Source organism: Solanum lycopersicum, chromosome 12, assembly GCF_036512215.1.
Source record: "Solanum lycopersicum chromosome 12, SLM_r2.1".
NCBI classification, from domain to species: domain Eukaryota; kingdom Viridiplantae; phylum Streptophyta; class Magnoliopsida; order Solanales; family Solanaceae; genus Solanum; species Solanum lycopersicum.
The window spans coordinates 15602775-15746953 of record NC_090811.1 but is presented as its reverse complement, the minus strand read 5'-3'; the positions used below and the strand labels follow the sequence as shown (position 1 = coordinate 15746953).

Genomic DNA, 144179 nt, shown 5'->3' with positions numbered 1-144179 from the left:
TTTATTTTAAAAAGGAAGATATATATTGTGGCACTATTAATATTGTTATAATATATTAATTATTTTAAATAATTTAAATTTTTTTTTGAGCGAATACAAAATTTTTTAGATTTTTTAAAAAAAGAATTGGAGAGTTGAAGAGGTATATTTTTTTTGATTTCAATGGATTATGGGAAAAACATTAATAGAGATGAAGTTTTTATTATCTAATAAGAAAATTAAGAATTATATTTTTTTAAGTAAAACAAAATAAACTTCGGTTGTTAGTCATAAAGGTATAAGCTAATCAAAAAGGTGAATGAAAGGGTATAAGTGAGCCAAAAATATGAGTGGAGGGGTATAAGTGAAAAATTTTATGGTGGGAAAAGTCCACGTATGACTGAGATTAGGCAACTATTTTTGAGTATATATAAATAACTTATGGATTTCATGTTGAAGTCCAATCTTGAACTGAGATCAGGTCATTATTACATAAAAGTACACACACAAAATGTAGCCATGTAACAAATATGTATCCCCCATCATTTCAAACATGCATTGCAAATCATGAATAATATTGGATTTGATGAATTTCAATTTAAAAATAATATTACTAAGAACCACATATACAGTTGAATAGTCTCACAAAGTGTGGTCCGAAGAGAGTTCAATATACAATGACCTTATCCTTCCTCAGAGACGATGAGGTTGTTTTCCATAGACCTCGACTGGTCAAAAATATCTTGAAAGCTCTAACTAAGTAGTATCACTCAACTTGCAAGTGAAGGAACTACATATAGTTGATAACACTTCTCTTTCACGCGTACTTCCTGCAAAGTTTATAAAGTAAATCATTTGAATGTTACAATTGCTAGTAGATTTATCTATAAATGATCATTTTTATCAAAGATGAGTTCCAAACAGAACTAAAAAACATAAATCAAAATTGAGTTACAATTAGAGCATGTTTAAAAAATGAGATTGAAATATAAAACAATGAAAAAATAAATCAAAATTTTGTTCCAATAAGACGTTATGTGGCAAGGACTTAGTCTTCTATTCCTATATTCACCTCTGTATATGGTGGTGTACTTGGAACATCAATATTGTAATCTAAATCTATAGAATGTGAGATATTTGGAGAGGGATTCTCCTATCAACTGTATGGTTCAAGGGCTGTGAAATTTGTCTGGAATTCTAAAAAAGAAGAAAACTTGTTTGGTCGGTGATGAAAAATGAAGCAAGGGAAACACAAACAAGATGTTCAAAATCGAAGCAACATTTCGAAATCCAAAATTTAACAAAATATATTTTTTCATTCTTGTAAAAGTAAAAGGCTAAAAATTGTAGAAAAGCGATAACTGGAATTTCTTAGTTGTGATGCGGCCACATAGGTGAGTCTAGGATCCTCTTTTGTAATTATCTAATTTGTTGGCACATATATGTGATACATTTATTCTAATACAAAACTACAAATTGACAAAACCAAAAAGCAAGAGAATATATACCTCAAACATAAATAAATCAATGGATTTTCAAGAGTGACTGTTGTAGGGGCTTTTTCTACACTACATCCATCTAAGCCCTTTCAAATAAAACTTTATGAAGTCACAACAAGTTCTTGAAACATGCTACTAATACATCTATTTTAAAATACAAAATTTCAATTTGTCACTTATTACCGGAAAATCATAAATGCACGATAACTATAAAGAAAGTATAAGAATATAGCACCTTAAGCTTGGAAGTTTTAAGAGTGACATCTGTAGCCTTCTTTGATTTGCATTCTCTATATCTTTGACACAATGAAATAATCAGTACACAAGAGCAAGTAGCAAAAAATTTAACCTTATAGCTGTTAATATGTCATGTGCCATCAAAATATCTAAACTAAAGAAATTAAAAGAATAGTAAAACTCAAAAAACAAAAATTGGTGAGATTAGATTTGATAATAATTGTTGAAACCGAGAAAACTTGATCATACAACTAAACCTGGAAAGAGGAACTCAACATGAAAAATGATTTGATTTAACAAATTATTTGACAACAAAGTTGTAAGCTCAAAGAAGAAATATTAACAAAACAGTTCCAACAAAACTTACCAACGGGAAAACAACAGATTGTGAAACAAAGATAACCCCCAAAGCAAAGATTTTTGCACGACGTTGAACAATGTTTTGAAGTAACCCATGGAGAACGGTAAAATTTTTGTTGAAGAGTGTTTTCTATGTAGGTAAAAGGGTATGGAAGGTGGTGGGCAGGAACACGGAGTTGAAGAAATTGAAGGATTTGGTTCGAAAAGATGAATATGTAGTAGTTTATTTAAGGTAGCTCTGTTTGGAATAGACACGCCGTAATGGAAGAGTTGCGTAGGTGTTGAAGGATCACATGGAAGTGACATGTGAGTATGGGGTAGTTGGGAAGGGTATTTTTGTCAATATTTACATAAAAATGAATTCCTTGCTTGTGAATGTGCCACATCAACGGGCTAAAGATTCTCTTATATATATATATATATATATATATATATATATATATATATATATAATGAGTTCAGTTAAGTATTCATGAGTTGAGAAGAGCTAAGGTAAGTGTTCCCTTCAAAATCTCTTTCAAGCCTATGTGTTTTAGCATTCCAACTCGTATACTCGTACATTCAATGTAATTATGTCAATTGACCTGCATCGTCTTATTATGAAGACACATGTAACAAGGATCAACATTCGAGAACACCGGTGATCTAGTGAGCAGTTCAAAGTTAGTCAGTGAGCCTCCTTGCATTTCAGAAGATCTATTTTCATTATTTTCTAGTTAGTTCATTAGGATGTTGTGGGATTTATCCCAACATCCATCTCATTTGTTTTAGAAGTTTCATAGATAGTCAGTTAGTTAGTTATAAGTGTTTCAACATTGTATTTCAGATGTTTTGGAGTGAGACTTGAGTAGTCATTTTTGGCTAAGATATTAGTTCTTTAAGTTATTACATGAAATTATTTTTTTGTTGAGTTTAGGTCTTCCGCTGAGTAAGTAAGCCAGGGAAAGGGCTCTCTTGGGGAAAGCAATGGACTTTGATAGTTCAAATTACACTTTTGAAAAGAAGTATAAGCGGTCGTAATCAAGTAGAGAACTGAACTAGTAGGTTGGGGTCGATCCCACAGGGAAAATGGTTTAGACTTAAATTCAATGTACAATTATGTCTATTTAGCCAAGGATTTTTCTAAAACAAGTAATTAAATGAGGGGTTTTGTGAAACAAGTTTCTTTAACACTTTTAAGTAACACGTAAGCAAAAGTAAAAATTTAGTTTTATCAAGTTGTGAGACTGGCTAGGTTATATGTTTTACATAGAGGTTCATAAGGTCGTATTCCTAGCAATATCAATTCTTACCTACTGTTTTGCATGTAAGGTGGTAAGTTATGTATCTCTAAATTCTTGGTCCATCATCTAGGGAATTTCCCCCCCTTGGTCCGACTACGTGTGTATAATTCGATAACCCTTACCATTACCTCATATTAGACATCATAATAGATTTATGACTTAGTTATTACTTTGAACCAGTCAATACTAGCCTATTAGAAGTATTCCACTAAATCTATGTTGAGAATTCTTTTCCTACTACTACCTCCTTGGTCCGACAAGTTGCTACAAGGCTAGTTCTAACGCGTGTACTTGTTAAGAAGACTTTTAAACGAAAGAATTATAATTACATACAAGAACCTATTTGAGAATTTCTTATTTGCTAGGTCTACTTTGTTAATTACCCATGCTTTCCACAACCCTAGTTGCAAATTTAGTTACCCATGACAGTCTCCCACCTATAGTCGAATTCTGGAGTGATGGGAGCCCATTGTGTCTAAGTTGTGGGGTCACATACAAACCGTCGGAGGGTGGCTTCCGTGATGTCAATCTAAAGCCCCGGACTAGTACAGAGGTGAGTGGGTCCTGTTTGGCAGGTATCGCCCGCCTAGCGATAGAGTCTCTGAGAGAAATCACATAAGAAGCGTTGAAGTCCCTGAATATCTCCTCGCTGTTGGTAACAAACTCCGCGCCATCCAATCTAAATAGTGCCAGTTAAATAATATGTGCACCTCGGGGATCGTGGGCAAACTCCCCATAAGAACTCGACGCTCTACTGTTACCAAGCGGATCATCACCCCCTTCTCATTCAACATTTTAGCATCTGTCACGACCCAAAACCGGGCCGCGACTGGCACCCACACTTACCCTCCTATGTGAGCGAACCAAACAATCTAAACCTTAACATTTCAATGTAATATCGACATAAAGTAATGCGGAAGACTTAAACTTATTAATCAAAACCAATTCAATAACTATTATTTCCCAAAATCTGGAAGTCATCACCACAAGAACATCTATGATCAAATTACTAAACTAAGAGTATTCTAAGAAGCTAAAACAAATAAAAGTTAGTCCATGCCGGAACTTCAAGGCATCAAGACATGAGGAAGAAGATCCAGTCCAAGCTAGAAGCATTAGCTCACCCTGAAGATCCGGTGTGACGAAGACTGGCTAGAATTACCGTTGAGTTGAAGACGACGACACGTTTGCTGCACTCCACAAATAACAAAGAAGAAAACATAAAAGTAGGGGTCAGTACAAAACACGGGTACTGAGTAGATATCATCGGCCCACTCAAAATAGAAATCAATATATACCAAGTAATATCATAAAATCAACTACGGTACTCAACATGTAGCAACAGCAAGTACTATATCATTAACAATTACCGTCAAGTTCACAAATGAGGACTCAAGCCTCAATACCATACTCATTTGGGAATTATGTTCATTAGATTGAGTATATTAACATATTTCAAGATTCATTATCTTTATTTCTCTTGTGTCTGTACGTGACACTCCGCTCCCTCATATTCATTAATCCTCTTGTGTCGGTACGTGACACTCCGATCCCCTACTACTATGTGTCGGAACGTGACACTCCGATCTCCTAAATCTACGTGTCGATTCGTGAAACCCGATCCCCTAAATCTACGTGTCAGTTTGTGACACACGATTCCCTAATTCTACGTGCCGGTTCGTGACACCCGATCCCCTAAATCTATGTATCGGTTCGTGACACCCGATCCCCTAATCTCATTCTATCAACTCATCAAGCCTTCTCTCATACCAAGGCATCATCAATCTCATTACTTTAGTTCATCAAGCCTTCTTTTATACCAAGGCATCATCAATATCATTACTTTAGTTCATCAAGCCTTCTTTTATACCAAGGCATCATCATTAACAAGAGAGATTAGGGTTTTGCAAGATTTGGGATTCAATAACTTCATCATGCTTATATAATCACAATTATATAATTACATTCATGTAAGCATACAATTAAGCACACAGCAGGGTTTACAATATTATCAATACATATCATTCCCTATTAAGAGTTTACTACGAATATCGTAAGAGAAACCATAACCTACCTCCACCAAAGATTAGAAATCAAGCAAGTAAATTCCCAAAGCTTTGTTCTTCTTCTCTCCCTGTTCGTTCGTTTTCTCCCTCTCTTGTGCTTTCAAATTTTCTTATTCAAACCCTCCTTCTTTTACCCTAATTAGTATATAATTAAGAATAAAATATGGCAATAATAACCCACTAATTAACTTAAGGTTACCTCTTTTAACCCCCAAGTAATTAGACTTATTAACATTAACCCACTAACTTTATAATTAAGGCACGAATAGTCAAAAACGTCCCTTAAAATGTATAAAGAAATCCGACCCAAACTGGGATTACGCAGCCTGTGACGGCCCGTCGTGCCTGCGACGGTCCGTCCTGCTACCCCTCACAGAGTTCAGAGACTCAATTTCTCTGAAGAGTCTGTGACGGTCCGTCACACCTGTGACGGTCCGTCCTGCCATTTCGTTACGAAGTTCAGAGAGTCGATTTCAGTACCCAATTTTCAGATTTTCTAAGTGTTTTGAAATGAGACCCTGCGACGGTCTGTCGTGCCCATGACGGTCCGTCGTGGGGTCCATCGCTTCAGCCTATTATTCAAGAAATAAAATCTACTGCTTCAAAACGACTAAACAGGTCGTTACAATAGATACCAATTTACCCATCGTTCGTCCCCGAACGATCACAAGAAGGAAAACAAGGGCGAATAGGAGTACCTGAATCTGTAAACAGATGTGGGTATCTTTCTCGCATATCTGCCTCCTTCTCCCAAGTGGCTTCTTCAACGGGTCGATTCTTCCATTGAACTTTGATGGATTTAATATCCCTTGATCTCAACTTGCGAATTTCTATATCTAGAATAGCAACAGGTTCCTCCTCATACGACAAATTCTCATCAAGCAAAACTGAATCCCAACGGATAATGTAGTTTCCATCCACATGGTATCTTTTCAACATCGACACATGGAATATCGGATGCACTCCGGACAGCCCTGGAGGCAAGGCTAACTCATAAGCCACCTCCCCTATGCACTTCAGAACCTCGAAGGGACCAATATACCTTGGGCTTAGTTTACCCCTGTTTCCAAACCGCATCACCTCTTTCATGGGCGAGACTTTCAGTAAGACTTGTTCACCCTCCATAAACTCCAAGTCTCTAACCTTCCGATCTGCATACTCTTTCTGTCTACTTTGCTCCGCTAGAAGCTTTTCTTGAATCGATTTCACTTTATCTAACGATTCCCTCAGAAGATCAGTACCCCAAGGTCTAACTTCAAATGCATCAAACCACCCAATGGGAGACCTACATCTTCTCCCATATAGTGCCTCAAATGGGGCCATATCAATGCTTGAGTGATAGCTATTGTTGTAGGAGAACTCTTCTAAGGGTAAGAAGCTATCCCACTGACCACCAAGTTCTATCACACATGCACGAAGCATATCCTCCAACACTTGAATCGTTCGCTCAGACTGACCATCGGTCTGAGGATGGAACGCAGTACTAAGGTCCAACCTAGTACCCAATTCCGCATGCAGTGTTTTTCAAAAACTTAGAAGTAAACTGCATACCTCTATCTGATATAATGGAGAGTGGAACCCCATGCAATCGCACCACTTCCGAGATGTAAAGTTTGGCTAACTTCTCTGCATTGTAAGTCACCTTGACCGGAATGAAGTGAGCAGACTTAGTTAACCTATCAACAATCACCCAGATAGAATCAAACTTTCCCAATGTCTTTGGAAGACCAACCACGAAATCTATTGCAATCCTTTCCCACTTCCATTCAGGAATGGGCATTCTCTGAAGTGGTCCTCTAGGCCTTTGGTGTTCATACTTTACCTATTGACAGTTTGGACATTTGGCAATAAAATCCACAATATCACGCTTCATTCTACTCCACCAAAAGTGTTGCTTTAGGTCACGGTACATCTTGGTTGCACCCGGATGTATCGAGTACCTTGAACTATGAGCCTCTATCAGAATAGTGTTGATTAAATCATCAACGCGGGGTACACATACCCTTCTATTAATCCTCAAAACACCTTTCTCATCGATTATTGCTTCTTTAGCCTCTCCTTGCAACACTTTATCTCTGATCCGGATCAATTTCTCATCATTAAAGTGCTTTCCCTTAATCTTGTCAAGGAAGGAAGATCTTGCCTCCACCAACAAGATAAAAATCCTCCCTTCTCATTTACTTCTAATCTCATAAGGTCGTTAGCCAGAATCTGAACTTCTCTAGCCAATGGGCGTCTAGAAGCTTGCAAGTGAGCTAGACTTCCCATGCTTCCCGCCTTTCTACTTAAAGCATCCGCTACAACATTCGCCTTCCCCGGATGATACAAAATAGTGATGTCGTAGTCCTTCAGTAGTTCCATCCATCTCCTCTGTCTCAAGTTCAAATCTTTCTGAGTAAAGACATACTGAAGGCTACGATGATCCGTATAGACCTCACACTTAACCCCATATAAATAGTGTCTCCATTGCTTTAATGCAAACACTACCGCGGCCAATTCCAAATCATGAGTTGGATAGTTACGTTCATGCACTTTTAATTGTCTTGAAGCATAAGCAATCACATTCTTCTCTTGCATTAGCACTGCACCCAAACCCGAATAGGATGCATCACAATAGACAATGAAATTCTTACCTTCCACTGGCAAGGTGAGAATTGGTGCAGTGGTCAATAGAGTCTTGAGCTTCTGAAAGCTTTCCTCACACTCATCCGACCATACAAATGGAACATTTTGCTTAGTCAAGTTCGTCAATTGGGAAGCAATAGAAGAGAATCCCTTGACAAATCGGCGGTAGTAGCTAGCTAACCCAACAAAGCTCCTTATTTATGACACATTAGTAGGTCTTACCCAATTCTTCACTGTCTCAATCTTAGAAGGATCCACCATCACTCCATCCTTAGAAACCACGTGCCCCAAGAAGGACACTGCATCTAGCCAAAACTCACACTTAGAGAACTTGGCATAAAGCTTTTTATCCCTCAACATTTCCAATACCATTCTCAAATGCTCCTCATGTTCCTCCTTACTTTTAGAGTATATCAGTATATCGTCAATAAATACAATCACAAAGAGATCCAAATATGGCTTAAAAATCCCATTCATCAAACTCATGAACGCAGCAGGGGCATTCGTAAGACCAAAAGACATCACTACAAATTCGTAATGCCCATACCTGGTTCTAAAAGCAGTCTTTGGCACATCCGTTGCCCATATTTTCAATTGATGATAACTGGATCTCAAGTCAATCTTAGAGAAGACACAAGCACCTTGTAACTGATCGAACAAGTCATCAATGCGAGGAAGAAGATACTTGTTCTTTATGGTTACCTTGTTCAACTGCCGGTAGTCTATGCACATCCGAAAACTCCCATCCTTCTTCTTTACAAACAAAACCGGAGCACCCCAAGGAGATGCACTTGGTCTAATGAAGCCTTTGCTCAACAACTCTTGAAGTTGGATTTTTAACTCTCTTAACTCCACGGGAGCCATTCTATAAGGGGGTATAGAAATGGGGAGAGTACCCGGTTCAAGATCAATACGGAAGTCAATATCCCTATCTGGTGGCATAATAGGGAGATCTGCAGGGAACACATCTAGAAACTCACGGACCACCGAAATCGACCCAATCGAAGGTACTTGGGTAGTGTCATCCTTGAGATGTGCCAAGAAAGCTAAAAACCCTTTACTAACCATTTTCTTAGCACGAAGAAAGGAGATGATACGCACCGGATTGGAAGTGTAGTCACCCTCCCACACTAACGGATCTGTCCCAGGCTTGGCTAACGTCACCGTTTTAGCATTACAATCCAAGATCGCAAATTGCAGAGAAAGCCAAGTCATACCCAGAATTACATCAAAATCATCCATTTGTAAGATAACCAAATCTACATAAGTGTTGGTCCCAACAAAGTTCACCAAACAAGACCTATATACCTTTTCAACTACCACAGATTCACCCACCGGGGTAGAAACACGAATAGGCATATCAAGTAATTCACAATGTAAATTTAGACCATTAGCAAATGAGGAAGATACATAAGAAAATGTGGATCCAGGATCAAACAATACAGAAGCCATGCAATCACAAACCAGAAGATTACCTGTGATGACAGCATCAGATGCCTCCGCTTTAGACCGCCCAGGGAAAGCGTAACAATGGGCCCTATCGTTTGTCTGTCCATTGCCCCTACCATGTTGTGATGTAGTGGCTCCAGTTTGCCCATCACCTTGGCCATTTTGGTGACCACCATTACCTCGACCACCACGTCCTCCAGAATAACGGCCTCTACCATGACCACCTCTACCTCTAGCTATTGGGGGTCTATAACTCTGTTTGGGACAATTCCTCCTAATATGTCTAGTCTCCCCATATCCATAACACTCTCTAGAGTCAAGCATAGGTCTCTCAGAGAAGTGTTGACCGGTCTGAGGTGGACCCCCAACTACAGTCTGTAGTGAAGACTGAATGGGTCAAACTAAGTAACCTCCGAAACCCTGTCCTCTAGAATAAGAACCATTAAACTCACCTCCCTTTCGAAACCTCTTTGATGTCGATGCCATGGTGAATTCATCTGGCTTCAATCCTTCCACCTATACCACGAAATCTACCACTTCTTGGAAGGATTTTGCCGTAGCCGCTACCTGTAAGGCTGAAATCCGCAACTCTGACCTCAACCCCTTCACAAAACGACGAATCCGCTCTTGTGGACTGAAACAAAGTTGAGTGGCATATCTGGATAATGCATTAAACTTAGCCTCATATGCATTGACCGACATCCTACCTTGCTCTAGGCTCAAGAACTCATCCCTTTTCCTATCCCTCAAAGTCCTGGGGATATACTTCTCCATAAACAAGCTAGAGAATGAGGCCCAAGTCATAGGTGGTGCCTCTGTTGGTTGACACTCAACATGTGACCTCCACCACATTTTGGCGTTCCCTTGAAACTGATAACTCACGAACTCAACACCAAACTATTCTACTATACCCATCTTGTGTAGTAGCTCATGACAGTCAACCAGAAAATCGTAAGCATCCTCAGATTCAGCACCCTTGAAGAGAGGAGGTTTCAATTTCAAGAACTTACTAAAAAGTTCATGCTGATCATTTGTCATTATAGGCCCAGTAGTCAGACGTGGAAACGTGCCTATGTCCAATGAGGCATCCATACGAGGAGTCATAGTGGCTGCATGTTGTACCTCTGAAACCGGAGGTGTTGGTGCAGAAAACACTGGAGGTGCCTGACCCTGATCAAACAACCTACTAAGATAAGCGAGAACCTGATTGATCATCTCTGGGGTAGGTTGGGGTGGCAATTCCTCATTTTGCACTTGTTCATTCTCCCCTTCCTCACCCTCTCTTACCACTTCCTCAGTCAGTGGAGGAGTCACCGCCCTAGTATCAGACGGGCTAGGTGCTCGTCCTCTTCCTCTAGAAGACGTCCTCCCACGACCTCTACCACGACCTCTTGCCGCTACTCTTCCTCGAGCTACAGCCCCAGTGGCTGGCTCAGACGCTTCTTGTCTTGCCGATGTTGATGTTGGCGCGGTTGTTGCTCTAGTTCTAACCATCTGCGAAATAGAGTGAAGATGGTCAGATACCAATTTGTATCACCTAGATACCAATTGGACCCAAGTAATAGCACGAAAGAAGGAAAGAAAGAATGCAATTTTCCTAAAGTCTTATAGCCTCTCAAAGAAAAGTAAAGGCGTCCCCCTACCGTTCCTTAAGACTCTACTAGACTCGTTCTTGTGTGATGAGACCAACGAACCTAATGCTCTGATACCAAGTTTGTCACGACCCAAAACCGGGCCGCGACTGGCAGCCACGCTTACCCTCCTATGTGAGTGAACCAACCAATCTAAACCTTAACGTTTCAATGTAATATCGACATAAAGTAATGCGGAAGACTTAAACTTATTAATAAAAACCAATTCAATAACTATTATTTACCAAAATCTGGAAGTCATCACCACAAGAACATCTATGATAAAATTACTAAACTAAGAGTATTATAAGAAGCTAAAACAAATAAAAGCTAGTCCATGCCGGAACTTTAAGGCATCAAGACATGAGGAAGAAGATCCAGTCCAAGCTAGAAGCATTAGCTCACCCTGAAGATCCGGTGTGACGAAGACTGGCTAGAATTACTGTTAAGTTGAAGACGACGGCACGTTTGCTTCACTCCACAAATAACAAAGAAGAAAACATAAAAGTAGGGGTCAGTACAAAACACGGGTACTGAGTAGATATCATCGTCCAACTCAAAATAGACTATCCAGATATGCCACTCAACTTTGTTTCAGTCCACAAGAGCGGATTCGTCGTTTTGTGAAGGGGTTGAGGTCAGAGTTGCGGATTTCAACCTTACAGGTAGCGTCTACGGCAAAATCCTTCCAAGAAGTGGTAGATTTCGTGGTAGAGGTGGAACGAGTGAAGCCAGATGAATTCACCATGGAATCGATATGAAAGAGGTTTCGAAAGGGAGGTGAGTTTAATGGTTCTTACTCTAGAGGACAGGGTTCCGGAGGTTACTCAGTCTGACCCAAACTGGGATTACGCAGCCTGTGACGGCCCATCGTGCCTGCGACGGTCCGTCCTGCTGCCCGTCACAGAGTTCAGAGACTCAATTTCTCTGAAGAGTCTGTGACGGTCCGTCACACCTGTGATGGTCCGTCCTGCCATTCCGTTACGAAGTTCAGGACCCCCTTCTCATTCAACATTTTAGCATCCCTGTATACCTGGTGCTTCCTATCGACGTACCACCGGTTGGATTCCTCAACAATGGGTGCAGGCTCATCTACTCGGGGTGCGTGTGCAGACTCTGAGCTATTACACTCATCAGACGAGTGTTGGTGGTCGTGGACCTCTGACCTTATGGCTTCTTGAGAGGCGGAACTAGAGACAGTAGGTGCATTTGACCTAAAAGATTGGGTCGATCCTGAGGCAAATGCAGATCCGAAGCCTGAAGCGGAGATCCCTTCACAACCAGAGGCATCCCTAGACGCTGAGCTAGTCAGTGTGCGCTCTTCATCAGACTGGGAGGCAGCGACTTTGCCTGGAACCACCTTACGGGGGGTAACCCTAGTGACTCGTGCAGCTGGTGTTGGGGTAGTGGTACCGTGAGGAACATATGAAGGATCTTGTTCATTTTCGGACTCTACAATAATCTGACGTGATGGGGCAACAGACATGGATTTGCCTCATTTTTGGCATATCCGACATCCTTCTTGGGAGCTATTTGTACCTGTAAGGCAATTGTTAGTCTCAACTCATCCATACGACACACTCAAAAGAAAAATCACTAAGGATGGATAAGAAATAACAATACAGTTCAGTTCTGCAGAGTCAGGTTGACGGGCACTATCAACGGTCCGTCGATAGGGTACCTCATCTGACACTCAGAATTATGTGTCTTAGAAATAAAATCAGACTTGTCAGATCAAAACAACGTACGTGTAGACCGTCCCATTGATTAATCGATGGATCGTAGTCTACTTCCATCATCTAACAATTATAATTTTTTTAGAAGTCGAGGAAAACAGGTTCTCTAAAGGAAATTACGGAAGTGCAGAATGGACCGTAATCCACTTTCGGTATTTAAGACTTAGACAATTATAGGTTGGTCCAATATACACACCCAATCGATGGCTTGTTGATCAATCGATGGTATATCGACGGGGTATCGTACTGTTGGTCTGAGAAAGATTTCAGGCCGTTTATTCAATGTCCAATTTTTTTGGACACTCTTGACATACTCAAGTTTAGACAAGCAACTATAACACCCAAAAAACGAATTCGTCATTCCTAGAGTTTCATTTTCACATAATTTGTGTTTGAATTCCTCCACAATATGAAACCCTAAGTCAAAGTAAATTTCCAAAACTACAAAGAAAATCACATTTTAAGCAGATAACAGGGTGACATAAACAGAATCTATCATTCTGAGGGACATACTACATAAGTTTTAGCATGCGATTTCAATTAATTTAGTTTCATAGTCAAGACCCACTTCAGGATTTTTGGAAACAACTATGAACGAGATTTCAAAGTTAAAGGAAATCAAAATACCTTTAGTTCGGAGTGGTGTGGTTGTAAGGGGAATTTTCAAGCAGTAGCCTATGCGCCCGTACTTGATCACCGGCCGAAGAACAACAAAGAGAAAAGAGAAATTGGAAAGAGAGAGTTTGGGGAATTTGAGGGATTCTAATTTGGGAGTGAAATGGAATATGCGAGTATGATGGTTTGTGATAAAGGAAAGAAATAAAGGAAGAAAAATTGTTTTGGAAGGGAATTTTTAAAAGAATTGGAAGGTGGGAATGAATATGAACTGTTATATCCTTTAATATTACCAACCGAGCTGGGTCGGGTCACTGCAGGTTGGACCTATGAAAACCCTTGATGGTTCATCGACTAGGATCGTCGATTGCATGTAGACTTAGAAAATTTAAGAGACATACATGGGATCTAAAGATATCATCGAAGTATCATCGATGGGGTCCGTAGACCTATGCACAAGACAATTTTCGTGCATATTTTTGTTATGGACACTTTTGAGTCACTCACCCAAACTAATCTCTAGCCAATACTAGCAGACAAGCATGAATGAAATAAGATTTAAAACAAAACAAGAAAATACAACTACTCATACAAAGAAAATAAAATCTATTGTTGGCTAGAGGATACACCTTGGGTTGCCTCCCAAGAAGCACTTGATTTAACACCACTACATGACGCATTCTCCTTGATTATGCATACTTCGTCAAGGTGATAGGTCTCAACCAATTCATGGACACTCTCTGCAGCCTCAGGTAGATTTTAATCCTTTGCCCGTTGACTATGAACTTTGCGCCCTCCTTATTCTCCAACTCAACTTCTCCTTGTGAGAACACTTTATTGATGAGGAATGTACCTGTCCACTTGGACTTGAGTTGAATAGAAGCACCAAATCACCAGCAACAAATTCTCGCTTTTCAATCTTTTAGTTGTGATACTTCTTTATCTTCTCTTTGTAGATGGCTGAACTTTCATAAGATTTAAGGCGAAACTTATCAAGCTCATTCAATCCATTTAGTCTTTGTTCTGCTTCTTCATTCCAATCCATCTTCAGTTTCTTCATTGCCCACATGGATTTTTGCTCTAATTCGTCCGGCAAGTGACAAGCCTTCCCATATACTAGTTGGTATGGCGACATACTTATGAGAGTATTGTATGCAGTGTGGTAGGCCCAAAGTGCATCATCAAGCCTCTTTGACCAATCCATTCTATTAGCATTCTCCGTTTTCTCTAGAATTTGCTTGATCTCTCGATTGGACACCTCAACTTACCTGCGAGTCTGTGGATGATAAGGAGTAGCCACATGATGGCGAACCCCAAATTTCTCCAATAGCCCTTTGAAAAACTTGTTACAAAATTGAGAGCCACCATCACTAATAGTGGCCCTAGGTGCGCAACATCTGGAAAAGATATTTTTTTAGAACGCAGTGACACTCTTTCCTTCATTGTTAGGAAGTGTTATTGCTTCCACCCATTTTTACACATAGTCGACCGCCACAAGTATATATTTCATCCTATGAGAACTCACAACTGTCCCATAAAATCAATGCCCGAAACATAAAAAAACTCCATCGTCATAATAGAATTTTAGGGGAGTTCATGTCTCCTTGAAGTTCCTCCATCTCGTTGGCAGTGATCACATGACTTGGCAAAATTGTGAGCATCTTGGTGAATGGTTGACCAATAGTACCCAAACTGCAAGATCTTATGTGCAGTACGAATACTACTATGGTGCCCAACTACAAGGGAGGACTGACATGCCTCCAAAACTCTCAACATCTCAACCTCAGGTACATAACAAAGAATAATCCCATCGGCACAACTCTGGTATAAGTAAGACTCATCTCAAAAGAATTTTTTCACAACATTGCATGAACTTTTTCCTCTGGTGGAAGGACAAATTCGATAAGACTACATCACTTTCCAAATAGTTCGCAAAGTCTGTTAACCATGGGATCAAATCCTAAGACGCGACCAATGCATATTCATCTTGGAATGCATCATCAATTTCAGCATTTTTTCATTCAATTCACGCGTAGCTTCATCCTCCAATCTAGACAAATGGTCGGCCACTTGATTTTCAGTCGCCTTTCTATCTTTCACCGCGAAATTGAACTCTTGCAGAAATATACCCATCTAATCAACCTTGTCTTCACATCCTTATTTTCCATCAAGTACCTCAAAGCGGAGTGGTCTGTGTGCACTATAAACTTGTACCAAGCAAATAGGAGCAAAAATTTTCGAATGCAAATACCACCGCAAGAAACTCTTGTTCAATTACCGTGTAGTTCTTCTAAGCTTCATTTAGGGCCTTACTGTCATAGTAAATGGGCTGAAGGATTTTACCCCTTCTCTGACCCAATACCACACCAAGTGTAACCCCACTAGGATCACACATCACCTCAATTGACTCACTCCAATTTGGTGAAATAATAATAGGCGCGGACACCAATTTCTCCCTCAAACTCCAAATGCTTTCAGAGAGGATTCATCGAAATAGAACTTACATTCCTTCTGAGTAGTTTGCACAAAGGATGTGCAATTTTTGAAAAATCCTTAATAAACCTCTTGTAAAAACCACCATGTTCAAGAAAAATTTGCACACCTTTTAAAGATATGGGTGGAGGAAGCTTCTCTATCACATCCACTTTAGCTCGATCAACCTCTATCAGCTTCTCTGAGATGCGATGATCCAACACTATACCTTATTTCACCATAAAGGCAAATTTTCCCAATTAAGCACTAGATTACAATCTCACACCTTTTGAGTACCTCAACCCAATTGCTCAAACGCTAATCAAAGAAGTCCCCAACCACAGAGAAGTCATCTATGAACACCTTAATAGGGTCCTTCACCATATCCGAGGATATTAACATATATATCGGTGGAAAGTGACTGGTGCATTACATAACCAAAACGACATCTTTTTAAATGCAAATGTCCCATAAGGGCAACTGAAAATGTTCTTTTCTTGATCCTCAGGGGCGATAAAGATTTGTTTGTAACCCAAATAGCGATCAAGAAAGAAATACCATCTTTTGCTTGCGAGTCTGTCTAACATATGATCCATGAAGGGCATGGGGAAATGGGGGATTTCAGTTCAAGCATTCAACTTCTGGTAGTACATACAAGCTCTCTATCCTGTCAGTGGACGCATTGGAACAAACTCGTTCCTCTCATTAGGCACCACTGTCATCCCACCCTTTATAGGCACGCGTTTAACAGAGCATATCCATCTAATATCTGTCATAGGATAAATGAATTCGACATACAATCACATAATGATCTCTTTTTTCACTACCTCTTGAATAGGTGGATTCAACCTTCTTTGGTGCAAAATACTTGGTTTGTGATAATCCATGCGTTGGAACTTGTGTGAACAAATACTGGGAGATATTCCAATAATGTCAGCAATAGTCCAACCACTAGCTCGTTTGAACCTCTTTAAAACCTCCACTAAACACTCTACTTGTTACCCATTCAAATCCGCTGCAATTATCACTAACAAGGTGTCATCTCTACCCAAGAACACATACCTCAGATGAGGTGGTAAGAACTTAAGCTCTAATTTTGGATCCTCCTCAATAGATGGTTTTGCGTGTGGAGACTCGCGATGCATCATATCTATAATTATTTTGGTTTTGACCGATATTCATTTCTTTCAAGTGCAACAACTAAACACCCATAATCTTCTATACCATCAGTCTCAAAATTCATGATCACTACTTCTAGTGCTCTGACGCCTAGTCGCTCTTTAATTTGTACCTCAGATATGCTCTCAACCCTGTAGAATATAACACATACCGTTTGTATCTCACCACTCTGCTTCATGGGCCTACATATGTTGAAAGTTGCTTCTTTAGTGTTCAACCTAAACTTCATCTTCCCCTTTTCCATATCAACCAATGTACTCCCGGTGGTACGGAATGACCTCCCTTGAATAATGTGAACCTCAAAATTAGTCTCACAGTCAAGAATCACAAAATCAGGTGAAAATATAATGACTCCAGTTTCACAAGAACATCATAGAGTATAACAATGGGCCTCTTCACTGTTCGATCGACCATCAGTAACCGCATTGTAGTAGGCTTTGGGTCATCCAAGCCTAACTTCTTATAAATGGAAAGATGAATGAGGTTTATGCTTTCACCAAGATCAAATACTGCTTTAGTAAAGTCTAGCAATCCGATTGTACATGGAATGGTGAAAGCGCTAGGGTCTTCTTTTTTCTACAAAAGAGACCTTGTAGCAATAGCATTACAATGCTGCATTATGTGATCATACTCAAAACTCACCGATCTCTTCTTTTTCACCATATCCTTCATAAACATAGCATAATCGGGCTTTAGTTCATAATCTTCTATCAAAGGGACATTGATGGAAAGCTATTTCAACATAGTGATAAATCGCCTCTATTTACCATCCTCACTCTTCTTAACTTAATCTCTGATGGTGGTAGAGGTCTAGGAATGGGGAACACTTTCTAAGACACCTTTGCTTCTTTCACCGTGTCATCCGTCAATTCTCCACTAGTTTCTACAACCCCTTTGTCTTTTCTCATGTCTAATACCACAGACGGCATAGGTGGATCAATGGTTTGATTATCCTTTCGAGTGGTGACTGCCAAGCAATGCCCATCTTAGGATTATTGATGGTTCTTTTTAGGAAGAGTGCCAAGTTTGCATGCATTCTCAGTAATAGAGAATTGAGCCACCTATAACTCAAGATGCTTAATCGAAAACACATGTGCATCCACCTTTTGCTAAATATTAGCTAAATCACCTCTCATCTCCTTGGAATAATCATTAGTAGTATCAAATATCATTATCATCTTTTGTAGCATATCCTCAACTCGAACCATACTACCTCCCCCGTTCCTAGGAAAAACTTCCCAATTTCGTGGGGGAATAAGGCCCACTCCGATCATTCCTATTACCATTATTACCCCGGTTGAAGTTGTTGTAACAGTTATGGTTTCCATCTCGAACATATATACCCTCTCAATTATAGTTACCATAGTTCCGACCTTGATATCATTGACTTTGGCGCCAATTCTCCTTATTGAAGCGTTGCTCGTTTGGTCTAAAATCCACTTTCTAATCGTTCACTGCATAAGAATCCTTTTCATAATAATACTCATATTTTGGCGTTGGTGGTTTAGTGAAGTAGCTCATCGCATTTACTTTCTTTGTATCTCCAGTGACATGTTTCAAGACCAACCCTAACTCAGTTCTTATTTGCGCCATCTCCTCACGAATCTCATCGACCGCTGAGTTGTTTGTAGCTTACACTGTAAAGCTATTTCTCCCAATGTCAGACTTTCTAGTGTTCGAAGCCTTGTTGTTGGGTGATATCTTCTCCAACTTTCTTGTAATCTCTACATATGTGTACTCTCCATATGACCCCCACAATAGTATCTAGCAGTGCTTTATTGTTATCATCTTGACCTTGATAGAATTACTCTTTCAGTGACTCATAATCAATGCGGTTGTTTGGGATACCTCTCACAAACGCAGTAAATTTGTCCTAAGAGATACTCACTGTCTCCCCAAGTAGTGCCACAAATTTTTTCACATTATCGTTGTGGTTGAGCTTCTTGGACACTGGATAATACCTTGCTAAGAAAACATCTCTCAATTGATCCCAAGTATAAATGGAGTTTTAGGTAGCTCAGTAAACTATATCGCGACATCTCATGTTAGTGATAAAGGTAAAACTCACAGACCGATGATATTCATGTTAAAGTTTGGCCTACCCACACAACTCTAGCACACAAACGTCAGTTTGGTTGTGTGATTATGTGGAATATCTGAGAGCAGTCCTGAAAACAAGCCCCTCGCGGTGAGAATCTGCATCAAGCTACTTGTCACCACGAATGTGTGCCCATGGGGTAGAGGAGGTAAAACAAGAGACCCATCAGAATTTTTGATGTTCACATTGCCCCTATAGAAATCTTGATATTGTAGTGCTGGAGGTTTAAACCTTAAAGCATTATCCAATTGATTTTTATCACGAGCTTGGTTGTGTGCCTTAACCGGTAATGGAGGCTAACGAATTTCCCCATCACCTAGATTGACTAGGATTTGTTGTTTTTCCATCCTCCTCAACGTGCGTTTAAGTTCGGGATCAAATGGAGTTAGTGGTTCTCCTAGGCTCCGTGTACTTGGCATATACTAAAGCTAGACCTGAAAGAAAAAAAAACAGAAAAGAAAAAGTAAAATCAGGAAATTGTTTACTAAATTTCAATAATGTAATTAAAGTTAATCTAAAAGCAAGATTATGTGGCAGCGGCGTCAAATTTGATACGCAGAAATCACACTTCTAAGTTAACAAGTAAGCAAAGTAAAAATTTAGTTTTAATCAAGTTGTGAGACTACCTAGGGTATATGTGTTCCCCATAGGTTCATAACGCCGTATTCCTAGAAATAGTAACTCTTCCCTAGTGTTTTGCATGTAAAGTGGTAAGTTATGTATCTCTAAACCTTGGTCCGACATCTAGAGAACTTTACCCCGTACCTTGGTCTGGCTATGTGTGTATAATTTACTAACCCTTATCGTTACCTCATATTAGGCATCATAATCGATTTATTGCATAGTTATTACGTCGCACCAATTGACACTAGCTTATTATATAGTATTCCACTAAATCTATGTTGATAATTGTTTTCCTATTACTACCTCCTTGGTCAAGCAAGTAGCATCAAGTCTAGTTCTAACGTGTGGAATCGTTAAAAATACTTTTAGAGGAAAGAATAATCAATACATGCAAGAACCTATTTAAGAATTACTTATTTTTCTAGGTCTACTTTGTTAATTACCCATGGTTCCCACAACCCTAGTTGTGGATTTAGTTACCCATGCAAGAAATATCACAATTCATAGTTTCTGAATAAGAAATCATGAACTTACTTCAACAATATGAAAAACTCAGAAAATTAACTTGGAATTGCAAGATAAAACTTCAAACCAAATCCGGAAATTACTAGATTGCTAAAGTTTGCAAAAACCAATGTCCAAGCAAAATTAAAACAATACTAATAATGTATAACCCTAAAAATGAGGTTTTAATCCCCTATTCATAAAAAAAACATTGTCCTAAACTAAGAGGAATTGAAATAAGAAAAGTTTGACAAAAAATGCGGCATTAATCAACGACCCCTATTGATGGACAATTGATGGAACAACGGTCCATCGGCTGCCTCTGTTAGTCTAGACTTAGAATTACCTTTCTTCATCAGCTCAACATTTATTCTGAATCAAACGATGGACCTGCAGTATGTTCTATCGACTCATCTATGGTCCGTCAATTCTCCCCCATCGTTTCATACTTAGAAACTTAAGAAAGCAAGTACATGATCTTTTTTTGAATCGATCAACGGTTCAACAATATGGTACGATGATTTTGAGTTCATGGTTCCACACTGAGTCACATTTCCATGATCTTCTCCCTTAGCCTAAACTGAACATCGAGATCACCACCTACGGACCGTTGATGAATCACGGGCCGTCGATGGCCTTCGTAAGTCATCTTTCTGCACTCTTTTCCATTTGCACACAGAACTCTTAAGAAAAATGCATTGAAAGCACTCTGAAACCACGATACATAAGTCTTCAGTGTCAGTATTGCACAAGGGTATGCTCGGGGCCTGAAAAAGTTGGTATCAAAGCCAGAGTTCAAGAGTCCTAGAAATTCTATGAAGTTATCTTTGTAAAGTTGTAGTTATTGGTCAAAAGAGCTCCACATCCATAATTAGGAGGCTTTAACATTTATGAATTCCTTCACTTATTTCATACTCTTTTCGTGCTTTAGAGTATGATCTATAAAAGGTTTCTCTCAAATTTGTGCTTGCGCATGTGAATTTAATGGTCGTCCAGCTAGGAGGAGTGTTGAAACTCAAGAGCGAGAATTATCGAATGCACTTGAAGTGCAAACGTAAGAAGAAGTTACTAATGATGAGTTCAGTGAGAGAATTAGGATGTTGAGTCAAGCTTTGACTAACCAGCTTGGTCAATAAAGATGAGCTCAACAAGAAAGAGATGACACTTTGAGGATTTCAGTGAGTTTTTAAGGATGAATCCCCCAAAGTTTCAGTGGTTTGAGCACTACCGAGGATCCACAAAAATTCACTGAGGAACTAAAACAGGTATTCGAGGTGATGCATATTGCTGAGACTAAAAGAGTTGATCTAGCTGCATATAAATTGAATAATGTTGCTAGGACTTGATTTGACCAATGTAAGAAGGGTAGAGTTATGAATGCACCACCTGCGAGTTAGGAATATTTTGAAGAGGATTTGTTCGGGTGTTTCTTTCCTCATGAACTAGAAGATACCAAAGTACGTTATTTCCATACACTTAAGCAGGATTCTCTAAGTGTTCATGAATATGGGTTGAAGTTCACCCAACTATCCCGTTATTCTCTAGAGATGGTTAAGGATATGAATAGTATAGAATGAGCTTGTTTGTTATTGGGTTGGGCCATTTATCAAGCAAAGAGTGTCGGATATCAATTCTTAATTGGACATGGATATTTCAAGGTTGATGTTCTATGTGCAGCAGGTAGAGGAAGAGAAGTTGAGAGATAAAAAGAAGTTCAAGAACAAGAAGGGTAAGACAGGGAATGAGTTCGAGAAGCAGAAGAGTAATACCAATCGGTCATCGTTCCTACTGATATACAAGGGACCTACTCCATCATCTGCTAGTGCACCAACACCTAAGAACAAGGGTGAGTCATATGGTTAGAATTTAATAGCTAAACCTGCCTATTCTTAGGGTAGTGTAGTGCAAGGGGGTACCGAGCGTCCTGCCTATGCCAAGTGTGGTATTAACAACGCAACTATTTGTGTGAAGGCTCCACTGGTAGTTTCAAGTGTGGTCACATTGGGCATTTCATGCGAGATTGCCAAAGAACAAGAAAGAATATGGTAGTAGGGGCAGTAGATCCCATTCTTCATCAGTTGCTCCACCATATAGGGATGCACCTAGAGGTCTAATTGCACATCTGGTGGAGGAATAAACCACTTGTATTCCATCAACACTTGCCAAGAGCAAAAAGATTCTCAAGATGTTGTCATTGGTATGATTCGAGTCCTTAACTTTATTATTTATGTATGGTTAGATCTGGGAGCGAATTTATCATTTGTAACTCCATATGTTGCAATAAACTTTCATATTATACTTAAGAAACTTAGTGAACCATTCAATATTTCTACACCTGTTGATGAGTCCATCTAGCAGAGAGAGTCTATTGTGATTTTCCAATTTACGTCAATCACAATAGTATTATCGCTAATTTAGTTGAGTTAGACATGGTAGATTGTGATGCCATTATTGGTATGAACTTTTTTCATGCATGTTATGCCTTAGTTAATTGTAGAACTCGAGTAGTAAAGTTTGAGTTTCCAAATAAGTCAGGCTTGGAGAGGAAAAACAATTCATCAGTGCCTAAGGGTGTTTCATTTCGTACCTTAAGGCAATGAAGTTGGTTTTTCAGGGGTGTGTCTATCACTTGGTCCAAGTTAATGACTCAAGTGTTGAGTACCTCTTGTTCAGTCAGTCGCAGTAGTAAATGAGTTTCCAGAAGTCTTTGCAGATGACCTTCGCAAAGTCCCTCCTGAGAGAGAGAGAGAGAGAGAGAGAGAGAGTTCAGTATATATCTTCTTGCAGATACTCGTCCTATATCTGTAAATCCATAAACAAGTTTCCAGAAGTCTTTCTAGATGACCTTCCCAGAGTCCCTCCTGAGAGAGAGAGTTCGGTATAGATTTTCTTGCAGATACTCGTCCTATATCTATTCTTCCATGTAGAATGGCACTAGAAAAATTGAAAGATTTAAAAGAGAAGTTTAAGTATTTAATAGATAAAGGCTTAATTCGACCAAGTGTCTCACCTTGGAGCACTCCGGTCTTATTTATGAGGAAGAAGGATGGTTCCCTTAGGATATGTATATATTACCGTCAGTTAAACAAGGTTACCATAAGGAACAACTATTCTCTTCCAAGGATTGATGATTTCTTCAATCAACATCAGGGTGCCACCTATTTTTCTAAGATATATCTCAGATCTAGCTACCATCAATTAAGAGTGAGGGAATGTGATGTTGCAAAGACAACTTTCAAAACTCGATATAGTTATTATGAGTTTTTTGTCATGTCCTTTGGTTTGACAAATGCACCAACAACATTCATGTACCTTATGAATAGAGTCTTCAAACCTTATTTAGATATGTTTATCATCATTTTCATTGATGACATACAACTCTATTCAAGGAATGAAGAAGATCATGCTAGTCATCTCATAATAGTTCTCCACACTTTGTAAGATAGAGAGTTGTATGCCAAGTTCTCTAAGTGTGAGTTTTGGCTTGAGTCTATGACATTCTTAGTCCTTATTGTGTCTAGAGAGGGAACTAAAGTTGATACTAAGAAAATCAAAGCAATGCAAAATTGGCCTAGACCCACCTCTTCAATTGATATTAGGTTTTTCTTGGGTTTGAATGGTTATTGTAGATGGTTTGTAAAGGTTCTTTTTTTACTATTTCGTCTCCTTTGATGAAGTTGACTAAGAAAATAGTGAAGTTTCAATAGTTCGAAGCCTGGGAGAAAAGATTTCAGGAATTGAATGAGAGATTGACTTCTTCCCCAATTTTGACTTTACCGAAAGGTACTCTAGGTTTTGTGGTGTATTGTGATGAATATAAAGTTAGTTTGGGTTGTGTGTTAATGCACAATTTTAAAGTTATAGCTTATGCCTCCAGAAATTTGGAAGTTTATCATAAGAATTATCCAACTCATGACTTAAAATTTGTTGCGGTAGTATTCGCTTTTTGGATATGTCATTACTATTTGTATGGTGTTCATATTAAATGTATTCACTAACGACAAGAGCCTACTATATGTATTCACTCAGAGGGATCTTAATCTCATATGAAGTAGGTGGTGAAAATTGCTCAAGGATTATGACATGAGTATTCATTACCACCCAGGTAAGACTAATGTTGTTTCTGATGCCTTATGTAGGTTGTCGATGGATTTATTGTGCATATTGAAAAGAGAAGAAACAATTAGCCAAAGATGTGCATAGACTAACACGATTACAGGTCTAACTAATGGTGTCACGCCCCGGGCTAGCCCCGAGACGCGAACATGGAACCTAGGACCACAAGTGATCCCAAACTAACCCTGCAGGCATGATCATGAGCATACTAAAGAATAATAAAATTATGTGGAAGCTAAATCATAATTAAATTTGAAAATATGGGGAATACCTATATTCTATAACTGAGATATTTGAAAACAATGAGTTTAATACAAAGGAAATATTATCTGAATACTAAGTTGAATCTAACTATGTCTCAAATAAGCCTCTAAACTGGACTAGAAATACTGGGACAAGCCCCAACTAAATCTAGCAAAAATTGAAACTAAATGACTAAAGACTAAAATGACACTCATGACTGTTGTCCTCGAAGAATGAGGACTCACCACTGAATCTGCTGAACTGGAAATCAGAAATAGATCTATTCGTGATTTGGATGTTGAGAACCTGAACCTACATCACGAGAAGATGTAGCGCACGTATGCGGCAGTACTTGAATGGTACTGAGCATGTAAGATAGAGTAAAGATGAAATATAACATAACTGAACAAGCATAAAACAAGTATAATAATCTGACATGATCAACTGAATTCTAAGCTAACTGAATGCAATGACCAATTTATGACATGCTGAAATTGAATACTGAATGTACTGGTAAATGGTTAATGCAGAGAGCCTGATTGAACTGTGGGAGCTACTAATTATCAATAATAAAACCACATTATCTAAATGTGGAGTCCGATGTATACGCCCCATCGAGAGGACCCAATATATCCTGCTTGGCTAGTAGTTCTGGGACTATTTGGGTAAGCTGAACCCTAGATCCAACTCAGTATTATGCTACTCCCATGAATTCTGTAAATTTACTAAATATGTTTGCGTCTTGATAAATACTGGATAGCTCGAAACTAAATATGCAAATTGAGAATGCAACAATTAATCTGGTAATTATACATTTATAACTGAGTCATGTATATCTGAAGTAACTGAAATATCTGACCTAGCATGTGTAATTCAAGAACTAAAGAAATACAAAGCTAGCGTTCTGAAATTCATGCGATAATCTGAATAATAACATGATAATCTGATTTGGAACATACATTTAATAAATTCATGAAGTTCTATCAAATTTCTAGAAACCCTAGGTTTAATCATGATAAGATCCACAGAAAAATACTTATGTTTCGGGGCTGGAAGTGCAGGAGCTTGTGGCGTTCTTGAACTAGGGTTCTTGAGCTTTTTTTTCTCTCTTGCTTCTAATTTTCTATGTTTTGATTTAATGATTTGACTTCGATATGTTTTAATTATGTTTCTAGGCTTAAACTGACTAAAATCTGATGATTTAGTGTCAAAATGACGTAACTTAGGGTTTAAACGGAGTGGGAAAGGTCAAAAAGATTCCTGGGAAGGTTCTGTCGGACCAAACAACGTCCAGGACTTATGGCCCGTCGTCTGCCCGATGCCCCGTCGTTGGGTCCGTCTTAGGGCCTATTCGACAAGCCTTTACTTAAATGGGCATAATGTTTTATTCAGAAATCTGATTTTAGCAATGTCGGTGTCTACGGAAAAATAATTCAATTATCTATATGTGGGTAGGTAATGGGACACCTAATTCATTTTGTGCTAAGATTTATGACCATTTCAATTTGACCCAACTAAATTTTACCTTAAGTGTCTGCAAATTTTCCACCTACGGACCATGCTAGTCATCCGTAGCTCTTGTAAGAGAGTGGGTGAATAGGGGTCTTGGTTGATGGTCACGGACTACGGACTGTCGTGTAACCTACGGACCGTAAGTCCATCCGTTGTTCAAGACTTAATCAATTTTTCTGGGCTGAAATTTTTGGGAGTTTCTTATCCCATCAACGGTTGTGCAGGACAAACCATGGTTCAAGCTATGGTTTCTCGATGCCACCGTTATTTGCACCTGTAGATTTTTCTGTAAAGTTGGTTTTGCTTTGTTTTGGATACAGTGTGTTACAAATGAATTCCATAGAAGGTGGGGTAACGATGATGAACGGTGTTGAGTTTTCATAAGTGTTAGAAATAAAAGGCAAGAAAGACCAAGATCACATTTTGCTCGAATTGAAGACAAATGTTCATAAGAAAAAAGTAATATCCTTTGAACAAGGGGGAGATGGTGTATTGAGATATAAATGTAGATATTGTATACCAATGGTAAATGGATTCCAAGAGAGAATCATGGAGATCATAGATCCAGATACTCCATTCATCTAGGTTCGACAAAAAAGTGTTGTGATTTGAGTGAAGTCTATTGGTGGAATGGTATGAACAAGGACATTGCTGAATTTGTTGCAAAGTGCCCAAATTGGCAACAAGTTAAAGTGGAGATCCAAAGTCCCGGTGGTTTGGATCAGAATATAGACTTTCCAGAGTGGAAGTTGGAGGTCATTAATGTTGATTTTTCACAGGTTTACTAAGGTATTGTAGATAGCATGATTCCATTTAGGTGATTGTCGATATAATGACAAAATCAAACCATTTTCTGCCGGTAAAAACTACCCATTCAATAGAAGATTATGTCAGGTTATTTATTCAGGAGGTGGTAAGACTTATGTAGTGTCAGTCTCTATTATTTCAGACAGAGGTGCAAATTTATGGCACAATTCTAGAAATCTTTTCAAAAAGGCTTGGGTTCAAAGGTGAACTTATGCACTTCCTTTAATCCTCAGACTGATGGGAAAGCAGAACCCACTATTCACACATTAGAAGATATGTTGAGGACTTGTGTGATTGATTTCCAAAGAAATTGGGATGATCACCTACCTCTCGTTGAGTTTTCTTACAACAACAATTATCTCTCCAGCATCCAAATGGATCCTTATGAAGATCTTTATGGGAGAAGATGTAGATCACCTATTGGATGGTTTGAAGGTTGTGAAGCAGGGTTGATAGGACCATATTTAGTTCACCAAGATATGGAGAAGGTGAAAGTGATTACAAAAAGGTTAAAACAACACTAAGTCATCTAAAATTCTACACTAAAGTTAGGATAAGGGCGTTAGAGTGCCAAGTAGATGATTGGGTATACTTTAAAGTTTCACCCATGAAGGGTATTATGAGGTTTGGTAAGAAGGGGAAGCTTACTCCCTAGTTTATTATACCCTATTTAATATCCAAGAGGATTGACAATGTAGCTTATAGTTGGAGCTACCATATGAATTAGCAGCGATTCATTCGGTGTTTCACATCTCCATGTTAAATAAGTGCATGGACGATCCGTCTTGATTATACCAAGTGAAAATATTGGGATCAAAGATAGCTTATTATATGAGGAGGTTCCTGTTCAGATTCTAGATAGCCAAGTTCGCAAGTTGAGAACAAAAGAAGTAGCATCAGTCAAGATCCTTTGGAGGAACCAATTTGTTGAAGAATCTACTTGGGAAGTTGAAGAGGACATAAAGAAGACAAATCCACATCTCTTTGAATTCGGAGAAAATGTAGACCAAGGTACTAATTTTCTTCTCAATACTATCTAAATTATGAGTAAGAATGTTGTTTGTTTGAGTTTGCTTGTTGGGTATCTGAAATTGAAGTTGTTACCCTAAGCCTAGAAAGAGTAATTTCATTCGAGGATGAATGTTCCCAAGGGGGAGATATTATAACATATCACAAGTAGAAGAAACTATAAGGAAGTTTTAAATATGGAAATAGTTACTTTTGGAAAGTATAAGGAAACCTGGAAATTTTTAAGCTAAAGTGAGTGTTTGGTCAACTTCACATAATCATAGCTCCTAGATCAAGATGAGTTAGGTGTGGTTCCATATATGGTTGTAAATATTTTCGGACAATCATTCCAACGCCGTCAAGTTTCCACGATTCCGAGTTCATATGAGTAAGTCATGCCCTTTTAAAGTTGGGTTGTAGGATTAAGGAATTGTCCAATTCGGATTTTTAAGATATATATTAATCTTTTCATTGACCTATTATTTTAATTCAATTTTTTATTTTAAAATGGGTCAAATAATATTTTAGTCAACTTTGAAATTTGGGATTTCACGCTAGAGCTAAGGAGAAAGGGAAGAAAAATAAAAATAGAGAAAAGGGAAAATTCATCATGATCAATCAAAAAATTAGTGTTTTCGCCAATGTTTTACTTCTACCAGGTATGTGAGGCTCTCATAACATTGGGATCATTCTTCCACGTGCAAGCATATTAATTTCAATTTCGATTCTTCCTAAAAGAGTTGAAATATTGATGATGTTGATATCTATTCTTGAATCCATATATTGTTCTTGAATTTTCCTAGGTTGGGAAGTTTTTGAGTTAGTGACGTCACATTATAGGTCGCTTTGATTTAAGTTCTTATGTACATTTGTTTGGGTGAATTGGGGAAGAAAAACAAAGAAAAAAATCTATAGGCAAAATATGAGGGTGGTTGTGCCTCATGAACGTAGTGCCTAGTTTTGAAAATGGTGCTCTGCATTACGAAGTCGACACGAGGTTTCTGCCTCAAAAATACGTTTTCAAAACCAAAATGTAATTATGCCTCCACTTTGCAGACCCACCTTCAAATACTGATCTTTGGTCTTTCTCATATTTAGCTATCTAGAATCATTATTAAACATCATTACATTCTTCCACTCACAAATCAAAATCCTTAAATCCATAATTCAATTCAAAGATTAATTAAGAGTGAAATTGAGAGCAGTTTAGAATCAAAGTAAAGAGAAGTAAAGAATCAAGTTAAGATAAGTTCTTAAAGTTATCAAAAGTCTTTCACAAACGTTTTAACTTTTTTTTAAGACTTATGTTCTTAGTTCAATAAAAAGTAAATTTTGAACTTATTTTTTCAAAGAAGTATATGGGGACAATGTATTCGCAAATAAATGTAAACTGTTCACATTTAAATAAGACAGAATTGAGTTTTCCGAGGAGCCTTCGGGTTAGTTTTTTCAGAATAGAGTAATAGCTTTCCAAATGAAGCAGGAAGGGAAATTGAGATTTCCCAAATAGCCTTTGAGATAAGTTTTTGAGCACTAATCTTAAATAATAGATGAAATATGTTTTTAAAACATAAGAGCTAGTATATTTTAGGATTAGTATTGAGCACTGAATTGGGGATATACATGAGTTCAGATAACTCATGCCTTCATAAAAATCATGTAGCCACCATGGGTAGAAAATGATCATACTTTTTAGATAAATCTTTTTTACAATAGACTTGTGGATCCACTTAGTGGTTTGGGTCCTATAGCTTTGTCCGGCTATAGGATGTGTTGGTAGTCTGAGATAGATCGATGTATCATCACTATAGCTCTTACGTGATGGTTGTCGGTTACAGAAACTCCCAAAAAAGTTATTAAATTTTATATACATCAGTTTATTGTATTTTCACATACATTTTAGAGTTAAGTAGTACCCTTGTTATATACACAGAGTTGATATCATATTTTTAAACAACTTTTCTTTATATTGCACTTGTTTTAAACTAATTTATATTGAAATGTGGTTAATTAAGTATTCATGAGTTGAGAAGAGTTAAGGTAAGTGTTTCTTTCAGAATCTCTTCTAGCATTCAAACTCGCATACTCGTACATTCAATGTATTGATGCTAGTTGGCTTGCATCATCTTATGATGTAGACAAATGTAACTAGGATTGGCGTTCCAGCCCACCATTGATCCAGTAAGCAGTTTATGGTTAGTCGGAGAGCCTCCTTGCATTCTAGAGTATCTATTTGAACTGATTTCTAGTTAGTTCATTCGGCTGTTGTGGGGTTTGTCCCAACATCCATCTCCGTTGTTTTAGAAGCTTCATAGATAGTCAGTCACTTACTTCTGAGTCTTTTAGCTTTGTATTTCTGATTTTTATTATGAGACTTGAGTAGCCATTTTTTGATAAGGTATTAATTATTTAAGTTATTACATGAACTTATTGTTGAGTTTAAGTCTTCCGTTGAGTAAGTAAGTTAGGCCAAGGGTTTCCTTGGGGAAGCAATGTTCTTCGGGTGTCAATTTTTCCGAGGGTGTATGCTTGGGCCGTGACAAGAATATTGTGGTTTCTTTCTTGATTGTCCACTTCTGATGACGATATCATATTACTTGAATGTTGCAAGAGGCGTTGCCTTTTTTATTCAACTTTTTTAGCTTGTTGTAGTGAAAGAAATAACTGTTTTCTTCTGGTGACATTTGATCTAGTACGGCATAACAAATTTATGTGGATAAATTGTTGTTCTACAATATTTTGAGGCTTGTGGAGCAAATCATTATTACTTGTTGACATTCTTCTTGCAATGAATTTTCAATTTCGTTAAAAACCACGTAGTTAATTCTTTGACACAATCTAAAGTTTCATAAGAATATAAATCAAAACATCAGTGAACCCTCATAGATATTAGGTGCAAAGATATATGGAGTCCAAAGGATTTGGGGTTTTCTTCAAGGTTCAAGAGATGGAATCGATAGGGCCCTACAAATTTCCAGAAGAATATATTCCATGTAAATTTTTCTTGTTTTTGCATATTGTCCAGCACCTTCAAGTCATTAATGTTTCAATCTAACCTTAAAGCTATAAAATAGGAAGAAGATCCGACATCTCTAGAAGAAACAATGAAAATTTATTTGGGAATAATTTTAGAACAATTTGTGGTCTGCACAAAAAAAATGTGTAGTCCTATTTAATAACAATTAGAAACTCTTGTATTAAGCCTGGGTGAAAGCTACAAAATTAAACCACACTTAAAACATTGAATAGATGATTGAATAAAGCATCAAGTAGATTAGTACTTAATTGAAAGTTCCCAAAGATCTAAGCATATGCTAGAAGATTGTGAATATGGACAAACATCAATTAGCTAATCTAAGAATACACACCAAGCAAATAAAATATAGCAGTAACAAAGGGGAGAAGCTTTTATCATAGGCATATGATGATAATAACATATGTATTTAAAAATGGCATAATTTTAAAAAAAGTTCTACAACATAGTCACATAAATTTGTAACACAAAAAAATTCAAATTCTTAGGATGAACAGAAAACAAACACACTGATTCATATCGCGTTATCAGAATCTTGTAAGCTTAGGAACAACTTCAAGAATGACCCTAAAGATATCTCATAAGAAGCATAGGAGTACCAAGTACAAGAAGTGGAACTTAAATTAATAAAATTTTGGGGATATTATCCACACCATTTCTCATATATGAAATTTAGAACTAAAAGAGGAACGAAAAGCAGAAGATGAAAGAAACAAGCACAGATACTTACTGTTTGCCATGGTCGTTGGTACCGGAACTGAAGTAAATATGGAGAAGAGCAAGGGTTTCCTAATTTAGTAGCTTTTGGACTAATTCATCTCCTGATTTCTTTTTCCTTTATTTGTTGTTTTTTGTTAATTTGGACAGCAAATATAGGCTAGTCTTTTTTTTTTTGTATATTAAATAAAATGGCCAATGTGGTCAAGTCAATATTATACATTTGAATTGAATTTTATTGCATCTATTTTTGTAGAATTTGTAATTCACGCTTCATGTTCTCTAGTATCAAACATGTTTTTCTTGGATCGATGTGTTTCTTATTTTGATGTTTTTTCCAGATCAATCGAACAAAGGAAGAAGAAGGTGCACAGAACGAAGACAATAAATTGATCTGCAAATGGGATTTCTTTATGGGAAAAACGTAGTAGTAGTGCCTACATATTAGATATATATTTGCCACAACAATTTAAAAGAAAATTAGAATTTTAGTATCACTTACTAAGTTAATGATGAACAACAGAAGTCTCAATGATACAAGTCATGTAGATATATACTATTTTAGTAATACTTACTAAGCCAGTTACCAAAAAAAGACCCTCAATGATACCAATCTTGTCAATGTATATACCATTTTATTTTCACTTACTAAGTAAGTTATTAACAAGAAACCTCAATGATCCCAATCCCGTAGATACATACCTTTTTAGTATCACTAACTAAGTTAGCGAAGAAAAGGAAACTTCAATGATACTGTAACACATCGAAAGTCCATGACTTAGTCTAGAGTTTCACTAGATGAACTAAGCCTTAAACAATGTTACTAAGCCTAAAGTAATTTAATGAAACTAATTAGGAAGTTTTAATTTCAAAACTTTAAAAAACCACCATGACATTCATAAGTTTGTAAAAGATTAGCTAGTTTGCCTTAGTGTATTTCAATGGATTTAAAGAGTCAGATTGAAGTCAAATTTGGTGAAAAGATTGGGAACACATATTAGAGTGTGTCTAGGGTCGTAAAGTCTGGGTACTCCCGAAGGACCACCCTAAGGTTCCTTAAGGAGGACCCTACATTTTCACCTCAAAATGTCTTTTGGACAGTAAGTAACCACGAGATCAAACGACGAGTCGTCGTTTGAACGATGCTCCGTCAATAGTGCTTGTTGGTTTAAACAAAGTGAAATTACCAAGAGCAACCAAAAATGAATCTCTGATCCAACCATGAATTATCAGAAGGGTTCGTGGTTGGATTAGTGCACCGTGACGGGGTTTCATCGTTTGGAACCCTACTTCACTGTCCTATATTGGTTGACTTAAGTATAATTTGTTAATTAATTAATTGGGGATTAATGGGTGGTTAATTAAGTTATTTGCGGACTATAAAAGATTTAAACGTCATTAAACTAACTCATAAATTCATAATTTTCCCAAACCCAAATCTCTCCAACTTCTCTCTACTTTCTCTCACTACCCAAAGACCACCACTGAAAACCAAGGTTCAAGTTTGATTAGGTATCCAAGACTCACGTTTTTCTCTATCATTATTCATGTAATCTTAATCTATGGAAGCCATTCACTCTTGGGATCTCTTTCCCCAAGAGACTCTTCAAAATTGAGTTCCAAAGATGTCTAAAATTTGGGTTTCCATCCAATTTTTTGGGTTCCTTATCAAATTGATTTAATGTTGTATTGTATTGATTACTTTTGATAAATTATTATTGTTTATTGGTTAATTCTTTTAGTTCTTAGTCTTTGACATAGTTCCGTGAAACAATCCATGAATGAACCCTTTTCTTTAACCCTAAGTTATGAATTGAGTTGATTAGTGATTAAGGATGATGAAATTGATTTAATTTTTGTACAATTTTCTCTTATGTGATGATGTTTAGTGTATTTATTGATAAATATTGTGAGATTGATGATGAATTCTTGAAAGAGGTTTTGGAAGCTACTGGTAAGACTTTTATGATTATGAGTTTCTACTTCAACAATGATAGTTACTTCTTGATGATGATATTTAATTGAAGTATGAATATGTGAATAGAATAGGAAGATGATGATATGATGAATGTGATGGCATGTTATACATATGTTGAATTGTGAGGTCATGGTAAGGGGTTGATGATGCAAGGTTGAAGGTGATTTTCTTGTGTGCCTATTATTATGACTATGATGTGTTGATCTTACTAATGATTGTTTGTGATAAGATACAGTTCTCATTCTAAACCAAAAGAGATAATTACTTTATTATTCAAGAAGTTAGTCTCCTATGACCTATATTAAGATTTGATGATTAATAAAAGCTTGAAGACATTTTAAAAAGAGACTTTACCTTAGCACCGAGTGAACTAGATATGAGAGGTGTCCCTTCCCAACATGGGAAGGTAGGTTCACAATGATTCTCATGAGATGGAGAGTAACATGAAATGTGCAAACATGAGTTTTCAGTATATGTCATAGTTCCTTAACTATGTTTCCACCATAGGAAAAATAGCTAGTGGATCCACCTAGAATGCTACGTTCATGTTTGGTTATACCTTGGCAAGTAGAGCACCTTCTTTCGGTATTGGGTTTCAAGATACCGGATTCCATGTTTAGGTCACATGGTGTAATTTCGATTAAGGCGATTGTTCCCAAAAATAAAATGAATGAATGAAGTAATAACGATGAACTCTAACTAGTGTGACTTAAGGGGTTCTACTTAGTGTACGTAAGGGTATAAGACTTTACCTATGCATTGCACAAGTTGAACTTGAGGGGAGTCCTAGGAGGATGTTCTAATACACTTGTGTTATGCATGAAATTCTAAATGTTGACTTAAATTGATGTTGATCTTATATGATGTTAACTTTATTCATGAACATGATATTGGTATAAATTGCTATGTGTCATGATGGATACATATAATATGATGTTATATGAATTATAGACATTGCTTGTGGTCTCTTTTCTAGTTTACTTGATTATGTGGGGTTATGGGGCTTCACATGAGCATTTAACTTGTAGGCTTGGTATGGGATTGTTGGTAAGGATCTTGTATGATTTGATGATATGAACTCTTGAACATGAAGTGTTTATATAATTTTATGATGATGTTATTCATGCTGATGTGACTTTATTATAGTGTTGTCTCGTATATGGATATGAACTTATCTTAAGTAATGTTATGATCATTGGCTTATATATGCGCTTATGTGTGCATAAATGGCTTTCAAAGTGACTTAGCATGGTTTTGAAGAAAATATCCCTTTTTGCATGATTTCAAAGGTTTTACTTGCATATTTTTACATGTGGTTTGTACTAACCCATATCCTTTATACTTCTACAAATATGTCGGTTCGGGACATTAAGGAGTATAAGGCTATTTGCAAGGATGACTTGGACCCTTTTCCAAGTTATTTTTGAGTCCTCAAAGTTCGAGGATGATGCCACTTTTCTAGCCTAATAGTATTGCTTATATCTAAATACATTTGTTCTTTCATTATCTTTGAGACTAATATTGTTAGCCTATATGTGGAATATTTTCCTTGTGTAAGGGTTATGTCAAAACTTTGTAATTCTCTATTAGATGGTTTGTATGTGATACTATTATTAGACTATCTTAGCAATAGACTATATTGTATAAATGAGAAGTCTATATACACTTCATAAGTAAGGAGACTATGTAAGCTCCATATATGATAAATGAAAAGTACAAGTATACTTCATTATGTAAAAATTTTAAATTTTCTGCATTTTCTATACCTATTGTTTGCAACAAATTATGCTAATGGTTAGTCTAATGCATCTTTGAAGAACAAGACTCCATTTACGTCTAGGGGGTCATCCCTGGCCGTGACAAACTTGGTATCAGAGCATCAAGTTGAGTAATCTTAAGATTGATGTCTCACTAAACCACATATACATAGAGTATTACTCATAATTGTGAAGCATGCAACACTTATGAATATGAGGCTATGTGATGCTTAGGAAATTCTCACCTCTTTGGTAATCTTGAAGTCGTTCCTCGAGAGTCTTGACTCTATGTGTCCTTTTTCTTCTAAATCTTTTATAGTGGTTATATGCTATGACTACTAGAAGGGCAGCCGCAAGAAGAGTTGAAGAAGAGATTGTTAATGCCGGAGTTCCTCCCCAAGGCAACCAAGATCCTCCTTAAGAGCAAGCTCCTCAGGATGACCAAGCTTCGGTCAATCTTTCGGCTATGAAGGATTGAGAGATAAGGTCGAATTTCATCAACTTGGCTCAATCCATGACTACTCAATCTCAAGCTATGGTAGCTCAAGCAAACAGGGAAATTGGACCCCGTGTGAACAAAAATGCTATTATCATGGCTTCTCGCTTGAGGGATTTCATAAGGATGTACACTCTAATGTTCTTTGGGTATAAGCTGAATAAAGACCCCCAATACTTTCTTGATGAGGTCTACAATATCTTGTATGCTATGGGAGTGATTTTGAATGAGAAAGTCGAGCTAGCCGCATATCAGCTCAAAGATGTGGCTCAAACTTGGTATACTCAACGGAGGGACAATAGAGCATTGGGAGCGGGTCGCGTAAGTTGGAAAGTCTTTAGGAGGGAATTTCTTGCTAGGTTATTTCCAAGGGAGAAAACATAGGCAAAAATGGAAGAGTTCATAAACCTTCATCAGGGAGGTAGCAGTGTTCTAGAGTACTCTTTTAAGTTCACTAATTTGTCTAAGTATGCCTCTTCTTTGGTGTCCAATCCTAGAGATGAAATGAATAATTTTGTGATGGATTTGTCTGATGATCTTGTTGAACAGTGTAGTTCGGTGATGCTTCATGACAATATAGACATTTATTGCATACTCAACAAGTTGAGACGAGTAGGATTAAGAGTAAGAATAGGGAGTTCAAGAGGGCAAGGCCCGCTATGAAGGAGGTACTTCTAAGGTTATGTTGGAAATTAAAGACAAGTCTAGGTTCAAGAAGAGGGTCTCCAACCAAGTTCCTTCCAATTTCCCAAAGACTAGTAAGGATTGGGTGTCTAACCCTAGGTCCTAAAGGGGAAGAAGTGGAAATTTACATAGTTAGAAAGCTACTTATACCTAGTACCGTAAGAAGCATATGGGTGAATATCTTGTTGGGAAAGACAATTGCTTTGGGTGTGGAAAGAGTTGACATAAAGTGATGGATTGTCCTATGGTAAGGGATCAAGTGAAGGGAAATAGCCAAGCACAAGCAAACAGTCCTAGTTCCAATGCTCCTAAGAAGAACCGCTTCTATCCTCTCCGTTCTAGGGGTGATGAAGAGGATTCTCCTTATGTTGTCACCGGTATGTTACAAGTCTTTTCCATTAATGTCTATAATGTACTAGAAATCAGTGTCACTTTATCTTTTATAACTCCCTTAGTGGACATGAAGTTTAATATGTTACTCGATGTGTTGAGAGAACCCTTTTTGGTTACCACCCCGGTGGTGACTATGTTGTGACTAGAAGAGTCTTTAGGAGTTTTCCTATATCGTTGCCCAATAGAGTTACATCGGTTGATTTAATAGAACTCGATATGTTGGTTCTTGATATCATTTTCAGAATGGATTGGTTGCTTGCTTTTTTTTCTTCTATTTATTGTAGATTAAAGGTAGTTAAATTCCAATTTCCAAATGAACTCCTCTTAGATTGGAAGAGGGGAACTCTATCCCTAGAGGATAAATCATTACTTTTCTAAAGGGTTGTAAGATAATATCTAAGGGGTGCGTCTACCATATTGTGAGGGTCAAGGACCTAGAATCTGAAGCTCCTCCTTTAGAGTCGGTCCCTATAGTGAAGGATTTTCAAGAAGTCTTTCCCGATAATTTACTCAAATTCCCTCCCGAACGCAAAATAGTGACTTATTGCCGGATATGAACCCCATTTTGATTTCTCCTCATCAGATGGCTCCAGCCAAATTAATACAGTTGAAGGGTCAACTCAAAGGGTTACTAGACAAGGTTTCATACAACCTAGTATTTCTCCATGGTTCGCTCTGGTGTTGTTTGTGAAAAATAAGTATGGGTCCCTTAGGATGTGTATTGATTACAGACAACGAAAGAAGGTCACCATAAAGAATAGATATTCTCTCCCTAGGATTGACGACTTGTTTGATCAACTCCAAAGGACAAGCTACTTTTGGAAATTAATTTAAGGTTGGAATATCAACAACTTAGGGCAATAGGTCACGATATACCTAAAAAGATTTCCAAAGTAGGTTTGGTAATAATGAGTTTCTAGTTATGTCTTTTGCTCTAACTAATGCCCGACTACTTTTAGGGACCTTATAGATAAGTTTTTTCAGAATTAACCTTGACTCATTTGTAGTTGTTTTCATTGATGATATCTTGCTATATTCTAAGAAGAGTGATGAGCATATGTATACTTTAAGGGTTGTACTTCAAGTCCTCAAGGAACATCAACTCTTTGCTAAGTATAGTAAGCGTGAATTTTTGTTGAGATCTGTTGCGTTTCTTGGTCACATTATCTCAAGTGAGGGTATAGAGGTCAATCCGAAGAAAATGAAAGTTGTTAAGAATTGACCTTGACGTTTGACTCCAATCGATATTCGAAGTTTCTTGGGTTTAGCTGGGTATTATAGGAGATTTTTTGATGGGTTTGCATCTATTGCTCACTTTAGCAACCTTAACCCAAAAGAAAGTGAAGTTGGAGAGGTTGAAAGCTTGTGAAAGAAGTTTCCAAGAGTTGAAAGATAAGTTTATCTCCACTCTAGTGTTGACCTTATCGGAGGGTACCAAGGGTTTTGTGGTGTATTTTTAAACTTCTCGAATAGTTTTGGGTTGTGTCCTCATGTTACATGGTAAGGTGATATCTTATGCCTCTAGACAACTCAAGGTGCATGAGAAGAATTACTCAATTAAAGACCTTGAATTAGCGGTCGTAGTGTTTGCTTCGAAAACATGGAGGCATTACCTATATGGTGTCCATGCAGATGTATTTACCAAGCACAAGAGTATTCAATATGTATTCACTCAAAAGGAGTTGAATCTCCGACAAAGAAGATGATTGGAACTTTTAAAGGATTATGAGATAAGTGTTTCTACCACCCATTCAAAAATAATATGGTTGCGGACGCTCTAAGACAAATGACCATGGTTCATGTAGCCCATGTTCCTGGTGATAATAAAGATAAAGTGAAATAGGTACATAGATTGGCTCAATTAAGTGTTCGGTTGAAAGATTCTACAAATAGTTGTTTTATGGTTCATTATAATTTTGAATCGTCTTTAGTGGTGGAGTTGATGTTGATGGCCTAAGGGTGAGAAATTTTAGAAGAAGCTCATGGGTCCCGATATTCCATTCATCCGAGTGCCACCAAAATGTATCATGACCTTCGAGGGGTCTATTGCTAGGATGGTTTGAAAAGGCATATAGTGCAGTTTGTGGCTAAATGTCCAAATCATCAACAAGTTAAGGACGAACATCAAAGACCGGGAGGTCTAACTCAAGTGATGGATGTTCCTACTTGGAAGTGGGAATATACCAATATGGATTTTGTAGTGGGTTTGCCCCAAGCTCGTAGGCAAAATGATTCTATATAGGGGATTGTTGATAGATTAATGAAATCTGCCCACCTTATCCCTGTCAAATCTATTTATTCGGTGGAGGAATATGTAAGGTTGTACTTTAATGATATTGTGAGTTTGCATGGAATCCCTTTGTCCATCATCTCAGACACAGGTACTCAATTCACTTCTCATTTTTGGAGGTCTTTTCAAAAGGGTTTAGGTACTCAAGTGAAACCTAGTACCGCTTTTCATCCACAAACGGATAGTCAAATGGAGCGGTACCATCCAAATTCTAGAATATATGTTAAGAGCTTCTGTTATTGACTTCAAGGGTAATTGGGATGATCACCTACCATTGATTGAGTTCTCTTATAATAACAGCTACTACTCAAGTAGTTCTATGGGAACTTTTGAAGCACTCTATGGTAAGATATGTAGGTCTCCGGTTGGGTGTTTTGAGGTAGGTGAGTCTTCACTTCTTCGTCCCAAGATAATCTATGAGGCTTTGAAGAATGTTCGGATGATAAGGGATAGGTTAAAAATAGCTTATAGTCGGCAAAAGTCTTATGCCGACAATAGAAGAAGAGATCTTGAGTTTGAAATAGGTGATTGGGTCTATTTGAAGATTTCACCCATGAAAGGGTTGATGAGATTTGGAAAAAAAGGGAAGTTTAGTCCTCCGTATGTGGGTCCTTATGAGATTGTGAAACGGGCCGGGAAGGTTCCTTATGAGTTGAAATTACCATGTGAATTTGTTTTGCTTCACTCGGTATTTCATGTCTTTACTCTTAAGTAATGTGTAGGAGACCTGTTGTCTATTCTCCTTATTGAAGGATTAGGGGTGAACGAGAACCTTCCTTATGAAGGTTTCAGTTGAAATCCTAGATCGCCAAGTGAAAAATTAAGAACAAAGAGGTTTCCTCCGTAAAAGTTTTATGGAGAAACTATTTTTGAGGGTAAAACATGGGAGGCTGAGGCCGACATGAAGTCTCGTTATTCTCATCTATTTCCTCTTACTCCTAGTCAAAGTTGAGGTTATTAGTTCCTCTTAAATGAAGAAATCATGAATAATGTGAATTAGACTTGTTTTTTTAAGTATGTGCATATCTTGGTAGAGGTTCATACTAAAATTAGTTTTCATGAAAAATGCTCTCTTGTTTAACTTGGACTTATATGTATGTGTACAATTGTCTTTATGAGATTTGTAGTGAGCATGTTGATTTCACGGTAACTCTTGATGTTCATGTTGAGCTCATGTTGATATTGAGAAGGTAGTTCCGCATTATGTAATATAAAGTGTTAAGGTCTTATATGTGGTAAATTGTGATTTGAGTTGCTATGTGTAATGCCATGTCTAAAGTGTTGAATGGAGAGGTGAAGCACTCCTATGAGTTGTAGCTCATGATTTTATGTTTTTTCTATTGTTTATGGTAAGGCTGATAGTATTGAGTCTCCTTTTCTCCCTATAAAAAATTTAGGTGTTATTCAGAAACGAATGTTCCTAGGGGGGATAATGTAACATTCCGAAAGTCCATGTCTTAGTCTAGAGCTTAACTAGATTAACTAAGACTCAAAACAATGTTACTAAGCCTAAATTAATGTAATGAAACTAATTTGGAAGTGTTACAGTCAAAATGTCAAGAATAGACCATGACATCCAGAGGTTTGTGAAAGATGAGCTAGTGTACCTTAGTGTGTTTCAAGGGGTTTATAGAGTCGGATTGAATTCAAATTTGGTGAAAAGGTTGGGAACACATATTAGGTTGTGTTTAGGGTCTAAACGTACGGGTATGACTCCCCAAGGACCACCTTAAGGGTCTTTGAGGAGGACCCAACATTTTGACCTCAAAATTATCTTTTGGACAGTGTGCAACCACGAGACCAAACAATGAGCTGTCATTTGAACACGCTCCATCAATGTTGCTCATTGGTTGACACTTAGTCAATTTCCCAAGAGACTCCAAAAGGAGTCTCTGGTCCAAACCACGAATGACCAGGATAGTTTGTGGTTGAATCGACGCAACGTAGACGGGATTATGTCTTTTGGAACCCCACTTCACTGTCTTATTTCAGTTGACTTAAGGATAATTAGTCAATTAATTAACTAGGGGTTAAGGGGTGGTCAATTAAGTTAGTTGGGTACTATAAAAGAGTTAAACGTCATTAAACGAACTTATCACTTTATAATTTCCCAAACCCAAATCCCCCCAACTTCTCTCTACTTTCTCTCACTACCCAAAGTCCCCCATTGAAGACCAGGTCCAAGCTTGTTTAGGGCTCCAAGACTCACGTTTTTCTCTATCATTCTTTAATAAATCTTAAGGTATGGATGCTATTCACTCTTGGTATCTTTTTCCCCAAGAGGCTCTTCAAAATAGGGTTCCAAAGATGTCTAAAACTTGGGTTTTCATCCAATTTCTTGGATTCCTTCTCAAATTGATTTAATGTTGTATTTTATTGATTAAATTGATAGATTATGATTGATTATTTATTAATTTTATAGTTCTTAGTATTAGACCTAGTTCCATGAATTAACTCTTTTCCCTAACCCTATGTTATGAATTGAGTTGATTGGTGATTAGGGATGATGAAATTGATTTATTTCTTGTACAATTTACTATTATATGATGATTTTGAGTATATTGATGGATAAAAATATTGTGAGATTGATGATAAAGGCTTGAAGGAGGTTTTGGAAGCTCTTGGTAAGACCTTTATGATTATGAATTCTCTACTTCAATATTGATGGTTTATTCTTGATGATGATGTTCAATTGAAGAATGATTATGTGAATAGAATAGGAAGATGACGATATGATTAATGTGATGGCATGTTATGGATATTTTTAATTGTGATATCATGAAAAGGGTATGATCATGCAAGGTTTAAGGTTATTCTCTTGTATGCCTATTATTATGACTATGATGTGTTGGCCTCATTAATAATGAAAAGAAGTTCTCATTCTAAACTTGAAGAGATAATGAAATGATTACACAAGGGGTTAGTCTCATATGGCCTATATGGATATTTGATAATTAAGAAAGGCTTAAAGACATTTCAAAAAGGAACTTTAGCTAAGCACCGAGCGAACTAAATATGAGAGGTGTCCCTTCCTAATGTGGGAAGGTAGGTTCAGAATGATTCTCATGAGATAGAGAGTACTATGCAATGTGCATACATGAGTTTCTAGTATATATAATAGTTCCTTAACTATTTTTTCCCCATAGGAAAATTAGCTAGTGGATCTACATAGAATGTTATGTTCATGTTTGGTTCTACATTGGCAAGTACAACATCTTCTTCCGGTGTAGAAATTCATGACGTTGGATTCCATGTTTAGCTCACATGGGTTAAGGCGATTGTTCCCGAAAGTAAAATGAATGAATGAAGTAATAAAGATTAACTCTAACTAGGGTGACTAAAAGGGTTCTACTTAGTGTAGGTAAGGGTATGAGATTTCTACAAATATGTAGGTTTGGGCAATTGAAGAGTAGAAGGTTGTTTCCAAGGAAAACTTGGACCTTTTCCCAAGTTATTTATGAGTCCTCAAAGTCGAGGATGATGACACTGTTTTATCTTAGTAGTGTTGCTTATGGCTAAACACACATGTTATTTAGTAGTATTTGCAATGAATTATTCTAAGGACTAGTCTAAGGCCTCTTTGTGGATGAAGACGCCACTTTATGTGTACGGAGTTCTGCCCGGTTATAATAGATACCAATCATGTAGATATATACATTTTTAGTATCACTTACTAAGTTATTGAGGAACAAAGAAAACTCAATGACTACCAATCCTGTACATATTTACTATTTTAGTGTCACTTACTACGTTAGTTATGAATGAGAGAAACCTCAATGATACCAATTGGTAGATATATACAATTTTAATATCACTTACAACGTCAATGAGTACACTTTCTAAGTCTGTTATGAACAAGAAAGTCTCAATGATACCAATGTTGTAGATATAAACTTTTTAGTATCACTTTCTAAGTTAGTTATTGCATCACTATAAATTAACATAAAAGGCACTTTCATTTAAATAAGTTAATATGCATATATAACATAATTAATGGGAAAATTTAAAATTTTAAAAACTCTTCACTCACACCTTATTAATGAAGGAATAAATCAAAGTTCTGACATTACACATTCGCATATGTTTCCTCTTCCAACACATATGTTCACTTTTGAAAAGTTGCTTCCTTTCCAAAAGATTTTATTTCTTTACCTTCTATTGAGTCCTTTTTCAAAAGAATACAACTTTTTCGGAAGTATTTCATGAAATACGCTTAGTTACAACATTTTAATTTGTATACACATTTTTTTAGATATAAATATTTTTTTTTTATTTTCAAAAAGAAAAAGAAATTTTACAACAATACATAATATTATTAATTTAAAGAAGAAGTGTGAATGAAAATAAGGCTATGGAAGAAGAGAGAACTTATTGAAAGCTGATGTAAGGACCTTTTTATAAGGCAAATTGAATGGGGGGAGGGGTATAGATTGTAATTATAATTTTCTTTTGGGGGGAGGGGGTTTATGAACGTAATGGGTATATGGTTGTAAATATTTTACTCCTAAGGGTTATTTGCTTGGTTTTCTCTCTAATTTTCTATTTTTTGTTAACTTGGGCAGCCAATTTTGGGCCAGCCTTTTAAACTTTTTTTTGAATAAATAAATAAAAAGGATCATGTAGTCAAGCCAATTATTTATTTTTTAATAAGAACATGCAAATATTATACATTTGAATTGAAATTTATTGCATATGTTTTGGTCAAATTTATCATTCACACTTTATGTTCACCAGAATTGAGCCAATTTTATTTGGCTCTGTGTTTATTATTTCGATGTTTTTTTCTGGATCAATCCAACAAAGGAAGAAGAAGATATAAAGAACTCACCCAAAGGAAGGCAATAAATGGATCTGTAAATGGGGGTTCTTTAAGGAAAAAACATAGTGATAGTGACTATAGATTAGATATATATTTGCAACAACAATTTAAAACAAATTTTTTATCTAATACTCATAGTGAAGGTTTAGAATCTGTCGATAAAATAAAAGCGTTAATAAATGCTTGTAATTTTGGATAAAGAATCTTTTTTATAAAAATTAAATGAAATTTATAAATTGAAAAAATTATATAAATATATTATAATTCATCATTATTGATAATTGAAAATATTTATAACATAACATGAACAATATATTTTGCAAGAATTTTGACATAGATGCTAATCAGGTAGGATCAGCAAAGCAAGGATTTATTTTGTGGGATTCGATATAAGTTGGTTGGAGTATATAAATTTTGTATAATCATTGCCACATAAAGCATTTTAACATTAGATTCCTCAGTTCACAAATACAAATAAAGAAACAGAGGTTTTTCTTAGTTGATATATATTATGCTTAGGATTAGGAGATGAATCTAATTAAATGTACAACATTTTGAGGGTTCAGAATAGTTGTCTCGAGTCTACCTTTCAATCTTGTTATTTTGTTTATGTATTTAATTATACAAAACACAATTATGAAAGTTATGATCATAGGATTTTAAGTGATATGGAAAAATGAGGGTGATATAAAGATTTAGAAACTACCATACTTCTTGAATCTTGATAGTATAGGAAATCCAGGAGGCAGGAAGTCGGATACAAAACACTTTTTTGTCTATTTTTAGAGCTTATAATTCATATGTTAGTGTTAAGAAGATTTTATGAGTGATTTTCTAATTTTCTATGTTGATCGGATTCAATAAAAATGTTGTTACTCCAATTTTGAATTCTTCAAAAATGCATTGCTTGTAAAGGAACCAACATACACCTATTGATGTTATTAAAGAGTCCAGCCATATAGTTTATCATTCTGATCCCACTAAAGTGACCAAAATATATTACAATTTATATGCATAAGTTTGTTGAAGACTCAATCAATAATTAAGCACTAACTAAAACTTTAAGGTCATTTGAAATAACTATCATGAGTCATATACACCAAAGTAATTTCAGGTAAATTAATGTTTAATGTTACTATTTTAGTTTAGAAGGTGAAAATTCATGATGTAAAAGGAGAAGAGAACATTCAATCATAACAGAAGATAAAAGGAAAATCAATTTCTAAACAATCAAAGACCAAAATCAGCTATAATACTACCTATTTAGAGGAAACAACAGAACTTTATTACAGTTTCTTATTTTTCTTATTAGAGGAAACAATGGAACTTAAAACAATTTCTTATTTTTCTAATTGATTCTTACAATATGAAGATACATTGATTCTTTTGTTAATGTCCAAGTTGTTACAATGAGAAATAAAAAGCTTTGAACAAATGATTGAGCACAAGACTACTGAATACAAGCTTCATATCATACTATTATATATAAGCTTTACAATATTTACAATAGATACAAGTATGTCGTGCAGATACACTGATCGCAAGCATTGTTGTAGTATTAGTGATAATACAACCAAAAATGTTGAAGTGTTGGGAGTTTTTAGTTACAACATTACAATATCTTAATCTAGAATCACGACCTGGTAGAACTAGAGTCCATGTAAGCTTCTTTGGTCCCAGAATTTATGGCGTAGCAAGATATCAAGGTACTTAAAATTTGAATATTATTGTTATTGAACGGGATATATTGGCACAGAACTGAGAAAGATACTGTAAACAAGTGAAACAGAATCAATTACTACATTAATTCAACAATTTTACAGCCAAAACGTGATAGTTTTATGGTGAAATTGTGTTAATAATGAACATTTACCAAGAAGAAATTGTAATATAACATACCTAAGTGCGGCATATCCGACTTAAAGCTAAATATGAATCAATGAGGCAACCCATAAACTTGGAAAAGTTGCCTATCATATTTTTTACTACTTCTCCTTAACCTGAAATAACTCGTCTTTCATACAAATTGAGGTTGCGCAAATTGAGAATCCCAAAATATATTCTTTTTGAGTAACCAAAAGTACCAAAATGAGGAAGATAATCCTTCTAATTAAATGTAAATATATCAAATACAATCATATGTAAATATACAACCGAATGGAATTAAACATATGTACTCTGGAAAAGAAATAAAGAAGTTAAAGACTTAAAATATTAAAATCAGTAGATGTTGCGTCCAAAGCACACACAAGTGCACGTGGTCACTCAACTACGACAATGACTCTTTCGAGCCAGATTATCAAATCCAAAGGACTTCAAATCAACAATAACAACTCTAAATACAAAAAAATATGATATATAGCTAAAAAATCATTAGCTACGACATCAAATTTGTCACTAATTATTCGCTTTTAGTGACAAAATTTACTTCTCGTACTTAAATATATAAAGCACATACGTTTAGTGCTGAAAAATAAGAATTCGTAGCAAAGTTTTGTCCACTAATCTTTCCCACCAAAAAATTATTTGGTGTTATTTTGTTTAGTAGTGTTAGTCACGAATTTAAAGTTATCAGTTACACATTATTTCATCACTAATAGTGTATATAATTTAAAACAAACTATGACATCAAATTCATCACTAATTATTCATTTTTAGTGATAAAATTTACTTTTAATGCTTAAATATATAAGACACATTCTTTTAGTGATGAAACATAAAAATCCGTAGCAAAGTTTTGTCCAATAAAGCTTCCCACCAAAAAATTATTTGGCGTCATTTTGTTAAGTAGTGTTAGGCACGAAACTAAAGTTATCAATGACACATTATTTCATCACTAATAGTGTATATAAGTTACGACAAACTACGACATCAAATTCGTCACTAATTACTCGCTTTTAGTGATAAAATTTACTTTTCGTGCTTATATATATGAGATACATTCTTTTAGTGATGAAAAATAAAAATCCGAAGCAATGTGTTGTCCATGAAAGTTTTTCACCAAAAAATTAAATGACGTCATTTGTTAGGTAGTGTTTGTATTGAATTTAAAGTTTTCAGTGACAAATTATTTCGTCACTAATAATGCATCTAATTCATGACAAAATACTTTTTGTTTTATAATTTATTATATTTTGGACACAAAAAAATATGTTGTTACAATATCCACAAATTACAGTTCGTAGTTTAATATTATAAATTTTAGCTATGCAAATTTATATTTAATTATGACATTTATTTCGTCACTAATAATATAAATAATTGGTGACAAATATTTAATTGTCTCTATCAAACTATGATTTAGTGACAACAAAAAAATTATCACAAAATATGTAAGGCATTAAATAGTGACGACTTAATATTTGTAGTGAATAATTAAATTATTTGCTACGAAAAAAATTCATTAACTAAATATAATTTTTATTCTATAATTGTTCATAATTACAAGTGACAACTTACAAAAAGAATAATACAAGTGCGTCATAAAAAGTAGACAGAGTCCATTAATTAATTGGCAAGTGAAAATATGAAAACCAATAAATTTGGTCGATTTTGTAAAAACTAAAAAGTTCAATACATCAAATTTCTTAAATTACGCAATTATAAAATGTATCATTTGAAAAATACAATCCGGGTTATAGGTATTGTGAGTGGGTGAGGTTCTACCATTAGATCACTAATATTTGTTTGTTCAACACTTTTTTTTATTTGATACACTTCCATTGATAAGCACGATAAAGAAAATAATTTGCAAGTCTTTGTGCTAAGTTTTGTGCATGTCTATTGATTTATGATTGGTAAACTACATTGATTAAGTCAATCTATTTGCTTTTGTATATAAATATGTACATATTTATAGTAATTCAACATATGTACGTAGAGTAACTATACAAAGATAACATCGACTTACAAACTTAGATTTTGCAGAGGTGCAATATATTTCATGAATTTCTATTAATCTTTATCAATGCAAAAATTGAAATAAACTAAAAAATAAAAGCACAAATAAAAGAAATGAACTAACGAGGATTTCAAACATATTATGATGAAGTACTATGGTTATGGTGATGTTCAACTTGAACCAATTATTCAATTTTTTAATAAAATCAAAAGTTTAATTTTAAATAAAATTTTACTGTACTGAATAATTTTAAAAAATTACAAAAATAAGTAAAATGAAAAAATTGAACTGAATATATTTAAACATATTTATAAAAATACACAGTTTAATCAAATATAATCTACATTTGAATGAATTGTAGGCGATAAATTTCATGCATCTGTGTATGAGTATAAATAATCATATAATATATTGTTTATACAAAAGTTTAATTTGAAAGAAGTGAATGAAGTATAAAGTAAAACAAAAATGAAGAACACGAGAGAGTTGGTCTAATGGTAAGCATTCTTCACTTCCAACCTTAATGTTGTGAGTTCGATTCCCCAAGGCAACATAATGCGTGAGCTTCTGGCCATGGTTGAAAAAATCTAAGATAGTGGGGGGGATATAAATTTATCATATATATACATGGGATAATGCATAAGTACTCCTACTTGTGCTTTTTTCCTATATCTATATACATTTAAGGGAAAAAATTCTATATAAAATATAGTCGTTAATGATGAAATTAGATTTTGTTCAACTACGAAAAATATATAACATTAGACACAATTGATTTCACCTAAAATAAAATTAGATTTTGTTCAACTAGGAAAATAATATATAACATTAGACACAATTGATTTCGTCACTGATTGAAGTAAAATAATTAGCGACGATATAATTTTATCAGTTGTAATAACCTTTTTAGTGACAAAACATACAATTAACTACAAAAAATATACTTTCTACAACAAATAAATTTGTCACAAATCTTTAAGCACTTTGGGACAATTTTTATTTTTGTAGCTAATATAATACTTTTAGCGATGAAGCACTAAATCGTCTTTGTATACTTTTAGAGACACACATTTAGTGATGACTGAGTGAAGAATTATTTTTCATCACATAAGATTTGAAGTGACGAAATATGATTTATTAATGACGAAATTATTTGTCCCTGATAATAAGGTTTGTTGTAGTGTCTATCATGCCTAAAATAAATTTACTTATGCAACAAATACTTTTAGAAATTTGTTTATATCTAATTACTACAATCAAATAGTTTCAAACAAGAGAATTTCACAACTTGGGATAGTATTCCAGGATTGTAGCATAAACCTATTTCTGGAATAATATTAATTTATTCTAGAACTCGACAGGTTAACCTCATTATGGATTTGCGAGGTTCATTTTATGATAATGATCTCCTAGCCTTTAATCCCCTACAACCATCGACAACCTAACTACAACTTTGAGGGGGATAGGCATGAACCAATGGCGGAGTACTAAGCTATTATCTTTCATATAAATCAAGTGTGGTAGGTATAAGAATATCATATATACGAAACACTCTAAACTTTACCTTAGAATGAACACGCTTCTTAGATTCTTTGGTCTATTTCTCTATTCGTCTTCCAAATTCAAAGTGGACAATGATTTATTTTCATGTTGATCAGTTTTACTAAAATAGTTAAACAAGAATGTAAGCATAAGTCACAAGAAAATCCATCTCATACTAGAAAAAAATACCATTACACCATTAATCGTAGCTACAACCCTAGAATAAGAGAAATTATCTATTTATATAACAAAATATTATCAAATAATGTTTATGTATCATAAAAGGGTTTACTAGAATGAAGGAGTAAAAGAAAATCCCTAGAAAGTGTTCGCCCAAATCGATGTTCTCCCGTCTTTTAAAAACTAGATAATGATAAGATAACACAACTAGAGTATTAATAGTCTAAAATAAAACATGTGACTTAAGTCAGGTGTCAAGGTATGCAACGCAGACATGTTCCGTCGCCTCAATTTGTGCAAAAAAAGATCTCCTCCGTGACACACTTTTGTAACGACCTGTTTAGACGTTTTAAGCAGCAGATTTTATTCTGGAAAAACAGTCTTGGTCGACGGATCCCACGACGGACTGCCATGGGCACGACGGACCGTCGAGGGGGTCTCGTTTCAAAACACTTAGAATTCTGAAATTTTGGTACTAAAATCGACTCTCTGAACTTCGCAACGAAGTGGCAGAACGGACCGTCACAGGCGTGACGGGTCGTCACAGACCCTTGGTAAAAATCTAGTCTCTGAACTCTGTGACGGAAGCAGCAGGACAGACAGTCGCAGGTACGACGGGCCGTCACAGGCTGCGTAATCCCAGACTGGGTCGGATTTCTGTTAATTGTTTTAAGGGGCGTTTTGGACTATTCCTGCTATAATTATAAATCTAGTGGGATAATGTTAACAATTTAACTACTTGAGGGTTAAAGGAGATAACCTTGAATTAATTAATGGGTTAATTCATCATCTTTTATACTTAATTATATGCTAATTACGGTAAAAGAAAGAGGGTTTGAATAAGAAAAAAATAGAAAGAACAAGGAGAGGGAAAGAGAACGATCGAGAGAAGAGGGAAACGAAGAGGAAACAAAGCGTTGGGAAATTGCTTGCTTGATCACGAATCTTCGGTGGAGGTAGGTTATGGTTTATATGCCATTGATAGTAAACTCTTAATAGCGAATGATATGTATTGGGTAGTATTTTAAACCCTTCTATATGCTTAATTGTGTGCTTGCATGATGTGTTTATATAATTGTGATAAAATAAGCATGATGAAGCTCTTGAAAACCTCTTGTTAAAGATGATGCCTAGGTATAAGAGAAGGCTTGATGAACTGAATTAATGAGATTGATGATGCCTTGGTATAAAAGAAGGCTTGATGAATTAATAGAATAAGATTAGTGGAGCGGGTGTCACAAACCAACACGTAGAATTAGGGGATCGGGTGTCACGAACCGACACGTAGAATTAGGGGATCGGGTGTCACGAACCGACACCTAGAATTAAGGGACCGGGTGTCACGAACAGACACGTAGAATTAGGGGATCGGAGTGTCATGTTCCGACACATAGTAGTAGGGGAGCGGAGTGTCACGTGCCGACACAAGAGGAATAAAGATAATGAATCTTGGAATTATGTTAATAAATTCGAATGAGAAGAACCTATTTCCCAAATGAGTATGATATGGAGGCTTGAGTCCTCATGAGTGTACTTGACGTTATTTATCAAAGATTCTTGTACATGTTGTTGCTACAGATTGAGTATTGTAGTTGATTTATGATACGATCTGATATATATTGTTTTCTATTTTGAGTTGGCCGATGATATCTACTCAGTACCCATGTTTTGTACTGACCCCTACTTGTATGTTTCTTCCTTGTTATTTGTGGAGTGCAGCAAACGTGCCGTCGTCTTCAACTCAACCGCAACTCTAGCCAGTCTTCATTACACCGGATTTCAGGGTGAGCTAATTCTTCTAGCTTGGACTGGATCTTCCTCTTCATGTCTTGATGCCTTGAACTTCCGGCATGGACTAGCTTTTTACTTGTTCTAGCTTTCTAGATACTCTTAGAATTAGTAATTTGAGGATAGATGTTCTTGTGATGATGACTTTCAGATTTTGGGGATAATAATAGTTGTCGAGGTTTTAGAAGTTATTTAATTGATTTTCATTAATGAGTTTAAGTCTTCCACATTATATTGTGTTATTATATTCAAAATGTTGGGTTTTGTATTGATTGGTTCACTCACATAGGAGGGTAAGTGTGGGTGCCAGTCGCGGCTCGATTTGGGTCGTGACAAACTTGGTATCAGAGCATTAGGTTCGTTGGTCTCATCACACAAGAACGAGTCTAGTAGAGTCTTAAGGAACGGTAGGGGGACGCCTTTACTTCTCTTTGAGAGGCTATAAGACTTTAGGAAAATTCTATTCTTTCTTTCTTTCTTTCGTGCTATTACTTGGATCCAATTGGTATCTAGGTGATACAAATTGGTATCTGACCATCTTCACTCTATTTCGCAGATGGTTAGAAATAGAGCAACAACCGCGCCAACATCAACATCGGCAAGACAAGATGCATCTGAGCCAGCCACTGAGACTGTAGCTCAAAGAGGAGCAGTAGCAAGAGGCCGCGGTAGAGGTCGTGGGAGGACATCCTCTAGAGGAAGAGGACGAACGTCTGGCCCATCTGGTACTAGGGCGGTGACTCCTCCACCGACTGAGGAAGTAGTAAGAGAAGGGGAGGATGGGGAAAATGAACAAGTACAGAGTGAGGAATTACCACCCCAACGTACCCCAGAGATGATCAATCAGGTTCTTGCTTATCTTAGCGGGTTATCTGATCAAGGCCTAGCGCCTCCAGTGTTTTCTACACTAGCACCTCAGGCTCCGGAGGTACAACATGCGGCTAGTGTGGCTCCCCGCATGGATGCCTCATTGGAAATAGGCACGTTTCCTCGTCTGACTACAGGGCCTATAATGACAAATGATCAGCATGAACTTGTCAGTAAGTTCTTGAAATTGAAACCTCCAGTCTTCAAGGGTGCTGAATCTGAGGATGCTTACGATTTTCTGGTTGACTGTCATGAGCTACTACACAAGATGGGTATAGTAGAACGGTTTGGTGTTGAGTTTGTGACTTATCAGTTTCAAGGAAACGCCAAAATGTGGTGGCGGTCACATGTTGAGTGTCAACCAACGGAGGCACCACCTATGACTTGGGCCTCATTCTCTAGCTTGTTTATGGAGAAGTATATCCCCCGTACTTTGAGGGACAGGAAAAGAGATGAGTTCTTGAGCCTAGAGCAAGGTAGGATGTCGGTTACCGCATATGAGGCTAAGTTTCGTGCATTATCCAGGAATGCCACCCAACTTTGTTTCAGTCCACAAGAGCGGATTCGCCGTTTTGTGAAGGGGTTAAGGTCAGAATTGCAGATTTTAGCCTTACAGGTAGCGGCTACGGCGAAATCTTTTCAAGAAGTGGTAGACTTCGTGATAGAGGTAGAGGGAGTGAAGCCAGATGACTTCACCATGGCAACGACATCAAAAAGGCTTCAAAAGGGAGGCGAGTTTAATGGTTCTTACTCTAGAGGACAGGGTTCAGGAGGTTACTCAGTCCGACCAATTCAGTCTTCACTACAGACTGTAGTTGGGGGTCAACCTCAGACCGGTCAACACTTCTCTGAGAGACCTATGCTTTACTCCAGAGAGTGTTATGGATGTGGGAAGACTGGACATATTAGGAGGAATTGTCCAAAACAGAGTTATAGACCCCCAATAGCTAGAGGTAGAGGTGGTCATAGTAGAGGCCGTTATTCTGGAGGACGTGGTGGCCGAGATAATGGTGGTCACCAAAACGGCCGGGGTGATGGACAAATGGGAACTACTGCAGTGCAACATGGTAGGGGCAACGGGCAAACAGGTGATAGGGCCCATTGTTACGCTTTTCTTGGGCGGTCGGAAGCGGAGACATCAGATGCTGTTATCACAGGTAATCTTTTGGTTTGTGATTGTATGGCTTTTGTATTATTTGATCCCGGCTCCACATGTTCATATGTATCTTCCTCATTTGCTACTGGTCTTAATTTACATTGTGAATTGCTTGACATACCTATTCCTGTGTCTACTCCGGTGGGTGAGTCTGTGATAGTTGAAAAAGTATATAGGTCTTGTTTGGTGACTTTTGTGGGGATCAATACTTATGTAGACTTGGTTATCTTAAAAATGGTTGATTTTGATGTAATTCTGCGTATGACTTGGCTCTCTCCAAATTTTGCAATCTTGGATTGTAATGCTAAAACTGTGACGTTAGCCAAGCCTGGGACAGATCCGTTAGTGTGGGAGGGTGACTACACTTCCAATCCGGTTCGTATCATCTCCTTTCTTCGTGCTAAGAAAATAGTTAGTAAGGGTTGTTTAGCGTTCTTGGCACATCTCAGGGATGATACTACCCAAGTACCTCCAATTGAGTCGGTTTTGATAGTACGCGAGTTTTTAGATGTGTTTCCTGCAGACCTTCCTGGTATGCCACCGGATAGAGATATTTACTTCTGCATTGATCTTGAACCGGGTACTCGCCCCATTTCTATACCCCCTTATAGGAAGGCTCCCGCTGAGTTAAGAGAGTTAAAAGCCCAACTTCAAGAGTTGTTAAGCAAAGGCTTCATTAGACCAAGTGCATCTCCTTGGGGTGCTCCGGTGTTATTTGTGAGGAAGAAGGATGGGAGTTTTCGGATGTGCATAGACTACCGGCAGTTGAACAAGGTAACTATTAAGAACAAGTATCCCATTCCTCGCATTGATGACTTGTTCGATCAGTTACAAGGTGCTTGTGTCTTCTCTAAGATTGACTTGAGATCTGGTTATCATCAATTGAAAATACGGGCAACGGATGTGCCAAAGACTGCTTTTTGAACCAGGTATGGGCATTACGAATTTGTAGTAATGTCTTTTGGGCTTACGAATGCCCCTGCTGCTTTCATGAGCTTGATGAATGGGATTTTTAAGCCATATCTAGATCTCTTTGTGATCGTATTTATTTATGATATATTGGTATACTCAAAGAGCAAGAAGGAACATGAGGAGCACTTGAGAATGGTATTGGAAATGTTGAGGGAGAAAAATCTTTATGCCAAATTCTCCAAGTGTGAGTTTTGGCTAGATGCAGTGTCCTTCTTGGAGCATGTGGTTTCTAAGGATGGGGTGATGGTGGATCCTTCTAAGATTGAGACAGTGAAGAATTAGGTAAGACCTACTAATGTGTCAGAAATAAGGAGCTTTGTTGGTTTAGCTAGCTAGTACCGTTGATTTGTCAAGGGATTCTCTTCCATTGCTTCCCAATTGACGAACTTGACTAAGCAGAATGTTCCATTTGTATGGTCAGATGAATGTGAAGAAACCTTTCAGAAGCTCAAGACCTTGTTGACTACTGCACCAATCCTTACCCTGCCAGTGATAGGTAAGAATTTCATTGTCTATTGTGATGCATCCTATTCGGGTTTGGGTGCAGTGCTAATGCAAGAGAATAACGTAATTGCTTATGCTTTGAGGCAATTAAAGGTGCATGAACGCAACTATCCGACCCACGATTTGGAATTGGCCGCAGTTGTGTTTGCATTAAAGCAATGGAGACATTATCTATATGGGGTCAAGTGTGAAGTCTATACAGATCATCGTAGTCTACAGTATGTATTTACTCAAAAAGAATTAAACTTGAGACAAAGGAGATGGATGGAACTACTGAAGGATTATGCTGTTACCATCTTGTATCACCAAGGAAAGGCTAATGTTTGGCAGACGCCTTAAGTAGAAAAGCAGGGAGCATGGGTAGTTTAGCCCACTTACAAGTTTCTAGACTCCCATTGGCTAGAGAGGTTCAGACTCTGGCTAACGACTTTATAAGGTTAGAAGTAAATGAGAAGGGAGGATTCTTGGCGAGTGTGGAGGCGAGATCTTCTTTTCTTGACAAGATCAAGGGAAAGCAGTTTGATGATGAGAAACTAAGCCGAATTCGGGATATGGTGTTGCGAGGAGAGGCTAAAGAAGCAATAATGTATGAGGAAGGTGTTTTGAGAATTAAGGGAAGGGTATGTGTGCCCCGTGTTGATGATTTGATCCACACTATTCTTACAGAGGCTCATAGCTCCAGATATTCTATACATCCTGGTGCAACCAAGATGTATCGTGATCTAAAGAAACATTTTTGGTGGAGTAGGATTAAGCGTGACATTGTGGAGTTTGTTTCCAAATGTCCAAATTGTCAGCAAGTAAAATATGAACACCAGAGGCCCGGAGGAACACTTCAGAGAATGCCCATTCCTGAATGGAAGTGGGAAAGGATTGCAATGGACTTCGTGGTTGGTCTTCCAAAGACAATGAGTAAGTATGACTCCATTTGGGTAATCGTTGATAGGTTAACTAAGTCTTCTCACTTCATTCCAGTCAAGGTGACCAACAATGTAGAGAAGTTAGCCAAAATCTATATCTCAGAAATTGTTCGATTGCACGGAGTTCCACTCTCCATCATATCAGATAGAGGTACGCAGTTTACTTCTAAGTTTTGGAGAACATTGCATGCTGAATTAGGTACTAGGTTGGACCTTAGTACTGCATTTCACCCTCAGACCGATGGCCAGTCTGAGCGAACAATTCAAGTGTTGGAGGATATGCTTCGTGCATGTGTGATAGAATTTGGAGGTCATTGGGATAACTTCTTACCCTTAGCGGAGTTTTCATACAATAATAGCTATCACTCAAGTATTGATATGGCTCCTTTCGAAGCATTGTATTGGAGGAGATGTAGGTCTCCCATTGGTTGGTTTGATGCATTTGAGGTTAGACCTTGGGGTACTGATCTTTTGAGGGATTCATTAGAGAAGGTGAAATCTATTCAAGAAAAGCTCTTAGCAGCTCAAAGCAGACAAAAGGAATATGCCGATCAAAAGGTTAGAGACTTGGAGTTCATGGAGGGTGAGCAAGTCTTGTTGAAGGTTTCTCCCATGAAGGGGGTGATGCGGTTTGGAAAAAGAGGTAAGCTAAGCCCAAGGTATATTGGACCATTTGAAGTACTTAAGCGAGTAGGGGAGGTGGCTTATGAATTAGCCTTGTCCCCAGGACTGTCAGGAGTGCATCCGATGTTTCATGTGTCTATTATGAAAAGATACCATGGGGATGGAAACTACATCATTCGTTGGGATTCGGTTCTTCTCAATGAGAATTTGACTTATGAGAAGGAGCCTGTTGCCATTCTAGATAGAGAAATTCACAAGTTGAGATCAAGGGAGATTGCATCCATCAAAGTTCTATGGAAGAATCGACCAGTTGAAGAAGCCACTTGGGAGAAGGAGGCAGATATGCAAGAAAGATACCCACACCTGTTCACAGATTCAGGTACTCCTTTTTGCTCTTGCTTTTCTTCTTATGATCATTCCCGGACAAACGATGGGTAAATTGGTATCTATTGTAACGACCTGTTTAGTCGTTTTGAGCAGCAAATTTTATTCTGGAAAAACTGTCTTGGTCGACAGATCCCACGACGGACCGTCATGGGCACGACGAACCGTCGAGGGGGTCTCTTTCTAAAACACTTAGAATTCTGAAATTTGAGTAGTGAAATTGACTCTCAGAACATCGCAACGAAGTGGCAGAACAAACCGTCACAGGCGTGACGGGCCCTCACAGACCCTTGGTAAAAATATAGTCTCTGAACTCTGTGACGGAAGTAGCAGGACGGACCATCGCAGGCCCGACGGTCCGTCACAGGCTGCGTAATCCCATGCTGGGTCGAATTTCTGTTAATTGTTTTAAGGGGCGTTTTGAACTATTCCTGCTATAATTATAAATCTAGTGGGCTAATGTTATTAATTTAACTACTTGAGGGTTAAAGGAGATAACCTTGAATTAATTAATAGGTTAATTCATCATCTTTTATACTTAATTATATGCTAATTAGGGTAAAAGAAAGAGGGTTTGAATAAGAAAAAAATAGAAAGAACAAGGAGAGGGAAAGAGAACGATCAAGAGAAGAGGGAAACGAAGAGGAAACAAAGCGTTGGGAAATTGCTTGCTTGATCACGAATCTTCGGTGGAGGTAGGTCATGGTTTTTATGCAATTGATAGTAAACTCTTAATAGCGAATGATATGTATTGGGTAGTATTGTAAACCCTTCTATATGCTTAATTGTGTGCTTGCATGATGTGTTTATATAATTGTGATAAAATAAGCATGGTGAATGTATTGAATCCTAAATCATGAAAACCTCTTATTAAAAATGATGCCTTGGTATAAGAGAAGGCTTGATGAACTGAATTAATGAGATTGATGATGCCTTGGTATAAAAGAAGGCTTGATGAATTAACAGAATAAGATTAGTGGAGTGGGTGTCACGAACCGACACGTAGAATTAGGGGATCGGGTGTCACGAACCGACACGTAGAATTAGGGGATCGGGTGTCACGAACCGACACGTAGAATTAGGGGATCCGAGTGTCACGTTCCGACACATATTAGTTGGGGAGCGGAGTGTCACGTGCCGACACAAGAGGAATAAAGATAATGAATCTTGGAATTATGTTAATAAATTTGAATGAAAAGAACCTATTTCCCAAATGAGTATGATATGGAGGCTTGAGTCCTCATGAGTGTACTTGACGTTATTTATCAAAGATTCTTGTACATGTTGTTGCTACAGATTAAGTATTCTAGTTGATTTATGATATAATCTGATATATATTGTTTTCTATTTTGAGTTGGCCGATGATATCTACTCAGTACCCGTGTTTTGTACTGACCCCTACTTGTATGTTTCTTCCTTGTTATTTGTGGAGTGCAGCAAACGTGCCGTCGTCTTCAACTCAACCGCAACTCTAGCCAGTCTTCATTACACCGGATTTCAGGGTGAGCTAATGCTTCTAGCTTGGATTGGATCTTCCTCTTCATGTCTTGATGCCTTGAACTTCCGGCATTGACTAGCTTCTTACTTGTTCTAGCATTCTAGATACTCTTAGAATTAGTAATTTGAGGATAGATGTGCTTGTGATGATGACTTCAAGATTTTGGGGATAATAATAGTTGTCGAGTTTTTAGAAGTTATTTATTTGATTTTTATTAATGAGTTTAAGTCTTCCTTATTATATTGTGTTATTATATTCGAAATGTTGGGTTTTGTATTGATTGGTTCGCTCACATAGGAGGGTAAGTGTGGGTGCCAGTCGTGGCTCGATTTGGGTCGTGACAGCTGTTGACGCGCACTCCACTATTAAATGGAATTCATTTTCTGCATGCAAGTTTCAGCTAGGTGATGCAAAGTCGCTCTCTCCTAATGTATTTTCCAGCTTCCTGGCCATTCTCCTCCGCAACTTGGTCTTCTGAATTTTGACTTTTTTTCAGCTGCCCTTTTTGCTCATTTTTCTTTGATTTTCACCCTGAAGCATCTAATCATATTGATTAGAGGAAGAAACATAAAAAGACTCTACAATTTAAGTTTCAGCTAAGAAAGTGCTCTCAAACTTAGCTATGTATACGGGATAAATTGGTTATTAGGCATATAAATACTGCTAGATTAGTAGACATTAAGAGCATAGCATGTATAATTTCTTATTACAGAAAGTACACAAGTGAATGGAGTTGACAGTTCGATCAGACAAAAGTGACCACCGAAAGGAACTTCATAAATGATTTGTACAATTGCCTATCAAAACTCGGATATAGACAAAACAGAGTACAACTACTTTGATGAAGAAGCCATAAAGTTAAAATACAAAAATACTACTTGGCGACAGTAGACATTTTAAGCATAGGCCAACTTCTTCACTATTCAATTATGTACCCAACCACAAATATTCAACGTAAGAAGAATGTAGGTGTGTGAAATTTATTATTTCTATTGAACGTTAATTGAATAATGTTATCAAATCGTTAATCAGTATATAAATCAACCAATTGGGTTGAGATTGTTTCCACATGGGGTGGTACATGCTTATTATTCAATAGAAAAGTATGAATGTGTTCAAATCAGCTACAGGAATAAACATTATCGAATAAAGACAGTGTAAATCAGGGGATGGCATGAATGTCAATTAACAGAGCGGTTTTGGTTTGACACTATCAACTATAACTACAACAAATAACAGAGAAGTAACAATAACGAGACAGGTTTTTGGGATGTGATTTGAATATTGGCTAATATAGACAATGTGTAATTGCAAATGTTAGGAAATAGCTGTAAATAAGTTATACTTTAGTGGAGACAAACTTTCTCTCGAACAATTTACCCTGAATCAAGTTGATTTGTCTCGATATCAACAAACATGCAAGTAACAACATCATACGATTTAGTCTATTCACCCTCTCGAGTTGAATGTATTGAAAAGGGCTTAAGATTCACTCTCTCGAGCTTATCCCATGACAACCCAATACCCACAGACCATCAATCAAGAACTTTGGTTTTAAAACCTCTCTCTCGAGCAAGCCAAAGAATTTAAGGTTTAACTGCATTTGCAACTATATTTCTTTAAATTAAACCAGAATTAATGATTGAAATCACTTCTTAAGAGTATTGAAACTAACAATTAGCAATACCCATAAGCTAAATAAACCCATAATCATATAATCACACCCCCAAGAAGTGGAGTTTCAGCTAGACATCATAAAAAGATAGAAAATCGTTACCAAACTAAGTTTCCATGAACTAGGTAAGGTTAATTTCGTCTTTACAAAGGCCTACATTGAAGAATCTTAAAGATCCATAACCTTGGTGTAGCTTGTCTCAAATATGTCTTTTGTCTTCATGGAGAGAAGTTTTTCAGCAAAATCACTAGAAATGAAGGCGGTTTCAAAACCACTGTCATCAATCACATCAATTTGTAAGGTACACCTACAATCATAGTGTGTAAATATTTGAAATTTTATTTGTATATGTCATATTTTACGGCAATAAATTTATGTATATAACATAAATGTAATTCCGAAGAACTAATGTTGTCTTTCTTTGACATTTAGTGTAATCAAACCGCTTCTTGTCTTTTGTGCATTTACATGTTTCTAGTCCAAACACTCTAGCATGCAAAACTACTAAGGTTGAGCAAATTTCATTTACGTTGCACATTCTAGCAACTTTTTCGTGCCAAAGTGGATGTAGTCGTACATCTTCCAGTGACTTGTTCACCACCCATCAATTTAATCAATCTTTTGTATGGTACCAAATTTTCTGTGATGAAGTATGCTCGAAGGTTTTCTTGTGACCTTATCTTACAGTCCATATGATGAAAAATGCACATTTCTCAGCAATGAAGACAGTATAATTAGAGACATTGAAGAAATGAATTAATAAAAGTAAATATAAAAAGAACTTTGAAGCAAACTTTGATTTAATATAATGAAGGTGGATATGTGTTACATAGTGGAAATGTAATATTATGAAGGGTGATCAAGTTAGCCACAAAGAAGTGTTTTTTTATATAAACTAATAATTGATAGTGCTCTCATGTTGTATTCTAGAAGTAATATTAAACAACATGCTATAACAAATTTCTTGATTGCGATGGCTTAGCCTCCACTTACTAATGCACACAATTTGCAATATTAATGAGTTTTGAATGATAATCTGGATACTTCCATCAATCAAAGATATCCCAACATCTATTACACTGAAAATATTTGAGAACTAAAACGGAAGAACCTTCAGGAATTTAGGTGCATGGGATTAGCTTTTGGCTCTTGCAAACAACTTTGAGTATCCTTAAACATGAATGAGTTTGTTGAGAGTTTAAAGAATGGGTGTGTCACTCTTTGCCAAGGATTCTATGGTGTAACCTAAATCAACAGTGATCAACTATGCATTTTCCTTTTTGGGTGGGCATACTTTAGCCCCTTTCTTGTTTTTCTTTTCCTTTTATTCTCCTCTTTGGGTTATATCATCAGACTCGAAATATAGCCTGATATATCATATTTACTATTACAGCCCCAAACAAAAACTAACAGTGAAGTGAAAAAGTCTAGTAATGATTCTACGTCCTCTACTGACTCTTCTTAATACCAAAATAAGAAAGAGAAATGTAAGAACTCTTGATCTTCTGGATTGAACTGCTCTTGCCTTAAAAACATCTTGCTCTCCTCTCATTCCAAACTGTCCACCATATGCAAGGTGGAACAATCTTCCACTGCTATTTGCGACTACATACTACTTTCTTGAGGAGGTATAGAAACCTATACGAAAATGTCCAAACAAAATTTCAACTTCAAATCAATCTTATTTCAAATCAACTTAAGCTCCTGAATTTTTCATTCGGGTCCTGTTCTTTTCTAAAATGCCCTTGTCCCTGCAATTTTTTCAGTCGTGACCTTTTCTTAGTAAAATGCCCTTATCCCTGCAATCTCAATTTATCCATATTAAAAGTTAGCAATTCGGGAAGTTTGGTATCCAAGAGTCTGTAAATATTTGTTATATAGCTGTAATTATTTATGGTGAAGGATCAAATGAACAAAGCAGTTCATAGAAGACTGAATCAAAAGAATATTTATGACCTGATGACTGGATTTGTGGTTGAAGCTGCTGACAGTGGCCTGGTGTTGAAATTCCATTATCTATAGAATATCATAACTATTTATCCCTATCAAAAGTTAGCAAATCAGAATGTCTGAGTCAGTAAATCTATTTTAAAATACCTTCATCTATGGAATCTTATAACTGATTATCCATATCAAAAGATAGAAGTATGTAAATCTTGGTTAAAGAGTTGTAACACTATACTATGAAGGCTCAAAGGAACATAATGGTTTACTTGGGTGGAGGGTTGAAGTTAGCCTCTTCAAGTTAAAAAGTGTCGAATTATTGCATCTTTATATTCATTAAAATCAATTTACGACATCTTTATGAGTAAGGTTCATTACTTTCCATGGTAATTTGCTAAAGAAAATGCCTGTCAGATTTCATAATATCACTGTGTAATTCGAAATTTCAGCCAATTAAGAGTGTGTTTGGTATGAAGGAAAATTTTTTCTGAAAAATGTTTTCCAATTTTCTCATGTTTGGTTGGGGCAAAAGTTTTGGAAAATGTTTTCCAAATCAACTCATTTTCCTCAAAATTATGGAAAATGACTTCACTTCAAAAAATTAAGGAAAACGTTTTCCAAAGCTTCCCTCCAATTTCAAATTACATTTTTTTTGGGGAAAACATCAATTTAAAAAAAAATATTTTCAATTTCAAAATTTTTTTTTCACCCAATCTATGATCACCCTCCCCCCGCCCTCCTCCCCCAACACCATCCCCTTCCCAAAAAATTAATTTTGCATTTTAAAAATATTTTCAACTTCAAAATTTTATTTTTAAGCTCCTACCTCCCCCCCCCTCGGACAGCCCCCTACCCACCCCTACCAGCCCCACTCCCCCAAAAAATTAATTTTATTTTTAAAAATACTATCAACTTTAAGTTTTTATTTTATCACTCCTACCCCTCCCTCTGCCCCCCCCCCCCGGTACTACCCCTCCTCCATCACCACTATCCAAAAAAAATTATTTTTAAAAAATATTTTCAATTTCATAAATTATTTTGTATATTAATAAAAATAAAAGATATTCCTCAAAAATATTTTTTATTCATAAATCAAATACAAAATCATTTTCGAAAAATATTTTCTACTCACCAACCAAACATGAGAAAAAAGTTCAAAATCTACTTGTTTTCCAAGAAAATATTTTCTAGGAAAACATTTTCCATGGAAAACATTTTCCTTCATACCAAACACACCCTAAGTATGTGTGCCTTTGTTTTTTTAAGCAGAACCATATTACCAGCAGCATTCAGTAAATTTCTGTAGAAATCAACAGTTGCATCATATCGTTATCATTATATTTATACTCTGTCCTATATATGCATCATCACTTTGTCAACAAACAAAACAATAGAATAAAAAAGAGGACTTCATCTTATTGATGTCCTTTTTCCTTTTACTTGAATGCTTTTTGCAGCTAAATGATGAGCTGAAGAAAGTAGATGAAAAGCTGAAAAAAACAGAGCCTCTTCTTGAAAACAAGGTACATGTTTTGCTGCTGTTGTTACATGTCTCAATATTCATGAATAGTTTCTTACCGTATTCTATTCTTCTATGATTATGAGACAGCCTTTTATAACTAACTGAGATAAGGAAATCAACCATGAATTTGCAGCATATGCAAGGAATTGGAGAGAATAACTTGTCTCTTATTCAATAGGTAAACATGTATAAATACAATATGAGAAGCTAACTAATGAAAGAAATAAACAAGAAATTCTAAAGATATGCTATCTATCTATTTTTTTGCAATACCAAGAAAAAGATCTATATACATTCTCTAACATTCCCCCTCAAGCTAGAGCATGTATATTGATCATGCCTAGCTTGTTACAAAGGTAATTTACTCGAGCTCCATGCAATGCCTTTGTGAACAAATCAGCTACTTGTTTTCATGTCTTCATGTAGCCCGTAGATATCAAGTTTTCCTGAATCTTCTCACGAATAAGATGACAATCAACCTCAATATGTTTCATTCTTTCATGATGTACCGGATTTGAAGCAATATGAAGCGTAACTTGATTATCACACCAAAGTTTTGATGAAGTAGAATGCTCCAATCCAATTTTTGTTAAAACATGTTGTATCCACATGATTTCACATGTAGAATGTGACATTGATCCAACCGGTAGTAGATCTTTGATCAATCATCGATCCAGCCCAATCTGCATCTGCGAAACACTCAATGTGAGGGTGTCCATGATTGCTTTTCAATATACCATGTCGAGGGGCACCTTTTAAATAACATAAGATTTTTTGTAAAGTTATCCAGTGTCTGACTGTGGGTGTGACATGAACTAACTAACCACACATACTGGAAAGGCGATATCTGTACGAGTCACAATGAGATAATTTAATTCCCTAACCAATTTTTTGTACCATTCTGGATCGTCAAATAGATAGTCACTCATCATTCGTGAGATGAAAAATAGGAACCATTGGAGTACTGCAAGGCTTGGCAGCCAACTTTCCAGTTTTTGTCAATAGGTCAAGTATATACTTTCTCTGACATAGACTAATACCCTTCTTGCTTCTAGATACTTCTATTCTCGAGAAGTATTTAAGTTGTCCGAAGTCTTTTCTATGAAACTTAGTATGTAAGAAAGACATAAAAGAAGAGATACCTGCAAAATCACTTCCAGTAATAACAATGCCATTGACATATATAACAAAGAGAATAGTTCCAGCAACATATTTCCTGTAAAAGACTGAATGATCACATTTTCCCTTTTTTTATCCGAACTCCTAAACTACCTCGCTAAATTTTCCAAACCAAGCTCGAGCACTTTGTTTCAAGCCATACAAGAACTTTTTCAAGTGACAAACCTTTCCATACTCCCCCTGAGCAATAAAACCATGTGGTTGCTCCATATAAACCTCTTCATGGAGATCACCATAAGGGAACACATTCTTAATATCCAACTGATGTAACAGTCAATTCTCAGAAGCAGCTAGAGAAATGAACAAACAGACAGAAGTGAGTTTGGCAGCGAGAGAGAAGGTGTCTAAATAATCCACCCCATAAGTCTAAGCATACCATTTGGTCACAAGTGTGGCCTTAAGTATCGCCAAAGAGCCATCTGAATTAACTTTGACTGTGACTACCCACTTGCTTTCCACTTCTTTCTTTCCACTAGGTAAGTCTACCAGATCCCATGTGTTAGTTTCCTTTAAGTCATGTATTTCGTCGAGTATTGATTTAGACCATCTAAGATTATTGAAAGTATCCTTAAAACTTTTGGGTACAAATATAGATATAGAGTCCAGAGATAAAATCACAGATCTAGATGCGGTAGATAACTGACCGTAGGAAAAAAATTACCAATGCGATATATGGATTTGCAAGTGTGTACCTTTGCTAAGAGCAATAAGAAGGTGAATATTTTCTATAGGATAACTTGGAGGAGGATATGATGATGAAGTAGTTGGTGCAACATAGGTATCATTAGTCTCCTGCCTCCTAGAGTAAACCTGAACAACGGGTGACCTTGTTGAAGCTGATGGAAATGGCGATGAAGGCACAATAGTAGATTGGTTCTCAATTGAAGAATCGGGTGATGTATGTGAAACATCATTTGATCGCTATGGTATGGCACCTTCCTCCCCCTGACTCGTAGAAATGGGAGGTGCATAGAAGAATGGTTTAGTCTTCGAAAAGGCAACATCAGTTGAGACCAAATATTTTCTAAGTTCAGTAGAGTAATAAAGATATCCTTTCTAAAGGTGAGATAATCCCAAGAAAACACAGTTAAAGGCCTTGGTATCCAACTGGGTAACTGATGGTCGAACATCTCTAACATAACAAGTGCTTCCAAGTACTTTAGGTTCAACCAGAAATAGGAACTTATTTAGAAAAAGAATGTCATAGGGTACAGTGGCTACAAGCATAGTAGATGGAATGCGATTAATCAGGAAACAAGTTGTAGAGATTGCATCGGCCCAAAACTGTTTAGGAACCTTTGTTTGAAATAATAGTGTCGGAGCTGTCTCAAGTAGATGTCTGTTTTTTTCATTCAGCAACTCCATTCTGGGAAGGCATATCAACACAAGATGACTGGTGGAGAATCCCATGTTGCCTCATATATGACTGAAATGATTCTGACATGTATTCTTTAGCATTATCACTCCTTATTATGCACACAATAGTATTAAATTGAGTCTTAACTTCAACAGAAAATACATAAAAATGGGAAAACACTTCAGATCTGTTCTTCATAAAATATATCCACGTCATTCTAGAAAAATCATCCACAAACGTAAAAAAATATTTATGTCCAGTTTTTGAAACAACATCACATGAACCCCAAACATCAGAATGAACTAACTCAAAAGCTAACTCTACTTGCTTATTAACCCTTGGACTTAACGTGGTGCGATGGTGTTTAGAAAATATACATGAATCACAATACAATGAAGAAATATTTTGAAACTTGGGACATAGCTTCTTCAATAAAGGCATTGAAGGATGTATCAATCGACAATGTGCTTCAAATGGCGAAATAACACCTTAGCATGCAACAGGCTGAGGTTCCCATTCATCAAGGATGTAGAGATCATCACATATATGTCTTTTACCAATAACTTGATTCCTTCCAATGTCATGAAAAAGACAATAATCAGAAAAGAACGAGATATAACAGTTAAGGTTTCTTGTAAGTTTTTTAACATATATTAAATTAAAGGTCAATTTTGGGAGACTTTAGACAAATGACAGGGTAATAGATGAGGTTGGTCTAACACTTCCAGATCCAGCACTGATATAAGTTGATCCATCCGCTACACTAACTGGAGATGGTACTTTGTGTGGCTGGAAGTTAGAAAAAGTATTAGGATTACCTGTCATATGATTTTTGGCGCCTGAATCAATCACCCATTTATTTCAAGAGGTAATAAGACACACTTTTCCTTACTCAACAAAAGTGGTAACTGAGAAGATTTTTGATAGTGAATGAGTCTAGCATAACCTTCTGACGAAACCAAAATTGTTTTATCTAATGATGGCCAATGAGCAACATCAACCTTATTATTGTGCTTATCTGAACTCTTCCATTCTTCTCCCTTGTTATCATTCATTCTCAAAATATCAATACAAAATAACAAAGAAATCACCAAAATTCTTAATATAAAGGATTTAACATGAGAATAGTCAACTTCACAAAACATCTCTACTCAAGTAGGAAAACCAAAGAAAACCAAAACAGAGTTCAGATGGTTCTAATACGCAGTTCACAGAGTAACAAGAAACTAAAACATGAATAGCCAAAGGCTCCGAACAGTATGCCAATCACGCAAAAATTTGAACCAATAGCAGCAAAGATTAGACAGTAGTCTAGCTCAAAACAGACCAAACCAAACAGCAGAAGAGAAAACAATTCAAACTATAGTATCATCAATAGAAAGATTGCAGAACTTGGATCTTGGTGTTAAATCTTCAAAAGATAGTCCAAGATAAGAAAACCGCTATAAATCAATTGGGAATCTTAGGCAACGCCAAATCAGTAAGATAGACCACAACAGACCACTAGTGGTTAAGTCACATAAACCAGAAATTTGGCAGCAGCTAATTCCGGCAACCACCAGTGGTGAGGCTCGAGAGCCACCACTTCATGTCTTAGAATTCCGGTTATTCTCTGATACCATGTGCAAGGAATTGGAAAAAATAGCTTATCTCTTATTCAATAGGTAAACATGTATAAATACATTATATGAGAAGCTAACTAGGGAAAGAAATAAAGAGGAAATCCTAAAGATATACTATCTATCTATATCTTTATACAATATAAAGAAAGAGATCTATATACATTCTGTAACAGAGCCTAATAATTAAGAATTATGCATTTATCTAGACCTTTTTGTATTTCAGCATCTTCAGATTAAGAAAATAAATGATGAAAAAAAGGCAGTGCTAGCTGTACAATTTGCTGCTGAAGCTACTCTTCGGACAGTTCATACCGCACAGAAAGATGATGAAATGCCATCTATTGAGGCAATCATTACACCCCTCGAAGCAGAGTTAAAACTTTCCAGATTAGAGGTACTTGTCGACTTTGGTATTCTCTGCAGTTCTTGAGAATTACTCATGTTTCCAACTTGGTAAAGTTTGGTAATGCCATTTCTTCGAAAATTCAAAAGTTCGCCTTGTGTGACTTATTGCAGATGGCAAAGTTGCAGGATGACAATAAAGAACTAGAATGACTTACAAAATCTAAAGAAGCTGCTCTACTAGAGGCAGAACGAACTGTTCAAATGGCATAGGCAAAGGCTGCTTCGGTTGATGACCTGCAAAATAGAGATCAAGATCTAACGAAACAGATAGAAGTATGCCAGGTTTTGCAAACACTAAAGTTTCTTAAGTTTTTTATATCAATGGGAAGCGTACTTTCATTTTAGCTGTCATTATCGAGAGTCCCATGTAAGCATCTAGACTCCTATTGCATGAAGAGAATAAAATATTAAACAAAATACACAGACTGAAGGTTGTAGAAGTTGAGAAACTAACACAAACTGTACGGGAGCTTGATGAAGCGGTATTGGCTGGTGAAGCTGCAGCAAATGCTGTACGAGAATATATCAGAGAGAAGTGCAGGAACTGAATGTAAGTGGATCTTAACTTTACAACCTATTCTTTCTTTATATCATGTTATTTTTTCTTCTTTTTTATTAGTTAAGTATGTGTCATATATTGAGCCTGAATAAATATTATGATTTGTAGGAGGAGAAAAGAGTCCTAGATCATGAGCTAGCCCGTGCAAAGATTTCTGCAAATAGAGTTGATGTTGTTACCAATGACTCAAAAGATGCCACTGACAAAGTAATGCCTTTAAAACAATGGCTTGAAGAAAGAAAATATTACCAGGCATGACTACTTTAGCTTTCTTGAAGAAAGAAACTATGCTAATTAAGTTACCATTGTAAAAAAAATACATATGATAATTGTCGTAATAGTGAAATGTAAAATGAGCTCTATTGTAAACTAGGATGATTGCAAGAATTAACCTGAGTTTTCCCTTATTCAGTTCTATTTAATATGTTTCAGTAACTAATTGCTCATAGAACATGGGTTAGAAGGTAGAGAGGTTGCTTCCATCTCAAGGAAAGGAATAGTTGTACATGGAAATAAGGTAAGCAGCAGAAGGAATTACATGGGGCATGTAGTTGTTCGTTGAATGTATATTACTTTAGTTTGCTATTCGTGTCTTTTTTATTGAATTGAGCTATTACTTTAGTTTGCAATAGTTTTTCAGCTCAATCCATTGAATTTGAATAATTACCTATTCATTTAGTTCATGTCTTTTTTATTGAATATATACAGTCAAGAAAAGTTTTACCTCACTTAATACAAAATAATTTATTGTATGGAACTTGTGCACTATACATACAACCTTATCTCTAGTCCATTCCTTATAGAACTATTAATGAAGTTTTTTCTACATTCCCCTCAACTCCTCTCTTGATTCTAAATTGGGCATACAGTTAATTTTATTTTTAAACCTTCTCTGACTCACTTCCCAAATAAAAACTACAACTATAGTTCTTCTCTGAGGTAAATAACCAAGGTTAAAGAAAATTAGAAGGAACAAAAACCAGTGTGAAATTAAACTCTTTAGTTTTGACTTGACAGTGCAAAAATAGTCTAACAGAAATACAATTAAAAAGAATATTTGTGTATGGTTAATTTAAGTAAACCATTTAGAGTATGAAAACATATATAATCTTTGTTATAAAAGATACAAAATTATTTGCATATGTCCCAACATAAAGGATATATGTGACAACATATGTCACACTTCGAATTGTAAAAATTAAAAAAAAATGTCTAACAATAGTCCCTTCATTTTTCCCTCTCTCCTTTCCTCCATAAAAAGTCGTTTCTTTTCATATTTCAAATTTAATTTATTTATACTAATTTCCATTTTTTTTCTCTTCTTCCCTTTCTCTCGTTCCATTATTCCTTCAAAGATTAAATTGATATTGCGATATTTTCTACAACATCAATGGTAATATGTTGTGATTCTCTTCTACAACAAAGCGTTGTTATCCTCACCATTCTAATTTATCATTGATATATTCTAATGTAAAATTTAATTAGGGTTTTGAAATACTTGCTGATATCAAATAAGGATATTTTAGTGGTTTTATTATTTATTTGTTTGTAGGATGATTGTGTTGTTATTCCTTTTGAAATATGATATGATTTAAAGAAAAAATACATTTTAGAACTGTTACCAATATATCTGTGTTAAATTTATTGGTCAATTATCCTAATCCAAATTAAAACACAACGGAAACACCACCAATTTTCTAAATTTGCAATATTCATTGTGAGAATTCATTTATATTCCATGATGTCAAGCAGAAAGAGAAGCTCCAGTTATGCAAGAGGCTTATATATTTTCATAGACTGAATGACTGCTAAGAAAAGTTCAACTTGAAATCAAATAAATTAAAGGCCCAAAGTTCAACTTGAAGTTCAAAAAATTAAATTTCTCTTGAGTTTTGTAATAGAGCAAACCTTAACATAGTTATACTAGACTTGTCTGTTAATATTGAATGTTGAATTGTAGGAAGAATCAACTACATTGTGTCAAAACTACTCTGTCCAAATATGTAGAAAAGGGATTATGAATCATCTCAAATCAACAAAACATAGGCCTTGTCAAGAATATACTCAAATAAATTGAATGTTGATATATATATATATATTCATCATCTGATACATGCTATGAACTGTAAAATACACCTTGACTATGATACACAAAGTCCTATTGAATTTCTTTCATTCTCATTCAAAAGAATAGATTTTTGGTAGTTATCAAAGGACAGAGTATTAAGCTCTTATATAACTATAATATACTTCACATTCTCACTACACTAGATAAGAAATAATGGCCAAAACAAACAAGGTGGATGACAAAGTACAGACAGTAAATATAATGATCCATCCACATACAGCTTGGCAAAATGTTCTGCACAGGAATCCAAGAACAAATGGGATGTTGTGCAATAGTTAGTAGATAATCCAAGACCTGTAACTTTGGCTCATGACATGTGTGTTAACAAAATTCACTACTCTAGTACAAATAGTAGACTTTGGATATAGTGAATCATATGAATTGCAGTAGGAACCTGTAATATTCAAATCCTTGATCCACCTTTGTCAACAGAAAGGCCAAACAGTAAACCGTTATCCAAAACCTAGTTATAACATACACATAGACATGGAAAAACATATGAATTAACATTGTCATCTGCATATACGATCGAAGGAAAAAATGGTTTCAGTTTGCCCTAAAATTACAGACAAGAAAAACTTATCATAATATTCAAATCTCTGCACATTTCGAACCAGTAGCAAATTTTAGTACAAATCATCAACAAAATTTAGATTCTTCCATTTTCATGATAATTTATCTCTTGTATCATGTTTCTCTAACTTAAATCTTCAACAGTGATGAAAGTGATTTTTTGATATCCTACTCAAGTGAGTGGTGAAATCAATGAAGACTTCATCAATATAAGGGTATTTAAATCCAATTGAATAACTCACAGACAAGATATACAACATCAGTGTCAAGTTAAATAGGTCTTGAGAAGTCAATTTCACCATAAATTTAACAAAACATTAAATCCACACAATAGCTACAACTTTATGAAAAAGAACCCACAAACAGAGTAATACATCAAATACACTAAAACCACTCAAATATTAAAGACAAAAGAAGAGATTCAAGAAGAAAACTTCAAAAGTTCAAATTGTAGTTTCTTCAGCTATAACCTCAAAGATTGAAGAAGAGAACCTCCAGCAGTTGAAGAAGAAAACCTCCAATTCCTTAGATGTTATAAGCAAACATACAACCCTCCATTTAATTATATTTCACAAGAGGTTTTGAAGAGACAAACATGTTAAAATTTGGAAGAAAAAATGGGTTTATGTTTGCCCTAAAACCACAGACACGATGAACTTACCATTGTTAGGTTTTATTTGCCCTTATTTCATACCATAAATAGGTTTTCCTTTTAGGAAAATGTTTTGGATTGAGTAATCTTTTTTCAGGTAGGAAAAGGTTTAGAACTCTATAAATAGAGTAATGTTCCTTCTAACTTAATCAACATTCACAATTTAGTCTTAAAGGCTTTGAGAGTTTTGGTTAGAGGGAGAATTTGTGGGTCAAAGCTTGATACGTTATCACTTGTGTGAACCTCCCATGTATTCCGAGTTAATTTGGTTGAGATTGTTTCCGTCTGTATTTTCTACTCTCATATTTATAATGAATTGCTCATCTCCTTTGTTGACGTAGGTCGATTGACCGAACCACGTTAAATCTTTGTGTCTTTTGGTATCATTCTCGTTGTCTTCTTAATCGTGGTATTTCGAGGTTTGCATTGCTAGCTTCCGCATTTACACCTGCTTATTTTCGGTCTTAACAATCATAAGATTAATATTCCGTCCAAGCATCACAACTTATATATTTCATCGTTCTGCTTCTGCTAAGCTCCAAAAAATGGATGAAAAATTAGGTCTAAGAGAAGAAGAGTGGAAATGAGCTTAGAAAATGTTTCTGTGTTGTGCTTGTGGAAGAGAAGGGAAATGAGCAAATGTTTGGTGCCGTTTCTATCGATAAAGAGAAAAGTAATTTGTCTTATATAATTAACTAAAAATAAATAAGAATGAAAATTTTTGGCGGGGTCAGCAAAAATAACAGAGGGAAATTATGGAGGGATTTAATATATAATTGTTCCAATAGAATAATACTCGCAGTAAATGTTGCCATAGATTACTTTATGGCAACGATTACCGTAACCGTTGCAATATGTATGTCTAATTCAACGTTTTCACACAATGGCAATGGATTTATTACTTAGCCTTAGCAATAATATCCAATCCATTTGGCAATGGCTCAAACTATTGCAATAGACCCTCTATAGTAACGATGCCTTCAGTGTAGCTAAAAGATCTATCGTCGTAGGCCTAATTTCTATTATTGTATCCTAAACTTTTTACAAATCTTCACTTTTTAGTCTACCACAAGGGAAATTCTTCATGAATAACTCATTAGGTTCATGAGTATAGAGGCATAGCTTGTCAAAACACCATCTCTCTTTCTAGAATTACTAAACCTCTGCATACTTTCCACTAACTCTAGGCTCTTCCACTAATATTGCTCATGATCTTGTAGCTCATGCTACCTTTTCGGGTAAAAATACTACCCATTATCTAAACATATTTCTTTAAAATAATCTCAATTGAAACATGACTTATGGAAAGGACTACAACTCACTTTAAGCTCAAACACACAATTTATATGAATATGGGTGCATATATATGAAACTGAACACTTAAATTACTCTTGGGCTTCTCTCAAGACCCTCGGAAGTCTCATGACTTCCTTAAAATTCTTGCTAAGAGAAACTCATTGACATAGAACTGACTCTACTTTTCAACCACCTCTAGTACGATGGTTAGTCAAATGAATATGAGAACACACGATTAAGGGTAGATCTATATGACTTAGCTCTATTTCATGATTAAGAGTTTGAAAGAAGGAAAACTTTTCTTAAATGTCTATAGTACCTCATTTATAGAAGTGAGGCCCTCACAACCATAAACAAGATCCTACTTGATACGGCTTCATAGACACCCTAGGAAACTTAAACTATGTGCTCTAATACCAAGTTTGTCATGACCTGAGTCTACACCCTGGACGTGGCCCACACTCAAAGACCATTGTTGGTCCCCAAGTGAACACTCATCCTGGATGACTACAAGAGGAAGACTAACTTAAGCACACAAAAGCTTAAAACTTGAATGAAATTCAAGAAATTCAACTTTGCAAGGCTTTAACTCAAATGAAAAAGACTTAAAAGAAAAATAATAAATTCAACTAGCCATAAAATATGCAAATTTATTCTTTAAAACATTTAATAAAATAAATGATTAATACAGATTCCTCAACTATACTGATTATCTATGAAGATAGATGGAATTCGAGATAAGACCCATGACATCCTGACTAAACTGAAAGTAAATGAAATAATCTGGAAGCAATGAGGCTCATAGCTAACTCAAACACTCGGATATATCAACGAATCTCTTGTTGATGATCCTAAATACCCGTATCAGCAAGAGGCAGGTCAAATGGCTCAGTACGTGGAATGTACGAGAATGTAAGGGGAACTCTAAAACATAAACATAAGCTTGAATTTGATAAAAAGGAAACATACTTACCCCTTTTCCACTCAACTCAAATCAAGAATAAGATGCTCACCTCAAAAATTAGATATTTAACTCAAAGATTAGATACTCAACTTCAAAGATATGATACTCGAGTCAATGAATCATAGATTAACTCAAAATACACAATTTAAGATAATCAACTCCTGATACTCAACTTAACTTATTTCAATATAAAGTAGTTTAAAACAAGTGCAATATAAAGAAAACTTGTTTAAAAACATGATGTCAACCCTTTGTGTATAACAAGGATGTAACATAACTCTGAAATGTATGTGAAAATACAATTAATTGATGTATATAAAAATACTATAACTTCTGTGGGAGTTTTTCTAACCGACGACCATAACTTAAGAGCTATAGTGATGATACAACGTTACTCGGCCCATGCTGCCCGGCCATCCTAACCTTGCAAGGGTTTAGGACCTGAACTGCCTAATGGATCCACTAGTATACTGTGAAAAGGGTTCATCTAAAAAAGTATGTCCCTTTTCTACCAATGTTGGCTACATAGTTTTTATGGAGACTTGAGTTAATATGAACTCACATCCCCACATAGGTGCTCCATACTTTTTTAGAATTGACTCTCATGTTCATAAAACATACTGATCTTGTGGTTTGAGATTAGTGCTCAAAACTTATCTTGAAAAGCTCTCTTGGAATCATGGTTTCCCTGGTTGCTTCATTTTATAAAGTTATTACTTCTGTCTGAAAAATAGCCCGAAGTCTCTTTACTTGTTCAACACTCTTTTGGGAAATCTTACTTTCCTCTTTACTTAACTGTAAAAACATTTATAAACTGTTAGAAAATACTTAGTTCCCTTATAACTTTTGAGAAATGATATCAACTCTTAAGGAATACTTAGTTCCTTTATATTACTTTGAAGGGAGAATTTAAACTCTTTACTCTGTATTTGACATTAACTTTAAGTCTTTAAAACAAAGTGAAACTTTGTAAAAGATTTTTGAGAACTTCATAAACTTTGCTTTGACTACTTTTAACTTCTACAGTTGACTCTTAACTTTCCTTGAATTGAAGTATGGGTTCATGATCTCATCTTTATGGATGATTTCATGATTTTCAACTTGGAGGGTTCAAGCAGAATTATGGACATGAACTACTCAACTCGTGAACTCAAATGTACTTCTCAACTCAATACTGGTCGACTTATAGGGATCATGCATAATTATGGGCATGGAAAATTAAACTCAAGGACTTCATGGGTAACATGTAATTTTTCCATGATTAGAAGCATAATCTCCAAAAGAAATAAGGAAAATACTCAATACTTATAACTAGGAGATACTACTCCTCTCAATGATACTCAATTTATGGAATTCATGAGGAAGTTATAGGCATGAACAACTCGACTAGATGGTCTAAATAACTAGATTGAACTCATGTATATGAATCTTCTCATTCTCTTATTTACTTCCTCAAAACTTATTTCAAATCAATGATGGATCTCAAAGAATTCACAATTGAACTTAAAACTTTCTTTAGCTCTACTCTTAACTCTCTCTTTAATGTGAGTTATGAATTCAAGAATTATAAATCATGATATGGAGGACATAGGTGATATTTTTGACTTATGAATACATACTCTTCACTCTTATACTGTAACACCCCGTATCCAAAATAGACCAAAAACTAGCTTTTCAGAAAAATCTATAGGTGCAACAAACGGGACCATCGACGGACCATAGACTAACCCACAATCTGTCCTACACATTCGTTAATGAGGTTAGAAACTCCCAAAATCTCAGCCCCAGAAAATTTGGTCAAGTCATGATCGACGGATGGACCTACAGTTCGTAGTCCGTGACCGTCGATCGACACCCCATTTACCCACTGTCTGATAAGAGCCACGCATGACCAGCACGGTCCGTAGATAGACCTAAGGTCTATAAGTGTGACTGAAGGTGAGAAATAGTAGATAGTTAGGGGGTAAATGCAGTTGGGTCAACTTCAAATGATCATAACTCTCAGCACAAAATGAATTAGGTGTCCCATGACCTATCAAAAGATAGATAATTGGATTAACTTTTCATATACACTGACCTTGCTAAAATCTGACCTCTGAGTAAAAGGTCATACCTATTTTAGTAAAGTCCAGCTGAACAGGCCCAACCTACGGAACAAATGACGAACCGTCTTTCTAGGTAATCATTTGGTCCGACAGCAATTTACCAAGGGGTCTTTTGGTATTTTCCCACTTTGTTAAACCGTAAGATACATCGTTTTGACCCTAAATCATCAGATTTTATTCAATTTAATCCTAGAAACGTAAATAAAACTTATCTAAGTCAAACCATTAATCAAAAACTTAGAAAATTAGGAGCAAGAAAGGAGAAAAAAGGTCAGGAACTCTAGTTCAAGAACACAACAAGGTTCCATCAGTTCCAGCCCTAAAATCTAAGTGTTTCTTCGTGAATTTCATCATCAGGTATGTGGGATTCCATTAGTGGGTTCCTTTCAACCATTGGATCCCTATTTTTAAGTCAGATTCTTGATTCCCATATCATGCTTATACCTAGGGTTTCTAGAACTTCAACAGAACTTTATGAATTAATTAATTATATGCTCGAAATTAGATTTCCATGTTTTTATTCAGTTTATTGCATGAATTTCAAAACCCTAGCTATGTATTTCATTACTTCTAGAGTTACACATGCTAGGTCAAATATTTCAGTTACTTCAGATTTACATGTCTCAGTTATAAATGCATAATTTCAAGATTAATTGTTTCATTCTCTGTTTTCATGTTTAGTTTTGAGATATCCAGTATTTACAAAAACTCAGTCATAATCAGTTAATTAAAAATTCATGGGAGTAGCATTATACCGAGTTGGAATAGGGTTCAGTGTACCTAATTAGTCCCAGAACTACTAGCCAAGTAGGTTGTAAGTCACTTCTGTGGGCAATCACTTTAGCGATCACGCCAGCATGGCTTTATACCTCTGGCAGGGTATATTGGGTCATCTCAATGGGGCATATACATCAGACTCCAAATTTAGCTTAAGTGGTTTTATTATGAGTTATTAGCAGCTCCCACAGTTCAGTCAGACTCTCTTGCATTGACCATTTATCAGTATACTCAGTATTCAGTTTTAACGTGTTATAAATTGGTCATTGCATTCAGTTAGCTCAGAATTCTCTATATCATGTTTAGAATATTATAATTTCTTTTGTGCTTGTTTAGTTTTGTTTTAATTCAGCTTTACTTTATCCTACATGTTCATTACCTTCAAATACTGACGCATACATGTGCTACATCTTCTCGTGATGTAGGTTCAGGTTCTCAGCATTCACATCATGCGTAGATCAATTTTTGATCTTCAATTCAGCAGATTCAGTGGTGAGCCATCATTCTCAAAGGACAATAGTCATGAATTTCTTTTAAGTATTTAGTCTTTTTGTTTCATTTTGTGCTAGATTTAGCTGGGGCTTGTCCCAGTATTTCTAGTCAGTTTTGAGGCTATTTCACACATAGTTAGTTTTAGCTTAGTAGTGAGTTAATATTTCATTTGTATTAAACTCATTGATTTCAGTTATTTTAGTTATAGAATATGGGTATTCCCCATCTTTTCAGTTTAAAATTATGATTTAGCTTCCGCATTCACTTTATTATCTTTGGTATTCTTATGATCATGCCAGTAGGGTTATCTTGGTATTACTTATGGTCCTAGGTTCCGTATCCATGTCTTGGAGGTATCTCAGGGCATGCCAAAACTTGGTATTAGAGCAATAGTTTTAAGAGTCCTAGGATGTCTGAAAAGCCGCTCTAACTAGAGTCCCTTTTATGGGTGTGAAGTGCACCACATCTAATGAGAGGGAGACTACAAAATGTTTTAGGACAACTTCACTTTCTTGTTACTCTTATTGTGCGTGAGGTATGATCTTATTCCATTCTAACTAGACGTTCTACATTTCAGATCATGCCTCCTCATAAAGCTAATACTAATAATGTGAATGCTAGAAATGCAAACGCAGCTCCTTCAGTCCTAGATCAGAATGTCTCCAATACTGAGTTCAGAAATGACATAAAGATGTTGGCTTAGAGTATGAATAACCACAACGATCAGGTTTATGCTCATGTGAATGAAAATGGTGGATCAATAACAGCAAGGGTTCGTGACTTTGTTAGGATGAATCCCCCTGAGTTCTTAGGATCGCAAGCTAATGAGGACCCTCATAATTTCTTGGATAAGATCAAGAAGATCTTTGAGGTAATGCAAGTCACTGGGAATGATCAGGTTGAGTTGGCATCATACCAGTTGAAAGATGTTGTTCATATTTGATACACTCAGTGGAAGGAGAATAGGGGTGCAAATGTGGCTCCTATCACTTAGGATTCATTATTGAGACTATTCTCGACAGGTTTTTCCCAATAGTATTGAGAGAAGAAAAAGCCTAAGAATTCAAGAACTTAAAGCAGGTTAACATGACAGTTTCAGAGTATGGACTCAAGTTTAACTAACTCTCCTGGTATGCTCCTCACATGGTTGCTGACTCCAGGTCTCAGATGAATAAGTTCTTGTATGGATTGTCCAATTTGGTGAAAATTGAGTGCAGAAGTGCTATGTTACTTGGAGATATAAACATCTATAGGATTATGACTCATGCTCAGCAAGTTGAGGGTGATAAGCTTAGGGAACAGGCTAAGGAGAATAAGAAGGCCGGGAATGGGAACTATGACTACTCTCAGCAGAAATTGGGTGGTGGAAATTTCTCGTAGATTCAACAGAAGATTTTAGCTCCAGCCCCTTTGTCAGCTAGTGTTCCATCCAAGAACAGGTATGACCCGAAGGGTAGAACACGATTCTCTAAATCTCAGGGAAGTGTTTCAGGCACTAAGACCTACCCCACTTGCCCTAAGTGTGTAAGAACCATCTGGGCGAGTGTCTTGCAGGAAAAGAGGAAAGTTTTGGGTGCGGTTAGTGTGGTCACACGTTGAGGGATTTTCCTTCTTGACAGGGTCAGGGAGGCGGAAATGGTAGAGCTTAACCTACAACTTCAGCAGCACCAGCAAGTTGCCCTACTAAACAGGGTAACTCATCTAGTACTCACAGAGGTTAGCGCTAGAAGAGGTTGTAGGCTCTTCAGGCTCGTAAGGATCAGGAAGTTTCTGCTGATGTTGTTACTAGTACGTTACGAGTCTTTGGCCTTGATGTTTACGCATTGTTACATCCAGGGGCTACTCTTTCTTTTGTAACTACTTACATAACAGTCCAATTCAGCGTTAGTCCATAAATTCTCTCAGAACCTTTTTCTGTCTTTACTCCAGTTGGTGACCCAATTATAACTAGACGGGTATACGGAAATTGCCTTGTCAAAGTATCTCAAAATGTCACCTCAGCAGATCTTGTAGACTTAGAAATAGTAGACTTCGATGTCATTCTAAGCATGGATTGGTTACATTCATGTTATGCCTCTGTTAATTGTAGAACTAGGATGGTTTGTTTTCAGTTTCCAGATGAACCAATCTTAGGATGGAAGGGTAGTAGTTTAGCTCCTATAGGTCGATTCATTTCTTACTTTAAATCTAGAAAGATGATCTATAAAGGTTCTATCTATCATCTAGTTTGGGTTATGGACTCTAGCTCTAAAACCCCAGCCATTGAGTCAGTTCCACTAGTCAATGAGTTTGAAGAAGTATTTCCAGAAGATCTTCCCGGAGTCCCTCCAGAAAGGGAAATTGACTTTGGAATTTATCTCATTCCAAATACCCAGCCTATTTCTATTCCTCTTTACAGAATAGCTCCAGTAGAGCTTAAGGAATTGAAAGAGTAGCTGAAAGACCTTCTAGATAAGGGCTTCATCAGACCTAGTGTTTCACCATGGGGTGCACCAATGTTGTTCGTAAGGAAGAAAAATGGTTCTCTCAGAATGTGCATAGACTATAGAAAGTTGAACAATGTAACAATCAATAATAAGTATCCATCCCCAGGATTGATGACTTGTTTGACCAACTTAAGGGTGTTAGTCACTTCTCAAAGATAGACCTCCGATCGGGTTATCATCAGCTTAGAGTCAGAGATAGTGACATTCCTTAACCAACCGTTAGAACTCGGTTTGGTCATTATGGATTTGTAGTTATATTGTTTGGACTAACCAATACTCTTGCAACTTTCGTAAATCTGATGAATAGAGTGTTCAAACAGTACTTGGACTTGCTCGTTATCGTCTTCATTGATGATATCCGTATTTACTCTAGGAATTAGGAATAACATGCGAGTCGCTTGAGAATTGTTTTATAGACTCTCAAGGATCGACAATTATTCTCTAAGTTTAGCAAATGTGAATTTTGGTTGCAATCTGTTGCTTTCTTGTTCATATTGTATCTGGAAAAGGGATCTGAGTAGATTTACAGAAGATAGAAGCAGTGAAACAATGGCCCACCATCCTCTATTGCAGATCTCATAAGTTTCTTAGTTCTAGCGGGTTATTATAGAAGGTTCATGGAAAGATTTTCCTCTAAAGCCACACCATTGACTAGGTTGACTCAGAAGATGGTCAAGTTTCAATGGTCAGATGATTGTGAGAAAAGCTTTGCAGAATTGAAAATAAGATTGACTACAACTCTGTCTTGACTCCACCAGATTGTTTAGATGGTTATGTCATTTATTGTGACGCATATAGAGTTGGACAAGGTTGTGTGTTAATGTATCGAGGTAAAATGATATCTTATGCCTTTATACAACTTAAGGTTCATGAGAAAAATTATTCAACTCATGAACCTCGAGCTTGCAGCAATGGTGTTTGCACTCCAGATATGGAGACACCACTTATATGGCGTTCACGTAGATGTTTTCACTGATCATAATAGCCTTCAGTATTTTTCACCCAGAAAGAGTTGAATCTTCCCCAAAGGATAAGCCTAGAGTTCCTTAAGGCTTATGATATGATTGTGCATTATCATCCGGGTAATGGAATGTAGTAGAAGATGCTGTTAGCAGATTATCTATGGGTGGTGTAGCCCATGTTGAGGAAGAAAGAAAGGAGCTAGTGAAGGATGTCACTGGCTTACTTGCTTAGGAGTTTGCCATATGAGCATATCAGAAAATGGTGTAATAGTTCATAACAGGGAAGAATCTTCTTTGGTAGTGGAAGTTAAGAAAAATCAATACAGTGCTGCAATTTTGCTTGAACTTAAGGGTGAAGTCCATAATTAGAGAGTGGAGGTTTTCTCCCAAGGGGGAGATGGTGTACTTCGCTACCAACATAGATTGTGTGTTACAGATGTGGGTGAGTTTAGAAATCACATCCTTGAAGAATCCCATAACTCTAGGTATTCTATTAAACCAGTAACCACTAAGATGTACCGCGACCTGCGGTAAGTCTATTGGTGGAATGACATAAAGAGGGATATAGCAGATTTTTTGAGTAAGTTCCCTAATTGCCAGCAAGTCTAGAAAATCAGAAACCAGGAGGTATGACTCAAGAGATCGATATTCCTAGTGTAATGTGATCAATATGGATTGCATCACAGGGTTACCTCTTACTCATAAACAACATGACTCCATTTGGGTGATAATTGATAGGAGGACTATACCAAGATTTACAGCAATGAAGTTATGAGGTTATATGGTGTTCCTTTGTCTATCATCTCAGACAGAGTTCCTCAGTTTACCTTTCATTTCTAAAGTCGTTCCAGAAGGGTCTTGGTACTTAAGTTAAACTTAGTACAACATTTCATTCACAGACAGATGTGCAGGTAGACCGTACCATTCATACCTTAGAGGATATGTTGAGAGCTTGTGTGATCGATTTCAAGGGTAGTTGGGATGATCACCTTAGTCTTATTGAGTTTGCCTACAATAATAGCTACTGTTCCAGCTTTCAGATGGCCCCTTAATAAGCTTTGTATGGGCGTAGATGTAGATCTCTTGTTGGTTGGTTTGAAGTAGGTGAAGCATCTTTAATAGGGTCAGGTTCAGTCCTTTATGATATGGAGAAAGTGTAACTCATTAGAGATAGACTTAAGACAGACCAGAGTCATCAGAACTCTTACGCATATGTAAGGATAATGGAACTAGAGTTTCAAGTTGATGATTGGGTTTTACTGAAAGTGTCACCTATGAAAGGGGTGATGAGATTTGGAAAGAAAGGGAAGCTCAATCCTAGATATGTAGGCCCTTATAAAATCTTTAAAAGGGTTTTCAAGGTGGAATATGAGTTAGAGTTGCCAGCAAAATTAGCAGCAGTGCATCCGGTCTTCTACATCTCACTCTTAAATAAATGCATGGGTGATCCAGCTTCTAAAGTGCTATTAGAGAGTATACCGGTGAAAGATAAAATTTCTTATGAGGATGTACCAGTTGAAATTCTTGACTGTCAGGTTAGAAGGTTGAGGAATTCAGTCAAGGTTGTGGAGGAGTCAGTCCGTAGAGAGAGCTACTTGGGAAGCATAAACAGCCATGAAAGCAAGTATCCTCACCTCTTTCCTTCCGATTCCACTTCAGTTTGAGGTAATAGTTTCTCTTCAGTTTTCCAGTCATGCATGCGTGAATTCAGTGTTAGAATCATGTTCCCTCAGTTTCTACTTGCATTTTAGAGTATTTGCATGTTCTCAAAACTAAATTAGTTAGAAAGTCAGTTCTCAGTGTTTAGTAGTAGGGTTGCATCTCTCTCCCTCTATTATAGATAGTTTAGTCTTTCTTCGAGGACGAATGTTTCCAAGGGGGAGATAAGTAACACCCCGTATCCAAAACAAACCAAAAACCATATTTTCAAGAAAATATGCAGGTGTAACCAATGGGGCCATCGACGGACCGTAGACTGACCCATGGTCCATCCTGCACATCCATTAATGGGGTCAGAAACCCCCAAAATCTCAGCTCAGAAAAATTTGGTTAAGTCATGATCAACGGATGGACCTACGATCCGTAGTTCAGACTACAGTTTATAGTCTGTGACCGTTGATCGACACCCCATTCACCCACTCTCTGACAAGAGACATGGATAACCAACATGGTCCGTAGAAGGACCTACGGAAGGTGTGATCGTAGGTGAGAAATAGCAGACACTTAGGGGAAAATGCAGTTGGGTCATCTTCAAATGATCATAACTCTCAGAACAAAATGAATTAGGTATCTCATGACCTACCTAAAGAAATATAATTGAATTATCTTTCCATTGCCGCAAACCTTGCTAACATCCGACCTCCTAGTAAAAGGTTATGCATGTTATATAGTAAAGGCCTGTTGAACAATCCCAACCTACGGACCCAAAGGACAGACCGTGGATGAAACGACAGATCGTTTGTCCAGGTTTTCGCTTGGTCCGACAACAATTTATCTAGGGGTCTTTTCCCAGTTCTTTTAAACCCTAAGATACGTCTTTTTCACCCTAAATCATCACATTTTAATCAATTTTTAAGCCTAGAAACATAACTCAAACCTATCTAAGTCAAATCATTAATAAAAAACGTAGCAAATTAGGAGCAAGAAAGGAGAAAAAAGGTCAAGAACCATAGTTCAAGAACGCAGCAAGGGTCCAGCAATTCCCGCCTCAAAATCTAAGTGTTTCTCCGTGAATTTCATCACCAGGCATGTGGGATTTCACTAGTGGGTTGCTTTCACCCATTGGGTCCCTAGCTTACAGTCAGATTCTTGATTTCCAAATCATGCTTAGACCTAGGATTTCTAGAACTTCAATAGAACTTCATGAATTAATTAGTTATATGTTCCAAATAAAATTTCCATGTTATTATTTAGTTTATTGCATGAATTTCAGAACCCTAGCTATGTATTTATTTTTCTTGAATTACACATGCTTGGTCAGATATTTTAGTTACTTGAGATATACATGCCTTAGTTACAAATGCATAATTACCAAATTAATTGCTGCATTCTCAGTTTGCATGTTTAGTGTTGAGCTATCCAATCTTTACAGAAACTCAGTCATAAGTAGTTAATTACAAAATTCATGGGAGTAGCATAACATCGAGTTGGACTAGGGTTCAGTGTACCCAATAAGTCCCAGAATTACTAGACAAGTAGATTATAAGTCCCCTTTGTGCGCAATCAGTTTAGTGATCACGCCAGCATGCCTTTATACCTCTGGTAGGGTATATTGGGTCCTTCCGATGGGGCATATACATCAGACTCCATATTTAGCTCATGTGGTTTTATTATCTGTTATTAGTGGCTCTTACAATTCAGTCAGACTCGCTGCATTGACCATTTATCAGTACATCATTCTTCAGTTTCAGCATGTTATAAATTGGTCATAATATGCAGTTAGTTCAGAATTCTCTATATCATGTTCAGATTATTATACTTGCTTTTGTGCTTGTTCAGTTTTGTTTTAATTCAGCTTTACTCTATCCTACATGCTCAGTACCTTCAAATACTGACGCATACCTACGCTACATCTTCTCGTGATGTAGGTTCATGTTCTCAATATTCACATCATGCGTAGATCAATTTTTTTTCTTCAGTTCAACAGATTCAGTGGTGAGCCGTCATTCTCAAAGGACAATAGTCATGTATTTCTTTTTAGTATTTAGTCTTTTAGTTTCAGTTTTTGCTAGATTTAGTTGTGGCTTGTCCCAGTATTTCTACTCAGTTTGGAGGCTATTTTCACACATAGTTAGTTTCAGCTTAGTAGTGAGTTAATATTTTCTTTGTATTAAACTCATTGATTTCATTAATCTCAGTTATAGAATATGTGTATTCCCTATCTTTTCAGTTTAAAATTATGATTTCCCTTCCGCATTCAGTTTATTATCTTTAATATTCTTATGATCATGCCAGTAGGGTTAGCTTGGGATCACTTGTGTTCCTAGGTTTTGTGTCCATGACTGTGAGGTAGCTCAGGGCATGACATATACTCACTTTCTTGAGTCTTGAAACAAGTTACTAGAAGTTGTAGAAGACTCCTTAAAAGGACTTTCATAGATTTTTTGAAAAATTCTCAAAAACTTAACTCTCAGCTATACCTTGAATTTGAATTATGAAATTTAAGATTTTGATCATGTTAGGAATGATTTTAGATAGGAAGATTATGTTTCTTGAAGAATCTTGGATAAGAACTTTAATAGAAACCTTCAAACCCTAGCTTGAAGGTAAATGATTAAGAAAACCTTTCTTGAGATTCTTGAATTAGTTTCTTCAAATCTCATTGGCAAAGAATATGATATTCATTAGTAAAGATGAAAATCTGATTGTTTTGAACCTTTTATTAGTCAAGAAATTTGTTTAGGGTTTTCTTGGAGGTAAAAGGACAAAAATGACTCTTTTTAATATTTTACAGTCGACTAATTCATAATAGCACTGCATATGTTACTAAAGTCGTAATGACCTTTTACTCAGAAATTGGATTGGCCTGAAATTAGTTGCGTTGGAAAGTAGATTCAACTAAATTTAATTGGATAGTGCATGGATCACGTAACACTTAATATTCTAAGAGATATGGTCGTTTAAAGTTGACCTAAGTAGAATCTTACATCAACACTTAATAAAACTTCAATAACACATCAAGAACTCTAATCTTTCAAATTTAAAAGTGAACTTTCACTAAAAATAATATGATTGGCGTGTGGGTGAACAAACCCAAAACTCACGTATCTCTTAGAGAATAAATCCATGGCGAAAATCCGCAATACGCCTTGATACTTGCCTCTTCATGAACTCTCAACTAAAACCCTAGGTGTATATTAGGATTATAAAACTTAACCGAAAAGGATTAGACCACTAAAATACTACTAAAAACAAATTAAATATAATTGGGTAAGGAAAAGATCAAAATACCCCTCATATTTTCGGCTCTTTCCTTAACTTGACAATCTAACTTTAAAAGGTCATATCTCACTCATCCGAACTCAAAACTTAGCAAAATCGGCGTATTTGTAAAGATAAAGAAAAAGGTATTTCATATGGTATCTGGTAGCACACCTAATTCATCATGTCCTAGGAGTTATGATCGTTTCAAGTTGGCCCAAAACTCATACTTAGCTTAACTTGCAAAATTTCTGATTTTGCTATTTCCAATTTAATTCTTTTTAGAAGTCAAGGTGCTAAATCTAGTGAATTGAACTTAATAGTTAAGAAATTTTTATTTTCTTGGTAAAATATCATTTACTATGATGAATTGTTCGAGTTTTAGTTTGAATTTTTTTTGAGGTGTCACATATCCATGAAAAACAGAATTTTGGTAAAATATCTGACGACCTCGAGAATTTTTTTAGTATCTTTATTATTAGAGTTTCATTCTCGAAATCCAACACAACTGCCATTAATCTTACTTCAGCAAATATTTCCAGAACTCTGACTATCTTTCGATAACTGCGACTAGTAACATGAGATAATGTTTTGAAAGCCATTACTGTTTGCTGGAGAATTTTAAGACAAGAAATTGGCCAGGGTGAAATAATAAAAAATATTGAAGTAGTAACAGAAAGATTAGTTAGAATGGTGTAGTTTTACGTCCATTTGTCTAAGATCATTTTAGGTCTACTTTGGGGTATATATTCGAGAAACTTCATGGATAAAAGAAATCAGTGAAACTTTGATATATCGTTGGTATGCTCCAAAAGCTAGTCCCTAAATTATTCTTTCATCACAGGTTGAATTATACTTATGGTCAAACCAAATAGGTCCTGATTGAACTTTCTGACAAAAAGAAAAAGGAAACACAATAAGCCATAAATTGCATGAATTTAACCCAAAAAAAGGATTACCGGTTCCATTTTCTAGTCCAAAATCATTATAGTAGAACAGAAATTCCAACTTCGATCTCATTCTTTTTGTGATTTCATCTCATTCAAATAAAAAAAGTCTTTTACCTGAAGAATTTGGAAGAACTCATTAATGGCAGAAGGAGGATTAATGAGACTCATCCCATGAGGTGTGAACTCTTCTTCCATCTTTTTCCAGTCAGCACAGGACGAGCCAGAACTAACCTTTGCCAGAAAAATTATATTTTAAAAACAAGAACAATAGCAAAAATTAACACTTCAACAAAGAAATGTAGAGTAGAAAAATAATACTTATAACAATTAGATTTTAATATCCCTTTACAAGTAAAATTTACAAGATTTTATTATCACTGACAAGATTACTAGCTAGGTGAATTAATTTGTTACCCTAAACTCCGTATTCTAAAATCTTCTAATTCATAGATTAGGAATTTAGGATTTTCTCCATTTTTAAACATTGATTTAACCTTCATTGGTCAATCTAGTATTTAATTATATATGATCTGATTAGTACCTAAAGACAACTAAACTGGATCGATTGTATATATACACCCATCATTGATCTATTTGTACACAAAATGTTATTATCTATTTTAATAAAAAAAAAGATGTCAGAGGGAAAAATTATCATTCAACTATTTATTGAACGGTTGCACTCCCTGCAGAAGCGATAACGATGTCAGAGGTGTCATTGAATTATAAGTACACTGCGTTGATGAGTTATGAATTTGACTCACTTAGAGCTTGTTTTTGGACGAATTAGTGTCTTCAATGCTTATTCTGTATACATTACTGATGTTAATTTACTGATGTGCAACAATGAAGGCTAAAGAACAGGCACGGACACTACGGTGCGAAAAGAAGCGAAAAAGTTGGAAAAGCTAAAGAATTAAAGAGTTGGAGCTCGAAAAAGTCAATTGGCGACTCGCCAAGTGAACCTCTAGCTCGCCAAACTTTCTAGCAAAGTAGCTTATCAACTAAGCCAACTCGGAAAGAGAAGAGCGCTTCGACGATGCGCCGAATGGAACGACGATTGTGACCTAAGACGTCAAATCTTCCAGAACAATTGGATGCAAAATTCAAGCCAAAAAGGCAGCAAGAGGGTAACATTTCTGATTCAAGAAAGTTCAAAAATTTTAGATTTCAAGAAATTTGGCGCCGGGATTAATGGACATTACTGATGGTTCATTGTTTGATGCACGTATCATAGGTGAGGTTCGTGGTTGGTAGTCAAATTTTCCAAAAATGTCAAGTTTCATTACCTTGATGAATGTTCTTCAAGACGAGCAGTTATTCATTCCACACACCGTAGATAGGCTTCTTAGGTGAGTCCTAGACTTAGAGAGATTTTGAGGTCGAAAGTTGAGGACAATGATTGGTATCCACGACCCGTCGATTGAACCACATTCTTTGGGTCATTTGAGGAAAAATCTTAGTCTCTTAACCCAATCGACAGAGGGACAGGATGGTCCATAGGTGGACCCATGGATCGTAGGTCCCCACCATCGAGTTGGTTGACAATCATTATTTTCAGGGGCTTTTAGGTCTTTTATTAATATTCTAAGCTAATACTATGTCTTTTTAGCCATCACCAAAATCTCTATATAAGTGTTTTAACCCCCGAATTTCCCCAATTAAATTAATATCTCGAACAACTAAAGCTTAACTTTCTAAATGAATTCCTCAGTTTGCAACCAAAAGGTGATAGTTTTATGGTGAAGTTATGTTTTTGTTGAACATTTATTTAGATAAAAGTGTACTACAACATCCTAACTGAGTTTAGTATATCTACTTGATGTATAATCTGGATCACTGAGGCGGGGACAAAAACATGGAGGAGGTAGAAGGACATGTGTAGTGTGAAATAAATGTCTCAAAAGCAAAGCTAGTAGCATTTACTGCACCTTTACTCCACCCCTGCAGAGTTGGCCGTTAATTAGGAGTCAGTCGAATTTTTGCTATATCTCGATAGATAATCAAATTTATATTTACAAAATGTATGGATCACATATAGTAACCGAGGCGATACAAAATTAAATATATCTTCTCCAAAGAGTTACAGAGACAATAATCGAAATATCTATGTCATCTTAGAAGGGACGAAATAAATACAATGTCACCCTATTATCTTCCAATGTATGATAGACAAATTGCACGTAAAGGGACATCGTATAAATCCATCAACACATTATTCAAATGGATCACCTGTAAAAGAAATATAATAAAGTTTATTACTTTTATTAATGAACATGTACAACTCTTGATACTTATTTGATTTGGTTTTCTCAATTAATTGTTTCAAGAAGCAAAGACATAGTAAAATGCCTTGAAGGCAGAGCTTCCAGATAAAGAATAAGATATGTTAAAAATGGAGATTATTTTCTATTTATGTACTTAAACTTTCACTCTATGAAAAATAAATAACTTACCTTACAAAGAATTTCTTGTATTAAAAGAAAGTCTAATTGTCATATGAGCACACTATAGTTTGTTTTAATCCACATATTAACTAACATTAGTATCCAACTACATATCCAAATGGAAAATTAAATTAATATCGTGATCATGTAAATTTACTTGCATGCATGGACACAAGTCCATACATATATATACATATATTCTTCCAAAAAATTTCCCATGTATTCAACAATTGTTGGAATCTAATACATTCAATAAACTAAAAAAATGAACGAATACTGGAATTGGAGAGAATCACCTGAAGGTGAAGAAAATATACAACCACTTACAATCCAGTGACATATTTTGCTTGTCAAATGTCATTAAAACCTATAAAAAGCAAAGAAAGTCATTGAGTATAAAAAAGAAGACCAATATTTTCAATAGTGAGGAAAACACAGCTCGATCACAGTTTTACTTAACAAATTTTTGAAATGAAGTAGTGGAGATTTCATCATCACTTATTCTTCAAACAAACTATACGAAATGAATTTTTCTTCCTAATGTGTTTAACTCTTGAAAAAGGACCTATTATGATAGCTATTCCATATATCTTTTCTTGGGTTTGTAGAGTCAGGTTTCTCGTTTACCCTTTGAATCACTACCCATATTCATATCAGGATTGATGATTTAGGATCCATATAATGTTTTATGAAATATATTAGATATTAAGGAATATATGGTGAAAATCACACCTTAAGTAGTCAGTATGTCAACCATCAACAGCTTAGTTGTCCCAAATATTGAAAATGTTAGCTTACTGAAGTGTCCATATGTTACCCATGTATGTCAAATTTAAAGTTCACAAAACTTCTAATATCCGGAGATGGTTAAGGATATGAAAAGCATAATAAACTTGTTTATTATTGACTTGGGTCGTGCTTCAAACAAAAAAGGTAGGGCTGCAATATTGATAAGCGGTATGGACATATCCAGGTTGATGGTCTATGTGAAACAAGTTTAAGAGAAGAAGTTGAAGGACAGAGAGGAGTACATGAACAAGAAAGATAAGACTGGAATGAGTCTGGTCAGTAGAAGGGTGGTTCAAGTCGACCACAATTTTAGAAAACAAATGGGCATGCACCATCATCTGCTAGTGCACCTGTGCCCAGACATAGAGGTGAGTATAATGGATAGAATTCAAAAACTTTCAAGGCTAGACTAGCCTAGTCCCTAGGTAGTTTGTGAAAAGGAGGTATTTAGGCTCCTCCATGTGATAAGTGTTGTAAAAACTACGCCGGTAAGTGTCGTGAAGGTCAATGGGGTTGTTTCAAATGCGGTCAAGAGGAACATTACATGAAAGAGTGTCCCAAGAATAAGCAGGGAGGTGGAAATCTGGGTGATAGAGACCAATCTTCATCTGTTGCTCCACCAAACAGGGTTTCACCTAGAGGAGCCACTTCTGGTACTGTTAGAGGGGCAAACCGCCTCTATGAAATCACAAACCTCCAAGAGAAAGAAAACTCTCCAGATGTTGTCACGTGTATGATCAAAGTCTTCACTTTTGATGTTTATACTTTGTTAAACACGAAATAAAGTTTATCATTTGTAACTCCTTATGTTGCAAATACGTTTGAGATTCTTCCCGAAAAACATTGTGAACCCTCATGTGTTTCTCCAACTATTGGAGAGTCTATTATAGCGAAAAGAGTCTATTGTGATAGTCCTATTTATATCAATCACAAGAACTCCATGACTGATCTAGTAGAGCTAGACATGGTAGATTTTGATGTCATTTTAGGTATGGATTGACTTCATGCCTGTTATGCGTCAATAGATTATAGAACTCAAGTTGTCAAGTTCCAGATTCCTCATGAGCCTGTCATAGAGTGGATAGTAGTTCGGCATTGCCTAAGGGTCGTTTCATTTTGTACTTTAAGGCGAGAAAATCAGTTTCAAATGGGTGTATCTATCACTTAGTCCGAGTAATGACTCAAGTGCTGAGGTACCCACCCTTAAGTCAGTTTCTATAGTGAAAGAGTTTCTAGAAGTCTTTCATGATGATCTACTCGGAGTCCTTCCTGAAAGAGAGATAGACTTAGGCATAGAAATCATCCCAGATACTCTTCCTATCTTTATTGCACCAGAAGGAATGGCACCAACAGAGTTAAAACAGCTAAAAGAATAATTAGAAGATTTGTTATATAAAGGCATCATTCGACCAAGTGTCTAACCTTGGGCCGTACCGGTCTTGTTTGTACGAAAAAAGGAGGGGATGTGTATGGCTACCACCAATTGAGTAAGGGGACCATAAAGAATAAATATCATCTCCCAAGCATAGATGATCTTATCGCCCAACTTCAGGTTGCTTCTTACTTCTTGAGAATTGATCTCAGATCAGGCTATCATCAGTTGAAATTTAGGGAATGCGATATTCCATAGACAACTTTTAGAACAAGATATGGACACTATGATGTTTTGGTTATGTCCTTTAGTTTGACAAATGCACCTACAACATTCATGGATATTATTAACAAAGTCTTCAAATATTGTTAGATGTGTTTTTCATCGTCTTCATTGATAAAATACTGATTTATTCAAGGAATGAAGAAGACAAAACTAGTCACTTCAGGATAGTTCTTCAAACTTTTAGAGATAAGGAGTTATATTCCAATTTTTCCAAGTGTGAGTTTTGGATTAAGTGCATTCTTGGGCCAAATAGTTTTCTGGTGATGGGATTAGAGCTAACACCATAAAGATAGAAGCAATTCAGAGTTGGCCTAAACCCACATCTCCAACATATATAAGGAGTTTTATGAGTTTGGCTGGCTACTATAGGAGATTTGTTAAAGGGTTTTCATCCATCTCGTCTGCTTTGACCAAGTTAACTTAGAAGATAGTCAACTTTTAATAATTTCAAGCTTATGAGAAAAGTGTTCAGGAGCTGAAAAAGAGATTGACTACCGCTTCATTTTTTATCTTACTAGAGAGTACTCAGGGTTTTTGTGGTTTACTATGATGTATCAAGAGTTGGCATGGGCTTTTTGTTGATGCAGAATGGCAAGGTTATAGCTTATACCTCCAAACAGTTGAAGGTTCATGAGTAGAATTATCAAACTCATGACATAGAATTGGCTGCAGTAGTTTTTGCTTTGAACTTATGGCATCACTACTTATGATAAGTTGTACCTTCAAGAGGTGGTGAGACTTCATGGAGTTACAGTCTCCAATATTCACATAGAGGTGCACAATTCTGGAAATCTTTACAGAAATGTTTGGGTTCAAAGGTGAACTTAAGCACTGTTATTCATCCTCAGACATATGGACTAGCAGAGCGTACTATCCATACCTTAGAAGATATGATGTTGAGCTTGTGTGATCGACTTCAAAGGGAATTGGGCTGACCAAGTACCTCTCATAGAGTTCGTTTACAACAACTGTTATCATTCGAGCATTCAAATGGATCCATATGAAGCTCTTTATAGGAGAAGATGCAAATCTCCTAATGGGTAGTTTGATGTTGTTGTAAAGCATGGTTTGTAGGACTAGATGTAGTTCACGAGGTTATGGATCAGGTGAATGTGATTCAAGAGAGGTTGAAAATGGCACAGTGTCACCCAAAATCCTACAAAGATGTTAGGAGAAGGTCGTTATGGTTTGAGGTGGATGATTGGGTGTACCTGAAAGTTTCCCTTATAAAAGGTGTTATGAGGTTCGGTAAGAATGGGAAACTTAGTCCTCGGTATATTAGTCCTTACAGAATTTTCAAGAGAGTTCACAATGTAGAGTATGAGTTGTAGCGACGAGTTTGCAGCGGTTTATCCGGCATTTCATATTTACATGTGAAGAAATGCATGGGTGATCCTTCATTAATTGTACCAACTGAGCATATTGGGATTAAGGATATCTTGTCCTATGAATACATTCTGGTTCAAATTTTGGATCATCAAGTTCGAAAGTTTAGAATAAAGGAAGTTGCATCAATCAAAGTCCTTAGGAGGAATCAATTTGTTAAAGAAGCAACTTGGAAAGCTGAGGAGGATATGAAGAAGACATATCCACATCTCTCTGATTCCGGAGAGAATGGAGATCAAGGTACTAAATTCTCTCCTTAACACTTTATAAGACTTAGTGTAAGCATGTTATTACTTGCTCTTTTTATTGAGTGTTGAAATGAGGTTACTATCCTTAGCTTAGTAAAAGAGTTCTCATTCGAGGATGAATGTTCCCAAGGGGGAGATATTTTTGCATCTCATAACTCGGAATATCTAGGATTTGGCGAAAAAACAAAAAAATAATCACTTCTGGAAAGAATAGGAAAAATCTAGAAAATTTTCCTAAGTAAAAAAATGTGAGTTTTGGCCATTTTCAAACGGACATAACTTCTAGCTCAAGATTAGTTAGAATCATATATTTATATGGTTGGAAATACCTTGGAGATATCTTTACAACGCCACAATTTTGGACATTTTTGATATCGTGTGAGGGAGATATGCCTATCAGAAGTTGAGTTGTTAGACTGAGAAAAGTTTAATCCGGATTTTAGTAAGGGTATAGTAGTCTTTTTACCCTACTATATCCTAATTTGTTTTAAGGGTTTATTAGGCTTAAAAAAAAGACTTAAGTTAGTTTTGGAAAATTGAAATATGCTTAGGTCTTGGGAGAAAAAAGAAGAGAATAAGGAGAAAGGGTTAAGAATTCATAAAAACGTCAAGATCATCGAGTGGAATTCGTCGGGGGAGTGATTTTTACAAGGTATATGAGATATTTTGGTGTAGGATTCTTTCGCCCACACACCAATGTGTTTAATTTAGCGCATTTAGAGTAGATTGAATGATGAACATTGAAGTTATTGATGAACGATTGTTGGATTCTTGTTGGTTGAGTTGGAGTATACCTTTAACTATTATTTATTCGTGTTTTCAGGCTGTTTTGCGAGTCTTATTGATTGAATACTGAGAATATTAGTGATCCTAAGTGTTTGGGTAAAGTTCCATGGAAGTTTACAAGGTTTAGAGATGAAAATCCGAGAACAAAGAATCATAAAATCCCATCTGATAGGCCCTGGGGCGCTGCGCCAACCAGAGCCCCTCAAAATGGACTCTGTCTGTCAGGCTCTAACGCAGCGTGCAAAGCCAGAGTGCCTGAGAACAGTGTCTATCCATCAGGATCTGGCACCCTGCTCCTCCTAGAGAGCCAGGGTCACCTGGAGATCTCATTCTTCCCCCATCTTTTTGTACTAGTTCCTAAGTGATGTACCTATAATTCCTAGTTGATTCCAATACACTAAAATACATCTAAATATTATGAAATCATCCATAAATATGAAATAATGATCCTTGAATCATAATCTAATTCAAGGAAAGTTAAGATAAAAATCAAATAAGTAAGGAGTCAAGTCTAAAAGTTAAAAAGCAAGTCAACGTGAGTTCATAAAGTTTTAAAGAGTCTTAAACAAACATTTTTACTTTGTTTTAAGGCTAAATCTACAAATTGAGCAATGATTAATGAGTTGAGTCTAAATCTCAAAAACTATAGGTACTAAGTATACCCTAAGAGTTAAATTTTAAGTAATGAAAAGAGCAAAGAGTGAGTTTATTTCTCAAAAGCTATAATATAACTAAGTAGTCCCTAAGAGTTACAAATGTTTTCACATTTTGAGAAAGAAAGGAAGGTAGAGTTTTACAGAGCTTTGGGCTAGTTTTAGAAAATGGGAACTCTGATTTCCAAGATAGCTTTTAAAGCTATGTTTGAGCAATTATCTCAAACTAGAGAAGAAGTTGTTTTAAAAACATATGAGTTAAGAAATTTGGGGGTAGTATTGAGCACCGATATGGGGACGCGAGTTCATATCAACTCAAGTCTCCATAAACCATGTAGCCAACATGTGCAGATAAAGGATCATACTTTTTAGATGATTCCTTAGTGCTTTTTAGAATAGACTAGTCGATCCACTTAGTAGTTCAGGTTCTATGCAGATGGCGAGGTATAGAGCGGTCCAATTGCAATGTGAGGTAAGACGTTGTACCATCGCTTAGGCTCATAGTGATAGTTTTCGGCTAGAGAATATCCCACAGAAATTATATTAATTTTCATATATAAGTAAGTTGATTTAATATTGCATTACTTTTAATGAACTAACTGACATGCTTTATATATATTGCATGTGTCTTTACTTCTTTATATTGAGTTGTTATTTCATGAGCTGAGTAAAGCCAAGGTAAGTACATCCTTAATCCTTTCAAGCTTTTAGTTGTTGTTTAGCATTCTAACTCGCATAATTGTATATTCAATGTACTTGTGCCAGTTGGCCTACATCATCTTATGATGCAGACGAAGGTAACCAGGATCAACATACATCGCCTCGTTGATCCAGCTAAGCATTCAGAGTCAGTGGTGAGCCTTTTTGCATTTCGGAGGATGCTTTTATTCACTTTATAGTATTTCATTTATTGGATGTTGTGGGTCTTTCTCAACATCCATCTAGTATAGTAGAGGCTTCATAGACAGTCAAATAATTCAATTTTGGGTCTCTCTTTATTTACAAATGTTTTAGTTTAAGACATAAGTATCATGTTCGCCAGACTAATATAATTAAGTATTTCAATTGAGAATGTTTCTTATTTATAGTTGAGTTAAGCTAAGTCTTCTGCTGAGTTAAGTAAGCAGGACAAGGGTTCGCTCAAGGCCAGCAATAGTCATTGGATGCCGGACACGTCCAGGGTGTAGGATTCGGGCGTGACAGTTACTTTGTTTTGAGTTAGGTTTTTAGTTACTTTCACTAGGCATGTGTATGTAAAAGTAATTCAAGAATAAGAATTGAGTTTGTGTGAATTAGAGGAAAAACGAAAACTAAAATTTCGACAGGCAAAATATGAAGGTGGTTGTGTGTCAAGAGCCTAGTGCCTTATTTTGAAAATTTTGTTCCGCGTTGTGGAGCTGACACGAGGTGTTCTGCCTTAAAAAGACATTTTTGAAACGAAAATTTAATTATGCCTCTGCGTCTTGGACCCACCTTCAAATATTGATTTTCAGTCTTTTCTCATGTTTTGCTATCCAGAATAATTCCTAAACATCATGTGATATTTTCAATGAGAAATCAAAATCTTTGAATCTATAATTCAATTCAAGGATCAGTTAAGATTCAATTCAAGAGCATTTAAGAATCAAAGTAAAGATAAATCAAGAGTTAAGTTAAGATAAGTTCTTAATATTTTCAAAAATCTTTCACAAATATTTTGACTTTGTTTTAAGAATTAAGTTTGAGTTCAGTATAGAGCAAAGTTGGAAGTTCTTTCTTCAAATAAGTAAATGTGGACTATGTATTCCCAAAGAAATCTAAACTGTTTCACATATAAATAAGAACGGAAATTAAGTTTTCCAAAGAGCTTTCAGGATACTTTTAATAAGAGAGTAATAGCTTTCTAAATGAAGCAAAAAGGGAAATTGAGATTTCCAACATAGCCTTTGAGCTTAGTTTTTAGCACTAATCTCAAATCATATAAGAAGTATGCTTTTTTAAACATATGAGTTAGTATATTTTTAGAGTAGTATTGAGCACCGAATTGGGGACAAGCATAAGGTAATTGATGTTCAAGAGGGGGTGGGTGAATTTCAAATTCACTTAGTCAACTATCAATAGTCGATAGTCGACTAACCTGCAAGTTAGTAGGAGAATAAACAATAATAGAAAATTATAGTAAATAATTGACACACAATATTTTATCCTAGTTTGGATCATCAATATGGTGCCTAGTTCAGTCCCCTTGGGTTTCAAGGGTTTTCCTTAAGAGTTTCAAAGAGATCTTTTTGTTACAACAATTTGAAACTTTTATCTTGTCGGATATGCAAATCAGTTTTCTACCTTCATACTGTCTCAACTTGTATACCTACACTCAAATTTTTATTCTTTTTCTCTTTTCTTTTCAATTGTATCACTCACATCTTTACAAAGCTTTATGAAAGACAAAATAAAATTGTTTCCTAAGATCATGTGAAGTTGTGTGCTTCACACTACAAAAAAGGGTCGATATAAATAAATGATGACCTTTGATCTTCATAAGGAAAACCCAAGGATTTATATCAATCAAGGATTAATTTAGGGAGTCTTTGATTCAAGGCGATTTAGTTGATTTGTATCCATGTAGTAAATCACTTCTTCTACTTCCCTTTTGCCTAATTAGATCTTTTCCTTGTATGATCAGCAGACTTCTTATTTTGTAGCTTGATTCATGGGGCCTCCCTTTCTTGATGATTCAGTTGTGATTTCAGCCAAGATGTTTTCCTTCTATGATCAGCAAACTTACCATATGGCTCTTTTTATGGCTCTTCGTTTCTTAATGATTCGGTTTTGATTTCTTCAAAGAGCTTGAGTATTTTCACTTCATTCATGTATTCCAACCATATATTCCTTTCCTTCTGTTGTCACTTAGATTTGAGGCTTTCCCTTCTAATGCTTCTTTGTAGTTTAATAAAATATGTTTTTTCCTTCTTGAAGCCTTTCTGAATTAGTGACCTATGAAAATTGAGATTAACGCGTTACGAGTCTACTTTCAAAATTACCTAACTTTAAGGAGTTAACACTCTCCATTTTTTTCATAATGACAAGTTTGATCACAATTTTAATAGTAATCTGGACAATCATTGTTACTAAGAGAGTTAATTGTACCTGAGGCTCTGTGTTGTCGATATATGTAGGTCCCCTTGTCTCACAGAGGAGGATAGAATTGTTTTCTATACCGTTGTCATAATAAAAAAGAATAGCTAAAATCAGACTATAATAAAGCAAAAACAGCACACAGCAGAGTAGTCTAAGCGTTAAAAGAACAGTAGTCCAAAAGATAGAGAGGTCCAGGCCCCTATTGAAAGTGAGTTCAAAAAGTAAAAAGTACAACAAGGAGAGTTAATGACCACCCCAAAAGTACTTGAGAGAGTTGATCACTTTCTCTCAAAAGGTGTTGTACGAATGTTCCACATTCGGGAAAGACTGAAGTATGAGGTCTGAACTGTAACAACAAGATCATTGTTGGAGGAGTTGACTCCCCTTTTGAGAGATTCAACTTTTTTGATCAAGCGATTTAATGTTGAGATACCTTCCTGCTTGATTCCTGTCATGGCAATCGGCAACTTACCGATATCAGTGCTAGAGTCAATCTGCAAACGAAATACATTTTCCACAGAATCATGGAGGGTTTCCAAGTTTCGTTCTACAGCCAAGAGTCTAGTTTTGACCTCCTCATTGTCCTTCAATAAAAGAGCATCAGAATCCACAGAGATTTTTTAGGGTTTGGACAATCATCCCGAGCTCTGACTAAGTCCTTTTTTATCCACTTTTCACCAACCTGCTGTAACGACCCGTTTAGTCGTTTTGAGCAGCTGACTTTATTTCTGGAAAAACTGGCAGAAGCGACGGACACCACGACGGACCGTCATGGGCACGACGGACTGTCGCAGGGACTCGTTTCAAAACACTTGGAAAATCTGAAATTGGATACTAAAAATCGACTCTCTGAACTTTGTGACGGAATGGCAGGACGGACCGTCACAGGTGTGACGGACCGTCACAGACCCTTGGTGGAAATTTGGGTCTCTGAACTCTGCGACGACCTGCAGGACGGACCGTCGCAGGCACGACGGCCCGTCACAGGTTGCGCAAATCCCAGGCAGAATCAGATTTCCTTACACGTTTTAAGGGACGTTTGGGACTATTCTTTCCTTAATTATAGATTTCGTGGGTTTATATTAATAACTTAAATTCTTGGGGGTTAAAAGAGGTAACCCTAAGTTAATTAGTGGGGTATTATTGCTATCTTTTATTCTTAATTATATGTTAATTTGGGGTAAAAGAAAGAGGATTTTGAATAAGAAAAGAGAAAAGAAAAGCGAGAGATAGATTAATCGATTGAGAGAGAAAGAGTCGAACGAGGAAGAAGAATATCAAAGCTTGGGAGATTGCTTGTTGATTCCAATTCTTCAGTGGAGGTAGGTTATGATTTTCATGCTTTCATAGTAAACTCTTAATAGAGAATGACATGTATTGGTAGTATTGTAAACCCTACTATATGCTTAATTGTATGTTTGCGTGAATATGATTATGTGATTGTGATAAGATAAGCATGATGAAAATATTGAATCCCAAATCTTGAAAGGAAACTTTAATATACATTATTAATGATGATGCCTTGGTATAAAAGAAGGCTTGATGAATTAAAGTAATGGGATTGATGATGCCTTGGTATAGAGAAGGCCTGATGATTTACAGAATGATATTAGTGGATCGGAGTGTCACGTACCGACACATGTAGGGGATCGGGTGTCACGAACCGACACGTAGAATTAGGGGATCGGGTGTCACGAATCGACACGTAGAATTAGGGGATCGGGTGTCACGAACCGACACGTAGAATTAGGGGATCGGGTGTCACGAACCGACACGTAGAATTAGGGGATCGGGTGTCACGAACCGACACATAGAATTAGGGGATCGGGTGTCACGAACCGACACATAGATATAGGGGATCGGAGTGTCACGTACCGACACAAGAGGAATAATGAATATGAGGGATCGGAGTGTCACGTACCGACACCAGAGAATTAAAGATAATGAATCTTGAAAGATGTTAATATACTCAATCTAACGAACATAATTCCCAAATGAGTATGGTGTTGAGGCTTGAGCCCTCATGGATGAACTTGATGGTACTTATTGATGATTATAATACTTGTTGTGGCTACATGTTGAGTTTTATAGTTGATTTACGATAATATTGATATATACTATTCCCTATTTTGAGTTGGCCGATGATATCTACTCAGTACCCGTGTTTTGTACTGACCCCTACTTTTATGTTTTCTTCTTGTTTATTTATGGAGTACAGCAAACGTGCCATCGTCTTCAACTCAACAGTAATTCAAGCCAGTCTTACTACACCGGAAATTCAGGGTGAGCTAATGCTTCTAGCTTGGACTGGATCTTCTTCTTCAAGTCTTGATGCCTTGAACTTCCGGCATGGACTAGCTTCTCATGTATTTTTAGCTTTTAGAATACTCTTAGTTTAGTCATTTGATTGTAGATGTTCTTGTGATGATGACTTCCAGATTTTGGGGATGATAATAATAGTTTTGAATTGTTTTTATTAATGAGTTTAAGTCTTCCGCATTACTTTCTGTTGATATACGTTGAAATGTTAAGGGTTAGATTGGTTGGTTCGCTCACATAGGAGGGTAAGTGTGGGTGCCAGTCGCGGCTCGGATTTGGGTCGTGACAAACTTGGTATCAGAGCATTAGGTTCGTTGGTCTCATCACACAAGAACAGGTCTAGTAGAGTCTTAAGGAACGGTAGGGGGACGCCTTTACTTTTCCTTGAGAGGCTATAAGACTTTAGGAAAAATTTCACTCTTTCATTCTTTCTTTCGTGCTACTACTTGAGTCCAATTGGTATCTAGGCGATACGAATTGGTATCTGACCATCTTCACTCTCTTTCGCAGATGGTTAGAACTAGAGCAACGACTACGCCAACACCAACATCGGCAAGACAAGAAACAACTGAGCCAGCCACTGGGGATGTGGCTCGAGGTAGAATAGCGGCAAGGGGCCGTGGAAGAGGTCGTGGGAGGACGTCCTCTAGAGGGAGAGGACAAGCACCTAGCCCATCTGATACTAGGGCAGTGACTCCCCCACCGACTGAGGAAGTAATAAGAGAAGGGGAGGATGGGGAAACTGAACAAGTGCAAAATGAGGAAACGCCACCCCAACCTACCCCAGAGATGATCAATCAGGTTTTGGCTTATCTTAGAGGGTTATCTGATCAAGGTCAGGCACCTCCAGTGTTTTCTGCGCCAACACCTCCGGTTTCGGAAGTACAATATGCGGCTACTATGGCTCCCCGCATGGATGTTCCATTGGAAATAGGCACGTTCCCACGTCTGACTACTGGGCCTATAATGACAAATGATCAGCACGAACTTTTCAGTAAGTTCTTGAAATTGAAACCTCCGGTCTTCAAGGGCACTGAATCAGAGGATGCTTATGATTTTCTGGTTGACTGTCATGAGCTACTACACAAGATGGGTATAGTAGAACGGTTTGGTGTTGAGTTCGTGAGTTATCAGTTTCAAGGGAACGCCAAAATGTGGTGGCGGTCACATATCGAGTGTCAACCAATAGAGGCACCACCTATGACTTGGGCCTCATTCTCTAGTTTGTTTATGGAGAAGTATATCCCCCGGACATTGAGGGATCGGAAAAGGGATGAGTTCTTGAGCCTAGAGCAAGGTAGGATGTCGGTTAATGCTTATGAGGCTAAGTTTCGTGCACTATCCAGATATGCCACTCAACTCTGTTTCAGTCCTCAAGAGCGGATTCACCGGTTTGTGAAGGGGTTGAGGTCAGAATTGCGGATTTCGGCCTTACAGATAGCGGCAACGGCAAAATCCTTCCAAGAGGTGGTAGACTTTGTGATAGAAGTGGAACGAGTGAAGCCAGACGACTTCACCACAACATCGACATCAAAAAGGCTTCGAAAGGGAGGTGAGTTTAATGGTTCTTACACTAGAGGACAGGGTTCGGGAAGTTACTCAGTCCGACCAATTCAGTCTTCACTACAGACTGTAGTTGGGGGACCACCTCAGACCGGTCAACACTTCTCCGAGGGGCATATGATCGACTCCAAAGAATGTTATGGATGTGGGGAGATTGGACATATTAGGAGAAATTGTCCCAGACCAAGTTACAGACCCCCAATAGCTAGAGGTAGAGGTGGTCATGGTAGAGGCCGTTTTTCTGGAGGGCGTGGTGGTCGAGGTAATAGTGGTCACCAAAACGGCAGAGGTAATGGGCAAACTGGGGCCACTACATCACAACATGGTAGGGGCAACGGACAGACGAACGATAGGGCCCATTGTTACGCTTTCCCTGGGCGGTCTGAAGCGGAGGCATCTGATGCTGTCATCACAGGTAATCTTCTGGTTTGTGATTGCATGGCTTCTGTATTGTTTGATCCTGGATCCACATTTTCTTATGTATCTTCCTCATTTGCTAATGGTCTAAATTTACATTGTGAATTACTTGATATGCCTATTCGTGTTTCTACTCCGGTGGGTGAGTCTGTGGTAGTTGAAAAGGTATATAGGTCTTGTTTGGTGAACTTTGTGGGGAGCAAAACTTATGTAGATTTGGTTATCTTAGAAATGGATGATTTTGATGTAATTCTGGGTATGACTTAGCTTTCTCCACAATTTGCGATCTTGGATTGTAATGCTAAAACGGTGACGTTAGCCAAGCCTGGGACAGATCCGTTAGTGTGGGAGGGTGACTACACTTTTAATCCGGTCCGCATCATCTCCTTGCTTCGTGCTAAGAAAATGATTAGTAAAGGGTGTTTAGCTTTCTTGGCACATCTCAAGGATGACACTACCCAAGTACCTTCGATTGAGTTGGTTTCAATAGTTCGTGAGTTTCTGGATGTGTTCCCTGCAGATCTTCCTGGTATGCCACCGGATAGGGATATTGACTTCTGTATTGATCTTGAACCCGGTACTCGCCCCATTTCTATACCCCCTTATAGAATGGCTCCCGCGGAGTTAAGAGAGTTAAAAGCACAACTTCAAGAGTTATTGAACAAAGTCTTCATTAGACCAAGTGCATCTCCTTGGGGTGCTCCGGTTTTGTTTGTAAAGAAGAAGGATGGGAGTTTTCGAATGTGTATAGACTACAGACAACTAAACAAGGTAACCATAAAGAACAAGTATCCTCTTCTCCGCATTGATGATTTGTTCGATCAGTTACAAGGTGTTTGTGTCTTCTCTAAGATTGACTTGAGATCCGGTTATCATCAATTGAAAATACGGGCAACGGATGTGCCAAAGACTGCTTTTCGAACGAGGTATGGGCATTACGAATTTGTAGTGATGTCCTTTGGTCTTACGAATGCCCCTGCTTCGTTCATGAGCTTGATGAACGGGATTTTTAAGCCATATTTGGACCTCTTCGTGATCGTATTTATTGATGATATATTGGTATACTCAAAGAGCAAGAAGGAACATGGAAAGCATTTGAGAATGGTATTGGAAATGTTGAGGGAGAAAAAGCTTTATGCCAAGTTCTCTAAGTGTGAGTTTTGGCTAGATGCGGTGTCCTTCTTGGGGCACGTGGTTTCTAAGGATGGAGTGATGGTGGATCCTTCTAAGATTGAGACAGTGAAGAATTGGGTAAGACCCACTAATGTGTCAGAAATAAGGAGCTTTGTTGGGTTAGCTAGCTACTACCGCCGATTTGTCAAGGGATTCTCTTCTATTGCTTCCCAATTGACGAACTTGACTAAGCAGAATGTCCCATTTGTATGGTCGGATGAATGTGAGGAAAGCTTTCAGAAGCTCAAGACTTTGTTGACTACCGCACCTATCCTTACCTTGCCAGTAGAGGGTAAGAACTTCATTGTTTATTGTGATGCATCCTATTCTGGTTTGGGTGCAGTACTAATGCAAGAGAAGAGTGTGATTGCTTATGCTTCAAGACAAATAAAAGTGCATGAACGTAACTATCCCACTCATGATTTGGAATTGGCCGCGGTAGTGTTTGCATTAAAACAATGGAGACACTATTTATATGGGGTTAAGTGTGAGATCTATACGGATCATCGTAGCCTTCAGTATGTCTTTACTCAGAAAGATTTGAACTTAAGACAGAGGAGATGGATGGAGTTACTAAAGTACTACGATATCACTATCTTGTATCATCCGGGGAAGGCGAATGTTGTAGCGGATGCTTTAAGTAGGAAGGCGGGAAGCATGGGAAGTCTAGCTCACTTGCAAGCTTCTAGACGCCCATTGGCTAGAGAGGTTCAGACTCTAGCTAATGACTTGATGAGATTAGAAGTAAATGAGAGGGGAGGATTGTTGGCTTCTGTGGAGGCAAGATCTTCCTTTCTTGACAAGATTAAGGGAAGACAGTCTGATGATGAGAAACTGCGCAGAATTCAAGATAAAGTATTGCGAGGAGAGGCTAAGGAAGCACAAATCGATGAGGAAGGTGTTTTGAGAATCAAGGGAAGGGTATGTGTACCCCGCGTCGATGATTTGATCAATACTATTCTGACAGAGGCTCATAGTTCAAGGTATTCTATACATCCGGGCGCAACCAAGATGTATCGTGACCTAAAGCAACACTTTTGGTGGAGTAGAATGAAGCGTGACATTGTGGATTTTATTGCCAAATTTCCAAACTGTCAACAAGTAAAGTATGAACACCAAAGGCCCGGAGGAACACTTCAGAGAATGCCCATTCCGGAATGGAAGTGGGAAAGAATTGCAATGGATTTTGTGGTTGGTCTTCCGAAGACAATGGGTAAGCATGACTCCATTTGGGTGATTGTTGATAGGTTAACTAAATCTGCTCATTTCATTCCGGTCAAGGTGACTTACAATGCAGAAAAGTTAGCCAAACTTTACATCTCGGAAGTGGTGCGATTGCATGGGGTTCCATTATCCATCATATCAGATAGAGGTACGCAGTTTACTTCTATGTTTTGGAAAACATTGCATGCAGAATTGGGTACTAGGTTGGACCTTAGTACTGCGTTCCATCCCCAGACCGATGGTCAGTCTGAGAGAACGATTCAAGTGTTGGAGGATATGCTTCGTGCGTGTGTGATAGAGTTTGGTGGTCATTGGGATAGCTTCTTACCCTTGGCGGAGTTTTCATACAATAATAGCTATCACTCGAGCATTGATATGGCCCCATTTGAAGCATTGTATGGTAGGAGATGTAGGTCTCCCATTGGTTGGTTTGATGCGTTCGAGGTCAGACCTTGGGGTACTGATCTCTTGAGGGCTTCGATGGAAAAAGTGAGGTCTATTCAAGAAAAGCTTCTAGCGGCGCAAAGTAGACAAAAAGAATATGCAGATCGAAAGGTTAGATACTTAGAGTTCATGGAAGGTGAACAAGTCTTGTTGAAAGTTTCACCCATGAAAGGGGTGATGCAGTTTGGTAAAAGGGGTAAACTAAGTCCAAGGTACATTGGACCATTTGAAGTACTTAAGCGAGTGGGGGAGGTGGCTTATGAGTTAGCCTTGCCTCCAGGGCTGTCCGGAGTACATCCGGTATTCCATGTGTCAATGTTTAAAAGATACCATGGGGATGGAAACTACATTATCCGTTGGGATTCAGTTTTGCTTGATGAGAACTTGTCTTATGAGGAGGAGCCTGTTGCTATTTTAGATAGAGAAGTTCGCAAGTTGAGGTCAAGAGAGATTGCATCCATCAAGGTGCAATGGAAGAATCGACCGGTTGAAGAAGCCACTTGGGAGAAGGAGGCGGATATGCGAGAAAGATACCCACATCTGTTTAAAGATTCAGGTACTCCTTTTCGCCCTTGTTTTCCTTCTTTTGATCGTTCGGGGACGAACGATGGGTAAATTGGTATCTAATGTAACGACCCGTTTAGTCGTTTTGAGCAGCAGACTTTATTTCTGGAAAAAACTGACAGAAGCGACGGACCCCACGACGGACCGTCATGGGCACGACGGACCGTCGCAGGGTCTCGTTTCAAAACACTTGGAAAATCTGAAATTGGATACTAAAAATCGACTCTCTGAACTTTGTTACAGAATGGCAGGACGGACCGTCACAGGTGTGACGGACCGTCACAGACCCTTGGTGGAAATTTGGGTCTCTGAACTCTGCGACGACCTGCAGGACGGACCGTCGCAGGCACGACGGCCCGTCACAGGTTGCGCAAATCCCAGGCAGAATCGGATTTCCTTAAACGTTTTAAGGGACGTTTGGGACTATTCTTTCTTTAATTATAGATTTCGTGGGTTTATATTAATAACTCAAATTCTTGGGGGTTAAAAGAGGTAACCCTAAGTTAATTAGTGGGGTATTATTGCCATCTTTTATTCTTAATTATATGTTAATTTGGGGTAAAAGAAAGAGGATTTTGAATAAGAAAAGAGAAAAGAAAAGCGAGAGATAGATTGATCGATTGAGAGAGAAAGAGTCGAACGAGGAAGAAGAATATCAAAGCTTGGGAAATTGCTTGTTGATTCCAATTCTTCGGTGGAGGTAGGTTATAGTTTTCATGCTTTCATAGTAAACTCTTAATAAAGAATGACATGTATTGGTAGTATTGTAAACCCTACTATATGCTTAATTGTATGTTTGCGTGAATATGATTATGTGATTGTGATAAGATAAGCATGATGAAAATATTGAATCCCAAATCTTGAAAAGAAACATTAATATACATTATTGATGATGATGCCTTGGTATAGAAGAAGGCTTGATGAATTAAAGTAATGGGATTGATGATGCCTTGGTATAGAGAAGGCCTGATGATTTACAGAATGATATTAGTGGATCGGAGTGTCACATACTGACACATGTAGGGGATCGGGTGTCATGAATCGACACGTAGAATTAGGGGATCGGGTGTCACGAACCGACACGTAGAATTAGGGGATCGGGTGTCACGAACCGACACGTATAATTAGGGGATCGGGTGTCACGAACCGACACGTATAATTAGGGGATCGGGTGTCACGAACCGACACGTAGAATTAGGGGATCGGGTGTCACGAACCGACACATAGATATAGAGGATCGGAGTGTCACGTACCGACACAAGAGGAATAATGAATATGAGGGATCGGAGTGTCACGTACCGACACCAGAGAATTAAAGATAATGAATCTTGAAAGATGTTAATATACTTAATCTAACGAACATAATTCCCAAATGAGTATGTTGTTGAGGCTTGAGCCCTCATGGATGAACTTGATGGTACTTATTGATGATTATAATACTTGTTGTGGCTACATGTTGAGTTTTATAGTTGATTTACGATAATATTGATATATACTGTTCCCTATTTTGAGTTGGCCGATGATATCTACTCAGTACCCGTGTTTTGTACTGACCCCTACTTTTATGTTTTCTTCTTGTTTATTTGTGGAGTACAGCAAACGTGCCATCGTCTTCAACTCAACAGTAATTCAAGCCAGTCTTACTACACCGGAAATTCAGGGTGAGCTAATGCTTCTAGCTTGGACTGGATCTTCTTCTTCAAGTCTTGATGCCTTGAACTTCCGGCATGGACTAGCTTCTCATGTATTTTTAGCTTTTAGAATACTCTTAGTTTAGTCATTTGATTGTAGATGTTCTTGTGATGATGACTTCCAGATTTTGGGGATGATAATAATAGTTTTGAATTGTTTTTATTAATGAGTTTAAGTCTTCCGCATTACTTTCTGTTGATATACGTTGAAATGTTAAGGGTTAGATTGGTTGGTTCGCTCACATAGGAGGGTAAGTGTGGGTGCCAGTCGCGGCTCGGATTTGGGTCGTGACACCTGCACATACCCCAAACTAGAAAAAGTGCGAGAATAACTTGTACACACCCCATACTAGAAAAAGTGCGAGAATCATAACTTGAATTTATAGGAGAAGGGGTAAACATAAAAAGATTCACAATATGGTCCACAATACTCCTCGAGATGAGTAAGCCACGGGCCAGACATGTTGATGCATTCAAGTCTTCAACACTTCCTCACATATACGCCTTGAATCATTGTACCTAGTTGATATGGTGCTTTTAAGCATGCAATAAAGAACAAAAATGTTAGGAGTATAAATATAACTCAAGGATCCATTCCTAGGAGTACGAAATGTGGACACGATATGCGCAAGGGTACGATTCTCAAAACATATCAATAAGGGCCCACAGTCTAAAATACCAGAGTCAGGTTCAACCACAACTCGTTTTGCACCTTCCAGAGAGACTTCAAATTCATTAGGCCATGTTTCGTTCATTTACAGAATTACCCTAGAGAACTTAGCATCAAACACATCTTCAAAAATATTTTCACTGATGATAAAACTTTTTCCCAGTACCAACAATTCTAACCAACCACTGTCAGGTGAGATGCATAGATTCACATATAAGAGGCAAACCTCTTCGTCAAAAGCTCAAGACCACATAAAGTAACAAAGAGAGACGGTTTCTAAGCTATTAGATAGGAGCTTACCTGGCAGTGAGAGTCCTTTAATTGACTGAGATTGACAACACGATTGGAAACAATAGGCCAAATTTTGAAGCAAACTTACATGAGCTTCTGTTCGATACCCTAGAACCGCTGCATATCCGCATGGGAGAGAGATCTTTTAACAAGGAGACGAGGCTTCTTAGATGATTTTCTCAGTAGTAGAAGCTCACTTTTTTCGAGGTCTCGGATGTAGCAACCATGGATCCTATAGAGGAATCACAAGAGAGAGAGAGAGATAGTGTCTACTCTGAAAGAACTCGAAGCGACACAAAATTTCTTTGAGGTCAAAGAGCGGGTTTTTTTCATGGTGAGATGAATAGGAGAAAAGAGAGAGGGAAAGAATAAAAAAAAGGAGAGAAGAAGGAAGGGGATTAAAAGAGAAAAGGGGAAGGATTTGAAAAAAAAGAAGGGGAAGCGGAAGAAGAGACAACAAGCATAATTACTGAACACAAATTGAGAAAACATATTAACGCATAAGTAAATAAAAAAATAAAATACAGAGAATTATACAAAACATTTAATGCCAAGCCATCCTCAGAGAGAGCAAAATCTTTCCTCAAGAAAAGGTTTAGTAAAGATGTTAGCTAATTGATTTTCAGAGTCTACAAATTGTAGAGATAAATCACCATTTTCAATATTATTACGAATAAAATGAAGCTTTATGCCAACAAGTGGATGAAAATATGTATAGAGGAATTGTTGGCTCAATACTATACCTTAGAGACAGTCAACCCAATATAATGTACAGTGTATGCAAGTGCGCACAATACCTTAGAGGAATTTTGGTCTTTCTATAAGAGTCAATACCTGATTTCTTTCATATTGATCAAGTTATTCCTTCATTGTTGCACCCATGATTCGTCTTTCATAAATTCATTTATCTGTTTAGATTCCATTTGATGTATTAGTGCAACAGAAGCTTTTTTTATGAGAGAAGATCCTGCCTGAATTTTTTCATACGGTTTGTCATGAATGAAATTTTCAGGATAATTTTTATTGTGTCTCGATTTTCTTGGAATATTTGATCTGTCACCTGGAGTAGTCGACTCTGCTTTTGCATTAGCTGACTCTTCAATATGGATTTTGGAATTGATATCCGTATTATTTTCAATTGTTTTGATGGGGTGATTTCGTCATCACCTCATGTGATTTCTTGCATTCTTGGGTTAGTGTCATCAAATAAAACATGCAAGGATTCTTCAACACTTAAAGCTCTTTATTAAAAAATGAAAGGCTCTACTAATAGGAGCATAGCTTAAGAAAATACATTTATTACTCCTTGGATCGAACTTACCTAGATTGTTCTTACCATTTTTGTGGATGAAGAACTTGCATCCGAAGGGATGAAAGTAGCTTGTGTTTGGTTTCTTACCTCTCCACAGTTCATAGGGATTCTTCTATAGGATAGTTCTGATTAAGCACCTGTTAAGAATGTGACATGCGGTGTTCACTACTTCAGCCCAGAAGTGATCCAAAAGCATTGTTCTTGTTGTATCTTGTAAAGATTCTATCCAAAAGAATTGTTCTTGTTGTATCTTGTAAATATCAATTTTTTTCGTTTAACTACTCCATTTTGTTGAGGAGATTGGGTGAAGCAAAATTCTGAGTAAATCCTTTTTGAGAACAAAATTCTTCAAATGCCTTATATTCAAATTCGCCACCATGGTCACTATGTATGGTTGTGATGAAATATCCCGCTTCTCTTTGAACTTTTCCACAAAAAGCTTCAAAATTATTAAAGGCTTTGTTTTTATGAGTTAAGAGTATTACCCAATGCTTGCAATTCGAGTGGGACCAAAAATATCCATATAATGAAATTGCAAGGGTTTATATGTACTTACAATGTCTTTATCTTGAGTGATGAACGAGTTTGATTACCCATTTGACATTTATCACTGATGTGATCCTTTTCAAATATTATTTTTGGCAGTCCAATCACTAGTTCTAGTTCAAGAGCATGCACGCTTCCGTGTCCAAGCTTTCAGTTCCATAGACATGGATCGCTTGTCACGGCACTAAGACAGGTGAGATGTAACATCTCGTAAACAAAAATAGATAGTATTAAACAAAGAAAATAGGATTAGCTATATTTTGAAAGAATAGGAAAAATCTAGAAAAATTCCTAAGTGTAAAAGTAAGTTTTTGGTCATTTTCAAACGGCAATAACTTTTAGCTCTAGATGATTTAGGGCCAGTTCTTTATATGGTTCGAAATTTGTTGATGAGATATTTCCTAATCATCCATGTTTGTGAAATTTCGATATCGTATTAGGGAAATATGTCAATCAACAATTGGACTGTTGGATTAAGGAAAATCCAATCTGGATTTTAGTAAGGGTAAAGAAGTCTTTTCACCCATACTATTCCCTAATTTTTTTAAGGGTTTATTAAGGGTAAAATTAATCCGTAAGTCATTTTTTAAAAGATTGAATACACTTAGGGCTTGGAAAAAAAGAGAATAGAAGAAGGAGTTTCATCGGGGTTGATCCCTTTCAATGTGAGATATTTCTATGATGGGTTCTTCCACCCACACAATAATATGTTTATTTCAGCACAATTAGGATATATTGAATGATAAATAGTTAAGTTCTTGATGAAAAAACTGTCGAATTCCTATTAGTTGAGTGGTAGCATTCCTTTGGATGTTTGATTCGTGTTTCAAGGTTATTGTATGAGTTTAAACTATTGGGTATTGAGCATTTTAGTGATCCTAAGTTTTTTGGGTGGGATCCATGGGAGCTTAAAAAGTTTAGAATTGAAAACTGGAGAACAAAAGACATAAACCCCATTTGAAAAGCCCTTGGTCGACGTGCCTGCAAGAGCCCCTCAGGACAACCTCGGTTTGATAGGGCCTGGCACCCCGTGACTCTCAGAGAACTAGGTTCACCATGAGATCCCATTTTTCCTCCACCTTTTTGTACGAGTTCCTAAATGATATACCTAAAATTCCTAGTAGATTCCAACACTCTAATATACATCTAAACATCATGAAATAATCCATAAACATGAGATCATGGAACTTGAATTCATAATCCAATTCATGGAAAGTTAAGATCAAAGTCAAATAAGTTAAGAATCAAATCTAAAAGTTAAGAAGCAAGTCAAAGTGAGTTCTTAAAGTTTTCAAGAGTCTTAAACAAACACTTTTACTTTGTTTTAAGGCTCAAAATACAATTTGAGCAAAGAGTAATGACTTGAGTTAAAATATCAAAAGTTATAGGGATGATGCACAAGTACCCCCTCAATCTACGCCCAAAATTTTAGAGACACACTTATACTGTATTAAAGTCCTATTACCCCCTGAAACTTATTTTATTAATAATTTTCTACCTCTTTTGCCTACGTGGTGGAGGGGCAAACCGTCTCTATGAAATCACTAGATGCTAAGAGCAAGAGAACTCTCCAGATGTTGTCACGGCTATGATCAAAGTCTTTACTTTTGATGTTTATGCTTTGTTAGACCCAACAACAAGTTTATCTTCTGTAACTCCTTATGTTGCAAATTAGCTTAAGATTCTTCCCGAAAAACTATGTGAACCCTTATGTGTTTATACACCTGTTGGGGAGTCTATTATAGCGGAAAGAGTCTATCATGATTTTCCTGTTTCCATCAAATACAAGAACACCATGGCTGATCTAGTAGATTTAGACATGGTATATTTTGATGTCATTTTAGGTATGGACTGGCTTCATGCAAGTTATGTGTCAATAGATTGTATAACTCGACTTCTTAAGTTCTAGATTCCTAATGAGCCAATCATAGAGTGGAGTAGTAGATCAGAAGTGCCTAAGGATCATTTCATTCCATACCTTAAGTCGAGAAAGTTAGTTTCAAAGCGGTGTATCTATCACTTAGTCCGACTTAAGGACTCAATTGCCGAGGTACCTTTCCTTCATTCAGTTTTTATAATGAAATTGATGATCTACTAGGAGTCCGTCCTGAAAGAGAGATAGCTTCGGCATAGACATCATTCCAGATTCTCATCTTATCTCTATTCTCCATATAGAATGACATTTGCGAAGTTAAAATAACTAAAGGAACAATTGAAAGATTTGTTAGATGAAGACATCATTCGACCAAGTATGTCACCTTGGGGCGCTCTCGTCATGTTTGTAAGGAAAAAGTATGGTTCCCTCAGGATGTGTATAGACTACTACCAATTGACTAAGGTAATCATCAAGAATAAATATCCTCTTCCAAGGACAAATGATCTTTTTGACCAGCTTCAGGGTGCTTTTTTCTTCTCAAAAATTAATCTTAGATCAGGCTACCATCAGTTGAAAGTTAGGGAATGTGACAGTCCAAAGATAGTTTTTAGAACCAGGTATGGGTATTATGTGTTTTCAGTTATGTCCTTTGTTTAGACAAATGCACAATCACCATTCATGGATCTTAAAAATAGAGTCTTCAAACCTTATCTAGATTTGTTTGTCATCGTCTTCATTGATGACATACTAGTTTATTCAACGAATGAAGAATATCATGCTAGTAACCTAAAGATTGTTCTCCAAACTTTGAATGATAAGGAGTTATATGTCAACTTCTCCAAGTGTGAGTTTTGGTTTAAGTTTGTGGCGTTCTCTGGGCACATTGTTTCTGGTGATGGGATTAGAGTTGATACCCAAAAGATAGAAATAGTTAAGAGTTGGCCTAGACCAAGCTAACGAGAAGACAATTAAGTTTCAATAGTCTAAATCTTGTGAGAAAAGCTTTCAGGAATTGAAAAGAAGATTAACTACCTCTTTGATTTTGACCTTACCAGTGGGTACTCAAGGATTTGTGGTGTACTGTGATGCATCGAAAGTTGGTTTGGTCTGTGTGTTGACGCAGAATAAAAAAGTTATAGATTATGCCTCCAGAAAGTTGAAGGTTCATGAGAAGAATTATTCAACTCACGACTTATACTTAGCTGCAGTAGTATTTGCTTTGAAGATATGGTGTCACTCGTTGTATGGTGTTCATGTTAACTTTTTTACTTATCACAAAGCCTCCAGCATGGTTCACTAGGAAGGAGATAAATCTCAGACAAAGGAGGTGGTTAGAATTACTCAAGGATTATGATATGAGTATTCTTTACCACCTAGGTAAGGCTAATGTGGTTGTTGATGCCTTAAGCAGGTTATAAATGGGGAGCATCGCCCATGTTGAAGAAAATAAGAGGGAGTTAGATAAAGATGTGCAGAGACTTGCATGTCTAAGAGTAAGATTTATGGATTCCACAGAAGGAGATATTGATGAATAATGGGGCTAAATCATCATTAGTGTCAGAGGTGAAAGAGAAACAAGACCATGACCCCATTTTGCTTGATTTGAAGGTGAATGTTCATAAGCAAGAAGTATTGGCTATTGAGCAAGGGCAAATGGTGTGTTGAAGTACCAAGGTAGGTTGTGTGTACTAGGGTGGATGGACTCCAAGAGAGGATCCTGGAGGAGGCTAATAGCTCCGGGTATTCCATTCATCCTGGTTCCATCAAGTTGTACCGCAACTTGAGAGAGTTATATTGGTGTGAGGGAAGAATAAAGAAATTGTTGAGTTTATTGCCAAGTACCCATATTGTCAACAAGTGAAAGTAAAGCAACAAACGCCTGGAGGTTTGGCTCAAAGTATAAAGCTTCCAGAATGGAAGTGGGAAATGATTAATATGGACTTCACCATAATCCTTCCAAGATCTTAGAGGCAACATGATTTTATTTGAGTAATTATCGATAGAATAACAAATTCAATCAACTTTTTACCGTTAAAGACTACCTATTGGCTGAGTATTATGCTAAGTTGTACATTTAAGAAGTATTAAGACTTTATGGAGTTCCTATATCCATTATTTGAGACAGAGGGGCACAAGTTAATGCTTAGTTCTGAAGATCTTTACAAAAAGGCTTGGGTTCAAAGGTGAACTTAAGCATTGCTTTCCATTCTTAAACATATGGAAAAGCAAAGTGTACTATCCACACTTTAGAAGACATGTTGAGAGATTATGTGATTGATTTTAAAGGGAATTGGGATGATCACATACCTGTCATTGAGTTCGCTTAAAACAATAGTTGTCATTCAAGAAAACAAATGGCTCTATACGAGGCTCTTTATGGGAGAAGATGCAGATCTCCTATTGGGTGATTCGAAGTTGGTGAAGCAGGGTTGATAGGACCAGATCTAGTTCACCAAGCTATGGAGAAGGTTGAAGTGATTCAAGAGAGACTGAAAATGGCACAGAGTCTCCAAAAGTATTGTACAGATGTTACGAGAAGGACGTTAGACTTTGAGATGGACAATTGGGTGTATCTGAAAGTTTTACCCATGAATGGGGTTATGAGGTTTGGTAAGAAGGGGAAACTTAGTCCCCGGTATATTGTCCCTTACAAAATTTCCAAAAGGTTTGTAAATGTAACATATGAGTTGGACTTACCTCAAGAGTTAGAAGCGGTTCATCCGGTATTCGATGTGTCTATGTTGAGAGAAGTGCTTGAGTGATCCTTAATTAACTGTACCAACTGAGAATATTGGGATAAGGATTGCTTATCCAATGAGGAGATTCAGGTTCAAATTTTGGATCTCAAGTTCACAAGTTGAGGAATGAGGAAGTGGCATCAGTCAAGGTTTTTTAGAGGACCCGATTTGTTGAAGAGGCAACATGGATAAGTAAGGAGGATATGAAGAAGATATATCCACATCTCTTCCAATCCGGAGAGAATGCAGATCAAGGTATTAAATTCTCTTTTTAGCACTTAATAAGATTGTGTCTAAACATGTTATTACTCGCTTTTGGTTGTTGGATGCTGAGATGATGTAATTGCCCTTAGCTTAGTGAAAAGTTCTCATTCGAGGAAGAATGTTCCCAAGGAGAGATATTGTGACATATCGTATGCCAAAAGCTAGGATTAAACAAGGAAATCAGGAATAGTTATTTTTGAAAAGAAAAGAAAAAATCTAGAAAATTTCCACAGTGTAAAAGTGAGTTTTGGTCATTTTTAAAAGGACATTACTTCTATCTCAGGATGAGTTAAGATTAGTTCATTATATTATTGGATATCTCTTGATGCGATTCTTCCAACACCTCCAAGTCTTCGAAATTTTGGTATCGTATGAGGGAGACATGCCTATCGAAAGTTGGGTTGTTGGATTGAGGAAAATTCAATCCGGATTTTAGTAAGGGTAAAGAAGTCTTTTCACCGTACGATTTTGCTGATTTGTTTTAAGGGTTTATTAGGGGTAAAACTAAGCCTTAAGTCAGTTTTTAGAATATTGAATACGCTTAGGTCTTGGGAGAAAAGAGAAGGTAAGAAGGAGAAAGGAGAAAAGACAAAGATTTCGCCAAGATCGTTTAGTAAATTTCATCGGGGGTATTCCCTTTAAGGTAGGTGAGATATTCCTATGATGCTTCTAACCACACAATAATATTTTTAATTCAACGCAATTTGATCAGATTAAATGATGAACATTGAAGTTATTGATGAAAAAAATAGTTGAATTCTTATTGGTTGAGTGGTAGTATTCCTTTGGTTTTTTTATTCATGTTTCCGGGCTATTTTTGAGTCTAAACTATTGGGTATTGAGGATTTTATTAATCCTAAGTGTTTGGGGTGGGATCCATATAAGTTTAGAAGGTTTAGAATTCAAAATCAGAGAAGAAAAGCCTGAAACCTCGTCTGACAAGCCCTAGGACGCTGGCCAGCCAGAGCCCCTTCAGACAGTCTCTGGTGCCTCGTGCCTCTCAGAGATCCCATTTTCCCTTCACCTTTTTGTACGAGTTCCTAATTAATGTACATAAAATTCATAGTTGATTACAACACTCTAAAGTACATATAAATATCATGAAATCAGCCATAAACATGAGATCATGGTCCTTGAATCCATAATCCAATTTAAGGAAAGTCGAGTCCAAAAGTTAATAAACAAGTCAAAGTGAGTTCTTAAAGTTTTCAAGAGTCTTAAACAAACATTTTTAATTTTTTTTAAGGCTCAAGTTACAAGTTGAGCAAAGAGAGTAATGACTTGAGTTTAAATCTCAAAAGTTATAAGGAAACTAAGTATTCCGTAAGAGTGAAGTTTCAAGTAAAATAAAGAGTGAGTTCATTTTCCAAAGGATTTAATGGAACTAAGTAATTCCATAGAAAGTGTACAAATGTTTTTACATTTAAGTTAAGAGGGAACTAAGCTTTTCGACATAATTTTGAACAAGAAAAAGGAACAATGATTCCAAGAAGGATTTTTAAAGCTAAAAAGGGTTGAACAAATTATCTCAACCTAGAGGAAGGAGGTTATTTTATAGTATGAGATAAAGTATATTTCGGGAGTAGTATTGAGCAGCGATGTGGAGATGAGAGTTCATATTAACTCAAGTCTCTATGTAAACCATGTAGCCATCATGAGTGTTAATGGGTTACTTTTTAGATAATCACGTGAGATTTTATATATATATATATATATATATATATATATATATATAATTGCATGTGCTTTAAATTGCTTTATACACATACAATGAGTTGAGTAGTTCTTGAGTTGAGCAGAGTCAAGGTAAGTTCATCTTATTCTCATCAAGCTTAAGTTGTTGTTTTGCATTCCAACTGGCATTCTCGTACATTCCATGTAATGATGTCACTTGGCCTGCATAGTTTTATGATGCAGATACATATAACCAAGATCAACATCGAGCGCAACGTTGATATAGTTTGAGCCCTCAGAGTCATTGATGAGCGTCCATGCATCCATAAGGATCCTTTTTATGCCTTTCAGATTTGTTTCTACATTAGAACGTTGTGCGGTCTGTCCCAACGTTCATCTTAGCATTTACATAGGCTTCATAAACAGATAGTCAGATTGTTCAGCTGAGTATCTTTTATTTCACTTGTGTCATTTTGAGACTAAATTGCCATTTTGACTAAGATATTAATTTAATCATTTTATGAAAATGTTCTTGCTTTAATATTGAGTCGAGTTAAGTCTTCCAGTGAGTTAAGTAGGCCTGGCCAAGGGTTATCTCAATACCAGTAATGGTTATTGGGTGTCAGCCACATCCAGGGTGTAGGCTCGGGGCGTAACATGAGAGATGGAAAATCAATATTATTTAAGATATAAATAGTGTTTACTCGGTGTCTGATAAGTGCTAGTTTCATCTCAGGATGTTTAATGATGCAACTAGATGTATTGAATGCGACTTGGAATCCAACGTCACATAGTTGACTGATGCTGAGTAGATTATGTTTTAGTCCTTCAACTAAGTAAGCTTCGACAAGATCGCATGATGAGCTGAGAGTGATGGCTTCGACTCTGGTAACTTCTCCTTTAGCATTATCTCTAAATGTGACACATCTTCCATCTATTCTTTTTATTGTCTTTAAGTTTTCCTTGTTTCTGCACATATGTATGGAACATCCGCTATCAAATATCCATGCACATTCCCTTTTTGTTGGTTTTCTTGGATTGCTCTTGCAATACAAAAATTCATTAATGTTATATGCACACAAAATCAATAAATTAGAAATATGAAGGTTTACTTTTATATAAGTAACAGGCATGATAACAGTAAAAACAATAGAGATATGCAACATCAAGCACACACAAGACACCTCGACTCCATGACTTTGTATATACTATTTCAAATGAGCAAACTTATAAAAGCTCGCACCACATTCTTCATCACTATTCATTGTTGACCCCTCTCTCCGAACACATAATTAAAAAGTTTAATCTATATTATAAGAAGGGGAGGATAGAAAAGAAAGTCTACAAGCACTTTGAGAAAACATACATGCAAAGAATAGTGGTTATATCTTCAGCTCAATGAAGAATGAAAAATAATATAAAACTCCAAAATAATGACCAGCATAATTCTTTTCGCTTAGTTCCATAATCCAATATCCAAGATACATTATTTTGAACTCTAAGGCGAAATATTGGATTCAAGAATGTTTTTAAAAAAATAATGTCAAGTATATGAAACCCTTTGGATAAAGTTTAACAAACTTATTGAACTTCAGCTAGTAATCTTAGTTTACTCGCGTTCAAATCCTCCAATTTATGCCTTGTGCCATAAGTGTCTTGTAGCAGATTGACAATATTATATTACTATTTTGTTCCTAGTGACTTCCACTAGCAAACAATATAATGAATGAGGGAGAGAGAGGGGTGGTGGGAAGTTAATGAGTGTTTAATGGTTGTTAATGGGGGAAAGGGAATAGTTGGGGAAGTATAAGAAGAAGAAGAAGAAGAAGAAGAAGAAGAAGAATCGGGGGTTATCGGGAGTTGAAATTGTGGGAATAGGGGTTGAATGAGGGAGTTGGAGGGTTTTTATTTAGGATGTGTCGGGTAAATTTCGGGTTAAACTTTGAATTTTAAAAATCTAGGTGTTGGGGCAATGGAGGCACGAAACGCTCGTATCGCGCCTGGGGAGCGCCTCAGTCTTCCTTGCCTTGGTGCAGCGCGCCAGCCAGTGCACCAGGCTTGGGGCGATGGAGGCGTGGCGCGCCCGTATCACACCTGTGGAGTGCCTTAGTATTCTTTACCTTTACGCAGTGCGCATGCTAGTGCGGTAGGCTTGGGACGATGGGGGCGCGATGCACTTATATTGCGCAAGCAAAGAGGCTCAGTTCTCCTATGCTTGGCGCGGCGCGCCTACCAGTGCGCCTGAGAAGTGTTTCAATCCTCCTGGGCTTGGCGCGGCGCACCTACTAGTGCGCCCTCCTGCAAAAAAAAATTACTTTTACAAATTAAGTTGCAAATAAAGAAAAATTTCTAAGTCACTAAAACTAACCTAAAATCTAAAAATCTAGCCTAATCTAAAAACACAAAATCATAAAAAAAATTCAAAACAAACTACCTAGCTATTACATAGTAATCACGGTTTGCCTCCCATGTAGCGCTTGAATAACTTCGCGGCACGACGCAACTTAGATCATTCATTATTTTTCTCAAGAGCTTACCTGTGAAGATTTGAATAATAATCAAAGTAGTGTTTCACTCTTTGCCCATTCACTAAGAATGTGGGGCTATTTTTCCTTTGTAGTTCTACGGCACCATGTTTTGTCATTCTAACAACATCATAAGGACCATACCATTTTGACTTATGTTTTTCAGAGAACAACCTTAGTCGCGAGTTTAGGATTAATGCCTTATCTCCCGGATTGAAGGTACGAGCCACTATATGCTTGTCATGCCATCTTTTTGTCTTCTCCTTATGAATCTTGGCATTCTCATAGGCAGAATCCTAAATTGTTCAAGTTCATGCAACTGATTTACTCTTTTTTATCGGCTAGCTCTGGGTCCAATTTTAACTTCTTTATAGTCCAATAAGCTTGATGCTACAATTCTGCTGGAAGGTAACATGGTTTTCCAAATACGATGTGGCAGGGAGAAGTCCCTATAGGCGTCTTGCAAGAATTCCTATACGCCCACAAAGCATCATCCAACTTTTCAGACCAGTGTTTCCTTTGTGCATTCACCGCTTTCTGCAAAATCAGTTTGACTTTCGATTTGACACCTCCACTTGAACACTAGTTTGAGTGTGATAAGTTGTAGCAACCTTATGGCAAATACCATATTTAGGAAGGAGGTTCTTGACAAGATTGTTAATGAAACGCTTTCCTCCATCACTTATAATTGCTCTTGGAGTGCCAAAATGCATGAAAATGTGTTTCTTGATGAATTTCATCACCATACTTGAGTCATTAGAAAGAAGAGTGACTGCCTAAACCCATTTGCTTACATAATCAACCACCACAAGTATATAAAATTTCCATTTGATGGTGGGAAGGGACCCATAAAGTCAATATCCCACACATAAAAAATTTCCACCTCCTAAATATTATTGAGAGGAATCTCATGCCTTCTTGAGATGATACCCAATATTTTACATCTATCAAACCCCTTCACAAAAGCCATATAATCTCTAAAAGAGAGGGCCTAAAGAAATTTGATTGCAATACCTTATGAGCGGGGGGCTCTCCTCCATGGTGACCTTCATATGGGCTTCCATGAAAAGTCTCAAGCACTTTGTGAACCTCAGTTGCCAAAATGCGCCTTCTAATTACCCTGTCTATGCTTTACTTGAACAAGAAAAATTCATCCCGGATGTTAGAACTTGGCATCATGATTTAGCTTTTTCTTTTGTTAGGTGGTTGCATTTGGTGGATAGTCTCCACTCACTATTAAGTTCACAAATGTCCGCATACCATGACACTTGAGAGATATCCAAAGCCATCAATTGCTCATCTGTAAACTCTTTCCGGATTCTCTCACCTTCATTAACATATGAGAAATCTTCCATCCTTGATAAGTGGTCAGCTACCTAATTTTTTGTACCTTTCCTATCCTTGATTTCAAGGTCAAATTCTTAGAGAAGAAATATCTAATGAATTAGCCTTGGTTTAACATCTTTCTTATTGAATAGGTACCTAATAGCTGCATGGTTAGTGAAAGCAATTACTTTTGTACCTACCAAATATGACTTGAACTTGTCGAAGGCAAAGACTAGAGTTAGCATCTCCTACTCAGGCACTGTGTAGTTTGGTTGTGTGGAGTCAATGGTATTGATCACATAATAAATAGAGTGGAAAACTCTATTCTTTCTTTAGACCAACACATGCACCCACTGCTACATCATTATCATCACATATGAGCTCAAATGATACCTCCCAATTCGGTGCAATTAGAATAAGACCCTCAATTAAGCTCTGTTTCAACAACTCAAAAGCTCTTAGAGACAATGCATCAAACTCAAACAACACCTCCTTCCCCAAAAGACTACACATGGGTTGTGCAATCTTGGAAATACCTTGATGAATCTCCAGTAAGAACCTGCCTGGCCAAGAAAACTATGCACCCCTTTTACAGAAATAGAAGGTGTAATTTCTCAATGACTTTTACTTTGGCCTATCCACTTTCGGACCAGATTTAGACACATTGTGTCCAAATACTATCCCCTCTCTAACCAGAAAATGACATTTGTCCCAATTTAACACTAAGTTGGTGTCTTCACATCTAGCAAGTACCTTGTGAAATTCTGGAGACATACCTCAAAGGACTTCCCAAAGACTAAAAAATCATCCATGAATAACTCCACAAATCTTCTACCATTTCATGAAAAATGGCCATCATACACCTTTGAAAAGTCCCTGATGCATTGCAAAGTCCGAAGGGCATGCATTTGAAAGCATATGTTCCATAAGGACAAGTGAATGTGGCTTTTCTTGGTCCTCGAGCGCAATCAAGATGTGGTTGTACCTTGAGTACCCATCTAAGAAGCAATAATACTTCTTCCCTACTAGTCAGTCAAACATTTGATCAATGAATGAAACATGGTAGTGATTTTTTTGGTTACTATCATTTAGTTTTCGGTAATCCATACAAATACGCCACCCGGTCCATGTCCTAGTGCAGATCAATTCATTCTTTTCATTCCTTATCACATTCATACCTCCCTTTTTGGGAACACATTGTATCGGACTCACGCACTTGCTATCAGAGATTGGGTATATAATTCCAACATCTAAACACTTTATAACCTCCTTACTTACCACTTCTCTCATCATAGGGTTTAAGCGTTATTGTTGTTGTGCTTAAGGTTTGTGTTCCTCTTCTATGTAAATTCTATGCATACACAACGCTAGACTAATCCCATGAATATCGGCTATGTGCCACCCAATTGATTTCTTTCTTCGCTTCAATATCATTAATGCCACTTTAACATGTAAATCAGACAAATATGCAGAAAGTATAACAACCAAGGTTTCATTAGTACCCAAATACGCATACCTTAGGTGAGCTCGTAGTATATTTAGTTCAAATTTAGGGGCTTCAAGTATTGATGGTTTTGGTGGAGGGCCCAACTCGCGATCGAATGAATCCATTTGAGTCTTATGAGTGTCTACTAAATCTATATTTAAGCATGACTCCATCTCTTGAGCTTCCGTATCTCTCTCTAACTCATGACCCCATAAAACATTCTCTAATGGATCTCCAGGAATAAGCAAGTGTGATTCTACCATGATATCAACCACCATGATAGGAGACAACTCTTCATAAACAGAAGATAATTTTAACGCGAAGTAGATATCGATCATTTCTACCTTATCATGTGTTCTCATAGTTAGTTGTACAACTGCTACATCAATCAATGCCCTACCCGTGGCCAAGAAAGTCGTCCCAAGATGAATAGGACTTCAAAATTAGGTTCAGAGTCTAGAACTACAAAATCTATGGGAAAAATCAATGAACCTACTTGCATTAACACATCTTCTACCACCCCCTCCAGCCTAGCAATGGATCTATCCGCGAGTTGGAGAATAAGAGTGGTTATGTTAGGACTGTCCAACCCAAGCTTTTTATATAAAGATAAGTGCATCAGATTTATACTTTCCCCTTCATCACATAACCCCCAAGCATGAACATTTTGCCCAAATAATAATTTTCATAGTGAAACTACCCGGATCATTTTACTTTTTGAGTAGTCTATTTTAGATACTTGAGTTGCACTCCTCAGTAAGTGATACAGTTTCGTATTCTATGAGACTCCTCTTTCTTGATCCAATGTCCTTCACGTATTTAGTATACTTCGGGATATACTGCAAAATGTCAACCAAAGGTAGGTTAATATTAACCTATTTAAAGAGAGAGAGGAACTTACCGAAGCGTTCATCTTCATTCTGATCCTTTAGTATTTATGGAAGGGGAGGTGGTAACTTCTTTTTAGGTGTGGGTACCTCAGCATTTTGACTTTCTACTACCTCTTCCGCTTTCTTTTATGTGTTTCTCGCTTTAGTGTCTCTCTTCTTTGGAGCTAGTTACTCTAATTTCAACCCACTTTTAGTGCTTACCAAATGTAGTTACTTTGGGTTGGGCTCAGTATCAACATGCATCCCACCTTGGGGAGAAAGATCAAAGAATTAGCCCCTTGTGCAACTTATTTTTCTAAACTCATTTGAGATATATGGATGTTCCTGATGGTCTCATCCTGCTTATCTATTCTCACACTTAACTTGGTCCCCATTTCATACATGAGATTTTGGAATAACTCTTTATTTGTCATCCCACCTTTGAATATGCTTTGGTTTAAGCGTTGGTTGGGATTTTGGTTTTTTTTTTCCTTAGCCCCTTGGATACGGTATTGATTTGCACCTTGTGCCTGATTTTGGTTTTGATTCCCAGCCCAAGAAAAGATAGAATGGTTTCTCCAATTGGGGTTGTAACTATTGCCATAATTTTGTTGGCCTTAGCCCCTTTGCACATTACCCACATAATTTATAGAGTCTGGGTTCACCTTACATTGCTTAGTGTCATGGATTCCACTACCACATACTCAACACCAATTTTCTGCTTGTTGCACCACGTTTACCGGGGCTTGATTTAGAGCCAACTGCTTAAACTGTAAAGTCATGCTATGCTGCATTACATCTATTTTGGAATTCAAAGAAGTAGCTTGGTCTACATTTAATATCCCTTCAACCTTTTACATAGTGGTTCTAGAAATGTCTCCCCTCATAACCTTGGTTCCCTTCCGAAGTTTATCAAGTACATAAAAAATTCTTCACTTGTGATGGATAGTTCGTGGACACCTATTGCACTTTTAAGATGGCTACGATCATTATATTCTAAACCCTCAAAGAAAGTGTAACTTAGTACCTCATTAGTCTGCATGTGATGTGTGGGCAAGCATTCAACATTTGTTTGAAGCGTACCCACGCTTGGTAAATGTCTTCTCCATGCTTTTAGTAAAGTTTGTATCTACCTCTCAACTTGGAGGTTTTCTTGGATGAGTTAACTTCTTTGTTAGACCATCATAAGTAGTAATGAAGTTTGGTGGTTCAGAAACTAACTATCGTCCTGCGGTTCCCATTAATGAGTATGGAAACAATGTTAGTCTCACATAGTTCGGTGAGACTCCTAATGGGATGTAGGTATCAGCGATTTCTATGAAGTTTCTAATATGAAGTTGAGGATCTTCATTGGGGAGACCAGTAAATTGCCCATTTGCATGGAGAATTTGCACCATATTCAACTTAATTTAAATCTACCCTGGGTTTCCTAATAATCAATGCGAAATTAGCGGTGAGTGGGACTGCAATATCTCGCACTTGTCTTGATGGAATGATAGGGACATTAGGGGGTATTTCTTGGTTATCAACATTTTCTGGATTATTCGGATCCCTAGGATTATTCACATCTTTCGGGTTGTCTTGATAATCATTACCACGATGTCCTAACCCTAATTCTTCTCTATTCATTTTTCTTCGCTGATGTAAAATTCTTTTAGGTTAGTTGTAAGGATCAACTAGATCTCCTTTCCGAGCCAGACCTGAATTTCAAATGTCATTAGTAAACAAGCTAAAATCAAGTAATTAATACTTGGGTATTCTAAATGTGCACTAAATAAACTTGAATATAAATCAATTTCTAAGTCCCCATCAGCGACGTCAAAAACCTTTTGCACCCCAATATACACCCAAGTGTACGTGGTCGCGAAGTAATATAGTTTCTTTCAGAAGCGAGTTACCGTTCCTAGGGAACTTATGATCAACTTAAATTCACACTTAGTTCTAGAATCAAAGATAAAAATAACTACTTCATAGGTTGATTGTTTTGTGATTAACTAGGACTATCATGGACTAGATTTAAAGTAAACAATGATGAAGAATTTTATGTAATTTTTCATGCAAGATTCAAAGAAATTCTAGAGTTGTACCATATAATGAGTGTCATGTATCAAAATATTGGCTTAGAATTAACTTTAGTTGTCAAATTACCGGTTTATAGGGTTAATAGTATGATCCGGGTTAACCATCTCTCGTCACCTACTCCAGTTAGCTATCTAACTACATCATTAAGCGTGGGATAAATAGACTAATTGGCGAGCATTTATATTTCATCCTATTTTGTAATCAAGCAAGGTGTTCGTCTTTCGAGCGTCACTCCTAGACCCGAATCTCCTCAATTTAATGGACGGATCGAGCTCTCTATATTCTCTGGTCTATCTAATCTCTCGTATGGTTAATTCAAGATTTTAACACTAGATTTATTCCTAGATGTCTAGTCAAGAAATAGTAAAACAAGAATATAAAAGTAATTTGAATTAAAAACCGAAGATTAATTCATAAAGCCTCAAATACTCAACAATGAATTCATAGCTACAGCCCCAAAACTACGGCGTTTACCTACTAATGCTCATAATAATCAAGAAAATATAATTTTTCATAAACAAATCCGTGAAATAGAAAAGTGAGGATGATTACAAACTTGATTCTTTCCCTTGCACACTAAACAAAACGCCGAACCACCACAATGTCAGCCCTACGATCTATTTATAGTAGTATATAAATTTCAAAACAAATACTATTCAAATTAGAATTCCTAGTTAATTTTTAATCGATTCTTAGAACATCCTCTGAGCGTAAATCCTTGGCGTACGCACCTTGCAGAGCGCCTCAACATTGGATCTGTGCATAAGGCCCTAGCATGGCGCGCCTTGAAGAGCGCCTACCTGGGTATAACATTCCAGAAAATATACCCGTCTAGTGAAGAGCTTATTAAGTTTTAAGAATATGTATTGGGGGTAAGTAGGCATCTCAATGCCCAATATTTTAAAATATTGGGCATATTAGAAAATTATGGGCATAGTAGAAAATATTGGCTTAAAAGGGTGTTATCCAATTTTCTAACATTAGTATGCTTGTTTGGAAAATGTACCTGCAATAACGACCCTAAGCTAAAAATCAAGTTGCATAATAGTAACACATTAGGTACTAGGCATCCACGTGTCAAGTCTAGTAACATATCACATGACCATTTAAAATGATCATGTAGATTAAGCAGTGCCTACGGACATAGTGAAAATCCTTGGGACAATAAGTAAACATTTCCAAACGAACCATAAATAATAGTTAGTTAGGAAAGTACAAGAATCCCATGTGCAATCCATGTGCAAACACATGGGGAGAAACAGCCAAGAGGGGACCACCCTAAACGAATTTGGTTAGGGAAGTCAGGGGCAGGCGTGCACATCGGTTCACCCATGTGGGGCCTATCTCTCTAACTAATTATAGACTCTAACCTACTGGCCTTAACTAACTAACTAACCTAGGACAAACAAAAATAAACTACCTAGTACACCCGACAACCTAAGACTTAATTGGGTGACACTAACCTAGTAACTAGTTAAATAGACAACTTAGTAACTAACTTTGGATGGTCCAAAAGGGTTAATTACGGTTCCAATGATTTAGGGGTAATTTATTAATTACCTTAGGTCCCTTAATTAATTGAATTATCCATTTAATTAATTAATTTAATAGGGGAAAACAAAATTCTTAGGAAAAATTTCAGATTTGACTAAGTGTTGTGTTTTCCTATTTCTAGTCAATATAGGAGGGGATTTTTAGTAATTAATTAATTTATTAATTTAATTAACTTATTAATACTTAGTTTAATGATTCAATATCAGTTTATAAACCTAATAACTCACGATCAAACCCTTAGAGAAGTCGACGCTAAAACAGTAAGCAAAAAGGCAGAAAGTTCATCGACATTCTTAGGTGAATTCAAGGTGTTCTTCAAGGTTTCGTTCAAGGTGGTCTTCGTAGATTAAGTTCTACATAAGGTGTGGGTTTATCTCCTAGAATTCTTTCTCCAAGAGTACTTTCCATTGTCTTGAATCTATAAAATCTCGAAACTAGGATTGTTTCCCAAGATTCTTGTTGAACGTCCTTTTTCCTAGTATCCTTGTTCACGATTTCAATGATATATAGATTAGTCTTGATCATGTTGTTGATATGTGGTGATGACTCATCTTAATGTGTAGGTTTATTGATTTGTAAATGACGAATCAACCTACAAGTTGTACTCGTATGATGTTAAGTGTTCCTTACGTGACATAAAGAAGTATGTCGCATTAACTTTTGTCCGAAAATGTTACTCTTGAGATGTTACGGATGTGATGTGTATACTTGTTGTTAAACGTGACTTTATGAAAATTTTATATTCATTAAAGTGTTCATATAAGGTTATTCGAAATGGCTACTAATGTGATGCTTGAACTATGTTATAAGATTGGCTAAGAAGATCTCCATGAAATCATACTTGAATGAATGTTTGGTTGATGCCAATAAAATGTACATTGTTAGCCATTTTATTAAATTGAATTGGCTATAATGTTATCTTTACATAATTAAACGTTTGTATAATGAACAATGTACCCCAAATTTAGCACGAATAAATGTAACTTTGGCTTGTGCCAATAAATTGGCTATGAAGCCATTTCCAACTTGTTTAGGCCAATACTAATTTTATACCAATCACACATAATCAAACTATTGTAATGACCACTTAAGTACACCTAAGAAAATTCAATGAATCCATATCTAAGGTCATGCCAATCATTGTTCCAAGTCCCAATATGCCCTAAACAAATGAACTATGAACATATGTAACTCATTGAATGAAGTTCTCATCGTCCATAAACGATGATATGAAACTTCCAAATGAACGTAACAAAGTAACGTGGGTATTAACATAATTAAATATGTCTAAGTTAAGAAAGTGACCAGAATGAGGTGTTAAAGGAAGTGAGGCAAGCCTCACTTACACCTAACATATTATGTTAAGATACTCACTAAAAAGGGTGTTAGAATGTGTGAGACAAGTCTCATTAACACCAAAGATGTTATGTAAGGATAATTCACATTTCATCAATGTAAAGCAAAGTATGATAAGTTATAAATAGTGTAAGTAAATCTCAATCTATAAGAAAGTTTCCATAATGTTTGAGTCAACTCTAAAAGATAAGAAGATAAATGAAGTGAGCAAAGCACCGATAGACTAGATATGATCTTGTGCTTGCACGTGTAAGTCTCATGAGTTGAGGCTACCACATATGTGGATAAGTAGTCTCCATATGTATCTTAGTATTCGAACTATGTCTAGACAACATGGGAACTAGCCTGTGGTTTCCACCTAAGAGAGCTAGGTATGTTTCGATCTCACCTTGGCCAGTGAGATCACCTCTTTTCGCTGTGGGGAAGACACTGGATTTCATGTTTAGCTTACATGATCTATGTTGGTTAATGCTAAAAAGAATGTTCTTGGTTCACTATAGCAATGAGCCACCCCTTTCGGTGTGGGATAAACACTTGACATGAGTTCACCTTAGCCGGCGAATCACCCCTTTTCGGTGTGGGGCAGACACTGAATTTCATGTGATATCATATGATCTTGATTCATTTGATCGATGAATCACCTCTCTTAGGTGTGGGGAAGACACTTGATTTCATGTTAGCTCGCATGATCTTAATTCTAAAGATGTCTCTAATAAAGCAAGAAAGAAAAAAGATGGAACGAATGCTAAAAGTGAGTTATGAAAGTAAGAACATAAGAACATCAATCGTCTGTGCTGATTGGCTTATAATGACTTCTTATATTATGACAATAAAGGAGGGTAAAATGTAAGGTCCAATCTATACCTCATAACTTCCATAATATGAAAATGATTAAATAAGTGGCATAGTCAACAGAGACTGGCTTATGAAGTGTTTCTGCCCAACGAATACAGAATGTAATGAATGATTTGTTACAAGTGTTGACACCCAATTTTTGACCGGCGCGGTATAAATTAATTATCGAGCTTCCTAAATTTTCCAGATAATTTTAATTAAGTAATTTTATAAATTTTGCAAAAATTAAATAATATAATACATGAATTTTATGTTATTTCAAGTACTTTTGCCATAATTTTCGGGTGATATACATATTTACATAATTATGTATATAAGTCGTATCTCATGATTATTCAAAACCACCAAAAAATATACATTTAAAGGCTTTGTTTAGCTAGCTTGTTTTAAATCAATTATTTTGAATCATTGTTTTATAATTTAAATAGTTATGTTAATAAATAAATAGGCTCGTTAATGAATTTATATCAAATTCGTTTTAAATCGATTGACTCTTCTTAAATTTGACTTGTTTTCCCTTTTATTCACTTTAGAGCCGAAATCGGGCCCTTCTCCAACCTATCAGCCCACTTTCCCTCTCTTAATCCAACCCAAATTCCCTTCAGCCCCAACACCTCTAGGCCCAAACGATCCAGGCCCAAATTCCTTTCTCAGCCCACAACCAATTCCCTTCCCCCACTTTAATTAATTTCCAGCCCACTTCAGCAACCCCAAACATCCAACCCGCTGACCCAACGTTTCGACCCGGCACCCGACCCACGCGCCCCTCCCCTTTCTTCCTCCCCTTTTCCTTCATCCCAACAATTCCCAAAACACAGAAGAAACGCCGAAAACCCAGGAAAAGACGCAGAAGGAACCCAAAAATAGAAACTCTCCCTCTCACACCCCCGCGTCTCCCTCACGTCCTCTCTCCTCCCCTCGCGTCTCCCCCATGCGAGTTTCCCCTCTCGACAGTACGCTACTCAGAAAAACGCAACACCCACGCCATTTCCCGAAACGCCAGAAAACGCAGAAGATGCGTACGAAAAGCGGCCCCCAGCCGCGTTTCTCGACTCCCCACGTGACTTCTCTCTCCAGCAACGTCCCCTTTCTTCAATCCATCACAGCAGTCAGTGCTTTCGGCTGTGGCAGACCTGCGTTTCATCCTTGCGGCGCAAGATCATTCCACGTCTTGCCTCAAGGACAATTGGAACGATCCCAGTCGTCCCCTCCCCTTTTCCATTTCTGCAAAGAGCGAAATTTCAGGAAAAGTGGGTCGGACCCAAAGAGGAAGAGATTTCAAATTTTGAAACCAATGGTCCCGGATTGAAATCCCGCCCAAAATTATGAAAACCCTAATCGTTCTTCTATTTAAACGCTCCAGATTTTCAGAAAGAGGGGTTAGGGATTTTTATCAAGAATTTGAAAAAAAAAAGAGCAGAACCGAGGTTGGACGATTGAGAGAGAATTTGGTTAGCAATTTTTGGTAGAAGAATTTCTCGGGAAAACACTGCTTCTTCCGTCTTGTTGCTAAGCAAAATTCTGTGATTGGACATTCTTGATTTAAGAAATTTTCCGAGAGTTTGGAGCTTTAGTTCTGTCTGTTCTAGGCTTAGAAAAGAGTTATCGTGGTCTGGCTTTGACGATAGGTTCTCTAGAAGAGGAATCTTAGAGAGATCGTTGCTTTTGGTTGGAACACCTGGCCGTGTTCGTGTGGTGGAACAGTCGTCTGCTCGCCATCGTCCCATTCGCTGCTCTTCGACAGGTAAACGCCCTTCTACGCGATTTCTCCCTCTTCTCGCTTACAATGTGATGAATTAAGGATTGAAAATGGTGTCGTGCTTTGCTGGATGGTGTGTCGTTGTTAGTTTTGGTATTGCTGGATGTATTTCGTTGAGTTTACTTGTTTTCTCATTGTCCCTGCCTCTCCGAAGTTCGTCTGATGTTATGATTCCCTGCTGTTAGTATGGTTCATTGTTTATTTTTGTATTTGTGATTCATCCCCGTGTCATTCCGAAGTATAGGTCAGTCTCTATGGGGTCTCGTTGGGTGTCTGTTGGCATATTTGTTCTTGGCCTGCTGTTTGCTTAGTCATAGCATGTAGCTAAATTGGTATGACTGTTATTATGTCAGTCTCTCTGTTTCAGCTATGTTCCGAATCCCATTTCAAGTTTTGTTTTCGTGTTTCAACACTGTTAGATTGTTTTTTAGGCAGCATGTCATTTTTTGTCGACATAGACACTAGTTCTTGTGATGAGATTTGGCTATGAAAGTGCATGTTAGGAACAGTTGTTGGTGGTTGTGTATTTGTTGCCTCAGGTGTTGTAGTAAGGTTGATGGGTTTGTATTCGCGAAACACTCTTTTCTCTTGAAATTTCTTTTTCTTCCAAACTTCCATCAAGTATATGGTTTAGGAAAGTATGAAGGTTGTTTACCCTTTTAAATCTTTTTTTTCCAAGCCTTTGTGTTATGTATTGACACTGTTATAAAGAGTTCTGTTTGGTTCACCCTCGGTTCTTTCTTTATTTCAATCTTATCGCTTAGGGCATATAGTTTATCGATTGCTTATGTCTTCATGTTGAATCATTCCTATTCGAGTTTAGTATTTAAAATTATTTAAAGTATGACATTTTGTGTTAGCTTCTCATTGTATGACTTGCCGAATATTCAGCTCCCCTACGTGTTTCCCGTGGCTTTTTATGGCTTTCGTTTTGAAATCGACAAGGTTCGCTTACGTTTGATTGCATTCTAGTAATGTGAAAATGAGACTTCATAAATGATTGTGTAAGATTGTGTTGTTATTAAGTGTTATTGCCCCTTTTACTGGAATATTGATCTTGTCTAATGGGCTTACTGCCTTGCTGCAGATTGTTTAGTATTTGATTAATGTAGCAAATGACCCATATTGGTTTGAATTTCATACATTTTTATTATATTCTAAACATGCCATACTATGGAGCCTTATTTGATATACTTTGTTGATATTTGTCTAATATTACCTTCAGAATGTTTAGCTACGAGATGTCTTTCTAAAATGATAGGAACTGGTGCTACCTTGTTGTTTAGCTCTAGTAAAATGTGGTTTCTTTTGTCAAGTGTGCCTTTTTCTTATTCTTTCTGAGTTTTGTATTTATTTGGAAATCTATTAAGTCCATTAGCAGTAATTTCTTATATTGTTTAGAATTGTCCAGCTAGCCTCCTCGTAAATTAAAATCATGTCTTGATTATTTCCTTATTTCGAATGCAAATTCTCTCCTTTTTCGGTGGCATATGAACCCGCTCCGAGTCCATTATGGGACTTTGTCTTACCCTTGCAATGCGAAAGAGCCGACAAGGCTCAATTCCTATATCGAGTCGAGGCAGTCCTACACAATCCAAGTTTTCATGAAGATCGAAGGAACTTGAAGAAAGCGAATTGGAAGATTTTCATTCACGTTTATTAAGTTGTATTCATTTTGGGCATAATCCCTCGTTATTTTTACCTTTGTTGTAACTATTTTATCTGCTTAGACTAGGACAGGTGAAGATGGGTTAAAAACCCAAAAGCAGGTGGGTCCGAGTTTCGGTCAAGGCGAACAGCATCCGAAACTTGGACTCGAATCTGTCTCTCTCTCTCTCTCTCTTTACTATTTGCTTATCTTGTTTTGTCTTCAAAGTCTTTAGCTTAGGATTAGGAAACTCCAAACCCCCATCGACGCCTTTTGTTTTATCAACTTAAAAACTAAAATTGAAATTTTAAAGCAATAGAGGTTTAGCTTTGAAAATTGCTTAGATTTGAAGTTAAGTTTAACTTTGACAAAAATCTTAAAACAATAATATTTCACAAGTCCGTTTGAGAGCTTTAACTTTAAGGAAAATTTGCAAGATATATATTTTAAAAGTTGCAAAGTTTGGTTAAGTAGATTCTGACAAAGTTTTAACTTCGACTTGTGAAAATTAAAACAAAATAGTCAAATAAGTTAGTCGTCGGAAAACCGTATTAACGGAGTATCTTAGGTGCCTTAAACACCTTCCTAAGATACTAATAGGAATCCCGAACCCTTAAAATGTTTCAAAATAATTTTTCTGTTTAAGTTGTTTAGAAACGAAGTTTTCTTGATTTTTCTCAAAAATTAAGTGGCGACTCCGAAAAGTCGAAAATAAAACAAACTCTTTTCGAAAATCACAATTTTTCGATAAAACATCCCCAATTTAAACTCAAAAATAGTCGTTGGTAGCCCTAATATTTTGATTTCCATGCAAAGAACAATGTTGGTGCTCTATGTTTGACGACTTCATCATCTTCCTCAAGAAAATAAAGTAGGAATTCGTCTTTTATCTTTTAATTTCTAGTAGAAACGTTAATTTGAAGTTTTTTATGATTGAATTTCTTCTCAATTGTGTGATTAGTTTTTGTCAAATGCGATGTTGAATCGTATTTGTAATGATGAGAATGATCTGATGTTGCAAGTGAAACTGCGATGCAAACACGGTGACTTACTATCAATGCAAACTTCATGGTCGAAGCATAATCCAGCTCGAAGATTTTGATCTTGTCCATGCTATCGTGTATGTTTACTAATTCTTTTATGGATATCTTTTGTTTATGTATTTTTCTTTAATTTTTGTTTTAAGTATTTTAGGAGGATGCATGCAACTTCTTTAGATGGGGGGATCGAGAAGAAGTTGATATACGATCCAAGTACGTTATTCCGAGATTAGCAAAGAGAATTGAGGAGTTGGAAGAAGTACTGAAATCTTATGAAAGTTGTGTTGAAAGTAACCAAGTCATGATGAAGGAGAAAAAGAAGGAAATGTTGTAAGTTTAAGTTAATCGTCTTGATCATTATTATGTGTTTTCTATGTTTATTTCTAACCAAGAATGTGAAGGATGGAAGTTGTAGGTGTGTGCAAACCAGAATTGCCATACACATCTTTAGTTACTTTCAAATTCTTGAAATTGTAGGTGTGTGTACATAGAAGCTAATTGTCTTGATCTTGCTAGTTGTAGGCGTGTGTAACTTGAAGGATAGAAGTTGTTGAATGTTCAAGTTATTGTTGTTATTTGTTGTCGAAATTGTTATGATTTGAACAATTTGTTAATGTATTTGGTTCTCTTATCTATATTATCGTGGCAACCATTTGAGTAACTTCACAAATATATCAATTACAATTAAAAAGGCAATAACAAAGCTGACTAAAAAGAAGACTTCATAATCGAGTTTGATTTCAACCATTCAAGTTTGTTTGGTTACACGCAAAATTGAGTTTGTTTCCAACAAAAATCAACACAAAAATATGCATAGTTAAATTTTGTTTATCAAAATGAACAAGACAACATCAAAATGCCCTAGTTCCATTTTACAGAAGTCTTCTTATTTAAAGTTGTTTGGCCTTGGCTATTAGCAGCAGCTACAAACCTAGTTTGGATAACCTTTTCAGCCCTCATTCTTTCAGGTTGCTACCGGTAATATTTGTCTTCCCCTTCCATTTGAATCCACGTACCTTGTGCCTGTATTGATGACTCTTCTACTTGGCAATCCAGGATGCTTAGTCAAATAAATACACACTCAAATATTAGACAATTAGGTTTGCATTGACAATTGTAAACTTGCATTGATAGTTGTAAACTTACATTGAGAGTTGTACATCCATCTTCAGCTTGGTATATGCCAACACCTACCATTCTTGTCCTTTTAAAAGGACTTGTTTGCCTCCACTGGTATCCTCATGTTCTAATGGTCCCTTCCCTCTTCTTAGGCCTCCTCCACTGCAGTTTGCTTCAGAACTAGTTTGACTATGTTGAGTCATTTTTCTTCCTCTACTTAGTCCTTCATTAACATTTCTTTCTTGAGCCATTTCTCTCCCTGATATCTCTCCTCTACATGTACCTCTACCTCTACCTCTACCTCTACCTCTATCTCTACCATTTACAGTCTGCACTTTGAAATCAAAATATTAAAGCATATCTATCTTATCTAATAATGATATAATAATGACCTCTGTGTTTGTAGCATTTCAATGTGATTGAGCTGGAACACCTGTGCCACTTGCTTTCCTCTTTTTACTTTTCCTGTGCCTTTTCCTCTACCACTTTCAGTAGTCTGTATATTAATATATCAATACATACACATCTACATATAACATACATTTGAGAGTAACAAATAAAAGTACATGTATCTGAGAAGATGGTTCAGCTGACTGACTTAGACCAGTACCTCTTGCCTGAGAAGATAGTTTAGTGGATTGACTTGGACCAGCTTGGTTTCTTGTAAGACATCCTCTTTTATTGTGTCCTTGTGTGCCACATTTGCTACAAGTCATTACAAAACCTCTTTTGCTCAACTTTCCAGCTGCTTTCATCTGCTTCCTTTCTTCTAACCTTACTAGGTCTTCTAGGCAACTTTTTGATCTTTGGTTGCTTTAGAATTGGATTATTTGAGGTTGTCCACATTTTCATGTTATTCATTGGCTGAATAAAATGGGAATATGTGTTGAGGTAAGTTTCCTTGCTATAACAGCTAGCCACATAATGGATTGGTTCCAAGTTTTTGTAATGAAGGGCAGCAACACCATGAGAACAAGGAATTCCCCTGAGCTGTCAGGATTTGCAATTATACCTCCTATTAACAATGTCCACTATGTGTGTAAATCCATGGTGTTTAATCTCAAAACCTCTTTCTCCATTCCAAGTCAAGTTACATTGCATAGAATTTTGAATGTTTTCTTGCAAAATCTTCAAAGACATAGGAGATATATCAGTGATACAAGTGTTTGAGAACTCTCTCAAGTCATCAATTGTTTTCATCATCTTCACCCTTATCTCCTCAAGCATTGTAATGATGGTTTTATACCTTGCAGGCACTATCCAATCATTAAAGCGTTCTGCCATATTGTTGTCCACAACATCACATTTGCTATATTCTTCAAAATAGTTCTTGCACCATGTATTCAAATTGTACCATAAAATATTATCCAAATCTTCTTTTCCTAATTTCCTCATTGTCTCTATATTGTCCTTCATCTCAGCTTCAAGTCTGGATTAAGCAATCCTCCGAAACACTCTTCTTCTTTCAACTCCTTTCCAATTTTTTGACCAATTTGCAAGAACATGTCTTGCACATTTTCTATGTTCAACAAGTGGCAATAAAGTATCCACAGCGATTTCTAGTCTCTAACGAACCAACATAATAGAAAAAGAATAAATTAAAATGCAATCCATAACAACAATAAAATAGTAAGATGGATACTAGTAATTACCTGTTGCATATCACTAAAGATAGATAGTTGATGCCCTTGTCCAAGTTCAAGATCGTTCTTCACTAGTTCAAGAAACCATATCCAGGAATACTGATTCTCAACCTCAACAACTGCCCAAGCAATAGGCAGAATTTGGTTGTTTCCATCTCTACAAACTGGCACTAACAACTATCCTTTACACACACCTTTGAGAAAACACCGATCAAAACAAATCAACCTCCTAGAACCTCCAAAAAAATTCTTTCTTTAATGCATTGAAGCAAACATAAAATCCTTCAAAAAAATTTCTGCCCAATTTAAAAATCTTCTCCAACCTTCACTACACAAGTACTACCTGGATTACTCCTTAATATTTAATCTCTATAATCAAAAATCCTACCATACTCCACAATGTGATCACCCATGATATCTTGTAACACTCTAGTCCTAGATCTTCTCATTGTTGTCCTACCAACATTCATATCCAACTCCTTTCTAATAATGTCCTTCAACAAGAAAATATTGATGTTTGGCTGTTCAGTTCTTCTTTCTTTGTATTTGGTGGCCAAAAACTTTGAGTTGCACAGGTAGTTATGAGTTGATGTCAAACATTTATGGATAGGGTTGTATGTTTTAACAAAGAAATCTCCACTAGTTCTATCCTTACTTGCATAAAACAACCAAGGACAACTCTCTTTACAACATTTCACTCTAACTCTGATAGGCTCATTTACATATTTTTCAATTTGAATATGTTCTTAGATTGCATATCTTGTCACTGCCACTCTAAATTCTTCAACAGTTCCAAAAACTAGTCCTGATTCCAAAGCAATCTTTTCAACAATTGTATCAAACACAACTCTATTTGGGGTTTTCTTCCTCCTAACAGGTTTATGCACTACTTGATCAACCTCTTTACTATCTCTCCAACCTGTTTCATCATCTATTTCAAAGCTAGGAACTTCATCACTTAGATAATAAGCTTCATCACCTCCTTGCTTACCAACTAAGCTTTCCCTAATATCATTATTTGTCTCATCATACCCTATATTTGTGTCTTTCTCATTAACATTAATCTGATCTGAAGTAGTTTCCCTACTTGTCCTTTGTGACCTTTTGAAATGCCTCTTGGTTGCCCTTATATCTACATACTCTTGATGAACATCACTGTCAACCTCAGTATCGTCACTAGTATCCCATTCAGATCCTGATTCATCTTCCACTTCATCATAATTTGGGGGAGGCGCAGTGGAAGGAGGAGGCACAGTAGAAGGATATGGTTGAGGCACAGTAAAAGGAAGGAGACACAATAGAAGGAGATGGTGGAGGCACAGTAGAAGACTGAGCTTCAAATGGAGTGCTGGAAGTTTCATAATGACCAGTTGTAGGGATGGAAGAAAAGTAGAAGTAGGAGGTTGATTATTTGGGTTAGAAGTCTCATTAAAAGATTCCTCACCTACCCAACTTTCAGTCACATGGGGGACAAACTCCAATTCAAGTGGGGCCTGATTTGCTTCACTAACCCCATGAAAAACATACACCTCCACTGTATCCCCATTATTTATCATATTGAAAAGACAAATATAACCTTGTCATTATCAACAAGGACCAATAACCCATCCCACTTGATAAAAACATCACAATATATTATATATATCAGTTCCTTTATGCAGTCCATCAATTCAAAATAAGACATCCTATAAACATCTAAATCTAGGAATTCTGACACATGCCCCCCCCCCCAATATATTTAGTTGGTGGACAAAATTCTATTACCCCCCCCCCATGATACCACCTTAAAGTTATCAGAGTAAAAGCTATCCTGTAACAAGAAATACAATTCAAACAAACATTTCAATAACTATCTCTAAAAAGTTGTACAGAACAAACATAATCACTAACAAACAACAAAAACAGAAACACTAACTAACAAAAGTAGAAAAAAGCACTAACATTTAGCTCTAACAGTACTAACAGAACAAAAACACTAAAAATAGCAGTTGATAATGTACAAATTGAAGTCTACAGATGTATAAGAGACAAATAATAAGGTTCGAACTAAGTGGATAACATCTAACCCTAACCTAAAACACAATCACAAAACCCTAATCACTAAAGTCGCACTAAGTCAATAACACAATACCGTACACTAACTACGTCGATTACCCAACATACTCAAAAATATCCTTATAATGGCAACTGTAGGAGGTCGATTCCAACACTTTTACACTATAATAATCTATAAAATCATAATAATCGAAAAAAAGTGAAGATTTTTATCATATATTAGAACCCTAACCTGTTAGATCTTCAATCTCCAAGAATCTTTACAAATATACATCAACAACGATAAACAACGAGATAGTCAACAACAACACTATCATCAATAGCAACAGTTGTGTATTTCGTTTGATTTTAGGGAAAACTTGAGAAATGATATGAAAAAGAGAAGATGAATTTTCTTCAAAAAAAGAAAAGGGTCGGGTCGGGTTAATTCTATCCTAGAGAGAGAGCAACACGCACACTACATCGACGACGGAATGGGTAAAAGTGATCCATTTACAATGATATATATATGTTTAGTCTTCATGCAAATATGGGACAATTTCGATGGTGTCTTTATGTCTTTTCTCTATTAAATATTTGAAACTTATGGCAGGAGATATATTTACGAAAAGGTTTGTTGATTGTCATTTTGACGAATCAGTATACCCAACATTAGGGGGAGAACATAAGCAGTTGGATAAAGAGATAGATTGGAATTAATTATCTCTATCTCATTTGGATTCTCGGAAAATCAATGCGAACAAGAGGTTAAAAAATAATTTATTTGCAAAATATTGCAAATCAACTGACGATGCATTTACTAACCTTCCAAGGGTTACTAAGTCTTATATTCCAACTACAAATGCTTCAGTTCAAGTTGATGTCCCGATAGGAAAAATTGTTAAAGCAAATAAGTCTAAACAACGTTTAAAATGTGGTAGGTCAATTGGTTCATAGGATAAAAATTCTCGGGAAAAAAATGATCATAAAAATCATACCATAGAGGAAATTATTCAAGAAGAGCCCTGAGACATAACAAATGATAAGACCACAAAGAAGTTCCAAATAACTGAAAATAATGAGAATGAAGAAATCTCAAAAAGTTATGTCTCGAGAAGGAAAAGGTGAAATCGAAATAATATTGTGGTGGATAATATTTTTGCTTATAATATTCCAATTGAAATAAGGTGATGATTTTGAACCAAAAATTGTCAATGAATGCAGACAAAAAAATGATTGGCCAAATGAAAGGATGCATTTCAAGCAGAATTGACTTCTCTTGAAAAACGTGAAGTTTTTGGACCAATAGTTCGAACACCTGAAGGTGTAAATACAATGGGCAGAAATGGAATTTTGTGCGAAAACGAAATGAAAAAAATTGAAGTCTTAAGATATAAAGCACGACTTGTGTCACAAGATTTTTGTAAAGGTCTGACATTGATTATGTGGAGACATATTCTCTTGTGGTGGATGAAATTACCTTCTGGTATTTAATAAATCTGATAGTTCATGAAAAGTTTGAAATACATCAAATGGATGTTGACACAACTTGTTTATATGGCTCATTCGACCATGATATTTTCATGAAACTTCTTGAAGAATTCAATGTGCCTGAAGCATATAAGAATTCAATATGCCTGAAGCATATAAAAATTCACAAGAGAGTTGTTCAATAAAGCTTCAGAAATCTTTATATGGATTAAAACAATCAGGACGGATATGGTACAATCGTCTTAGCCAATTTTTGGTAAAGGAAGGGTACAAAATGACGGTATTTGTCCTTGTGTTTTTATAACAAAAAAAAGGTATGCATCTAATTTTGTTATAATAGGTGTGTATGTTGATGATTTAAGTATCATTGTCACTCCTAAGGAGGTTTCAAAAGTTGTTTAGTGTTTAACCAAAAGAATTTAAAAAGGAAAGATCTTGGTAAGACAAAATTTTGTCTTGGCCTACACATTGAACATTTGAAAAATGAAATATTTATCCATCGATTGACATAAAGAGAAAAGGTTTTAAAGTGATTTTACATGGATAAATCACATCCATTGAGTACCTTGATGGTTGTGAGATTGTTTGGCATACATAAAGATCCATTTTGACCTCAAGAAAATGATGAAGAACTTCTTGGCGATGAAACTCCATATCTTACTTCCATTGGGGTGCTAATGTATCTTTCCAATAATATTCGACCTGATATCTGCTTTGCAGTAAGTTTATTGGCTAGATTCAGCTCATCTCCAACAAAAATACATTGGAATAGAGTCAAACATATATTCATTTATATTCAGAGAACCATTGATATGGAATTATTTTATTCTAATAATCAAAAAAATGATTGGTTATGTAGATGTTAGATATTTGTCTGATCCACATAAAGCTCGATCTCAGATAAGATATTTATTTACATATGGAGGCACAACTATATCTTGGCGTTCAATGAAGCAAGCATCATCTGCTACTTCTTCAAATCATGCAGAAATAATAGTCCCATGAAGCAAATCGAGAATGTGTCTGGTTGAGATCAATGACTCAACATATTCAAGAAATGTGCAGTTTTCCTATGAAAAAGGATATTCCAACTAAATTTTACGAAGATAATGTTGCATATATAGCTCAGTTGAAGGGAGAATACATTAAAGGAGACAGAACAAATTATGTTTCACCAAAATTCTTTTTCAGTCATGATCTTGAGAAGAAAGGTGAAATAAATTTCAGCAAATTCGCTCAATTGATAATTTAGCGGATCTCTTTACTAAAGCATTACCAACCTCAATATTTAAAAATTTTGTATCCAAAATTGGAATGTGGCATCTAAAGATATTAAATGATGTTTGCAACAGGGGGAGTAAACTACGCGCTACACTCTTTTTTTCCTTGGCCTATTTTTTATCCCGATTGGTTTTCCTTGCAAGATTTTTAACGAGGCAGCAAATAAAGTGTATTACAAGATATGTGTACTCTTTCGTCCTTCACTAAGATTTTTTCTCATGGGATTTTTCTTAGTATGGTTTTAACGAGACATATTATCTATCAATGGTCATCTAAGGGGGGAGCGTTGTAAATTATTTTAGTGTTTAATTGGATGACCTTAACTTCTAGGTTAATTTCATCCTTTATTGCTGCTTATGTTGTTGATAATGTGGTCAAATAGATGACCATAACTTCTAGGTTTATTTTCTCCTTAATGGGTAGCAATTCTGAAGGTTTAATGTAATATTTATGACACCTTTGATATTCCTCAATGTAATCCTATAAATAGTGGTGTTGAGAATAATGTTCTATACACTTGAAAGAAAGAAATATAGTTTATAATATTTCTAAATTGTCTTATATTGTTCTTCTCTTCTTCTTTTGTTCTTAAGTTTTACAAACAAATTTAAGCATTATCTCATGCACAACTTTAATCTACCAATTAAATTCATTTTTGGAGTTCAAAATATAAAATATAGATATCTGCAAACAAAACTTAAAATAAAAAGAATATATTCACAAACAGAAAGTAATTAATATAATATGAAGCTTTTCAAAGAAAAATAAACTCTCTTTTTTTTTTCGAAGAAAACTTCAAACTTCTAATAAACGTGCAAGGAAAATAAAATGGTAAAACTAATGCAGTTTCAATAATTTAATTTATAAATTACCTTAGCTACGTTATAGACACAAATAAACTGAACTTGCATTTCTACTCTATGCACAAGAGAAACACACAACATTTTCTTATTCAACCTAGGTAAGTTAAAACAAAATTCATATAACTAAAAGATAATCAATTTATTATTTTTCTAACAAGAGTTAACAAAATTATGATTTTATGACACGAGCGAAAATGAATAACATGTTATTTCAGAATCATTCAAAAAAAAATTTAGCAGTTATCCTTCAATTAATATTTAACACATTGTTACTGATTTTTTTCAATATTAGTAATGTATTTACCTCAAGTTTCATTCATATGGTGAATTATCTTATAAATTAATAATAATTAATAATTTTATGATCTAACATTTACTTATTTATTTTAAAAATAAAACTTAGGAGTTGTAATATTAGAAATGATATTAGGCATCGATGAAAGGTTAGAATTTCTATATATAAAATATAGTGTTAACAATAAAATGAAGTAGTATAACTTAAAATCTAAATGAATTTGAGATTTAAAAAATAATATTTTAAAATATTTTTAATTTTCAAATATAGTGAAAACATTAGTTTGTAGATCTAATGAGAATTTTCGTAACTGAGTGAAGCGCGTCTAATCTGCTAGTGTAGAATAAAACTAAGTACGAAAAAACTTAGTGAGGCTAATATGGTAACAAAATATATTATATGAGTATAGATAGCAGTTACTACTAAATTAAAGGACTAAAATCTAAAAACTAGACTTTTCATTTTATTTATTAAAAGATTTATGTGTTCTTGAAGGAAAAATCGAGGTTCTATGGCTACCAACAATGGCGAAGATCTTATTGAAGCTTTAATCAAGGAAATTCTACTCAGATTGTCTACGAAGTCATTGTTGAGGTTTAAATACGTCTGTAAAAACTGGTACACTCTTATAAAGAAAATCCTAGCTTCATCCATGAATACTTGAATTTTTGCAAGAACAAGCCCAACAACTCTTGATTTAAGATTATGGTGCACCCCGTGATTTCCCTCCCATCACTTTATTTTCCGATTATGGTATAAATTTTTCTACACATGAAGTAAATCCCCAAAGTTTCGAAGGTATGTCAAATATCTTAGGTTCTATCAATGGCTTGTTTTTATTGGAAAGAGAATTCAATGATGATGTCTTGTGTGCATTGTAGATCCTTGCTACTAGGGAGGTGAGAGACCTCCTTAGTGAAGTCAGAATCAAATTTGAATCATTTTTCAGTACTGATCAATTTTTTGAATGTGGATTAGATGTATTAGCTACAAACTGTAAAGTTGTTTACTATAATTGCAAAAATGAAAATGTTGTTGTGTATCATATTCTAGGGAATCATGAAGAATACTCAAACATGAAAATGTTTGTGATAATCGAAATGTGAATGTGTAGATACCTTTTATGTTAGTACTACTTATTGTTAGCCTCATAGAATCGAATAATTTTAATAATGAAACATTTAACCGACTTGTGAATTGTTGCAGAAAAAGAAGGAAAAAGATGAATCGAGAATATACCACATAAAGAATGAGAAAATATGTTAATCAAATCAAGGCAAAGAAATCAAAATGAAAAACACACTACATCAAGAGGGAAAGGCATGTGATGTACGAGACACAAAAGCAAAGCAACTATTGCATTTATTATTGCAATACAGATATGTCTTGATCTCTAGAATCAATCAGATTCCAAAATCAATTATGATGAATCAGAGATTCCAAAAATCAATCAAATATATTCAAGATTGCATAAGATATTCAAGATTGTAAAATAAATCACCTAAGCAAGGAAAGAGATAATGTGCATCAATCAAAGGATAGTTTCAAGACAACAAGATCAGTTAATATCAAGACTACAAGGAAGAAATAGAAATCAAGGGATGCATTCATGTTAATGACTTCAGCCAAATATTCATCACCACAAGAAGATCATCATACAAAGGAACAAATCAATTTGCTCATGCACATATCTGATATGGTCATCACTCAACAAATTAACCAGAATAAAATCAAGGACTTAATCAAAGATCCTTAATTCAAACTCCCTTGGGGTTCCATAAAAGAGCAAAGTCCTCCAAAGCTATATAGACCTCTCTTAGCCATCGTAGTAAACTACGCACTTCACTTGAACTTATATTGTAGTCTTCTTTCATCTTTCATAAAACTTTGTACACACTTGAATGAACAATTGAAAAGAAAAGAGAAAGGAATATCTCATTGTAGGTCATACATGTAGAGGTTATGTCGAAGAAGATCTGATTTGAATAT

General features: G+C 36.4%; 2 protein-coding genes and 1 long non-coding RNA gene across 3 annotated transcripts; 2 read left to right on the top strand and 1 right to left on the bottom strand.

The window, feature by feature from the left end:
* Positions 1-563: 563 nt before the first annotated feature.
* LOC138340749 (uncharacterized) lies at positions 564-2243 on the bottom strand. Its single transcript, XR_011213519.1, has 3 exons — positions 2083-2243; positions 1714-1774; positions 564-809 (listed from the first exon to the last, which is right to left on the bottom strand). It is a non-coding gene; the product is annotated as an uncharacterized lncRNA (long non-coding RNA).
* Positions 2244-36043: 33800 nt separating this feature from the next.
* On the top strand, positions 36044-69068 carry LOC138340234 (microtubule-associated protein 70-2-like). The gene is made up of 7 exons (XM_069291944.1): positions 36044-36346; positions 62125-62220; positions 63624-63689; positions 68070-68240; positions 68462-68550; positions 68676-68763; positions 68919-69068. The coding sequence occupies exons 1-7, from the start codon at positions 36044-36046 to the stop codon at positions 69066-69068; spliced, it is 963 nt and encodes a 320-aa protein (XP_069148045.1).
* Positions 69069-82468: 13400 nt separating this feature from the next.
* LOC138340233 (uncharacterized) lies at positions 82469-82909 on the top strand. The gene has a single exon (XM_069291943.1). It carries the CDS (start codon positions 82469-82471, stop codon positions 82907-82909), a length of 441 nt encoding a protein of 146 aa, XP_069148044.1.
* The last annotated feature ends 61270 nt before the right edge of the window (positions 82910-144179 follow it).

Coding starts and splice junctions, on each gene's coding strand:
- LOC138340234 (XM_069291944.1), top strand. CDS start 36,044: ATGACTACTCAATCTCAAGCTATGGTAGCTCAAGCAAACAGGGAAATT. Junction 36,347..62,124: donor GAGCATTGGGAGCGGGTCGC/GTAAGTTGGAAA, acceptor TTTATGGTGAAG/GATCAAATGAACAAAGCAGT. Junction 62,221..63,623: donor AAGCTGCTGACAGTGGCCTG/GTGTTGAAATTC, acceptor TGCTTTTTGCAG/CTAAATGATGAGCTGAAGAA.
- LOC138340233 (XM_069291943.1), top strand. CDS start 82,469: ATGGAACTAGAGTTTCAAGTTGATGATTGGGTTTTACTGAAAGTGTCA.